This window comes from Dermacentor silvarum, chromosome 1 (genome assembly GCF_013339745.2).
Source record: "Dermacentor silvarum isolate Dsil-2018 chromosome 1, BIME_Dsil_1.4, whole genome shotgun sequence".
NCBI lineage: Eukaryota > Metazoa > Arthropoda > Arachnida > Ixodida > Ixodidae > Dermacentor > Dermacentor silvarum.
In genome coordinates, this window is record NC_051154.1 from 40,101,315 (window position 1) to 40,245,493 (window position 144,179).

General features: G+C 45.6%; 5 protein-coding genes across 18 annotated transcripts; 2 read left to right on the forward strand and 3 right to left on the reverse strand.

Annotated features, from left to right (window-relative positions):
* Positions 1-6,817: 6,817 nt before the first annotated feature.
* On the reverse strand, positions 6,818-37,887 carry LOC119461146 (uncharacterized). Of its 2 annotated transcripts, XM_037722359.2 has the most exons (9): positions 37,788-37,887; positions 37,635-37,690; positions 33,336-33,428; positions 31,722-31,797; positions 26,256-26,448; positions 19,507-21,340; positions 14,848-16,049; positions 12,682-12,734; positions 6,818-6,924 (listed from the first exon to the last, which is right to left on the reverse strand). In XM_037722359.2, the coding sequence occupies exons 3-9, from the start codon at positions 33,425-33,427 to the stop codon at positions 6,889-6,891; spliced, it is 3,486 nt and encodes a 1,161-aa protein (XP_037578287.2). In that variant the 5' UTR covers position 33,428; positions 37,635-37,690; positions 37,788-37,887; the 3' UTR covers positions 6,818-6,888. The 2 variants fall into 2 exon arrangements, with proteins under 2 accessions (XP_037578287.2, XP_049522796.1); XM_049666839.1 differs by lacking the exons at positions 6,818-6,924; positions 12,682-12,734; positions 14,848-16,049 and having other exon boundaries at positions 17,812-21,340.
* An 11,832-nt stretch (positions 37,888-49,719) lies between these two features.
* Positions 49,720-51,573, forward strand: LOC119436334 (neprilysin-3). Its single transcript, XM_037703189.1, has one exon. It carries the CDS (start codon positions 49,720-49,722, stop codon positions 51,571-51,573), a length of 1,854 nt encoding a protein of 617 aa, XP_037559117.1.
* An 8,543-nt stretch (positions 51,574-60,116) lies between these two features.
* On the reverse strand, positions 60,117-95,752 carry LOC119461173 (docking protein 1). Of its 8 annotated transcripts, none has more exons than XM_049666846.1 (6): positions 95,402-95,745; positions 74,875-75,032; positions 74,563-74,721; positions 72,818-72,997; positions 71,761-71,935; positions 60,117-60,626 (listed from the first exon to the last, which is right to left on the reverse strand). In XM_049666846.1, exons 3-6 carry the CDS (start codon positions 74,623-74,625, stop codon positions 60,151-60,153), a joined length of 894 nt encoding a protein of 297 aa, XP_049522803.1. In that variant the 5' UTR covers positions 74,626-74,721; positions 74,875-75,032; positions 95,402-95,745; the 3' UTR covers positions 60,117-60,150. The 8 variants fall into 8 exon arrangements, 7 of the variants coding, with proteins under 7 accessions (XP_049522803.1, XP_049522799.1, XP_049522802.1 ...); XM_049666842.1 differs by having other exon boundaries at positions 72,818-73,021; XM_049666845.1 differs by lacking the exon at positions 95,402-95,745 and adding an exon at positions 90,784-90,916 and having other exon boundaries at positions 72,818-73,021.
* Positions 95,753-103,560: 7,808 nt separating this feature from the next.
* On the forward strand, positions 103,561-106,718 carry LOC119461184 (eukaryotic peptide chain release factor subunit 1). Its single transcript, XM_037722408.2, has 4 exons — positions 103,561-103,975; positions 104,092-104,267; positions 104,524-105,417; positions 105,478-106,718. The coding sequence occupies exons 1-4, from the start codon at positions 103,875-103,877 to the stop codon at positions 105,630-105,632; spliced, it is 1,326 nt and encodes a 441-aa protein (XP_037578336.1). The 5' UTR covers positions 103,561-103,874; the 3' UTR covers positions 105,633-106,718.
* Positions 106,719-133,316: 26,598 nt separating this feature from the next.
* On the reverse strand, positions 133,317-136,340 carry LOC119461194 (pantothenate kinase 3). 6 transcript variants are annotated; one of them, XM_049666873.1, is made up of 5 exons: positions 136,253-136,270; positions 135,559-135,684; positions 135,262-135,377; positions 134,180-135,189; positions 133,317-134,122 (listed from the first exon to the last, which is right to left on the reverse strand). In XM_049666873.1, the coding sequence occupies exons 2-5, from the start codon at positions 135,567-135,569 to the stop codon at positions 134,069-134,071; spliced, it is 1,191 nt and encodes a 396-aa protein (XP_049522830.1). In that variant the 5' UTR covers positions 135,570-135,684; positions 136,253-136,270; the 3' UTR covers positions 133,317-134,068. The 6 variants fall into 6 exon arrangements, with proteins under 6 accessions (XP_049522830.1, XP_049522824.1, XP_037578361.1 ...); XM_049666867.1 differs by lacking the exon at positions 136,253-136,270 and adding an exon at positions 136,081-136,246; XM_037722433.2 differs by lacking the exon at positions 135,559-135,684 and having other exon boundaries at positions 136,253-136,340.
* Positions 136,341-144,179: the final 7,839 nt, after the last annotated feature.

The following is a 144,179-nucleotide window of genomic DNA, read 5'->3' on the forward strand; positions in this document are numbered from 1 at the left end:
GTCAATATTTGAAAAAGCCGGATTGGGTTGAAGGCGAAATACTGTGCCGCGTCGGACCACAATCCTGGCTGGTAAAAAGCGACCAAGGAAAGGTTCGGCGTCACCTCAACCACATGAAGAAGACGAGCCAGACCGGACAAGCAACCCAATCACCGATAGATTGGAGCATAGCAGACGATCTCTCAGGCACCACGTCAGAAGAGACACCGTCGAGTTCTGCGGTTCAACGGCCTGACTCGCTCGACAGGCAAGACAATACTTCCTTGCAACCGTCGACCTCGACGTCACAAGCAGGAATCACCCGGGAACTGCGACCACCTGAACTTAGGCGTCCTCCAGACCGCTATGGAGACTTCGTCCAAGGGAGGAAGAATTGACATGTCGCGCTAGAAGAAAACGACAACGAAGTGCGCGCGCGAATGCACGGGACGTGATGGCACGAGTGCGAGCTTGTCATCGAACGCTGGCTAGTTGTTGACTCCAACGCCTAAGCTATGCTGCATGTTCATGTTTCCTTGTTTGTAATAAATCGTCGGCAGCCACAACCTGCTGCACCGACGTGACACTTACATCACCACCCATCTTGGCCCATTTTGACCATGTCAGCCCCCACTGAACTTCGCACCGACGCCAGTGGACATGGCATCGGCGCTGTCTCCGCCCAGCAGCAACAAGGACGCGACCGCGTCATCGCCTATGCCAGTCGCCTTCTTTCCTCTTCAGAGTGCAAATTTTCGATCACTGAGCGAGAGTGCCTCGCAATGGTTTGGGCTGTCGGAAAGTTTCAACCATACTTGTTTGGCCGCACCTTTTCGGTCATCACAGACCACCATGCGCTTTGCTGGTTGTCTTTCCTCAAAGATCAGACAAGTTTGGCAGACTGCACCAGGATGCGGTCTGCCTATCCCGTCATCCAGTGGACCCCCCCCCCCCCCCCTACTTGTCAACGCACGATTCGGAAGCCTGTGTCTTCGCGATATCCTATTTATCCGACATACGCAGCGAACAGCTCAGCGATGCCAATTTGCGGTCAATTATCCGCCGTCGACGCTCTCGTCACTGTGCCCCGTCCCCACAATTATTCGTGCTTCGTGACGGCATCTTATACAGACGCAACACCAGCTCCGATGGCCCAGAGCTTCTACTGGTTGTTCCCGAAACACTCCGTTCCACTGTCCTCGAAAAGCTTCATGATGCCCCAACCGCTGGACATCTCGGAGCAACTCGCACGTACGATCGCGTTCGGCGTCGGTTCTTCTGGACAGGCTTCCACCGCCCTGTGCGCCGATACGTTGCTGCTTGTGAGTCCTGCCAGCGCCACAAGCATCCATCCTTAATTGTCGCCAGCCGGTCCTCTTCAGCCCATCGACATTCCCGGTGTTCCGTTCTACCGCGTCGGCCTTGATCTCATCGGGCCATTCCCAACATCTCTGCCTGGGAACAAGTGTATTGCCGTCGCTACGGACTACGCGACACGATACGCTATCACGCGGGCACTACCGACAAGCTGTGCCACTGACGTTGCGGAATTTCTACTTTACGACGTTATTCTTCACCACGGCGCTCCTCGACACCTGCTCACCGACCGTGGTTGCTCCTTTCTGTCCAAAGTCGTCGACGAGACTCTTCGTTCGTGTTCCATCCGTCACAATTAAGCTAACCACTGCCTACCATCCGCAAACCAATGGGCTTACCGAGCGCCTCAACCGCACGCTGACCACAATGCTCTCCATGTACGTTTCCTTAGACCACCGTGATTGGGACAGCACCTTGCCTTATGTGACATTTGCCTACAACTAGTCACGCCATGACAGCACTGACTTTTCTCCATTTTATCTCTTGTTTGGCCACCATCCCACATTGCCCTTCGAGACTATTTTACCATCATCTGTGCACCCTGTTACCGACTAGGCCCGCGATGCCGCATCTCGGGCTGCAACGGCTCGCCAGATTGCAAGGCATCGTCTTTATGCCTCCCAGCTGTCCCAGACGGCCCGCTACGATAGCCATCACAAGGCCGTTAATTACTCTCCGGACTCTTTGGTCCTCCTCTGGACGCCTTACCGCCACGTTGTTGTCGTCAAAGCTTCTTTCCTGATACTCCGGGCCTTACAAGGTCCTACGCCAGATCACTGACGTCACGTACGAGATCACCCCACTGGACAGTCGATCATCTGCCGCGTCCGCCACTGATATCGTGCACGTCTCCCGCCTTAAGCCTTATGTTGCCGGACACGATCCTACTGCTCCTTAAGCGCCGAGACGGCGCTCTCGACGGCGGGGGTTCTATGTTACGCGCTATGCCGAGCATGGAAGAATGCACCAGAAAGACGGTGAAGACGACGATCTGGGCAGCGCTCGTGTTGTTGTTCTGCCATACTGCCATATTGCCTGTATATATCTTCTAAATATAATTTTATATCCCTTTTTGCTACTCTCATTCCCGTGGCAATATTTTGAATATTTTTAGCTTTTCAAGAATGAGAGGTAGCAATATGGCCGCGCCATTGCGGTTCCCACATTTTTTCGCCCATCTCTTCCTCTAAACTCTATGGCGGTAAAAGGTAGATAGACAAGTTTCGAGGAAGTAAAAAAAAAAAAAGAAAGAATTAAGGACATGTATACAAAATTGCTATAATGAAAAACATGTACAGCCTGCCTCATTTAATCAAGCAGGCTAGGTGACGATTTGTCACCGCCGTGTTTCAAAGGGGATGCCAATCGGCGGCATGCTTCCACAGCGCTTGCTAGCAGCCGCGTAAACATAGGCCGGTATTTTGTAGCGATGCCTTTCCGGTGCTAATGTCTTTTCGCGCTTATCGCGCTTTGTCAGTGGTCAGAGCTAAAGCCCTATATATAAAAAGTAGCGCCATTCTTAGATCTTGCCGCCACCGCGCTCACCCCGGCGTTTCCTCCTTGCCGTCTCCTGCCACCCTAAAGTCCCTTGATGTAGATCAAGGGGCTTTATGCCGCCCCAGCCTCCTCCGCTCCCCCATTGGCCAATCCGTGTCCCGTTGAAGCACGCGTTGCGCTTTTGTATATTTTTTTCTTTCCAGCGCGCTCCGACCGCCATTCTCGGGCCTGTGCGACCAAGGAGGTTAAAAAAAATGATTTTTTTTAACCTCCTTGTGTGCGACGAAAGTGCTGTACGCACAAACGGATCAAACGTGTTAGGGACAAGAACTTCGTTGTGATGGCATGCTGCCGCGCCTTCAGTTGCCGCAACCGACAAGGCGAGGGCAAACGCTTGCAGCACACTTGGTATTTGCGCCGTCTCGCATCGTCGCATTGCTATTTCCAAAACGGCATCATTAAGGCCAGTTACTGACTGACGAAGCAAAATCGCGCCTCAAAAACTTCTCCACAGGGCGCGATCGAAGTTTTCCGCGGATTTCCTCTGGTCGCGCGTTAGCTGTCGTCTGCCACGGCAGGCCCGACGTAGGCGGCACTAAAACCCCTATACATAAAAAGTAGCGTCACGCTTTGAAGAATGCCGCCGCCTCCTCGCACACCCTGTCCGAGGCCGACGCCGCGTCGGTATTGGCCTAATGGCATCACGTGGACCGTGAGTGAGTGAGTGAATAAACTTTTATTGGGTCCAGCAAAACGCGATAAAACGCGCACCCGGCTAATCCCACGACGGGACTGACAGGTCTAGCCTGCCAGCCCGATCACGGGCGCGCTGTACGGCCAGGATTTGGTCTTCAAAGAGGGGACTTCGCAAGAGTGCGTCCCACTCTTCCTTGCTGAACTTCGGGCCCAACGACTCGCACTCCCAGAGCATGAGAGCCAAAGTAGCAGCGTCACCACAGGCCGCGCAACAACAATTCGGATAAATATCAGGATATATGCTGTTAAGAGACACCGGATTTGGGTAGGAGTTCTGAGCGTGACCGCCTGCGGCCTGCTTAGCTTAGAATGAGGCGGCGGGAAGACCCTTCTCGCTAAGTAAAAGAATTTAGTGATTTCATTGTGCGTGATAGGCGAGTCCCTGTGGTCGGGGGGAGAGTCGTCCGATCCGAGGGCAGCGCGGTCGGTAAAGCCACGCGCAGCCTCATGGGCAGACTCGTTGAGGTTCAGAGGAACCCCCTCGACCACTCCGACGTGGGCAGGGAACCAAAGGATGGAGTGTGTGGAGCTGTCGCCTTGTTTGGCGCATTTCAGAATTTGAACTACCTGCCGGGCTACCCGGCCTTTCTGGAATGCCCTGACGGCCACTTTCGAATCGCTATACACCCTGTCACTCCGACCGTCTTGCATGGCGAGTGCTATGGAAACCTGCTCGGCCACCTCGGGTTCCATCGTCCGAACTGAGGCACAGTTGACTTTGCCCAAGGTGTCCACGACGGAAACCGCAAAAGCCTTGCCGTCTCGGTACGCGGCGGCATCAACGAAGCTTGCTTCAATCTTGTCCTTGCAGATTTGTTTTAATATCGTGGACGCTCTTGCCTTGCGACGACCTGCGTTGTGCACGGGATGAACGTTGCGGGGCAACGGGGCGACGACGAGGACCGTCGAGCCCCCGGGCGCTGGCTGCGTTTGTTTACGATCACGCTCCATCGCCATTTTCGCCCGAGAAGCATCTACCGACTGGCGAGGAGCACGACGATAGCGACGAACACAGTCGGCGATCGTCGAATCTGATCAGTGGCGAAAGATAAACAAGTGCACGTGTTTCAAGCGGTGTAGGCGGCGCAACGGCCGAAAAAGGAGCGCGAAAGAGAGGAAAACGAGGAGGAGGGAAGGCGGAGGAGGAGTGTCGGCACCACTGTCGTTATCGCGCTTCGATCACGCTGGCCGCGCCGAGCGCGACAGAGGAACAGAGGAGGAGGGAAGTAAAGCCCCTATATATAAATATATATATAGGGGCTTTAGAGGGAAGTGGTTGGCGCTACTTTTTATATATAGGGGTTTTAGTCAGAGCGACTGTCCGCTCGCGTTATCAACGGGATCAGCCGGTCGTGAACTTTATTAAAAACACCAGTCAATGAACGTCGGGAAAGAAGTCCTTCTCCCCCGTCGCCCCTAGCCGTCGGCCGGAATACCTTGAGACACAGCAGCAGCAAGGGCTTGACCGATGATGTCCTGCTGGACGTTGGGGTCTGGGCTGCGGAGCAAAGCCTCCCAGGATTCTAGAGTGCGCGAGCTATCATGCTTAGACGGACATGTCCACACCAAACTGTGACATTTTCCCTGTAGTTACATAGCGAAGGCGTCGCGGCTAGCCCGTGTTCGCTCCGTCTCTCCGTCGTATGCTTGGGTGGCAGCTCGAAACCGCCGTTGATGTTTAAGGAATGCAATGTTTGAGATGAATAGTGGCCACACGTATATTAGGTTAAGTATTGCTCTCATTATCGACCATTACTATTTTTCGTGTAAAGCTTTTCGCTGGTCACAGGTGGCGTGCATTTTCATGCGCCAGCCGCAGCCCCTTCAGCACAGGAGCAGAATTGAAAGGAGCACTATCAACCGAAACAAACTTTCTGAAATCGAATTCAAGCATGTCGATCGGCACTAAATTTTACGCATTATGATGTACCCGCTTTTACGTGCCTTGTCAAATGACTTCAAATGTCGCCGGTGGCCGACCTCCTCGAGCGATCGTTTTTTCGCGATTATTTACATGCGATTTTGCGTCTTGGCATCGGACGCGTCGCAGGCCGTTTGTTACGCTGTGCAAAGTGAAATGCCCAGTCGCGCGAAATCTCGCAAAAGTGATCGTTTTCCCGAATACAGCTGTATATTCTCAAGTTGGCAACGCAGAAATGGGCCGACTACGCCGGTCGCTGCCATGCTGGTAGCATGCATTTACATTTATCCCGCGGCCAGCTCCGGGTTGTCTTGGGATCCCAGCCCACGTGACTTCCAATCAGAACTGGAACTAGCTGGCTGCCAGAATTCCGAAAATCGAAGAAGCCAAATATGTTAAAATGGTGTGAGCAATGGGAAATGCTTCTTAATGCGACTAAATGTGTCTGTGCCCCATAACGCGCAAAAAAGTCCCCTTAGATTACACTTACAATTTGGCTGCAGCACCTTTACTGAAAGTAGCCTGCTATAAATATTTAGGTCTAACAGTAACGATTAAGTTATCGTAAAACTTGCACATAAATATAATCTGCTCTGCCGCTTTCCGGAAACTATGCCTTCGACACCACAAACTTAAGACTGCCCCACCTAGTGTTAAACTACTGTCTCACTTTTCCTTAATTAGAGCAAAATGTGAGTATGCTTCCATAGTTTGGGACCCTTACAAAAAAATTAAGAACCTAGAAAGAATTCAAAGAAAAGCAGTACGACTTATTTACAGTAAATTAATGACTACCGAGTGCATTACTAACAGCAAACAGTATTGAACTATTAGAAATTAGAAGAAAGAAAAGTCGACTAGAGTTTCTTTCAAGCTTAATTAATCATAGGCTAGCCTTAGACACCGCAACATACACATCCCCCTTGATAAGCAGACCCACTCGACACCACTACTCTCATTCCACTATGTTTTCCACAAACAATAGCTGACTGGAATTAACTACTGAAGCATTTCCCCAGCACCCGTGACCTGTATGCCATTTGTGTAATTAATGTTGTTATTTCGTGCATTAGCTAGAGTTGTATTATAACCAAGTTGTTTAAAATTTTCTTAATCGTCTACCTCATGACGAAAGAAATTGTGTGAAAAGCATGTTACAAACTTGTTTCATCCTGTTCTTTTGTGTAAATAAATGTGTATTCTGCTCACCCTGCGTGGGCTTCTTGTCCGCAGCATTTTATAAATAAATATGTAGGCATAAAGACATGAAATCACCAATACATAGGGTCCTGTATGGGAGTATATGCCTTTATTGCAAGTCAAAGAGTAAAATGTTAAAAATGGAAGCACAAGTATGCTTACAACCTCTTCCGTGTTCTTTTTGCAGGCGCCACCTGAAAAGAAATGCTATGGTCACACCTCTCCTAAAGCTGGCCAGCATTGTTCATGCGGAAGTGAGCGCAGCACATTTTTCAAGTAGTACAATGTAGTTCAATGCAACAAAATACAATATTAAGACCCATAGATACACTTTCCAGGTGAGCACAGAAAGAAAAATGCAAAGGTCCAGAAAGGGCAAAATTCCGGAAGCCAAGAGTCCTTGGCTTTGCACCAGGAGCAGCACAGTTAAAATGTAGCAGCCAGGAAGACATAATAAATGGAGTTATACTACATAAAACCAACGCAAAGAGGAAAGGTTTCAAAGTGACACGTTGACACATAGGAGACACAGCTAGTATGTGAAGGCTTTTGCAAGCCTTCACATTTTTTAAGAATCAAAAGTTACTGCACATGAGTTCCCACACCCAATATCGGGGAACCAGACAATATTTCCTACTTAGGAGGCAATGCCGTGAATGTTAAACAAGAAAATTCATAAAGGTGTATTGCTCAGTGCATTTGATGGTGAAGTAGTTCAAATTATTCAGCAAACTTTTTTATGATTTCAATTGGGAGTCGTATAAAAAGTTGCTGTAGCTTACACTGAATTGTGTGTTTAGTATGAAACACGGTACAAGTACTTTACCAGCGTCAACCACCAAGTTGCATTGCCAATATTGATATGCCTTACAAACTTTCTTTTTTCCTATTCAAGAAAGCTTACTTAAGTAGCCTAGCTGCAGTCCACCAATCCCAATGTGCTAAGATAGAAAAATGAAAGCCACAATGATAGCAGCATGGCTATGCAAAACTAAACTCATAACATGCAGTCTAAAGCTGCACAGGGTATTTCATTGCAAGGGGTGATAAAAACAAGACAAATTGCAAGAACAGTTAATACTGAAGAAAATTATTCAGCACATTAAGAAAAATATGTGTAAAGTTTCTGCACTGAGGCACCTTATTTCTTTGTGATCATGTAGCAATGTAAGAATTACAGCTTGACAACATGCAAGAGATTTACATGCCAACTTAAACACATATTGTTAAGCTAATTCTGTTAACTTTAAAAGTAGCAGAAAATGTCGTTTCAGCAATAAAAAAGAAAAAACGGCTATGGCACCAGCATAATCATGCCGATTTGTTGCTAACGGTTGTCAGTGGTGTAACAGCTATTTGACCTTTTGGCGCCGATCTTAGAGCAGAGAAAAAGCTGATTTGGTGCAGTGATAAGCCCTTTCATTACTGTGTCGAACGTACACCTGTACACCATATGGTCTCTATATTACAGGGACACTAAAGGGAAACACTAAATCAGTTTAGACTGATGAAGTAATCTTTGAAAACTATTTTTGTTAATTTCAAGATAATAAGTTGATTATTAGGCAAGAAAATGAAGGTTAAAGTGCAATATTGTGAATTTAATACCAAAACCTCTTAGCGTCGGTACGTCGGCATGAAATAGCGAATTTTATGGTATCTTTTCATATATGGGCCATAATGGCTCAGTAAAAGTTCCTGAAACATTGCCACATTAACTTTATTGCTCCTTTAGAACACAAAGTAATTCATTTTTAAGGATTAGCATTTAACTAGGCCGTAGCAGACGCCAGCAAAATCCATGATGTCAGGGCGAGCTGGTGCGGGAACTTCAAGGTTGTGTCGCCACTCGTCTTTGCTTGTTTGTTTGAACCTTTTCTAGCTTACGAAGCCTTCATTCACGGTAAGAGTGCTGTTTTTGGTATTGTAGAAGGGTAATTTACACACGTTAAGGAATTTTTTTTCTTGAGTGTCCCTTTAACTGAAATAGTAAATACACGTAGTGCAGTCGGGCATTATCTGATGCTCCTTCCTTAAGCGAGCTCCACTTAAGCGAACTGCTGCACAAATGCCAAAAACAAGACAGCACAGCGACAGTACATAGGAAACTCCGTTGAAGAGAAATGTGCATGTGAAAGTAGTGCATCAAAATCAAAAGCACTGATTAAAATTATAATATTGTAAATATGTTGCAAACATCTTGAAGCACTTCTGACTGGACCTGTGCTGAAAGTTTGAATAATAGGTGTAAAGTGTTTTAGTAAAACGAGTTGGAAGGTAGATGGCTAGATTCTTGCCCTTGCAGTGTCAGTTTGTGTTCATGTAACAGGTTCACGTCGTTCTTTTCCCAATGTTTTACATCAGGTGTATATTTCAAATGTCCGTTTAGGTTGTTTTTTAGTGTGCTAGACATAAAATAGTTGAGATTCTCATATCTGACCCTCCTATAAAGAGTTATCGCATGAAGTCCACATTCTGTAAGCTTGGGAAAACTAGGTGCAGAATCGAAAATTCCTAATTCGTTCGGCAGCTGTACTGTTTTCATGATTCTGAAGGTACAAGAAATGTGATAAAACTAAATTTTCATTGGACAGGATTGAATGGCACTTGAAGGGAATATCTGCAGGTAGTGCCGCTTTGTTGACTTCCAGGACGACAGAGTGCGTTTGTTTTTGGTTTCAATTTTACTACGTAGGTATAGCATGAACAAAACAATGCTTTTGTTTATTTGCTTGTTTGGTGTAGGCTCAGAGCAATTTTACACTATAATGCAGTTCTTAAGCAAAATGGTGCCAAGGGCTAGGTGCAGCTATTCCACCACTAAATGATATATATAGGGTCCTTAGTGATCGGGTAAAAACTAGATAATTACTACATTTTTTTCTCCCTCAAACAAAACGTATAATAATCGGGTTTAACCAAATTTCTCCCCGAAGTTTGACCTTTTGTAAAAGATAATAAATGCAGGTGTTACGAAACAAATGAACATTGCCCACCTTTTGAGCGAATGGCCAAGGTATATCATATTATTAATCATATAAATATACGAATGGTATAAGGTAAAACCTCGTTATAACAAAGTTGAAAGAGTTGACGAAATTATTTTTCTCCATTACTGCCCTTCACTGCAATATACGCCCAATGGGGTGCACAATTTTAAACATGCACAGAAGACAGCTTGGCAGCCCGTGTAATCGCTACAAGGCCACATATGCGTTGAAATTTAAGTAAAACAGCAAAAGAATCCTCAGCATGCGCAACACACGACTTCTTAGCACCTGATGCGACTGCCTTTACGATAGCTGCCTTCCCTTCTAATGTGATGGTTTTTCATTTCCACTTGTCTTGCTTACGGCGTCGTGAAACCGGTGAAACGGCCGAAGAAAACAGCTTGCACACTGACGCGAACAAAGCCTATTGTGTTTGAGCAGCACGTGGCCCACAACACTGCACACCGACAACACTTATCCAGGCTGACCTACCACTCTCACGTGGCTCCACTGTGTCAATGAGGGGGCCAATGAACCTCACCGTGCTGGCTTGGCTTGGCCAGCTCGTGGCCTCTCAGATTTCACCGGCACCGATGCAATTCGGAGGCCACGTGTTGGCCAAGCCAAGCCAGCACGGTGAGGCACACAGCAGTGAGAAAGAAGTGGATACACTCGTCTCTCGCACCACCACACACAAGCGGCGTCTCACCTCCGCCATCACACTACTGTTGCTTAATGTGGCACGTGCCACAGCTTGGGCACAGCTAGGCGTGGCTTCCAAGATTGCACCGGTGCAGCCTTGGAGTAGACACCTACCTGTGCCTAGTGCCACAGTGAAAGAGAAGTGTGATGGCGATAATGAGCTGCTCCTCACTACGTGCAGTGGTGAGCAAAACCAGTCTTGTTCGTTTGAGTATTCAATGTAGAGACACGGGAGTTATGGTTCTGCACCAAACGTGTGCCAAACCCTGTGCAAAGCAATATATTTGGCACACAAGAGTCGGGAATTTTTGTTTCAGAGACAAATCTAGTTCTTTATATCCACTGGCAGAACAATCTTACTTCGTTACAACAAAATGTTATATACACGAATCTCTATGGGGACTTCAAGGGGAACTTTACTTACTTCGTTATAACCATTATTTTATTATAACGAGGTTTGATTGAATGCCTCATCTTCACTTAACACTAAAGTGAAAACTGGCATATGTAGAAATATAACGTATTCAGCACCTTCCGGCGTTAAAGGGGTTGAGACATCAAATTTGTGGCTTGCGCGTTCTTTGTTTCAAACGTTTCTTATTGCTCCAGGAAGCATGATACACTCTCAAAAATTCAAATATTCTCGGTAAATAATTTCATATCGCATAATCTAAGTGAACGATTTTCGATTTCGGTTTCTGGGTGCCAAGTTGGACAGTGACGTCACTGTCTAGGAAGCTTTGTCACGTGGGCCCACAAAGCTGCGACGCATGCACTACTGCATCGTCTACTCTCGCACACACATTCTGTACCAGCGCAGGCAAACAAAACCACGCCGACAATTCTGATGGCTAGCTACGGCTAGCCATCAAGGATTCCAACTCTACGTTTGCGTTCGATGCGGCTCACTGCACTCTAGACTCAAGGCTCTCTAGGCTTGCCCGGTGCTGTGGGTCACCAGTCATTTTAAGTCATTCTAATGTGGTGTGACGTCACTAAAGCTTCCGTCACACTTCCAACACAGTGACGTCGGTGTCAATCGCGCTAGTGATGGGTCTCGATCGTGAGAACAAGCCTTTAGGCACTCTTTGGAAGCGAATTAAAATATATTTTAAACGTTTGCAGTGTCCAACACTTCATGTTGAGTGTCCTTGCATACAGAGGAAGCCTACAGCAGGCTTTTTATAGCCGCAAAATCTGGTGTCTCAACCCCTTGAAGTAAACGAAAGCCTGTTGCTTTTTTTAGTAGCCCCGTTTACATGAACATGACAATGGCTCATTGCACTGCATTTCCCACACGTCACATACATGTCAACGGAGGTAATGCACTAGGAAGTAAATTAACCAGCACTGATGTTGCTCTGCATTGCGAATTGTAGCTGTGACGTAGAGAGGTCATTTATTCAACTACGTTATCTTCAAAGAAGAGTGGCCGATTCAAAACAACAGATCAGAATGGTTAATTTTGGGGCTTTCTCTAAAACGACCTTTGAGAATAACAGATAATTTGCCACGGTCCCATGAAGTTCATTATATCAAGATTTCACTGTAATCCTTTGTAAAAGTTCCCAGAAAAATCTCAAACTTTTGGCTGCTAGACAATAAAACCCCTGAATTCTGCCCGGTTTTCCTGTTTAAATAAAACACCCAGTTTTCACCCCCCCGAATTTCAAAAAATACAAAACCCGAAAACGAAAGGCCATAATTATATAAGCTCACGACCTGCAACTGTAATGGCATGTACGTGTAAGGGGGAAAGTAGATCTCTGCCTATTTACCTCCTATTAAGGTTCATGGCTATGCAGAGAACCTAGATGCTTTGCAGATGGTTTGGCATTATTACCATGGGTAAAGCAATTCAAAGAAAGGATGTTTGAACTAATAATAAAAGAGCTGTATTTTGGATCAATCACTTTCAGTGGGTGCTAACTGGTTAAGTGAGTGAGCAGAAAGCCCACAGTTTAAATGAGGCATTGCACCATAGGTGATCTGATGCATAAGTGAAAGCATCCAAAAAGTGATAACCGAAAATACGCCAAAGGTTGCAATATCAAAAGAATGCTACAGGTGCTGCTCACTACTTTAGTTTTAGAATGCACAAAAATGATTTAAACTATTCCAGCATCAGATGCAACTTGATGCTCATCATTCTTCAGTTAGTACTGGAAAAACAAAATTTTTATACACCAGCACCTATGTGTCACATGTACATTCAGAGTTCTTTGTACCTACAAAAATATTAATGCAGTGCATTCTCACCTCTTCAGGTTGCTCATTCTTCAGTGCCTTAACAGCAGAGCCCTGCTCGTTAACTGCAAAGAAAAAAAAAAAAAAAAAGAAATGAGTGAATCTCAGTGTCATGTGTACGCTCTTTGATACTATACCATGTAACAAGTGAATGATATCCCAGCATTCTGCCAAACAGTGCCTCTCATGGTTAATGCACGATTAATTCAAACTTGAGCTCAGCAGTGCTACCAGTATCATCATCATCATTAGCCTATATTTTATGTCCACTGCAGGACGAAGGCCTCTCCCTGGGATGTCCAATTACCCCTGTCTTGCGCTAGCGTATTCCAACTTGCGCCTGCAAATTTCCTAACTTCATCATCCCATTTGGTTTTCTGCCGACCTCGACTGCGCTTCCCTTCTCTTGGTATCCATTCTGTAACCCTAATGGTCCACCGGTTATCCATCCTACGCATTACATGGCCTGCCCAGCTCCATTTCTTCCGCTTAATGTCAACTAGAATATCGGCTATCCCCGTTTGTTCTCTGATCCACACGACTCTCTTCCTGTCTCTTAACGTTAGTCGTAAGATTTTTCGTTCCATCGCTCTTTATTGCTACCAGTATAAGAGACACTAAGTCAAATTCTGGTGAAGGTTAATGATGGAGGGGAAACTCGGAAATGTTACAAATGGCTAAAGCAACTGATGTCTACCTACAGATGAAATGGTGCCGTGAATAGGTTTGAAGTATTGCAAACTGAAGAAAACGATGAAGACTTTCATTGAAAGTCTTCAATGCGGAGTGCCCAGAGCAGAGCGTGACTACATAGTCCAGGGGTCACCTTTAAACCTCTGCATCAATGAGGACAGCGGTTAACTGTCGCAGGCGTCTACCATGGCGGCACTAGCGGGCACGAGTGAGAGGAGTCAGGGCTACGCCAAGACGCAGTCCTAGTACGAGAGCGAATGGTCAGGAGAAAAGCCAAGACACAGGACAGCTCCTGCCCAAAGGGACGACTGCCAGTGCATGTTTTTCCCCTCCTTTTCTACCCTTTTTCTGTAGGTTCCACCGACCTTGAGAGGGACGGAGGCAATACCCTTCTGGGAGGGGGTGGCAAGGCTCGGGTGGCTCTCTCTGTCGTGTAGTTGCACAACTGTTTATATTTATTTTCTGTTTAAGAACATACGTGGTGCCCGCAATGTTACACTATAGTCACGAGAGACAAACTGCCAAGCATACTAGTGATGCAAAACTATCGGTAAATTGACTATCGATAGTTTCTTTAAACTACTCATATTCTTGGTATAAGCGCGAAGAAGACGCGGACGGTGGCAGAAGAAGATAGGACGAGCGCTAACTCGCAAATAAATCTTCATTGGAAAGAACAAACATATACAAGTGATTGCAAAAACAGCAGCAAAGAAAACATCACATGGTCGAAAGGATAACAGTTACCAGAAAAAACAAATCAGAAAATGGTGAAGCCGTAAAAATTTTAACAAGAAAAAGCACTACTTCGCACTGACGCACGTGCTGAGCAAATATTGAAATTCACCTTCTGACAATGATAATGATGCCTGGCTAACACAAGTGGTCAGGAATCACTTGAAACGATTCTTTTTTTTTTTGTTAGCCAGGCATCATTACCATCGCCATGTGCATTTATTCAGGCAAAAATACTATCTGTTATTGTGCACTTGTAGAGGCACCATTAAGACACCTTCAAGCAAGGCATGCCACTGACACGGCCCCAAAATAAGCTTATGAAGGAGTTTACAAAGGCCTAAATATTATCCTCATCAGGGTATCACCAAACTGGGTTTGGCAGTTAGTAGGCAGTTGTCAGTGCAGCCTTTGTTGACTTGTGTAACCTCCGTGATCTTTAACACTCACAATGATGCCACATAAGGGCGGCTGGTGAAAAGTTGAAATCCAAAAATAACATTGTAGAAAGAGCCAAACATTAAAATTGAATAGGTAATACAAATAAAACAAATTATTCGTGAAATTGTGGTCTACATGATGTCACTATTACATCACTAAAAGGGTTGTAAAAGTACCAGCGAGACACATACAAGCTGTATTTTGAATTATTCCCTCATCTTGACTCCGTTCCTTTATCACACAGTATGTCCAGTGACCGATTCTGATCTTTATGAAATCTGGGTCCAGGTTTTAAAAAATGCTACTCACCATTCACACTCTCCACAGCTTTGGCACGCCTTCCCCTGGTTTTCTTTGGCGTAACCTCCACAGTGGCAGTCACTTCAGCGACCTTACGCTTGCTCCTTCGCAATGATGCTGCCAATGTTGCTTCGTCGGTGCATAAATTATCTTCTAGAGCCTCATCATTTTGTTCTTGCTTCGATGAGGCAACACGGCGTGATTTTGTGCTCTTTGAGGAGATACCCACTTTTTTGCTCAACTCTTCAGCATCATTCTGCTCTGATACATCCACAGAAGGAGCCACTTGCTTTGGTTGACGGCCCTTTTTTTTCTGAATAGTGCCAACATTGTCTTCAACAGTGCTTGGCTGAGTTTCTACACCTTCCTCTAGCGAAGCAAGTGCACGCTTTCCTCGCCCTCGCCTTGAGGTAGAAGACGGTGGAAGTGTGACCGCCTCATCTTTCAGCTCTTGCTCAGGTATGTTCTCCTGTTTAACGGCAGCTGCACGCTTTCTTCGACCCTTTACAGGACTTTGAACGGGTTCCTTTTCAGACGAAACCACATTTTCTGCGAGTGGTTCGACTAATGATCCTGGGGTGTCACATTCTTCATTCATTTTCCTTGAAGCCTGTGTACGTTTAGCTCTAGATGCTTTCTTCTGGGGTGGCTGCTCTGCAGTCTCCTGTGCAGAGACTTCAACGTTTACTTTTCTTGAAGCCACAGTACGACATGACCTTGTGCTTCTTACTGACCTGGCAGAGTCCTCCAATGCAGCATTGACATTGCTTATCTGTGCTGAAGCCTCTTCTTTTTCATTAGCATTTTCGGGAACTGATGTTTGTTTAGCTCCCGCAGATTTCGAGGATTTCAGAGTGTCAATTCTCCCCTGCTCAAGATCTTCATTTGTGACCTTTGAAGCTGGTGTACGTTTAGCTCCTGAAGAACTTAGCATGCCCACAGTCTCCAACTTTGGTACATCTGCATCCATGCGCCTTGAAGCTGGTGTGCGGCTTGACCGGACACTCCTGGTGGCAGTTTGTTCCACAGCAACATCTGTTACATCTGCAGTCACATGTTCAGATGACAACGTGCCTGTCAGCTCTTGCTCTGGTGCTTCGTCCTGGTCATTCACATTGCATGATGCTGGTTTACGCCTGGATTTTCCAGTATTCAATGACTGTGTGACCTTTCCATTAGCCTTCGAGGCAACTGTCCGCTTAGACCTTGAACTGCTTGGTGTGCCAACTGTCTCAAGCTCCACTGTATCCAAGTTTGCCTTCTTCGAGGCTGGTGTGCCGCTAGCCCTTGCACTCTTTTTCATGACACAACCTTCCGCAGCAACATCTGCATCATTTGAATTCACATGTTCAGATTGTGACTCCACTGCCTCATGCTGTGTGTCTTCCTCTACTCTCACCTTGCCTGAGGCTGGCTTCTGCTTAGCTCCTGAAAGTTTTGAAGATTTTGGAGTACCAACTACTTGCTTCTTCGCCTCATTTGCCTTCCCTGACAATGCTAAATGCTTATCTCCTAAAACCACCTCTGGGTCTGGGGAACCTACAGACACCTTCTTTGATGCCAATGTGCAGCTGGACCGACTTCTTGCAGGCGTGACAGATTCTTCCACAGCAGCATCACCATTGTTTAAAACAGGCTTTGATAAAGGTTCATTGGTGGTCTCCTGCCCAGGAACCTCCGCCTCTTTCCACAGCTTGGTTGAAGCTGATGTACGTTTAGCTCTCTTGATTGGAGCATCTGCAGTCGTCTGCTCTGTGCTCACATCATTTGGCTCCGCTGCAAATGCCACTTGTTTATCGATTGAAAAACTTGTGTTAGGTGTGCATACTGTCTTGTTCTGCAAATTCTCTTGCACACCATTTTTCAATGCTGCTGTGCTGCTAGACCTTGCACTCCTTCGCCCAAATGGCTTCTCTCCAGTAACATCTGTGCTGTCTGAAATGATGTGCTTGGATGGGGAACTGCCAACTGTCCCCTGCATTAGTGCCTCTTGCTCTTCAGTCACTTTGTTTGGAGCCGAGGTCCGCTTAGCCCTCAAGGCTCTAGAAGACTGCGGACTGTCTACCACATCTTGCTGTGCTGTCTCTTCTATCTTCGTGGGTACTAAAGTGTTGTAAGCTCCTGAAGCATTCAAGGTGTCAAGTGTGTCTACTGTGTGTTGTTGTGACACTTTGGAATTCAGTTTTCTTGCCGTTGGTGTGTGGCTAGTTCTTCCACCTGTTGTTTTTACAGACTGTTCCTCTGCAACATCTCCACTACCGGAAGCCTCATGCTTAAATGGTGATAAGCACATGGTCTCCTGCTTTGGGTTCTGTTCCTCTTGATTTGCATTGTTTAAAGCTTGTGCCTGCTTAGTTTCTGAAATTCTGAATGACCGTGGAGTGACTACTGCCTTTTGATTTGCAATCTCTTCGCTTGTCTTCTTAGATGCTTTAGATGGAGCTACGCCTCCTGTCTTATGCTGCGGGGTTTCTTTGTTCGACTTGGTTGAAGCTGGTGTTTGTTTCACTTCGGCAGCTCTGAAGGGCCTTGGAGTGTCCACCGTATTTTGTTTTGCAATTTCTTCATTCGTGGAGGCAGACATGCGCGTGGCTCTTGAAGAACTCGCAGTGCTTGGTGTGCGGATTATATCTTGCTCTGGCATTTCTGCACTCAGCTTCCTTGATGCCATTGTGTGGCTCAACCTTGCACTTCTCTTCCTGACAGACTCTTCCACAGCAACATATGTATTGTCTGAAGCTGCATGTTCCAATGGTAATGTGCCTCCTGTCCGCTGTTCAGTTGGCTTTTCATCTTGATTTGTCTTGTTTAAAGGTGGTGTTTTCTGAGCTCCTGAAATTCTGGAGGACTGCAAATTCTTATTAGATGCTAGCATGGATTCAGCCATTGAAACATTCAGCATACTTGGTGTGCCAACAGCTTCCTCTTGTGGCACTTTTGCACTGTCTTTCTTAGAGGCTGGAGTGCAAATGGTCTTTGAGTGCCTTTTCTTGATAGACTCTGCCACAGCAACTTCAGTACCATCTGCAGTCACATGTTTGGATGGTGATGTGCTCAATGACTCCAACTCCGAATGTTCACTCTCTTGGTTCAGCTTATTAGAAGCCTGGTGTACGCTTAGCTCCTGAAGCTCTGAAATACTTGGTAGTGTCGGCCACACCTTGTTTTGTACTCTCTTCATTCATAGACACTCGCGTGTGTGTAGCTCTTGAACAACTTGAAGTGCTTGGTGTGCTGACTGTGTCCTGCCCTGGCACCTCTGCACTTAGATTCTTTAATGCCGGAGCACTGCTCAACCTGCCACTTCTAGTTCTAACAGACTCTTTCAGAGCATCATGCATACTGTTTGAAGTCGCATGTTTCAATTGTGATGTGTCCAGTGACTTCGACTCTGACACCTCATTTTGCTGAACTTTCTTTGAGGCCGGTTTCCGCTTAGCTCCTGAAGTTCTGATGGACTGTGGCAGGTGTACCACATCTTCCTCTTTTGTCTCTTCCGTCCCCTTCACAAATGGTGGGGTACAGTTGGCTTCATCCTGCTCTGGAATCTCTGTATTTGCTTCCTTTGAGGATAGTGTGCAGCTGGACCTTGCATCTCTACTCTTGGCAGGCTCTTTCAAATCAACATTTGTGTTGTCTGAAGTCAAATGTTTAAATGGAGATGTTTCCATTGTCTCTTGCTCTGAAGCCTTTCGATTTGCTTTGTTTGAAGCTGGTGTTCGCTTATAGACTGAAACTCTTTTGCTGTGCGGAGTGTTCACCCCCTCTTGCCCTGAAGAGCCATTTGTCTTCGTAGATACTGGTGTACACTTCACTGATGAAATATTAGGTTTATCTGACATGCCAAGTGCTTTCTGCTCCAGTACCTCTTCATTTGCTTCCTTTGAGGCTGAAATGCGACTGGACCTTCTTGTCCTTACAGACTCTCCTGCAGAAACGTCCACGCTGTCTGATGTCTGAGCACTTACTGCATGCTGTTCAAAGTCCTCTACTTTGTTTGAGGTAACTATTTCGTTAGGTCCTGAGATGTTCAAGGGCCCTGGAGTTCCCACTTCGTTTGGGCTTGTTTCCTTATTGTTTGCTTTCTTCAAAGCTGGAGTCCGCTTGGCTTTTGAAGCATTGGAACTGTTTGGCGTGCCTACAGCTACGAGCTCTGGGGTGTCAAAGTGTAGGACATACGAGGCTGATGTGCTGCTAGATCTTGTGCTCCTTGACCTGAAAGACTCTTCCAAAACAGCATCCCTGGTTTCCATAGTCATGCATCCATTAGTGATTTCACAAATCCCCTGCTGCAGGTCCTCCCCATCCATTCGATCTGAAACTTCAGTCAATTTATTTTTCATCCGTGGAGTATTGATAATCACTTCATCAGGCAACTTTTCGTTTGGTTTCCTTGAAGCTGGTGTTCTTGAAACCGACACACGGCCAGATCTAGCCCTCCTGGCAGAGCCGACAGGTCCTCCCAGAGCAATATCTATGTCGTTTGAACTCGCATCCTCAAATAGAGACATGCTTGTGGCATCTTGCTCTTCTTTTTCATTTATGTGGTTCACAGCTGGTGTTCCCTTGGTTCCAAGAATATTCACAGACTTCGGGGTTCCCGACATCTCTTGCTTTGTTGTTTCTTTGTTGACCTTCTTCAAAGCCGGTGTCCGCTTAGCCCTTGACGCACTTAAATTGCTGGGTGTGCTAAATGACTCAGGCACTCCTGCAGTGACATTCATTGATGCAGGAGCATTGCCATACCCCAAGGAATTCTCCAGAGCAACATTCACATTGCCTGAACTGACATGTTCTGACAGTGACGTGCATACAATTTCTTTCTGTGGGACCTCCTCTTCCTTTGCCTTCTTTGAAGCTGGAGTTAGCTTAGTGCTGGAAACATTAAGGGCCTGCATAGTGGCAACCGCTCCTTGCTTTGCAATCTCTTCATCTGATTTTTTAGATGCAGGAGTGCGCTTAGCTCTTGAAGCATTCAAAGCATTCGGTGTGCCAAACACACCACCCTCTAGTACCTCAGCATCCACTTTCTTTGATGCTGGTGTGCGGCTGGACCTTGCACCAGTCATGTTGAAGGTTTTCTCCACAGCAGTGTTAATGCTGTGTAAGCTCGCACGTTTAGACAGTGATGTACCAACTATCTCAAGCTCTGGCACCTCATTATGTTCGGACATCGTTGTAAAAGCAGTGCTTCGCCTCCTTCCAGAAGTGTGTAGTAGGCTGGTATCTGTGGCCTGTGAAGTGCTTACTAATGACTTCTGGGCAGGTTCATTAGGTGCTGAAGAATCGGACACATCCTGAACCATCCCATTTCCTTTGGAGTTTAATTCTTTTGTGGCACTCAAGTTAAATGATGATCCAGGCGTTTTGAACATGAACTCACAGCCTAAGGTGTCATCCAAAATGTTGGATGTCTGCAACCCATCCAGTGACTCATTCCCTTTGAAGCTTCGACGTGTCATGCGAGAACTGCTACGGGTACTTAAGAATGACAGTTCAGGTGTGGCAGCACTAGAAGTTGACCAGCTGTTCTGTAGCACTGGAGTGGAATAAACAGATCTGTTTTCCTGCGCCTGCCGCAGCAACTTGTTACTTTTTCGTGCACTGCCATTCTTCATCCTATTGTTTCTTGAAATCACACCTGCCACTGGGGTACTGGCAACAAGAATTCCACTAGCTGCGCTTGGTGTCGCAAGGCCCTTGATGTGTGTTTTGCACTCTTCCACAGAGTTTTCGCCCAGTGATTTTCCCGAAACAGATTGTCCATTACAATCACTGTGACTAGCCGAAGACGTATCCTGTACATCTTCATAGCCATTTTGCCGCCTCAGTTTGGGAGACTTCTCCTCTGTCGTAATTTCAGAACTCTGGCGTCTTTTCACCGGGCTCTTACTCAGTCTCCCGAGTGATGCAGACCGTTCATGCTCAGCAGAGGTATCTCCCATACTTGCCAAAGAACTTCTAGAGCGCATTGCACGCATTCTTGGCTCGTCTATTAAGGGAGTTGAAGATGATGAGTCATACAGTTGGCCATTGACTGAAGATTCGGCAACTAGATCAATGACACAACCATCACGCCCTTTAGGAGAGCTTACACCTTGCGTTGGTGTGGGAAAGGTGGTTGCAATAGGACCTTGTCTTTTTGCTTTCAAGAGTTTACGAGAACTGGTGAAGTCTGACACTTCACAGGGAGAATTTGGCAGACCATCATTCCAAGAAAGCCTCTTGGCATGCACTGTGGCTTCACCATTCCTTGCAGCTCCATGTGCTACTGCACTCCTGGAACGACTTGGTCTTTCAGTTTGACGGCCAGCATCACTTGAGTTGGATGCAGACAGAGGTGACACAAACACTTCTGTTGGAATACAAGGCGTCTTGTAGTGTGATTGGTCAAAGAAGCTAGTTGTAGGTGTAGAGACGCCAGGTGTCCCGTGCGCCTGTTGCACAACAGGACTTTCTTTGCCCGTGTCACCTTCCATTGTTGAACTCTCTCTTGGGCCTCCTGCAGGAGCAAAAGCAGCCAGATATATGTCCCACTTCTTCAACATATTAGCATGCACAGCTTTACATCTGTACTCTTTACTTCCTTCCCAGTAGCTAGTCACAAATGCCCAAGATCTGACACAGTAAACCATAATGTTAACTTGAACATACAGCCACTTGATACTATCTGTATCTGGTGTTGAGAGTACACCAGAAGCTCTTGTTAAATGCCAAATGTAACACAAGAACTACACCTAGTTACTGTGCTGCAAACACAACAGCACTGAAGAAGTGCAAAATTTTACAACGCAATGTGTCCTCGTCTGCCTGCAAGTGTGTGCAGTGGCAACTGCCAGGCTAGAGATACAGTGCAACCCTGGTAATTCAAACACTTGGGTCCTGCCACAGCTGCATGATCTTGAATACGAAAAACTGTCAGTAATTTGGTACACACATACGTGTCTTTGTAAGAAACTGTGCTGAATACAATTGAGTGGGCATTAGCACATATGTTCCCGCAGCCAATACTCCGGCAGACGCGGCAGCATTATTATTCAGAACTACCTAACACCAAGTGTGCGACCATAGCACAGTGATAGCCAGCAGCTCCATTCAAAACAAGATCTTTTGTTCCTTTGCTGTTGACAAATGGCCTGAATCACTCAAAGTGCAATCTCAATTATGCAGGCGATGAAGAGCACTTCAGGTATGCACATCGCTGGTAATTCATTTACTGACTGCTACTGTTGTGGACAAGCCTCTTAAATGAGTGGCATACAGCTACACATCTCTCAAAAATTGCACTTGCTCAATGTCAACTATAGTCAGGTACAACTTTAGACGGCAGCGCCATTTGCCCCTCAAAGGCGGATGCACACGAGCCTCCACCAATGGGTATGCACTCTAGACTGACGTCATGAGCCGTACGGCTGGTGACCCCGCCAACGGAGAACATGGCAGCCCGCACTTCGAACTGGGCCGAGTCGCGGAGGCAATTGGCTGCCATGTTTCAGTCATCACGGCGGCGCCTCTCCTGCCTTAAGTTGTACCTGACTTCTTTGTGTAGACTGCTTATAACATAAGTCTCCGGGAATATCCGCACTATAAGCAGTACCACACTATAACCAAAACAACTATTTTATTGCGATAATGGACACTCCAGGCGCATTTCTGCCGTGGCTGTCACCGTGCTCTAGCTTTCGTATCCGCTTACTAAATAAATTAACAAGCACGGTGTCATGCGCGCACAAGCAAACATGAACACATCTCGCTCGTTGACCGCGGAAACGAACTGTCAAAACGCTCGAGTGACGAAGCGCGGCGAGCGAATTGACCCTTCGTGCTATCACGTCTCTCGCTTCAACGCGACCTATAAGCGGCGAAAACACGGCGCGCGGCAGATTTTTCCCCATCGCAGATTGCTTTCAAGATAGGGCCAAGGAGACCGTATCGTAGAAGTGGATTGTCGCAGATTACGCCTTGCTTCTCTCCACTGAAACTGTTCCGCATTGCTTTGCTGGCAAAAATCCTCTCCTTCTGTTTGCACCATTCCCAAACGCAAGTTTCGGATTCTCCGAATGCCCGTGATGCAGCCCGATTTCCGTCCGTCGACGCACACATGATCACTTTCCTTTTAAATGTGGCATCATGATGAACTTGGTACTTTATGCTGATAGAGCAGACGCAGAGAACGTGAAGACAGACGGTAGACTATTGCCTAAGTACGTGTACTGCAGCATATGGAGGAAGCTACGGTAGCTAGGCTCGACGCGCGTGCGAGGCGGCCATTTTGAAATGCCGACGGCTATATGGTAACGCAGATTTAGGGTTGTACTAGAGTTTAACGCGCACGCAATTTTTGGACCTGTCTTATCGGGAAAAAAAGTACGCGTTATATTCGAGTAAATACAGTATTTGTGGCTTGAGAGGAGCGTTTGCCGTCTAGGTTCACTGCCGAACTTCTGGGCAGCCGCACTCTAACCGGTATTTCGTGTCCCACAACTGCACTATAAGCGATACGGGAAAATTAACGGGAGTCTAAAACGACAGTATTATATCCGGTCCTGCACTATAAGCGGATACGTTATAAGTGGTCTATACTGTATTATGCAGAGCAGGAAAAACCTGTCACCTGTGCACTTAGTGTGCACTTTCCATTCCAATACAGTCGAACCTCTCTCAACTCAACAAAATCTACAATGAAGCAAGTTTTTTTTAATTTCCCAATTATTGAACATTGTATTTTTTTATGATGATGTAACAGGTCAATTTTGATCTGAGCAAGTGCCCCCACCCGTGTAAGAGCCCCCCCTTCCCTCTGCTCTGCACCCTTATCACGCACTGCGCCCAGACACAACATTGGCCTGCCACATCCAGTCCATGAAAATAAGTTTTTATGGCTTCTTCTTTTGTGTTGTTCTTCCCTCTTTTTTTGCGGGAAAATTTTGTTCTTGCCATTTTGAATTTTGGTGCCGTTCAGGGATAGCGCCCCCCCCCCCCCTCACTTTGTCGGTAATTTTGACTTGCTTGAGGAGGGGAGGGTTGCTTGCTTGGAGTTTTATGGTACATGTTGCATGCCTTTACTTTGGTGACAAGTAAAACATTGCCCAAAAATAGGTTCATCATTTGCATGCATCTTTTAATATGCAAATGTTGCAGGCAAGTGGCAAAAAAAGCACTGAGTGCTGAGCATGAGTAGGTAAAGTCAATTCCAAAGCTTTGATCTCAACCCGATCTCAATCACATGCACCAGTGCCTTTGATTCAGTAATCATTGCTCAAGTTTCTTGCTGAATTCTGCAGAAACATTGGCTCAAAGAAACATGATTAAAAGCGTTTTGCTACAAATAGGACTTTTATTATACAGGGTGATAATTTGTAAGTTTTTTTCCGGAATTAAAAAATTACTTTACAGCACATATTGCAATGTACGAACTGTAGCCGGCGAGTTTGCAAGGCATATCCACTTGGAATGAACTTCCAGAATGACAACAGTTTGGAGATATGCACCCTCGAATGCACCGTTAAAAAAAGAGAAAGAAAAAGAGGGCGAGGGGGGGGAAAGAAAGCACTGTTACCCACCGCGGTGGCATTGATGTTGCACTGCATAGGGCGTGGTATCAAATCCCAGCTGCGGTGGCAGCATTTCAATAGGGGTGAAAGGCAAAAACGCCAAGAACACCAAGTGGTCAAAATTTATCCGGAGTCTCACACTACGACGTGCCTCATAATCATGTCGTGGTTTTGGCACGCACGAGCCCACAACTAAATTTTAATGCACTGTTGTTTCACTTCTTCAACAAAATGCTCTTTTATGCATAGAATCACAAAATTAACTGTAACACCCATGTAGTTCATCCCACACTTTGGCAAATAATATCTCGAAACCGGTGTTATCCAGGAGATTCATTTCTAGTGAATACATCTTGCAAACTCACCAGCTACAATTTGTAAACTGCAAATGTGCCATATTGTATTAATGAAGAAGCTAATAAGTGAATTTGTTCATTAGTTGAATATGAGCTTCGATTTCTCGTGCTAGTAATGTCCACTTCTTTGAATAATCCAGTTAAAGGACAAAAATAATGCTATCTGCTACAGGCAATTTTTTTGTTTAATTCTGAAAAACTTTAGGATGATCACCCTTATAGAGGTTTTGCTAATTACCGTTTCAACCAGCAGCATCACAACTGAATTTTGCAGCCAGACCTCTTCTAGGCACCTGTGCGAGTCTGGGCAAGTTCAAATAAATCTATATTACATGCGCTCAGGAAAAAAAGAACTTGAATATCTAAGGGCAAACGCGTGTGTCGCGTCTACTAGGTAAGGTGGGAGATGTGCAAGAGTGTACATGAGTGATGTGAAACTTTTGCTTTCAATTGCTTTTCGCCGCCTTTGATGATAGTGGCCTGGATCAAGAAACTATCTTTGAGCGGTCGTGTACACTAACACCCCCCCCCCCCCCCCCTTACTGTGTACATAAAGCCCTGTTTTCCGTGAATAAAATTCAGTTGAAGTCCAGCGTTCATGTCTTTCTTTTCTCGTCCACGTTTATTTGTGCGCTCGAACGATGTTTCATAATCCCTTAGTGAAACACTGTAATGAGAGCTATCGTTATAATACACAGAAATGGTTGTCAGAAACCTGCAAAGTTTTCTCAAAAATCTATTTGCAGCTGAATGTCGTCCCTTGTCCCAGCTATACCTTCAGATTCATTGATCAGTGAATCAAGCTGGAGGTGTAGATACCGTTTGACAACTCTACATTCAACAGGCAAAAACAAGTTCTATCTGTGTGCATAAGACTCAAGATGGGCAGTGCTGAATACATGTTTATTCCCTAGGAATGCCAGTCTTGGGGTGATCCATAGTGTATCATCATTCTCAAAGAAAGTAGAAGACGAAAAGCGCGGGGGTACGTGCATTGCTGGAAGTGAATCTGGAATTCTCTTCTTTTCTCTCGAGAGTGCCACCTGCTCGACTAGAAGAGTGCTCCGTCTGCAGATCGCACATTGCGGCTCATATTGAATATGATAGCACACACGAAGAAATCAAGTGTTTTAAACCCATATTATGGCTTTACAGATACAATTAAGTACACTACAAAATGTGAATACTTAAGGCACAATACATTACACACGGCAGTGAAAATTACTTCGTATGAAGCTGCCGTACTGGCAGCATATACGAACTCCCACTGGTATTCACGAACTCTATCTGCAGCAGCAATAAGAAACCACCTTTTCATTTTACACTCAAAGCATCCTCAGTGGCAACACACTGATTTGTAGCATTGAGTCAACACTCACAGGATGCACAATTGAAGCTATGTATCAGAGCATGCTGACAGAACAATGATTCACACTTTATTGGGCTTATCCATAACTTGTGTAAAAGTAAAAATAAACAAAGGGCTGCAATATTAGTCAGTTGTTACCTTTGCGCTGCTGAGAACCAGTGGCAGCAGGTGAAGATTGCTTTCCTTTTTTCTTCTGCGTGGACACCCACTCAAATCGAAACTGGCGTGAGCCAACAGTCACAATGTCACCATGGCTCAAGAAAGCCTGATTTGGAACATGTTCATCATTCCTTAGAACCTCCTTTGTACTAGTGACATTGATGACATGGGCCTGCATAAAATATAAAATTAAGCATTAATTAGTGCCTTGTCATATGCTAAATGCAGAGAAAATGAAAATGATATTGACTGACTGATTTATTTGTTGATTAACTAGCTTACAAGGTGTAATGTCATGAAGCAACACAAGTTGCGTAGTGGTGGGGCTCCCGATTACCTACCTTGGATTTTTTACCATGCAACTAAACCTATCGGTACATTCAACTGGTTCTAATTGTGTTCCAACTCAAACAGCAATTATGTGGAACCTGCTCAAGACTCAAGTCATAAGACGCCTGTTCAAGCCAAATGTGCGGCTGCTTACCAGACCACCCAGGCTGAAAGCAGTAACTCGTCGGTGTTGCTTTCATTATAAAGAAACATGGCAGACATTCAAGGTGTGCGCTCGCAAACCCCCACCACCAAAGGGTCAACTAAGTGTCGACACTAAAGAACACAAAGTTGACATACATGGTTGTTCAAATCATTGGATGATTAAATATTGATTATATGTCACTATTCTGTCTTTTTTCCCATGTTCATTATTAGCTAATTTCGCGTGTTAATCGTATTTCACACAATTTTGCGTCGACCCATTACCATTACCGGATCATTACCATTCAATATAAAATTGTGAGTACCATATGTGTGCCCTATTCTGAGACGACAGAATAGGGCATCAGTTCGTCCTCTATGGCCGGGAACCCAGCATATTATTACATGTCTATGAGATAGGTAAATGTTACACAAGAGTGAGTAAAGCTCAATAAAAACAGGATTCTTATGCTTTTGTAAACATGTTACCGCTTTTACAAAATTCAACATGTCTGTAAATATTATTGCCCTTTGTAGTTTCAATTTTTCTATATGTTTCACCGCTGACAGTACTGCGTAGGCTTCTGCTGTGAAGATATTTGTTAGGGGGTTCAATACGTCAGATTTAGAAAATAAGGGGCCAACAGCCGCGTAAGATACGCCAGCATAGGACTTGGATGCATCGGTGTAAAACTCCGAGCACGAGTACTTCGACTGAAGTTCGCGGAAATGCATTGCAATTTCAAGCTCGGGAGCGTGCTTTATGACCTCTACAAAGGATAAATCACATTCTATCACCTGCCACTCCCAGGGCGGTGATAGCTTAGCTGGAGGCATTAGGCGATGTTCTAGAAGTGGGATATCCATCTCTTCGCTAAGTTCTCTTACACGCAGTGAGAAAGGCCGCCTCATAGAGGGTCGATTATAGAACAAAGATGCTCCCGATCGGAGTGCACTTTGAGAAAATAGGTGAAGCTGATGTATGTTCTCTGGAGATGGAGTGACCACTCATTTGATTCTACACATAGACTTTCGACGGGGCTTGTTCTGAATGTGCCAGTGGCCAGGCGGACACCTAGATGGTGGACAGGATCTAGCATTTTTAGCGCGCTCAGGGTGGCAGAGTGATATACTACGGCACCATAGTCCAATCGTGACCAAATGAGGCTCTTGTGAAGATTCATTAAACACTTCCTGTCGCTGCCCCAAGATGTGCAAGATAACATTTTCAGTAAGTTCATTGTTTTTAGGCATTTCGCCTTGAGATGTTTTATGTGGTAGATGAAAGTAAGGTTAGAGTCAAGTATGATGCCTAAAAACTTGTGTTCTTTGTTCACAGGTATTTGTTGTCCATACATTTCGATAGTGGGATCTGCAACGAGACCTTTCTTCCTGGTGAAAAGAACACAAGAACTTTTGTGGGGGTTTACTTTGAACCCGTTTTCGTCTGCCCACTTAGACACATTGCTCAACCCCTGCTGTACTTGTCTCTCGCACACTGCGAGGTTACAGGACTTAAAACCTATCTGTATATTGTCCACGTAGATGGAATAAAAAATAGCTGGTGGTAACGAAGCACGAAGCATGTTCATTTTGACGATAAAGAGTGTGCAACTGAGCACGCCTCTCTGGGGTACACCAGTTTCCTGCATAAATGGACGCGACAGTGCATTACCTATTTTAACCCGGAATGTGTGGTTGTGTAGGTAGCTTTCAATAACGTTTAACATATTACCGCGGATGCCAATTGCCAACAGATCGCGCAAGATTCCATAACGCCACATTGTATGGTACGCCTTTTCCATATCGAGAAACACAGATAATAAATATTGTTTATGTATGAAGGCATCACGAATGTTTGCTTCGATGTGCACAAGATAGTCGGTTGTAGACCGTTCTTCTCTGAAGCCGAACTGATATGGATCAATAATTTTGTTTGACTCAAGGAAGTGTAAAAGGTGACGGTTTATCATTTTTTCAAATAGTTTGCAAACGCAACTTGTGAGGGCTATTGGGCGGTAACTTGTTACTAATGTGGAGTCTTTACCTTGTTTCAACATTGCTAATACTGCTTCGCCTTTGCGGCAAAACTGCAGCCTCTTTTCTTTTTATTCTGAGTCCTAGTAAAAGCTCTGCTGCGCATGACTGCTATTGATTCTGTTTTCTAGTGAATCCGGCTTCGCGTCACTTCGGTTACTAAGTTAATTATATATATTTATGACCTCTGCATGCACGTTGCGATGTTTCCATCCCCACATATCATTCACGTGCATTTCACACACCGTTGATAAAAGACTCTGCCGAAGGGGTCACTAAAGTCTGCAGGTCTTTTTCAGTGTCAAAAAAGCACGCAAAGCAATTTGTAGTGAGTTGAACATACAGCAACATATTCATTCTCTAGACATAGGCTATCCATATCATTAGAAATAATCGTTAGTTGGCTGCCTCTTTCTCTTTAAAAATATCATAAACTTTGTCCTGTGTACACATTGAAATATAATGTGTCTGTGCAGGGTGTTCACACTGGAAATTAAAATAACATGTTGAAGTGAAAAATTACGGATGAGGTAGCCGCCATTGCTGCTTCTAATGCGCTGGTTTTCCTATTGTCAGGATGTTCATAAATAAAGCGAAAGTATGAATAAAAGCTGTGCACGTCCGCGTCAACAATGATGCAATTAGCTTTTAGCCACATTAACGTTTTAAGGGAAAAAGTAGAGTCAACTTCCAAGGAGGGAGGAGGCACGCCCCCCCCCCCCCCCTGCCCCGCTGAGTCGGTGCCTAAGTGCGACGGTGAGCGCAACGTCATCAACCAGGAAAGGTGGCACGCAATACTGCTGTGTTGTTGATTGCCACAACAGCCTCGAAAGGTCGAAAGCCGCCCGTGAAGTCCTACAGAATTCTGGGGAGGTGGTACGAGAAGGACAGACGACAAGCGTGGATAACTGCAGTGCGCTGAGTCAAGTAAGTCACGTACTTTCGCATTCGCGTGCAGTATCACAGCCGCTCGATAAAAACGCACTAGTAATATGCATGTATTTAGTGCATGGCCGTTTGTTTAGACATGTCGCGTAGTTGAATCGTACAGTGACATCCACCGTGTTAGCTTAGCTGTAAATGCATACATGTTGCGCAGCCAAGCCCGACGACGCGAGCTCGATTCCCGGCCAGGGCGGCCGCGTTTCGATGGGGGCGAAATGCAAGAATACACTTGTTACCGTGTAATTTTATTTTTGTGCACGTTAAAGAACCCCCGGTGGTCAAAATTGTTTCTGAGACCCTCCATTACAGCGTGCCCCATAATGATATTGAGGTTTTGGCATGTAAAACACCCGAATTTAATTGATTGTACTGTTCCTTCACTCGCGATCAGCTAGGCGAGCTCAAGAGAATTATATCTTTTCTAAACACTGCAACTTAAATTGATAGTTGTGCAGGCAACAAAAGGGTCCGCGCGCTACTTGTCTTTTGCGTGGTGGCAATCCGTATTTAATGCAAGCTGCAGCCATCACGTGCGTCGGTAAGCGGAAGTTCGGAAAGCAGCTGCCCGAGACGTGCGCATTATGCTTGTTGCTTGGCCATGCTTTCTAGGTTCACAATATCCAAACATGCTTTAAAGTAATTGCCCTCTTGCACATTCTTCCTGCTTCACTCTTCCTGCCAAGAATATTCGTTTCGTATATACATAGCCGGCCATCAGTGTGGCGGGGCATTCGCTCGACGAAAAAGTAGATTTGCTTTGATGAGGCACGTATCCCTAATTCTTGCGCTCATGCTATGGTTCCAAGATAATCGCCGGTTACCGTGATCTGGGTTCATTTCACGGAGCAGTTTGTACAAGCGATTTCTCATGAGCAGTGAAAAGTTGCCTTGCTCACTAATGCTATGAGTTGCCATGACTAACATCTGCATTGAATAAGGCATGTTATACATTAAATATTTATACAGAATGATATAAGGCATTATGCGCATATGTAGTACTTACATCGTTAATTAATTTTATTGGCTTATTGGTGCCTAATGCATGTGTTATTTCTGTGCTGACAGTGCGGATGCCACTCCCTGGAAGCCAAAATGAGAGCAGCCGTGTATGCACGCCTAGCGACCAACCGCAATTGTCACCATCTTTGTACATCTCTGCAAGCATGCATGGCCGCTTTGTGACTGCACCATAGAGAAATAAAAGCGACTAAATTATTCAACTCGGTGTACCTCTAACTCGATGTCGTATACAATCTTGTTGGACACCTCTGACACGCACTTGGCTTTCACTGTCACTTCATCGCCCCACAATTTGTTCGACGCCATACACATGTGGAAGCAGATGCTCCCCTTTCTTGAGGTTTCCGCCACGAAAAAAGCTGTCGGCGTCGGCAACCTTCTTGAAACTGCAGTGCAGTCTTTGCATCGCTGTTCAGCAAGCACGCGATCTCACGCCAACGAAAACGGAGCGCCGTGAGCACGAGCAGCAAAGGAAAGCGCGGGCAAAACAATGTAAACAAAGCGGTGTGACCGCGCTGCTTGACATTTCCACATTGGGGATGCTGTCAGTAGGCTCAGTAGCGCCTTCTGGTGATCGTTTTCTCATGATCTACAGTGGGGTGTCGTAGCCACTGAGCCACAATGGAGAATCAAACAAACAAAACAACTGCCTATGAAAATAACAAACTCAAGGTGTGTAAGATCCAAATATAATGATAGAAATAAATTTGGGCATGGACAACTCGACAAAGGAGCATATAATGATACGAAAAACTGGAGGTCCACGTGAGAAAATCATCATTGGCTCATGCCAAAGCATTTTATGCTGCACTACATGAAAGGCTAACATTGTGCAAAATACAACATAGAAAGACAAAGAAGAGCTTTGAACAGTACTGGGCAACTTATCAGCACAGGTGTAACAGAGCAATACTGGCAACTATCTCAAACAACCAAAAGTCATCTGTCAAGAGAAGTTCATATATTTACCTGCTTGTTCGTGTCAATGAAAAGTATGCAATGTGCTGATCCTGCGCTTCGTATCTGAACGTCACAGGTGGGGTCCCTAAAAAAGAGAGGATTGAATCTAGCTCATAAGATGCACTTTGAGTGTCAGACAATCAAAAAACGAGGTTCAATTTACATATCTACGGACAAATGCAAGCTCTAGGAAAACAGTAGCCATTTCACGCAACTTTGCTACATAAACAGGCAGCAGACAGCAAAACTGCACTGTCAAAATTATCAAAATAACGCAACTTACATTTTTTTTATATATTTGCACCCCCCTGAGCATGAACCCTACACCAAAACAACACAGCCACTTTACTCTTACCAATTAAGCGTTTTGTGGTTAGGCCCCTTAGTGACTTCCTGTCATGTATGAAGCCTAACAGATACCCCTGTTATGATCAGTCTAGAATCCGGCGTAGCAAAGCTTCCAGCTTGCTTCGTAATACAGCTAGCCAGATGTTCCTGCGTCATCTACTTTGAGTCTGTAACGATTTGTCTTTTTTTTTTTCTTTGTTTGACATATTAGCAAACAAGCACGAAAGCAACTATCTCTTTGCAAAAACCACAGTCAAACCACAGTCATTGACATATGACTAACACAATGTCATCTTAAGAAAGCTAAGCAGACTTTCATCTGGCAATACTAAATAGCCAGTGCTTTTACAACTTCATTTTTGAGCTTTTGCCTTAAGGTGTGTGTGCTTATATTTTATCCTTTCTCTTGGAATGACGTCAGTTCACAAGTTCATGTGCATGCAGTAAATCACTACGCTGAATCCGTCATGGAATATATTAGATAATTATTTAACATAGTGCCACAGATACACAATTCAATTCAGCAACGCATGAACAGATTAAGTGCCTCATTATCAGCTTAACTCATCATTACGAGGTTTCAAAGAAATATAAATGAAATCTTGAGTAAGTCAGCCAGAACACAGAGCATACCGATTTTTTATTTCCTGTGGCTACTGCTAGTTTTGATGAATATGCATTCAAAATGTAGTGCAAAAGTGCATTAGTGCTACACTTCGCGTATTCCCAGAACTATAAAAATGCGCAGTTCAGGAAAGATTTCATTATATTATCAGCACAGTGCATGTTCCACAAAACTGGCTGAATCATGGTACTTTAAAAAATAAAAACTGCACTTTGTCAAATTAGGTACTTTTATGGCCTCTGCCACCAGTGACGCCTAAGAGCCTGAACTGTTACTCACAAAATCTGTTGATACAAATTGATGAAGCACTAAAACAGAGCCAAAAAGCAGACACACGTGGAATTCTTATGCCCTTCACATTTTCAGCATGAAACAAAAGTAATTTTTGAGATTTGTATCAGCACTCCAGAAAATAAGTAATGCGACATACATGTGACAAATACTTTTTATGCAGCACTTTCCAAGATTTTGAGCATTTGTGAACCAATAACTCTCTCTGCACAGCAGCAAAGCAGCCAGTAAGCATTTGATTGCGGGTGAGGATAAGACCTGTTCAGCTCTTTGAAGGCACAATGTGGAAACCCTGATTGACACACAAGCTTCAGCACCCCCAAAACCTAAACAGGTAAAGTCCAAAAGTTAATGCATACCCGCCAATTGAGCAACGCCCCGATGGAAATGGGAGCTCCGTGCCTGTTGTGCCTTTCTTTTTAATGGCGAAGATCTTCGGGTACCAAACCATCCTGAAGAAGTAAGCACACTACATTTCAGAAAACATAGTATGCTTTACATAGCATGACACTTTCCTGTGTCATACACGACTCGAATACAATTATGCAGGTTATCAGAGCAGTTTACTTGCCACATAAATAAGAGTGAATTCACTCGCTACTGTGGCAGATCTCGTTATATAGCAAAAGCAAGAATGTGAAAGTTGCAAATGTAGCATATGATACCAAAAGTGAAGCTTCAGTAACAAGAAAGGTCAAAACGGACACTATTGACCCTTTTTGCGGCAATCCCATGGGCACTGCCATGTTTGATCACATGGCGACACGTCCATTGCTTGCCTCAACTGCCTCCGTGTTTACAATGGATGTGTATGACGCCGGTGCGGCTTACCAAACCACTGCTTCGGGAGATATCGTAGATGGTGACTGGGTGGACGACGCGAAGCTATGGCTGCAGTTTCAGAGAACATGCAAAAGCGCTTTCGGAGCTGATTAAGCTATGTCCAAACGGCACGAACAGCCTATATGGTGCTTGCTCTAAAGGCGGGGCTAAGTATGTATTTGAAGCGATCCAAACTTTCCGCTCATGAATTGAATCAGGATGATGATGTTTTGGCCTTCGTTCTTTATTTGGCAAATATTCTGAAGCAGCGGTTTGTCACGTTTGTGACTCAGTAAGGGGTTCCTCGGTGCGGTCACTATCTGATCATTTTCTGCCTAATCGCTCCTTGGTGTGCTCAGTTCCGTTAGATTTGTACTTGCTGCACAAAAGGCTTGAAGCGTAGCTGTTCTGCACATTGTAATACCTTGTAGAAAATGTGTATTATCGCTAGTAACTCGCTTACTCTTGTGGACCATCATGAAACATTTAGCTTCGACCATTCATGCGCTATTGGTGCAGTACCATCACTTACTGTGCGTATATAGTGCACATATATTCCAGTGTGCGGCCATTCACTTATTTTTGTCACGTTGGCGAAAGAGTGGGTGCAAGTTTTCGTGCTGGTTGGGGTAGATGTGTGTAGATACTGTGCGCGAAACCAACTATGACAGGAAGCGGCACTACTCCCGTTATCATTGTTTAATGAGCGGTACTCACTCTTGCCGACGTACCAGGGCTGAAGCCCTGTTTTTGAAAGTTAGCAATACAATGCTGGGGGATGAGCAAATTTGTGTATCCTCGAGATAAGCCGTACATCTCGAAGTGTGGGAAACATGTACGGACAGTTGCAGCAGCAGTCCGTGATCTTGGCCCCACATATTTATTACATTCCTTAATATGGCAGTCACTATTTTTGCAGCCAACTACTGTACACGTCTTCAATCCACATGATTAAAACCAGCATGAATGGAACAAAGTGCGTTAACGAAAACTCAGTTGCATTTCCGACAGCTCATCGCACAGAAGCAAGGTAGAAGCGGTAATGGTTTCGTATTCGTGCACGGTCGCTGAGGAGACGTATGGCGCACCGCCGTAAGCGCCATCTCGTTTCTCTAGAACAAACTGCTCCGCTAAAAGGGTCAATAGAAAAAGACGAATCAGACGGATATATTATTCATTTAGAAGTCTATATTGTTTTCTGCATGCCAATAGGGCTACTTTTTTTTTACCTCCACTGGCTACAATTGGGTAGCTAGTGTAAGAAGTCACAGAAAAATGTAGCTCTGCCCACCTACACAAAGCCAATTTGTACGAAAAGTACACTTTCTACACAGCAGTTTCAATGAGTGTAGGTAGCAGACGACAGACAAACAGGCGGGCGTTTCAAATATACAGCGCTATTTTGTGTAGGGGGGAAGAGAGGTAGGGTTCATGACGTATGCATCACGCCATTCTCCGGCCCCGGCATGGGAGAACGCAGGGAAGGAACTTTGCTTGCAGAGGCTAGACGGGGCAAGTGGAGAGATCTCTTGGCAGTGGCGTTCGTCTCTGAAATCATGAGTTCCCGGCACTGAAATATTTCTATCTCCGCTATTCATAAACCAATTTGAAAACTTCTTGTGGTAGAACGCTCATTTATTACTAATCCTCCATTTGTGCTTTTCATAAACGCTTCATAATTTGCAGTGTAATGAGAGATACTGGCTAACGTGAACATACTAGGTTGTGAACATACTTTTATATTAATGGTTACAAAACTTCTTCATTCAAAAGCTATTTGACATTTAATTCATTTCTCACGCTATTAGATTCGCATTCGATTCGGTGTTGCTATTCGCACACCTCTAATTCATTGGTTATGACAAACAACTTACAATAAGTTCGTACAAAACATACGACTGAAAATTCAAGGCCAATTCAAGGATTTCAAAGGATGCCGAAGACCAATATTCAAGGACAGGGAAGCAAACCTTATTCGTACACATCCACTAAAAATAGTGAAATCTCCCTTTTCTTAGCTAGACTTTGTTGCATTTAAGCAGCTGCTGGGTTGTACACATGCTTCAAGCTCTTCAGGTTGCTTTTCTAAGTTGACTTTCCCATTGTAATGATGTTAACGAACTCTGGCCAGTTTTTTTTTTTATTATTATTATTTAAAAAATTAAACGGGGGCGGATTCCTTCAGGACCTCAATAATGTTCCCCCCTTTATCTATCTAATTATCTATTTAAAAAATACTGCGGACAGGAAGTCCAAGCAGGGTGAGCAGATTACACAAGATTATTCGCACAAAAAAACAGGATGAAACAACTTTCTAACATGCTTTTCATACAATTTTTTTGGTCATAAGGTAGACAATTAAGAAAACTTAAACAACTTAGTTATAATACCACTCTAACTAATACACGAAATAACACCATTAATTACGCAAATGGTATACAGGTCAGATGGAAAACGTAAGATGGTTTGTAGCATCAGACTTCAGCCGGATACTCGTAGTGTTGTTGCAACTTGCTTTTCGACAGGCATTTGTTCCTTTGAATGTTCCACCCCAACCCCAGTTTTCAAGGAATTCAACAAGCACATTTATTTTAAAGGTCTGTTATTAAAGGTCATTGAATTTTTTTTTTTTAATTCAAGGGTTTTCAAGGTGTACGAACCCAGTAATATGTCTGCACGAGGCTACTGCTTCATTTTCACCTCTAGTATCCACAAGCCATTATCTTCAAGTTTCTAAGACTCTTGTTTTGTTAATAGCATTAGGTGATGGCCACATTTTAAATAGTACCTTAGCTTAGCTAAGTTGCATTATAATATAGGAGCTCAGGTTGTTGCACTTGTTCTTACTGAGGTCTTATTGCTGCTCCTTCAACAGTCACGTAAATTTCTGTCATGCCAATTTTAACATTGATGCAATAATACTAAGGAGTTGATTAAGCAGCAGACAATAAAAAACTAAACCATTATGTTCATACACTTGTTATGCACTTTCTTCGAGGGCATATGTGGGACATGCCGTTCATACGTTTTGCATGCACTTAGTAAAACAGTTCGTGCACACCAAGAACGTGTGGAATCGCACTTTAAGCCGCCATTCCATACGTACATTGTTTCTTGCCAAACGAACCTTCGTCTCTTTAGACGAAATAGACATGCAACTCTAATTTTTCATAGTGGCTCCTTGTGCAGTTTAAGCGCCGCAGTTGCAGATGTTACATGCGTCTGAATACAGGATGGCGTGCATTAATTTTGCATAGCTCTTTGATGACAAACAAATTCAGTGAGGTGACATTAAAATCAACAGGCACATGACATGATTTCTGAGCTGCATTATCGGTCGATCCCTTCCGGGGATAGCCAACGGACAGGATGCCCTTCGCTTCAACGAAGGGCCGCGATGGATATCACGCAAACGTGACAGCATCCCCGAAAGTGATCAACCAAAAATACGGTACCTGCTTCACAACTTGCAGCGCCTGGGTTCACCTTATGACAAAGGAAATCTGAGCGTGTTCACACAGCTACCTTTCGGGCGAGATTGTTACAACACAGTGTGCACAGTTCGATTTTAATATCCATCAAATGCAACAACAGCACCGAACACCTGGACACTTTTTTACAGCGTCTGCAACGTTTCAGCAAGAAAAAGCAGCAGCACAAAAACGTTACCACACATGAAGGCTACCACATGGGCCGGTATCGCACTAGCGTTGCTTACAACCGCAAATGTAAAGGAAGACATACGGACTCCAAGAATGTGTAGTTTTAACATAAGAGCCTAAATATTCAAAATGAGCTATGTAATCATTGTTTAAGTAAAATAAAACAGTACTTACTCTGGCTTGCGCGTCCGTTGCACGCGCAACGGTTTTCGCGGTCAAGTTTGAATTTCCTGCAGAAAAAGGATGCACAATTTTAATATTCCCGTAGGTTATGTAGCACACTTGGCATACGTGTTATAGACAGCAAGAATGTGCAAATGTTCTTACCGAAAAATTGGCTTTTCAACTTATTCTTCAAGGTTCGCGCTATCTTCGTTCTCCCGCCGTACACGCTCACATGAGAAAAAAAACGAACAATGACGATCCCCGCCGGACGCCTAGCGCATGCGCAATAGAAGCCTTCCGCTCAATAACATAGTTCCTATTGGTTACCGCGGTGCCTGATGCAGCTCAAGTAAATTCGTAGGCACGATTTTGAACGCCGCGTCGCGCACACTTTTGTTCACAAAAAAATGTTTTAGTTACTTTTTTTAGTTAGTCCTTCTCAGTGCAGCCACTCTGCTATTCAATTGTTCGCGCCGTTGAGCGGATGAATTGCGCGCAAAATGCTAGCGTTGGGGTAGTAACGGTGGATTGTAGGGCGCGTATCACCGTGTTTCTCGCTCATCGTGTTTCTTATGTATTTTGTTAGCGCAACTTGTGCCTTCTTGGCCGGCATCCAAAATGAGCCTGCCATTACCGCAGTACCTTAGACCGTTGATAGCACCGTACGTCGATGCAGGCTTCCGTTGTCTGCCTGCAGGCCTTACACCGCGGAGACAAGCAAAATACACGTATTTACATTCAAATGCACCTTCAAAGACACAACTTATGTCTTCAGTAATTTCTTGAAGTACACAAAGCAAAACGCCAACTTATTCCAGCAGAAATTAACAAACGAAAAAAAAAAAAGCTAATGTGCGCTTTAAATTATTTGCGCTTGTTAATTTTATTAGTGACCCCAATTTTTCCATCGAGCGGTCGAACCCCGTCTATCTCCAGCTTCACCTGTTGATGGTGCTCGCTTCATTACTAAGAAAACAGCGTACGTCACTGAAAGCTCGTTCTGTTATTTGCTGTAATTCATCACTTTCCCAAACACCTTCGGGCAGTAAAATATCGTATAAGTGAAACGCCCGGTATTTGGATAAATCAACCGTGCTGGGAAGAACGACGCGGAAGAGCATTTTCAAAAGAGAAGGAAAACAAACGCGTCGACGCGCTAGGGAAACCGGTGTAGATACGTACTAATGCGAACTCCATGTGCGGAATGGAGCCCGCTGGAGTGCTGCCAGTAGTGCGTGGTGGCGCTTTCGAATGGGATGCGGGGTTCGAAAATAAAGTTTGCATTTTTTGACGTGCTTTATTTCACTGGGGAGAGTTTTCTTGCCATCGCACATATTCAGCGTAAAACAAATCAGCAAAAGCAGCCACTCTGCTTACGTCAACTGTTGCTTAATTTATTCTGGACTAAATGCAGCTGCAGCATGACCACTTCACCAAGGTAGTGTCACATGCTCGATGGTATACAGAATATCCTTGCAGCCAAGCTGATGAGAGAAAAAGAAAAGAAAAGGTGAGAGGTACGATCTACGGTGTTCGGCCGTCGTTCCGCTTCCATCACCAGGATAATTTTTATATACTAATTACCTGGCTTATTATACTAGAAAAGGTTAACTTTTTTAACCTTTTATCGATTTACAGAACTCATAAAACGCTACATCTTAAACTACATAAAATAGGCTGTGGAATGAAGTACCACGGCCGCTCGATGAAAACGCGCGGCCGTGGAAGTACATGCCGCATGCGGAGCAGACGGCGTATGCAAAAAAACTTTTTTTTTTTTTTTTTGCTTGCCACTTCCAGAAATTTATGTATGTTGTAGCTGCATTGATTGTTACTACTTTGCTGGAGTGTCGAAAAATTGTGACGATACGTGGTAAAAAGAACACCAATTCAATACGCCGCATATGTTCAGGCATATTTCTCAAAAGTGGTGCAAAGCAAGAGATTGCTGGCGAATGGGTATGCTTTGCGTACTATAGATGGATTCAATTTCGCATTACAACATGCCCCCAGAATTGTTGCTTAAGCAACAATTCAATTACAAGCTTAATTAGTGAATGTTAGTTAATTACGTGCTTGATGAGTGGAATTGTTCGCGCACGTAATGTCCGCGCGCGAGAACACAGCGCATGCGAGAGAGAGAGAGAGAGAGAGAGAGAGAGAGAGAATAAACATTTTTATTAAGAAATTATTTTAAGATATATTGGCGCTGAACCGTGCTCCCTCAAGGGCTGCAGAAGATAGCGCTAACCTTTCCTTTTCCAAACGAACCACTTAGTAGATTATTTTAAGAGTTGTCTTCGAGGTGGTATCCCCTTTCCAGGAAACCATAGTCTTTTGCCGCGTCCACGGCCCTCGCTACCAGCCAGCGCTGGCTTGCGAGGGTGGAGCTGGCTAGGGCACTCTCCCTAAAGCTCAGGTGTGTGGTATGGATTGGGCGATTCTCTAAGGGGTGATTCTGTACAGCCCCTACCATGTGGTAAATAGTGCCCTGTGCTTCACAAAAGCGGCAAAGTGCACCATGGAGAGGACATATAGGGGGTGAAGTGGTAGTTTCTAGATGGGTGGGGAAAGTGTTGGTTTGCAGTGCTCTAAGAATGCGGTCATTACCTTTGATTAGTTTTTTTATGCGGGATCGGAAATATTCTTCGTTGCAACCTAAAGTGCATAGTTATTTCCTGATAAGAGACTAGAGGGTGTAGTCGCCAGGGCTCGATCCTCCGTTGTGCCAGGGGCTCGGTTAGTGAAACCTAGAGCCGTGAGATGTGCCATCTCGTTGCCTGGGATGTCATGATGCGCTGGCGCCCACACAATCTTTACTCGTCTCTAGGGAGGGGGGTCCCTCTGGAGTATTTGCCAGGAGGTTCGGTGAATTCTGCCGTAAGAGAAATTGCGGCACGCTTGTTGGGAGTCTGTTATGACGGTGTCTGCAGTCGTCTGTGCGATCGCCATGGCGATGGCCACTTCCTCGGCGACAACGGGGTTGTCATTGCGGATGGAGACGCTTGTCAGGTGCTCTTGACTTACGATTACGGTGGATGTGGAGGCTCTCCTGCCGGGGTACAGGGCCGCGTCAGTGCAAGCGACTAGTGGATGGTTGCCGTACTGTTTGGTGATGATTTTAGCCCTTCCAGCCCTTCTTCCTGCGTTGTGGATAGGGTGCATGTTTCATGGTAGTGGCTGAACCAGGATCTGGCTCCGTACGAACTTGGGTAGCAAGGCCGTCGTTTGGGGTTGATGCTGCAGCGGCGAATTAATGCCCAGTCTACTGAGAATAGTTCGTCCCGTCGTCGTGGTGGAAAGTCATACCCGTTGATTGGTAAGGTGAGCCTCTATGAGTTCTTCGGTGGTATTGTGGAGCCCTAGCTTCAGCAGCTTGTCGGTAGATGTACTGATTGGTAAGCCCAGAGCCCGCTTGTAGGATTTGCGCAAGAGGGTGTCGATTTTATTGATGTCGGTGGAATTCAAGAGTGCGTACGGTACGGAGTAAGAGACTCCAGAGACAACGAAAGCTTGTACGAGGCGCAGCGCGTCCTCCTCCCTAATGCCCCTTGTTTTTGATATTATTCTTCGGAGCGTGTGCGTGACTTGCTCGACCGTTGAATTTAGTCTGTTTATAACGATGGTGTTGGTTCTGTTGTGCTGGAAGTGCATCCCGAGCATCTTGATGCTGGGGGAGGGGGAGATTACGTGTCCTTCCAGGTGGATGCGTATGGTAGGTGAATCTGGTTTGAGCTTTTTGCCGGGAATGACCACTAGCAGTTCTGGCTTCTGAGGGGCACATGCCAGCCCACACACTTTTGCATAGTTGTTAATGACGTCCGCCGCGGCTTGAAGCCTGTCCTCCATCTCCCACATGGAGCCCGTAGAAGATCAGATGGTAATGTCGTCTGCGTAAAGCCCGTGTTGTATCCCTGGGATCTCGTTGAGGGCAATCCAATGAGGGCGACATTGAAGAGGAGGGGGGGGGGGGGGGGGCATGACCGCTCCCTGTGGTGTTCCTTGGCCTCCAACCAGGAAAGGGTCCGTGGCCTGATCTCCTATTTTCAAGACAGGCTTGGGGTCCGTCAGGAAATCCTTTATATAGTTGTACGTCCTATAGTGCCACAGTCTAGTGAGTTGATATTGGAGAGTATGGTGGTGTGTTTTATATTGTCTAACGCCCCTTTCAGATCTAATGCAAGGATGGCTGTGGGTGAGTTCCGTGTGGCGGGTGTCATTGCCTCTTCTTTGATTTGCAGCAGTACGTCTTGGGTCGAGAGATGCGGGCGAAATCCGACCATCGAGTGTGGCAGTTTGTTTTCTTCTTCCAGGTAGGTTTGTAGTCTGTCCAATACTATGTGTTCGAGCAATTTGCCTACACAGGAAGTAAGGAAAAGGGTCGCAAGTTTTCGATGTTGTGGGGTTTTCCAGGCTTCTGTATGAATCTGACCTCTGCCGTCTTCCATTCTTGTGGGATTGTGCCGGATCTCCAGATGTTGTTGCGATGCTGCGTGAGTTCCAATATGGACATGTCGTCGAGATTTGCCAGGATCTTGTTAGAGGTTTGATCTGTTCCCGGGGCCGTGTGCTTGCGGAGTTTCTGTACAGCTGCAGTGACCTCACACAGTTGGATATCCTCATCCAGCCCTGCGTTAGGCTGGCCCGAGTAGGGTGGAGGGAGCTCCATGGGTTGTTTCGGCAAATATATGTGCTTGAGAGCCAGCAGGAGATCTTCCATGCTTCCCGGGAACTGATGTATTACTTTGGCCATATCGTGGTGGGACTCAGTTTTTTTCATTACTGGGATTTATTAGGTACCGAAGGAGTCTCCAGGTCTTGGATGTGCGGAGCGTGGCCGTCGCACAGAGAAAGCCAGTTCTCCTTACACAGTGATGCTGCATATTTTTCTGCTTCCTCCGTGAGCAACGCCATTCGGCGTTTCAATTGCTTGTTATGTTTATGTTTCTTCCACCTACCTAGCAATCCCTTTCTACCTTCCCAGAGGTGGAGTCAGCGCATGCGAAGCCATCGCCTATCTCGGCCCGCCTAGCCGTCGAGCCCACCGCAGCTTACCTGAGCAATCGGAGCGACAGAAGGCAAATTTTTGTCAACGAATATCTGAGCAATGGATGACATTTTTTTAAAATGCGTAATTTGCTTTTGACTTCTGCGGAGTCCTCCTCCAATAGCATTGCAACAGTAACGTTAAAATCAGTAATTAAAAAAGTTAATTAACACTTGTTAAATAGCGAACGGTCTCCAACGGCTACTCGGTCGACCATCTAGTTAGTGTCCGTCGTGCTGAACGAACGAATAGTGAAGAAAGCCTCACCGCATGAGTCAAATATTTTTTTATCTGTTTCCATTAAGGTTGATCACACGTACAGGGTGTTTCACTTAACTTTGGCCAAACATTAAAAATATGCAAATGCCACGTAGCTGGACAGAACCAAGGTAATGTTGTTAGACGTCGCTTGGAGATACTCAGATTATTTTTCTTGCATTTTGCCTAATTACATAATTAGTCTTAATTAATTAATCAACTGCTCAAATATTATAATATAGATGAAAAGTGTCATTGAGAAAATTGTAGGGCAACATGAGAAACTCCCGATACAGCTTTCTGTTGCTCAATACGTGCTACATAAATGTGTTTTTCCGAGCGTAAAAGAAGCCCGCGATATATACACGCAAAATTGCGGCGCTCGAGCCACTTTGCGAGTATTCGCGGGCTTCTTTTACGCTCGGAAAAACATTTTTATGTAGCACGTATTGAACAACAGAAAGCTGTATCGGGAGTTTTTCATGTAGCTCTACAATTTTCTCACTGACACTTCTAATCTATTTATAATATTTGAGCAGTTGATTGATTAATTAAGACTAATTATGTAATTTGGCAGAATGCAAAAAATAATCTGAGTATCTCCAAGCGACGGCAAACAACATTACCTTGGTTCTGTCCAGCTACGTAGCATTTGCATATTTTTAAATTTGGTGCATGATTGTTGGGACACCCTGTGTATGGGTCATTCCACACCAACTCTACCAACCATGGCAATCGATCATCTGTGATTTCATCCTAAAATATTCAGGCGCTTGCGTACAACACGAAAAGTGATTCCATGAAATCATTTTCCTAGAAAAAATTCTTTGCCGGCTCAAGCACCACCGGAACTTTCTCGTGAGGCATTACAGTATGCACCATAAAAGATGCTGCCACAAACTTCGTTCCATTAATAAAAAAATTACTCAGAAGATTAAAGATAGGCCTTACATCTAAAGTTGCATTCATCGAATATATGGATATATGTGGATCAGAGAACAAACGGAGATAGCCGATGTTCTAGTTGACATTAAGCGGAAAAAGTGCAGCTGAGCAGGCCATGTAATGCGTAGGATGGATAACCGGTGGACCATCAGAGTTACAGAATGGATACCAAGAGAAGAGAAGCGCAGTCGACGACTGCAGAAAACTAGGTGGAGTGATGAAGTTAGGAAATTCGAAGGCGCAACTTGTAATCAGCAAGCGCGCAAGACAGGGATAATTGGAGATCCCAGGGATAGGCCTTCGTCCTGCCACGGCCGCTCAAGTTTCCATTGAGCGGCTATGGTCCTGCAGTGGACATAAATATAGGCTGATGATGATGATGATGATGATGATGATGATGATGATGATGATGATGATGATATACACATCGGTAGGTATCGGAAAGCTAGTCGGACCCCAGCCCCCCCCCCCCCCCCCCCTCCCCGCGGAAAAATGAAAACTTACCGCCTATGCTCCATTGCTTGAAACGAGAGGGGGTCGCGGCGGGCCACCGCCCCAGGTGCCGCTGATCCTACAGGGTGTTTCACTTAACTTGGGCCAAACTTAAAAAAATATCCAAATTCCACGTAGCTGGACAGAACCAAGGTATAATGTTGTTTGCCATCGCTTGGAGATACCCAGATTATTTTTGCCATTATTTTTTGCATTCCGCCTACTTACATAATTAGTCTTATTTATTCAACTCTCACATATTATAATTAGATGAAAAGTATCAATGAGAAAATTGTGGAGAAACATGAGAAACTCTTGATACAGCTTTTTCATTTTTTTTTAACAGTGAAGCTGTTTAAGCCAGCCGTAATTTTGGTTTGTATCATGAAATAAAAAGAAAATAAACTTTCTTGTCGAGTCGGGATCCGAGCCCGCGTACCCACGGTCGCCAGGCGTGCGTCGTAACCACTAGGCTATACAGCCACGCTTGCAGAACATATGCATTTATGCGAACCATATGATTGCGTTCGAGCGTCGTCGTCTTCGTCCACAGCTGGCGCGATCGCACGCCCGTGCACTGCGAGGTGAAGAAGAGGTTTTGCGCGCTATGAGAGCGAGAGAGAAACGCATTCAGAGAGCGGGTCTCCTGGGGCGCGGTGTCGGCATTGGAAAAAGCCTTTTTCCATGCCGACACCGCGTCCCACATAAAAGCCTTTTTCTGAGCATGAAAGATGCCCGCGAATACACGCAAAGTTAGCCTCGAGCGGCCAGTCGCGCGGCAAACTTGGGTGTATTCGCGTACCGTCTCGACACTATACCAATTAAGTGGAGTCGGTGAAGTATTTGGGTGCAGTCTATGACGGTTTCCTCAGCTGGTTTGGCCATATATGATGACCATATTATATATATATATATATATATATATATATATATATATAAAGGAGCGAGAGCAATTGGCATGCTACGTAAGTTAAGCAACAGTTGGTCGGGGATGCGGAGAGACCCACTTCTAATGATATTGTAACGAATGATTCAAGGACTTCTAAGATAACTATTTATTGGGGGCCAACTTGTGCCCGGCAAGTAAATAAATTAGATAACTGCAGCGTTCCAAGCAGGAGATCAAGAATCCTTCTTTTCCTCGAGCAGCGCTTCACTTCCTCTTCTTCTGACAACGGTCGCATATATCCGAGTGCGTGCGGCGAATGTACGTGCCATTACGTCTTCGTCTTTGTTGATCTCACTAATATAAGCCGTTGTCCTCTTGGAGGGCGCACGAACCTGCGCGCGTCATTTAAAGACGGTTTTTGTCTTGCGTCAATATACAACATGTACGGCCCATTTTAGAATTTGGTTGTGTATTGTTTTCTGGTGCACCAGCTTATTATAAATTAAGCCTCCTTGTTCTGCTTGAGCGGGAAGCCCTGTGAGCTGTTCTGCGGATTACCAAAATTTGTTGCCAATAACGTACTATATCAATAAATCAGGTTGCCCTCAATATTATGTAGATTTCGTTTACTGACGGTACAAAAATTCTTAAATATGTATGAATTCAAGAAGATTGGAAACCATATTCATTTCCCAGCTGTCACAAAAGAGCGCATAATCGAAGCGCACGCCGCGCATTATTCAAGCCACCAAGGAAACAAGACGGCCCCGCGGCAGCTTCGACAGAGGAGGAGAACGCATACGCCACAGACAGCCGACGCGATCAACGATGTCTAGAAGCTACGACAAGATATACGCGGTAACAAGAGAGAGAGTGCGCGCCCCGAAACACCCTCTCACCCGGCTAGTCGAGAGAGAGAGGGAGTACTACAGCGTGAGCGCGCGCCTGCAGACGAGTCACCACCCTCCTCGACGACGCTCTGTCGGCCGCGGTCGAGGATGCGAGAAATGACGAAGATTCCCAGGCTTTGTTCATGCTACGGGATCACAACACCGACCGAAGGTTCCAGAAGTGTCGGCGAAGGATATAAAAGAGCCGTGCGGGAATCGGAAGGGGGATCAGACCACGCCGGTGAAGAGATGTGACGGGAAGACCGAGCGTCTGCGGAAAAAAGGGATTCCCGGCAAGCTACCCGACGAGTCCATCGAGCCGTCTGCATTTCCGGAAGAAGTTCCTTCGAGATTTGCCTCGAGCTACGCCGAGATCGTCCGGCTCAAGACGAGCACGGGTGAATACGATTGGACACTTTGTGTTCCTATTCATTCTGTACTGTACGTGTTGGACTCTTAGTGCTTGTCGTTAATTATTTTCCAGTGTTTTGGTAATACCCATCCGAATTGTATTGTGATGTGTCTAGCCGACGTGTGCACGCGTGTATGTAATTGCGTTGTTTGAAGAATATATTTTGTTGTGTTTTTACAACTCTGGACTTAACTCGGTCATTGGACCACAACCGGCGTTCGCTGGCGCACCAGAGGGTAATTGTCCTTGCTTTCGTGGGGTTATTTCGGAAGCTGCAATAAGGAAGGCCCACAAGACGGCGCTGGGCCTCCTCGCCAGTACGAGCAACGATGCCCTGGCTCGACTAGGAGTGCATAATACCCTGGAGGAGGTGAGCGAGGCCCAGCGCACGACGCAGCTGACTCGCCTCGCAACAACCAAAGCCGGAAGAGCGATCCTACAGAGGGTCGGCCTGCGCCCGCCAAGGGCCGAATCCTATTGGGAGGAAGCCCCGAAGCGGGAGGAGGTGAGCAAGCAAGTAGCAAGGCGCCTGGTGGTCCTGCCGCTCCCGCGCAACGTGCACCCGGACCGCAACAAGGAGCGAAGGGTGGCCAGGGCGAGAGCGCTGGCAGAAACATACGCCGACGACGCAAAGGCGGTGTACGTGGACGCAGCCAAACACCAACGCAAGCCGAAAACGTACGTGGCAGCGGTTGTCCGGGCCACGGACGGGAAAGTACTCAACGCCTGCAGCGTCCGAGCGACGTCTGCGGAGCAAGCGGAGGAAGCCGCCATCGCCCTGGCGCTGAGCGGCATACCGGAGGCGACCACGATCCTGAGCGACTCCCGCACGGCCATCGCCAACTTTGGCCGCGGGAGCGTCGGGACGCCGGCGGCGAGCCTGTTGCCGAGGACCAAGTCAACCACAACCTATCTACGATGGTTCCCGGCTCACGTCGGAGTCATCCCAGGAGGAGCGGCCAACCGAAACGAGGAGGCGTACGTCGTGGCGCGTGAGCTCGCGTACCGTGAGGCGCCCCCCCGCCCCTCGGAAGCGGACGAGGCTGACTTCCTGGACCCGGACCCGCTACTGGACTACGGAGGAATCCTCGCTTGGTACCGAGAGGGCCGCCGAGCGTTGCCTGGGCCTCACCCGAGACTAGGGCGACGTGAGGGGGTCCTCTTACGACAGCTACAGACTGGAACAGTACTCACGCCGGCCCTAGCCCGGCACGTGTGTCCCGGACTGTTTGAAAGTGCTACGTGCAGTGTGTGTGCGCGAGAACTGGCAACCTTAGCCCACGTGCTGTGGGGGTGTGACGCGTGTGCGGGGGGAACCGTGCGGGACTCTCTGCCACCGGACATGGAACACTACATCAGTTCGCCTGACCATCAGGCGCAACTCCAAGCCATCCAGCGGCTCGACGCGGCCCTGGCCCGGCAAAAGCGAACGGAGGCAACTCCTAGTAGCTAGCGCCGGACCGGTCCGCGCTGAGGTCTAGTGAGATAGGGGGTTGATGGAGCCCTACGTGGCCTGATCCACCCCTACATGCCGGATTAATGTCAATAAAGTCATTTTCTCTCTCTCTCTCGGAAGCTGATAAGTCGGCTTTGGAATATGGCCCGGCGTTAGCGCCTCGTTCACGGGGTGTGTGACACCAGCGTGCATTATTCTTCGGAGTACACTGGCCTCGGTTTTATGCACCACAGTCTAAAAATCATCTATGACATCTACCCAAACAACGCAAAATTTATCTCGCATAATATATTAAATGGACTATTGCAGAATCGTTTAATGAGAGAGAGAGAAAACTTTATTGGGAAAAGGCAAAAAAAAAAGAATATGTGGGTGGAGCCCCTAGTCCAGGGCCCCACTGGCTTGAGCGGCTCGCTGGGCTTGGTCCAGGAGAGCCAGCTGACTGTCCTGTTCCTCGTCCGCAAGCCATGTCTCCCACGATCATTTATTGAGTTTAGCTATAACTACGGCCATTGCGACAGACTCCCCACAGTGCGAAGAAAAATCTGGAATTGGCATTTTCGCTCCTGCTCTAGACTGGGGTGGGGTTATTCTGTAAGAGTCCACCTAATGGACTGTCCATTTTGGCCGCTGCTGAGTGGCTGTAGCTGCACGAGTGAGGAGGAGACAAGTGCCCCCAGCCAGTCACCTCCTCGCTCGTGCAGCTGCAGCCAATCAGCGACAGCCGAAATGGATAGTCCACTAGGTGGGCTCTTACAGAATACCCCCCTGGTCATTCTCAATCAGGATTCCGGACTACTTATCCGTATTTCTGGCTCAATTTCTAGCTGTGCTGTTAGCCTATGTAAACTAAAGTTATCAATATCGACCGTAGTCATAATAACGGATTCTTTATCTTTATGTTCATTGCTCACAGCAAATAGTGGAACTAATTAACCTTTTACGTATATTTCATTTTCTGGTGCCTGCGCACATAAATTTGATTAAATTGCTTCGGGTGCCTGGACATAATGGATTATTCATGAACGAAATGGCTGACAGTCCCGCGAGAGCGGCTCTCAGTGACCCTGTACTGTCATTACTTCCTCTATCAGCTTACCTATAGCTACTGCTAAATTCATGAGATATGCAATTATTCAAGACTTATTGAACCAAGCTATAGCTAATTTTTCAGAAAATCGACATCCCCTATTCCCTTGGCACAGAAATTTCACACCAGAAAACCTGGAGTAATCGTTACCCGATTACGTTGTCGGGGATACGGGTTTTAAAACATTTATCATCACAAGGCTGGTCTGGCGCCCTGTCCTCTGTACCCAATCTGCCGAGAAGATGGGACTATATATATTTCTTATTCTGTCACCGTTTATCTTCATTGAAAGAAACACATTTTAAAGTCAAGGGTCAAACAACTTCGTTTATATTTTTCTTGGAAATAGTATAGGGATGTACATTTGCTCAACCGTGGAGGAATTCATAGTTGTTTCTGGAAGATTTCCTAAAGTTCTTCATAGGTTACTTTTTATACGTTTCTCCCTGACAATTTTGCCAATTTTAGTAGTAACTGCAATTTCCCGATACCATGGCCAATCACCCACAGTGGGCATGCGCCACCGGAAAAGGAAAACGAAACGAAGACTCGTGGCGCACGGTGGCAATGACCACCTGAGGCGGCAGAGCGGCCATCGGTGCCCGTTCCAGGAGAATGTCGTGCGAGCAACGTCGCAGCAAATGGCGCTGCGGCGTCACTGGGGCCATGCTCGTCGGCCTGCCCCTGTCGCTGCTGGGGCTCGCTACGTGCCTGGGCCGCCGGGGCACGGTCTCCTCGCCCGGGCTCTGCTCGACCGCAGCCTGTCGCACGGCCGCGATGGCGCTCAACATGTCGCTGAGCCGCAGCGTGGGACCTTGCCAAGACCTTGAGCGCTTCGTGTGCGACGGCTGGCCGCGCATGGAGAGGGCCGGATCGCGCGTGCAGCTCATCATGAACTACGCCTGGACTGCGTACCGGGTGCCGCGGCGGGGACAGTCGGCCGTCGACAAGGTCGTGGCGCTCTACCAGAGCTGCGTGTCCTCGTTGTCGCCCGGCGGCGGTGAGCCCGGCACACTACGCGCCTTCATCGTGCAGCTCGGCCTGGGCCCCGCCAACGCGACCGTGGGCAGCGCCTTCCGGGCGCTACTACAGCTCTCGACTCGGCACGCGCTGCACTTGCTGCTAGCCGTGGAGTACAACGCCAGTGCCGGGATCTCGCTGCGACCCGCTCAGCCGCCGCCGGCGAGCAGCCCGCCGAGCTACGTGCTCCGCGTGGCTCAGATGGCTCTGCTGGACGACCCGCAAGCCGTGGCGCACGACCTGGAACTCATCGAGCGGGAGCTGGCCACACCGCCCGCCGCCAAGCAGATGACGCGCACCGTGCACCTGGAGGTGGTGGCCGAGGAGTGCGGCTCGCTCAGCGACTGGCTCACGGAGCTGCCTGGTACCAACTCGCACACGCCGGTGGACGTCGAGGCGCCGACAGCTGTGCGCTGGTACGCAAACTTCCTGCGGCGCCACCGCGGGGACGCCGCGCTGCGGCGCTACGTGGCGTGGCACACGGCCCGCGTTCTCGGCTCGCTCACCCAGTACGACCTGTTCCGCGCCACCCTGGAGACCAAGCTGGGCCGGCTCGAGCCCAGCCCGAGCCTGGTCAAGACCACCTGCCTGGCCCACGCGGCCAACCTCATGCCGCTCGCCTACAATGCCTTCGTGGTGCGCCACTTCGCCACACGCCGCTCCCGCAGGGCCGTCGAGGCGATGGCCGACGGACTGCGCGCGGCCGCCATGACCAGCGTGCGCGCGAGCCGGTGGATGGGCGACCGGCCCAAGGCCATGGCGACGCTCAAGCTGCGCAAGCTCACCTGGGTGCTGCCACGACACCGCAGCGAGGCGCAGGTCAACCGCGCCTATGCTCGCGTCAGCGACCTCAGCCTGAAGGACTTTCTCAAGTCGTACATCAACGTCACCGAGCACAGTGGCCACAGGGAGGCACATGAGGCGAACCAGGCGTCCGTCGACGTCCTCTACACGGCGCAGCGAAACGCCATCGTCGTATCGGCGGGCATGCTCAACACGCCGTTCTTCGAGGATACACTTCCGGCCGCCTTCAACTACGCTGGCCTCGGGCAGCGTATGGCACTGGAACTGCTGCACGCTTTCGACGAACATGGACGCTGGTACGACGAGCACGGTCGGCCCCGCAACTGGTGGGACGACGCGACGGCCGACGAGTTCCGAAACAGGCTCGAGTGCCGACACGGTGGCGGCCAGGCGCTCTTCGAGAGCAGTGCCCTGCGGCTTGCCTTCCACGCCTTCCGCAGGACGCACCAGCACGTGCTGCTCAAAGGTCTCGAGGTCTACACCCCTGACCAGATCTTTTTCATCAGCAGCTGTCACAAGTGGTGTGGGCACGAGAACAGCTCGTGCAACGCCGCTGTGCGCAACCTCGAAGAGTTTTCGACTGCTTTCAAGTGCAACCCGGACGAGCCCATGAGCCCGCACGAACGGTGCCCGCTACTTGTGTGAGATTGGCCAACCACCGGAACGTCGGCTCGGCAGCAAGCGGGCTAACCGCCCACTGCTTCGAAGGTCTCTCGACGCGCGCAGTCTTAAAGGACATGCTAAAAAAAATAAAAACATGCTGTGTATTGCGTCATGCTTTCTCAGTCGACATACACTATATAACTCGCATAGTTTATATATATATATATATATATATATATACCCGGTAAAACAAAAGAATATCCCAGGCCGCCTGTAACGAAATCGCGCGCGGAGAGAGACGCACACTAGCGCAGGTGTGTTCTCGTACCGTGTGTTACGTTTCACGTTTCTGCAAGTCCACGGCGACGCGCTATACGTACAGGCGAAGTTCAGGGTTTACGCGCATATAGCAGTGCGTGTATAGTACGTTAGCTGGAGACTAATCCCTATCTATACACCAGCAAAAAAAGTCAGAGGCCTGCGTGGCACACGCAGTACAGTCACAGGGTAAGTGGTGGAGCGGCTCAAGAGTAGCTCCAATTTCGGCACCACGCACAACAGGGTCTTAGCGGCAAAGTCTCTTCGCCTCGTTTTGACGAGCACGATCTGAACTGTCCGCCCGGCGTCGACGGCGAGCTGCGGTTCTCTGCACAGCAGTCTCGTGAGGTTCCGACTTGTGTCAGCGAAGTTCTTAAAAGAATGATTACGAAGAATTGCGAAATATAGTGTTTTGGCTGAGCATATACTGCCTGCTCCGCTCAGACCGGCATATGCTTAGCAAATGCACACAACCGCTCAGTAGGAACGCTAGTGCGCATGCGCTCAACGATCATTCCGGCAGCGGAACGAAGATTGCATCTCTCGCTCCGCTTACAAAGCCGACTGAGCGGAGCGTTGTTGTTGTTGCCTCAAAACAGAGCGGAGCGTGACAGCGTGTCCACTTGGCCTCTTCGTCGTTTTGTAGCCGAATTGACAGCGCGTCGATCGCGTGTCGGCTAAAGCCCCTATATATAAAAAGTAGCGCCATTCTTAGATCTTGCCGCCACCGCGCTCACCCCGGCGTTTCCTCGTTGCCGCCTCCTGTCTCCCCAGCCTCCTCCGCTCCCCCATTGGCCAATCCGTGTCACGTGGAAGCACGCGTTGCGCTTTTGTATATTTTTTTTCTTTCCGGCGCGCTCCGACTGCCATTCTCGGGCCTGTGCGACGAAAGTGCTGTATGCACAAACGGATCAAACGTGTCAGGGACAAGAACTTCGTTCTGATGGCATGCTGCTGCACATTAAGTTGCCGCAACCGACAAGGCGAGGGCAAAAGGCTTTTTTTTTTTTTCATCCGGCGTGCACAAACGCTTGCTGCACAATATGCTATTTGCGCCGTCTCGCATCGTCGCGTTGCTACTTCCAAAACGGCATTATTAAGACCAGTTACTGACTGACGAAGCAAAATCGCGCCTCAAGAACTTCTCCGCAGGGTGCGATCGAAGTTTTCCTCGGATTTCCTCTGGTAGCACGTTAGCTGTCGTCTGCCACGGCAGGCCCGACACAGGCGGCGCCACTGTCGATATCGCGCCATGGAGTAACATACAAGTGATCGCGCCTCGATCGCGCTGGTCGCGCCGAGCGCGATAGTGGAACGGAGGAGGAGGGAAGTGGATGGCGCTACTTTTTATATATAGGGGCTTTAGTGTCGGCAAGACGCGCTTATCAGATGCGAATTGTACGCACTTCCATGTTGCTCAGCTCGGACCCGGATGTTCAAGAAAGAGTAGTCCAAATGGCTGAAGACGACGCCGCGGCTCAGGGGCTGCCGGCCGCCGTCTAAAGGGGGGACGGGGGAGGCTTCTAGTCATTACCCCCTCCTCTAACCACATTTTGGACAAAATAAAGTTATTTCTCTCGCTCTCTCTCTCCCTGCTGTATCTCAGAGCGTGAAATCTGAGCGTATAAACGGCGCTCTGCTGCGCGACCTTAGCCGGCATGCATGGTGCCACATGCGCGCAGTTGCCTCAGAGCATGCGCGAATGTTGGTATGCAAACGAAGTACGCGAACACGATTGTTTACCAATTTCCCAAGGCGGGTGTCGGCCAGTACCACATAAGGGAGTTGCTACTATATAGTACTTCTAAAACTGCACACGAGCGAGGCCTGCAAGGTGCTCGAGATGCATTGGGTGGTGGAAAGTGACTCTCTTATACCGTTATATACGTGACATTGGCCAAAGATCCGGTGCTCGAGGTGCGTTGGTTGGCGGGTGTTTGTTGAACGTGGTACATTTAATTAAGATAATAGAGAAAGTGCAATGGTATCTTGGGAGGTTAGCCAGACTTGGCATAATACTGCAGATAATACTCCAGGGCCGGTATTTTGTAGCGATGCCTTTAAAGTAATAATGCCTTTTCGCGCTTATCGCGCTTTGTCAGTGGTCAGAGCGACGGTCCGCTCGCGTTATCAACGGGATCAGCCGGCCGTGAGCGGTGGATGATAAGACTAGTGTAAAATACGTCATAAGGCATCGCTACAAAATCGCGGCCCAGAACACGCACCACTCATATATATATATATATATATATATATATATATATATATATATATATATATATACAACAACATTCACGCGCGCTCGAAATGCACCAGCACAAAGAAATATCTTTAAAGATCGTTATTGGAGACATATTACGCCAAAACGCGTATAGCCAAACCCACCTCGCCGGTATGTTCGATTAGTTAGGGACAACGTGCGCTCGGCAGGAGCTGTGGATCGAAGATAGCTATAGACCTTTTCATCGGGCGAGGAGGAAAGGGCGCGCGACGAGCCTTTCCTCCTCTCTGGCTTGTGCGAGCCGGCGCGGCGCGGCTTGAATGTGTTGCCGGTCGCGCGCTGCCGGACGATTTGGAGGTGTTTTAGCTAGTTCTGAGTGCAATTTACGGGATTTCAGTTCTTACGAGGTCGTCGAACAACCACTGTGTAGCCTTTAGGTGCAGCAGTAGCTATTGTATCTGGAAATTTCTCTTGGATGTGCAAAAATGCGACGAGCATCATCAGCCGCGGTGTGTGTATGTGTTGTGAACTACGTTGGATGTATCGGTTTTCACTCGACGAAGAGTTGTAAAACATTTTCATCAGCCACCGGCATCGTTCTCACGCATTTTAAGTTTAGTAGACTTCAAATCACTGTCTACGTTCAAGGCCGCGAAGGCATCGCTCAACACAGCGAGCACTGCGGTTGGCAAACCAACATGATACACACAAGTGCTTCGTGCTTCGATCGGCATTGCCTTTTTGCCCTGTAAGGCACAATATACAAAGGGGATCGCATAAAGAGAATCCGACAGCTATTTGTAACGACACAATTTCCGTAAGATGGGTGAATGCGTCGTAGATGACTGAACTTACGAGACTGAAAAAAAAAAAAAAAAAGTTCATATATGTCCTCCTTTTGCGGCAAAATAAAACAGAACACGGGATAACGGCGCAATAAGACTTCGCATGGTCGTGCCGCATGCTTGGACCACTTGGAACACGCGCTATATAGTACAGACAGATCTATAACACAGCATTTAGTACTGCCTCGGACGCTCGCGCAGTCTGCAGCTATAGTCCTTCGACCACTCGAAAAGTGTGATTTACACTGTACGGTATGCGGCTATTATTAACCAACTTATTTTATATGTGAGCTCAAACCTTGCCCAGCAAACAAGGCAGTCTCCCAATGTATCTACAGATAACAACTTGAACGCTTGTCAAAGTAAACAGCACGACTTATTCTACAGCACAACGGTACCCACGCTGTTAGGATCGTCAAATGTTTCGTAAGTACTCGTTACATCTAAACCAAAGAATGCTACAGTAAGGTAACAGTCGTGAAACGAATTTTCAGAAATACCTAACTGATATTCGAGGCTCATTGTAAGCTCAAACAAACGCGCACACCTCACGCTGGGTGCTCCGTCCGCCCTAACGTCTGCATAAACTCCAGCCGCTTATCTATACTTCAGACTTAAATTCCTTCACTACGCCTCACACGACCATTCCCCACGTAGAAGACGCCATTTCATGCTAAATAGACCGCGCGAGTACGAAAAAAACCACCAGAAACTGCCACCGAGCGCATACCACAGCATACAACACGGGCGTTCGCCCAAGCCAGCATGCCAACTGCCCATAGATGGCGTCACTGCCTGCGCAATGGCGGCGCCCATGAAAAAACGGTCTATATATAGTGTAGGTCGCCCGGTCGACGGAGTTGGTCATACACCGCACCCGTCGTATATGCCACCTCGTGTGCCGCGCCATGCCATTTGTTCAATACCTGCGATGAGCCTGGTGTGCGATCTATCGGTCTGGCGTCCCGACTCACCAGTCCACCACTGGCACTGGGTTCGGTCTTCTCTTCACGATGGACATTCATCGTGCTCCGCAGCACAGACAGAGCCAGATTAGAGACAGGAAAAACGCTATTCGCACGACCAGTCCGACACGCCGGCGCCGAAAAGTAGAACGTTCCGCACACGGTTCTGAGCAGGGCTAGTTGGTTTACGTATACATATGTATACATGATGGCGAAACAGGTGCGAAATGGCCCGGTGTAAAGGTATAATGAAATGTCCTGTCCATTTTCACTCGTCCGGTCGTCTGCGTTTTCGCAATAATAGAACGTTCCGTTACAACAGGTTCTTTTTTTTAAAATAATTTTCTTAATGGCCACCGGTAGACAGCGCAATTGAATTTCTCCTCGTATATAAAGGTAAGACAAATATTGTGCCTTATTCATACTAGGCACGACAAATATCGAGGTTCCATTAGCTATTTAACAATGTTTAAGAAAACAATTTAATTATTTACTTCAGCCCACATGTTGCAATTGCAGAATTCAGGCGGGTCAGCAATGAAACCAGCAGGAATCCCGAACACCGGGCCGTCCACGAAATGGACGCATTTTCCAGTTACAAGTAGTTTTCCAAAGGCCTCCCCAACGCACTACGGGACAAAACTAAGTGGCACGCTATTAACTTTGGTCGCACATTTCGAGGATGGATACCGCGAAACTGATCTAGACCTTTTCATCGAGCGATATCGAGGAGGAAAAGTCTGGAAAGCAGCGAGCGGCGAGCCTTCATCCTTTCTGCTTTGCGCGAGCCGGCGCGGCGCTACTTGAATGTGTTGCCATCGCGCGGTGTGGAACGATTTGTTTTAGCTAGTTCTCGTGAAATAGTTACCTAATGTCGGCTCGTACAAGGATATAGGGGAACCACTGTGTGGTCTTTGCCTGCAGAAAATAACTACATAAAGCGGAAGTTCTTGGCTGCGCAAACATGCGACGGCCAACACCAGCCACGGTGCGTGTGTCAGTGGGTCTCTTCGATGATCCGTCCCCGACAGTCCCGGACTGTCCGAAGCAGTGCTTTCAGCCAATGAGCGTTGCGTGTGCAGCTTCTCGGACAGTCCGGGACTGTCAGAGACGGATAATCGAAGAGGCCCATTGTGAAATATTTCGACGGCAACGGTTCCCACTCGACGCAGAGCAGCGGCATTAACTTAAAAAAAAAGAAAAAAAAAGAAAAACACCTCGTCAATGGCTGCTCAAGCACGGTCACCTCAATGATACTCCGAAACATTTAAGCGCCAATCATGAGCATACTTGCGTCAGCCACCGGTATCGTTCTCACACATTTATGGTTTACTACGTTGGGCATTCTCTAATGAGGCCGATGGCGTGGCTCAACACAGCGATCACGGCGGATGGCAAAAACGTGACGGCTCTTTGTGAGTACACAATTTCCGCTCGGAGAAGACGTGGGCCAAACAGACAGACAGATAATCGTTTTTCATCGCTCTGTGGCTTGTACGGCATGCTGTTATTACTAACCAAAACTACTTTATTCGGGGGCGAAAAGTGCATGTAACAAAAGAACAAGTCGCACAATAGAGCTACGAATAACAGTTCGAGCACTTGTCGATCAGCAGAACGGCACCCATACTACAGCGCGAATATTGCAATACGGGCATATTCGTGAAACGAATGATTCTAAATACACAATTTCTGTCCGAGGCCGACATTAAAAATAAATAAATAAATAAATAAATAAATAAATAAATAAATAAATAAATAAATAAATAAATAAATAAATAAATAAAACGTCCCACACTCCTCCTCTCCCCTTACTCGAGAGGTGACGCGATAGAGGGCCATGCGCATTGACTCCGCCCCAATTCGCTCAGGAAGATATTGTCTCTGATCGACTTCAACTGTATGTTGGATCTCCCCCCAACTATTTTCTTTTTTTTTTTTTCGCTATGTTTATTTTCCCTCCACGAAAGGTTCATGGTTCACGCTGTAGCACTCCGCTTCCAGTTTTGTGCCCTCTCAACACATCGCGCCTTCTCTCCTCAGCAGCGCGTCGAAAGGTGAATAGAAGTGTCATATACTCAAGCATGGACTCAACAACAGTATAATAGTAGGGTCACAGAACCACAACGGGTGTAAACTTGCTTGCTTAGGCGATAAGCCCCTAAAGGTGCAGACTTTATTTACACCCTAAAAAAAGTTTGCACCCTTTGGGGCTTAACCTGTCCCCAAACAATAATGGTCATCTATCTTGCGTGCCTTCCCTTTCTTTAACGCCTCGCGCCCGGTACTTCAGGGTCCCGAACGGCATGTGCGTTATCAGCGTGACAACATTCTTGACAGGAAACGCAGAGTTTTCAAAACGGAAACGCATGCATGATGCGTGACAGATGATTATTGTTTGGGGCCAAAGTACGCCTCAAGACGCGTAAACTGGTATGTTCTAACGTGCGCGCTTCTCGTACTCGGTGTTCCGTACAACATTTCCGTCCGCCTCACCAGCAGCAGAAATTCCAGTCATGTCGAGTTAAATCCCTTCACTATACATCTCGCGGAACCTTCACCAACGTAGACGATGTCACGTCATATGCTGAGTAGACGGTGGCAGCCCGAAAATAACCAACACGAAGCATTCGCGCCAAGCCAGCATGGCGGCAAAATCAAACAGTGGCTCATAGATGACACCGCTGCGTGTGCAATATGGCGGCGCACTGGATAAAACCATGGGATAAAACGGTTTACAGGATGCTGCCGAACTGCAGCCGAAGCGTGCATGTTCGGTATGGAGCAGTTTTGTTACTTCCGGATGCTTTGAAACATGCTTTGAAACATGCTTTGAAACAGCGCTGAGCTACTGTTACGAGGTTCCTTACAAATAAAAAAGCTTCCTTACTGGTCTCAAATGACAGAAAAAGGTAGAAAGTAGTAAGTGTAGCGGACTTCAGCGTGCTGTTCTATGCACAGTACCTTCCAGCATAGGGACTGACATTTAGTTACCGTTCATTAGTTTATATCGGTAAAAAGATATACGTTTTCATTCAATTCGCAATAAAATATTGATTGCTAGCAATTAAACTGAAAGACAATTTCGCGACGAAACATCAGCGCCATTATACGTTCTGTGGCGTTGTAGATTTGTAAGTATATATTCTCGCATTTGGGCTGTTCTGACAGAGGACGAGTTCTAGAAACCTGCTACTAATACACCTCTGCCTTCTTTAGAATGCAATTAAGTCATTTAGCGATAAACAATTAACTAGACCCAAGCAGACGCTACGTCACGGAGCTCATGCTACCGTTACTGCTCCGGCCAAAAGCCAGCCTTCGCGCGCTGAAAGGTTGTAGCTGGCCGAGACAGTAGCGGCAAGCAGAGCGCGACGCTAGAGCTTCTGCCGTCGCGATTGCACTGTGCTACTACCATGCAGTGACACGTACGTTTTGTTTCCGTTACATATTTAGTTCTGCACAATGCTGCAAACACGTTTGCGACGAAGCTTTAATAACACTGCGCAGGTCTCTGAAGCAGGATGTCAGCTAAGTAATAAAGAATTAAACCGTGTAATTACAATTACAATCGCCTAACATACTACGAGGACGTGCGCAATAACCCCCAAAAAGTACTTGGGATGTACTTCCAAAGAAACGACCACTATATCCGATACATCACACATACCCGCACAATATAGAAGGGAGCTAATATTCAGCGTCAGGCAAGCAGATGCAACGCAGTTTTACGAATTGTGCGCACACCGTTTATTAATTTGCAACACGGACCAAAAAAAGAAAGTACAGAGGTGAGCAGCCTTGTCTGGAACGCGGGAACGGCGGCTTCCGCTAGCTGCTGGGTCCGACGTCTAACGGTAATCGCTGGGCACGGGGCCCAGCACCTACCGTTAGACGTCGGACCTAGCAGCTAGCGGAAGCCGCCGTTCCCGCGTTCCAGACAAGGCTGCTCACCTCTCGAGAGGGAAACAGCGCGAAAAAACACGACAAGAAGGGAGACACACACCAGCACACAGCGCGCTGGTGTGTGTCTCCCTTCTTGTCTTCTTGTGTTTTTTCGCGCTGTTTCCCTCTCGAGTATGTACCGACTAGCCCAAGCCTCTACGGTCCTGCTCACCTCTGTACGCATGGATGGTAATCGCCAGTACAGTCTTTCGCAACTTATGCGAAGTGCCTCGCTTTCCCCGGATTGCAAGAGAACGCCGGTGAAGGCATGTAAACAGGCCTCGCGCACCAACGCATGACAGGAGCAGAGAGTGGAAGAACTCTTTTACTGCGGATGAAAGACCTTCGTGGAAGAAGTCTTGTGCACCACGGCGTACTCGGCGCCGTTGCGGCGCACGTGCTGCACGGCTTCCGAGGGATCGCCCTCGGCGCTCGTGACCAGGGGCACGTTCTCGTAACAGTGCTGCTCCAGCTGCTCGAGCAGCGCCGACCCGTCCAGCGAGGTGCGCACGAACGACGCGACGGCGCGGAAGATGTCCTCGGCGTCGGCGGCGTGCCAGCTGAAGAGGCCCTCGCCGGAGGCCGCCTTGCGTCCAGCCTCGAGCGAGAAGGTGCCCGCCAGCAGGCCGTACCGGCGGATGCTGTAGTAGGGCCACCAAAGCAGCGCGGCGCCCAGACCGCCGCGTGGGCCCCGCTCGGCCAGCGTCACGCCCCGGGGCCCGACCAGCAGGAAGAAGGAGCCGCGTAGGCCGCACCGCTCGCCGGCCTCCGTCGGCAGGGCGCGCACCCGGAACACGTGCGCTGCGAGACAGAAAAGAAACTTCGCCAATGTATGCCAATCCTAGCTACTCGTACATCAGACACAGAAGCTCTATACAAGCGAGTTCTCATATACCGTTCGGAAGTCCAAGAGGTCTATTTTGCCACTGCCCGATATCTTTCAAAGACTTTGCAAACGCTTCACTAGAGCCGGTGCAATTCTTTCAATATACAAGTCTTTCAAACGCTTCATTAGCTCTGAGTTGCGACGCCCTGGTCATCGCTTCGGGGCTCCAACGCAAGCTGCGTTCCTCGCCGTTCTTTAGATGACATTGGATACCGACCGACCACGCCGCCGCACGTTCCCTCCGTCCTCTGCCGCCGCTCTAAAGCCCGCGAAATACAGAGAGACGTAGCTAGCTGAACACCGCAGCGCTCTTCTCGCGCTCCTTCATTATTTTAGCAATGCAGTACGAACGAGCCCAATCACCCACTCTAAGCTTCGGTGTAAAATATACCTGTCGGGCTCGCACTACTTCCCTATTTCACTTCTTCCGCGGCGTGGCGGGGGAAAAAATGAATGGACAGTTTCCAAAAGCCTGCTATTCGGCTGTACCTGCGAGACTTCGTTCCAGCCAAAAGCTCTCGTCCCTGTGACCTCAAGGAACGGAATGCACGATGAGACGAGAACCAGAACGAAATACACCGAATAAAACATTCACATCTCAGCGTATTTTAGTGAAGGAGAGAGCATCTTCAGACGAAAAGGCTTCATCGTCGGGGACGGACAAGCCTTGAGACAGAGACACAATGCGTCAGCTTGTCTTCAGAATTTCTTTTTCTCTCTCTCTCTCGTGTCCATGCACCGCATTCCGCGTGGCGCGCGTGCTCTTGACAACTATTTCTCGTTGGCGTCCATGCGCCGCCGAGTGTAGCAGACGACGCTACCACAATACGGTGGAATCTCGATGATACGATCACGGCTAATACGAATATCCGGATGATACGAATTTTTCTGTGGTCCCGGCCGGGCCCCATTATTTTGCAACGTGCTAGAGAACGGTTGTTACGAATCGATTTTCGACCCGCGTCGATTGATACGAATAAACGCCGCCCCACCTACGGCCGCTAAAGAGAACAGCGCGCAGTCACGCGCTTTCTCCCTTTCTCTTTTGGTGCGGAGGCGCGGACGCGGCGCCGGACAGCGCGGAGGCCGCGACTGGGCACGAAGAGTTTGAAGCGGTGGCGCTTTTCTTGCTTTTGTGCTTTTCCCCACGCAGGCGTGAGGAAGCGCCGCCGCCGCAGCGAGCGAAGGTTCGTGCGATCTATCGCTTCAACGGAAACTGAGCGGCGTAAGCACAGCGCATACAAAGGTCAGAGCCGTGTGGAGATCACTTTCAAGATAGGGTGCGCGCGACAACACCGACAGCCGGCACAGGCGCAAAGTACAAGAACGCATTTGTTGGCAGAGTAGAAGCCGCCCCCCCCTCCCTCCCGCGCTGCCTTCCCACTCTGCTCCTTTCGCGCGGGAGATTGCGTCGCCAGTTACCCTTGCGCCCGGTTGCAAGATACGCGCAGCACAGCGTCGCCTCCCCTCCCCCCATACCCCCACGGCCTTTCGCCCGACGGAAGTCACGTTTGCTCTCCGCTGTGCGTTCGCTCTCCGTGAGAGGCGCGCGGCGACGATTTTATCGCCCTTGGACTCGTGCTCCACGTCTCATGCTCCAAGAGCGGTGGCGGCAGCCATTGGGGCCCTGGACTAAGGGCCCCAACCACATTAATCCTTTCACGTTATAATAAAGTTTATTTCTTCTTCCTCCTCCGCATAGCCCTCGTTGATCTCTCCCATTGGTGGGCGCACCTCGTTGAGAAGCGTGCTCGCTACCCCCTTGTCGGCGAGATTTTCCCGCGGAAGCCGCATTATAACCGGTATTTCGTCTCACGCGGCTGCACTGTAAGCGGTGTGCATATACATGGAGTTCTATGGGAGGGTAAACGGGAGTCGGAAAAGGCCGCGTTGTAGCCAGTTCTGCACTATAAACAGTTACGTCATAAGTGATCTATACTGTAAATGCTTTTTACGTGCGTGTGCCCGAGTGAGTTCACCTCCGACTCTTTAATTTAGCTAGTTTTAATTGTGTTTCGGTGATACGAATTTCGGCTAATACGAATATTTTTCGTGGCCCCGTGAGATTCGTATCATCGGATTCCACTACTTGAAACCGGCTTTTCAACATGTATCTCGCACTGTCACCGTCTCTTCGTGCGCTTTCTCGAACAAGTATAGGTAATTCTTAATACCAGATGGACACCGCGCGGCAGACGAAGACAAAACGAAAACGCGGCGCTGTCTTCCGACGGTGTTTAATTATTAGCGAAGTAAAGGTCACATATAGGTATACAGGCACAGAAAAAGAAAGCGAAACAAACAATCAAATGACTCATGTAATCAGTGAATGGGTATGCCACTTTGCAGATAACACGTTCTTGCTATTGACTAGGTATCACACACGCACACAAAGAACACTGTTGAACATTAAACATTGTTGTAAGCTTGTCCCACCTAAAGTGTGCGTTTGTTAAACCTGCAAGTATGAACCAAGCCAGCGCCGCGTTTGTTTCACGTATTCCGCGCTGTACGACAACTCGTTCTCTTTGCGACAGCGCGTGTCGTAAAACTTCCGTAGTAGTAACCACGGTGGTAGAAACACACAACACTATGTACTGAGCACAACAACAACAGACGCAAGCAAGCGCAGACATTCCCGTTGCTACTGCGAACGTCGGAAGGCGGAACGCTGCTTTGCTCGATAGTTCTGCCTTATGCGAGCCGAGGGTGCGCGAGCGAGCCATCTGTATAGCTTCACCAAACCAAGTCACGCACCAACTGGCACGAAATTAGGTACTTCTGTTCCGCAACGCTATTTACGTGCATAGCGTTGCTCTCTGCACATCTCATTTTTTTGTCTGGTTTTCTGCGCCTGCATGCTGAGTTATGTGAGTAGTATTTTCTTAACTATTCATATGCGTGGTTGGAATAGTCTTACAGTTGCAAGTCACCGCCGTTGTCCGTCCTTTTCCCTCGTGTTCTGCTGGGCTCCTTATAAGACGTGACCACGCTAGAGCTAAGAGGGCTACGGAGATAAGACCGAGAGCGCTGATAAACCGAAGATTCGAAAGATTTTCAAAGTAACTGGATAATCAACACATTAATAATAAATTACGGTGGTTCGCAGCACGGCTTTCAGCATAGTACTCATTCACAACGTCTTCAACGTCAGTCAACGAAGTGTCGTCCCGCCACCGTCGTCACACCGCTTTCTTCGCGTCTGCACAGCAGTCACCACAAATTAGTCAATTAAGGGAAACACAATAGAATACTGGATACGTAGTTCTTTAAAGGTGGCTGCGAACAACATACATTTGGTTTCATCTGCATAGGCTTCGCGAAAAAAAGTGCATGCTAGCTGGGACATATATCGCACTTATACAAAAGACAAAAAAGGAAAGAGAAAAAAAATCATACACATAAAGGAAACACCCTCAGTTACATCAATTCACTCGCAAAGTTTGCTTAGCCCCTGCACTTAATATGCTACAACCTCCGAATTTACCAGTTTCTGTTTTCAGTTTAATACTATTCTTTCCTCAGTCAATCGACGGCCTCTTTCGACGGTGAGACGAGTATATTCGTCTCTGAGCCGTGCAATGAATCAGCTCCAGTGTATGGCCAAATATAGAACGTTGGAAGCGTAGCCACTGTTGCCCCGTGTTGATCATACATTGGCACTGTTACATAAACTACAGAATGTATCTGGCCCCAAAGTGTCGGCTCTCAGGAACGTCGATTCTTGTACCACAGGAGTAAGGATACGCGGAGGCCCGGCAACGTTTTTGCACTGATACACACGGCCATTAGGGTCACGAGAATAAAATCAGTACACATTCATTACCGGTAACACGTAAGCCACGCATAAAGCACGGCCTTCATCACTTGTCCGATGGCAGAGTGGTATCCTTGTGTGCAAGCTAGCCAATGATAGTTCAAATCTCTCTGCAGGACAATTAACTGTCTGAATTTGATTCCATTTTGAGCACGATGCACGTGCAATTCAACATTCGGAATAATCCACCACATTTCTACGACTTCTCACATATAGAGACAATGCCACAAAAATATCGGTTGGCTGTGTCGACCTATAGATACTGGGTACGGTTTCACAAAAATGCATTCGAAATTCTTTAAGAATAGAGTAGATGAGATAGTTCAGCGACTTCCTCGTCAATCTCTAAGGGGTCAATATTATCGCGAACAGAGCCTTAGTAATCGAGAAACTGAGGTAAGTGCAGGGCACGAATAGAGACTCCCCCGGCACATTCAAGTACTTTCCCGATAACGAAGGCACTCCTCACTTAGAATCCGTCACTAGAACTCAACCACTCGTTATAAGAAACATCATTGTATTGCATTATAAAAAGAATGAAAATGCTACTTGTCTGGGTGTATTTCATACTTAGAAAAAAAAAATAACTCCCTGACATTACCCTTGACAACGACGCGGGCGGTCGAAAGGTTTCGTTTTCGCTCGACTCTGCGCCGCCCGCTCTTTCGCGTTTCAGAAATTTCGTTATCGCGCAGTGCTGTGCTGGTTTTGCTTGTTCGCGAAACTCGCACAAACTACAAGTAGCAGATAATTCCACTTCCATGTGATGTAGCGGAATGACCGAACGTTCCACGCCACTTAACCAAAAGCACTTGCCGCGGCGAACCCGCCGCTGTATGCCTTCTGTCGGACGCCGTTTTACTCACCGATGGCAGCAAAGGGCGGTGATCGCATATGCAACGTCATCACTCCCCGGTTGGGTGGCGGGAGATTTGAATCGCGATAAAGGTATTCGAACCTTTCAGATGTAATTTTCTCGTAAACTAAGTCTTTTCTTGGCACGAAACATGCGTTGCGATGTTTCTGGAATGGTATTTAAACAGTCCACGTCGACTTAGTAGTTGCCTTTAGTGCCCCTTTAACCAATAGAGGCACAGGATAGGTCCTAATGCGAGACCCGTCCGTCGTCTGAATATTTCGCAAACTCTTCCGTGCAGACTTGCAGAAAGCTGACGCTGCTCATTTCTGTGGAGCAATGAATTTCGACCGATTCCACCCAGGAGATCTAAACTGAAATGCCGGAGAGCGCAACTGCCGCGCCCACAGCAGACACCCATGAGTGGCGTAACGAGTTTCGCCTCACCATCGGGCGAGCATGAAACGAGGGAGGTTGCGGCTTGATAAAGACTCGAGCTCATGCTAGCGCGACGGTGAGGCGGAAACGATCACATCACACAGGTACACGTTCCTCGAAATGAACACAAGTTATCGTCGGTCTCTGTCGCGTTATCTATGTGTGTCTTTGTAGTTTTAACGCTACACCCAGCAAAGATAAACCAACTAGCCCCAAACAACCGCCTTGGACGAGCAGCGAATCGAGGAGACAGCGTGCAGGGCAGGGCACAGTAGTGGCGGTATAGTATAGCTGATACCAGCTGCAGGCAGCGGACGCCGGAAGAAAACCGAAGCGATAAGTGTCACAAGGCGGAACTTCCGGCCCGTTGTCGCGCCGATCACGCTCCAGACGCGCTAGGCCAACACCTCCTAGACGCTAGGCAGGCAGTCACAAACCGCGTTAGTAGGGTGCCTCCAAGGAGGTTATATACTTAAACTTTGATATATAACTCCTTGGGCGCTTCGATGCCCTCCTCGCCGACCGTTCCGTGCTACTCGTTCCCCGCTTGCCCACTGCACGGAGCAGCGAACGAGGAGGACATCGAGACAACCTACGCGTTAGTACGCCGCGCCCTCACGGCCAGGGATTCATCACTGCACGCAAAAAAAAAAAAAAAAAAAAAAAAAAAAAAAAAAGAGAAACCCTTCGGAGACTCGGGCAGCAAGACAGGGGGATGCCAATTCGCATCCACCACCTTTGACCCAGCGGGCCCACTACGACTAGGGGGCAAGCACGATTGCAAGATTACACCGTAGGAACCCCACTAATTGTGCAAGTTGAGCATGTAAGCTTTCAAATGTGTGAATAAATATCACTTGCATGTGTATTTGGTTACGTCATTTCTGTACGCACAAAACGTCTGCTGTACGCACAAAACGCTGCACGTACTACACTGAGGCTGTGTCCCAGATACTGTGGGGTCTCGCACGTGCTCTTGGGACAAAGGAACGACAACACATATAGTACAGACAGTCAAAAGAGCATTTATTGCACCTTTCATACACAATGCACGCTAGCCGAATTACTACCCATAGAACATTCACATGGGCGCGCGTGGCTAGTAATTCGGCTAGCGTGCATTAGTGTATGAAAGGTGCAATAAATGTCCTTTTGTTTGTTTGCACTACTGTGTTGTCGTTCCTTTGTCCCAAGAGCACGTATGAGACCCCATAATACATAATCATGAAACAGCGCCAGGGACGCAGACAGAGAAATGAAACAACAGGACGGTGCCCGTCGTCCCGATTTACATTCTCATGATACTTCACGCCCCTTCCAGTATCTATCCGTGTCCGGATCTGACCGTTTTTCTTTCACACCAACTTGGGTATTTTCTTTCACGCCAACTTGGGTATGAGCCGCTCTTCTATGAACCTCTCTGACACCAACTTTGCCCCCCTGCCCCTTTTGCGCCCTTCACTCCACTCCCCTATACCGTTGCGTGGACGTCGCGGCTCGTCTAAACGCCCCTCCCTTCCCACCCCCCTTAATGTTTGTTGTGGCATGCCCTTTTTCGCCTTCCTCAAACCTTTACCCCAGTTTCTTCTTTCCTTGAGTCGCGCGAAATAAACCTTCAGTCGAAAGTCAACGTTGTGCCGTTTTTCGCGCTGTATTTGTTTTAAGTCTCCTTCTTTCCTGTGATATCCGCAGAGAAAGAATGGGTGGTGAGGCTATGGATCGGCAAGCCTGTGACCCCGTCGATGAGGAGGATGTGCCATTCTAGGAAGTGGCTGAGGGCACTTCCTTTAAGATGAAAAAAAAAAGAAAGAAAGAAAAAAAAACTAGAGCTGGACACAGAAAGAAGGCGCGAGGACGCATACACACGCGCACGCGCACACACACACACACACACACACACACACACACACACACACACACACACACACACACGCCCGCACGCACGCACGCGTGGCTTTTGTTTTGTTGTTATGGTCGGTGCAACGATTGTATCATTCGGCAGATTATGCAGAAAAGGTTTTTGTAGTATGCTTATTAACTTATACAGTGTTACTCGAATTCGAGTTATTCGAGTTACAAGTTACTCGAATAACGTCACTACATATTAATTATTTGCCCAGGCGGGCATCATTTGCAAGAAAAACCAAAACATTCAATTAACCAATCACACGAATTAACTTCTTAGTTAAACTTTTTGGCACATGCGTATATTATAAAGTTTAACGGAATCGCCATGAAAGTCTAGTTCGGTGCTTCTACATTTCAAAACGGCCATGTAAACCGAAATAACTGGCATCCAATTATTCGCTCAATTTACCTGATTACGCAAGCAGCATTGCGAAACGCGACTCGCAGCGAAACACCTCCGTGACGTAATAAGGCGGCGTAAATTAAACCTTGGGTGTACGGCGCCATAAAGGCCTTGCCCCTGCTGCTGAAGTGAGTATGCGGCAAATCAGGAGTTGAGCAAAGCGTCAATCAGAAAAACCGGGCAAAACTCATCTACGATGGCTATCCTAAGTATGAGAATATGTTTGCGTCATGCATGAGGCGTGAACTCTGCAGCTGGGCTCCTCTCTTCAAATTGCCTCTGGTAGGGTGCCTCGATGCCAGCGCCGCGGCGCTGGGCATCGAGGCACCCCAGCCTCTGGACATGCTGCGCGCCTTCTGGCGCCGCCGCCATGAAGTCCGCGCATACCCACGTGAACGGCCACATATTTAGAATGCACTATCTTCAGGATCAGCCCACATTTTGGTGGACTAGGTGAATATAGCTAGATAGCCGGAAATAAAAAACCGGTCTGACAATGTCAAAAATGCTATATTCGCATTAATAAGATCGTGGGAAGAGCGAAGTGCGACGGCAGCTTCATATTACGACACGTTTTCACGCCACACAGGGGTTGTACACAGAGAGCCGCGTTCCGCGGTGCCGCGAGCGTTATCAGGTAAAATTAACGAGTAACTTGACGCCAGTTATTTCGGTCTACATGGTCAAATGTAGAAACACGGAACTAGACTTCTATCACCATTTCCCTGAACTTTCCAACACAAACGTGTGCCGTAAAGTTGGTAACTATAGGAAGGTAATTATTGCAATTAGTTTATTTAGTAATCGGATTGCTTTGGTTTTTCTTGGAAATGATGTGCGCCTGGGCAGATATTTAATCTGTAGTGGCGTAATTCGAGTAATATCTGTAGGCTTTTTAAAAAAAAACTGTTCAAAGTAAAAAAAAAAGAGAGAGAGAGAGAGACGGAAGTATATGTTACCATATGCTAAACGTGTTCTAATTTCTGCAGCTTATACGAAAAGTGAAAAGCTTCGTAAATTAAGCTGAAAAGCTGTTTCTTTCATACAAACTTGAAGCAAAAGATGTTTTCCAACACTATACTCTTCTTTATTGATATTAGTCACATCGCGCGTGCACTGAAATACATTTTCCAGAAGCGGAAGGGTGCAAAAATAAAGTTTTTAGATATTGACTGCAACGTTGTATTGATATACAACGAAGATTACTACGAAACACCGGCGACCGATTTACACCACCTGCGTAATGTTGATGGTCCAACCCCGAACACACTTTGGTGTCTGAAGGAGTGCTTCATGCTTAGAAAAACGCCTCAAGTAGCTGAGGGACAGAATGGTATTACTTGTCACACACATCACAGATTGCAGCCTTTTCTTTTTTAGGCGACAAAACGTCGGGTAGGTAATGGCCTCGGGGAGGCATTACCCCCCCACTATTAGTTCTCTCATTAAAATCTGCCCGTGGCATCTCCCTGCGATACGCCGACCTCCCACAAGCTACGACGGGCTGCGACGCAGTGTCACAAGGAGGCACGGCGCGCTGCAGATGTGTTTCTCTGTGCTCGTTAGGGGAACATGGCGCTTGCTTTCAGCCAGTGTTTCGCTCCGCGTATGCCTGGGCGGGCAGCAGCAGACAGCCATCGCAGTCCCTGCCCTTGCATTCCGGGCGAAACTTCGAATTCGTGTTTCCGTTTTAATGAGGTAGCATTACGCAGACCAAAACTGGGCAGTCGGCGTTGCACCCGGGCTTGAACCACGGGCTGACTCCGGGGAAAGAAAACACTACGTGTCAGAAAATGAATAATGGGGCGGGGAATAAGAGCAGATTTGTAATTTTTAATCAGGTATTCAAATGACGGATGAGAGACGCCGACGCAGCCTATGCACCAGCGACGTGCTGCGACGTAGACGTAAAGGGAATGTGACAGGAGGAGAGGAAGATTTTTTTTTTTCTCTCCTGCTCTTCGTCTTAAAAAAAAAGGGGGGGGGGGGAGGAAAAGAAAGAAAAAATCTGATGCGGCTCGATAGGCAGGCGGCACGTTTGCACGCACAACGCAACTATTCCCGCTGTTTCATCGCTGAAATCCTCGAGACCGATCAAAATAATGTGATGGGCAGCAAGGAATCTTTCGGCTTTGACGAAACATCTCGATTCAACGCCACAAACGATCGAAAGATTTGAGCACAGTACCAAGCGAAACAGCCGCCGTGATCCTGGATGTCGTAGCCATCATTGTTTATTCGAGCACAAGTGACGGATTCTGGAGCTGCCAATAGACCGGCCGTGGCTGGGCGCATACACGGCCCGAGAGCCCTATATGAGAGGTAGGCTTCATGTGCGCTGTCTTCCCGCGTGTTGGAGGTCGCGTAGTCTAAAGTTTCGGAAACGTTTTGAAGCGATCGAGAGAAACCCGAAGCGGTTGCTCCCCTCTGTCTGCGCTCTTCATCATATATCTCATATATCGTGAGATCTGCTCTTGTTTGCTTGTGCGCACGTGAAACCATGCTTGTTAATTTATATTAGTAAGCGAACGTTTACTGCAATTTATACGGCCGAGTACTTCGTGTGGTTGTGCGCACTATAGTTGCCTACCAACACAGATAGAGGCGCCGTAAACTGTTATAGGGCCTAAAACAGAGCTAGAACCACGACAAAAGCGATACCGCCTGTGTGTTTACGACAATGCAACGGAAGAAAGAGAAGAATGCAAACGAGGTGTCAGGCATTATATATATATATATATATAAAATCTGGTATATTTTTGTTATCCAGCAGGGGGGGGGGGGGGGGGGGGGCAAAAGTCGAGACATGTGGCCGTCGCGACTGGGTCAAAGTCAGGACCCGGAATATTTCCTCAACAGTCGGGACTGTCCCGCTTAATTTGGGACGGTTGGTAATCCTACAGCGAAAGAGCCAGCAGTGGTCTCGTCCACGCAATGCGTGTGCGCGTCAGCATGCGCGTTGGTGCGATTTTGCATGCGATTTCGCAACTGCAACGTCGCAGATGCGGCAGAACCAGCCTCGGAACTCTTCGTGCGTGGATTTCGATGTTCGGAGTGTTCAACTTATCTGCGAAATCACTCGTGCGGCGAGGACGGGGAACCAATCACAACGCGGATCGTTAGACACGTCACTGCGGCCTGCCTACTTAATTCTTGTTTTGATAAAGTAAGACACTCAAACACAAACAACTTTCACGAAAACAGTTTAAGTTGTTTCACTTTGTTTTCACCGAAGCGAACTGTGACACACTAAATATTTTTAACACCCTTACGGGTGTTAAAGGGTGCTAGTTAACTGGTCAGAAAGTATCGTACAAATGAAGTTTTCCTTTATGGCGACTTTTTTGTGGCATGTAAGGTCGGTGATAACCGCGACAGACGGTACGAGAAGTGCATTAAATAAAGTTTCATAGCTATCGCTGTCAAATTCTCGTGTCAGATATTTCTGTGCGGCCCGGGTGGTCCGAATTACTACAGTTTTCAACTACGCCTTTCCTCATCGCACGTGTAAAGCTCGCTGTCGTGTGCAATACATTTTTATAGCCCTAATGATAAGGATGTGAGATGAGAAACCAAAACCCTAGGTACCGCATGGCAGTATAAACTAATGAACTGTCGCCCACTTACGAGCGTCCAGAGATCCGTACAGGGTGTTCTCCTCCTCCACGATGGGCGAATCCTGCGCCGCTGAAGCCGCGACAGCCTGCTGTCCAAATGTGACACCTCTGATCGCTTCGATCCACTCGGTCATCTCGCCGAAGGAGTCGGCAGAGAACTGCTGGCTCTGTGTCCGCGTGTGTACCTGCGAGGCGACGGCACGTGCCTCGTTGTGTGAATAGAGGTAAACCAATCAAAAGGACTACGGTATACCGGGTGTTTCAGCGAAGGCTAAATAATTATTTAAAAGATCCGCCATGCCGGCTTTGGCTATGGCGTCTTACTGCTGAACAGGAGGTCGCTGGTTCAATTCTCGGCAGCAGTAGCAACGTTCTGATGGGGTTAGGGGTCTTTTTTTTTTTTTTTCTTCTGATCTTGCCGACACGTTATTCACGCAGGCGGACGCCAGATAGTGCGCGACTTTCACCTATAACTAATAAAGGAAATATCACTAAAGGAATGCCAATGGCATTTTATCCCGTTTACAGGCAATGACAGATCAAGCTAGTTGGTATTCCATGACCAAACTTTTTAGCGCGGAAACAGTGGACGATACAGGCTTGTGTATGACGTTTCCGCCATCTCATTCACTGCTGTCACGCCAAGAAGTTAGTTTATAGACTATCACATCAAAACGGACGCTACCGTCTCGGGCTAGCACCGAATGGCTTCCATTTCGCAAGTGCAAAATGTTTCGTAACTAACTGAAAAACTAATTGATTTTAGTGTAGTAGACAGTGATATGAATGGGCAATTTCCGATATCTGTAGGCGGTACCGCTGAAAAATGGGAGAGCTTTAACTTTACTGGCCCTACTTCGAGGCCGGTCTACAAGAACGCCGCACACATCAACGAGCTCGCGGTTGCCTACATAGCGTGACCATGAAAATTTTAGAGGATTCATTTTGCCACGCTGTGCCTGACGTTGCCGTGAATGCGAGCGACTCTGAAAGAACGGGGCACCGGGTTGTTTCGTTTCTAGGGCGGCAGCAGCGCATTCGATTGACTCCGCGATAGAGTTGCTCACCTCGAAAACGTTGGGCTGGTGCTTTTGCAACGCGGGCACGACCTTAATGCAGTCCTCCAAGGTGATGCACTTTTGCTGGGCATGGCGAGAGAAGCTCTCCTCCGAGTCATACACCTCAAGTCGCTTCACGCCGTGCCGGCTGCTATCGTACAGGGCGCAGTACTTGTGCAACCACGACTTCTGCAAGGGCAGCAAGATCAGACCCTGCGTGTGAATGTCTCCTGTCCAAGTGCCGGCTTATTTGTACAGCCGGTGTTAATTTGCTGGTTTCTGGCGGTTATCACTTGTTACAAATGGGAACTGGGCTACAATCCAGTTACAGTATAGTTACCGTTTTGCGTGGGACTGACCGGTACAGCCGGTGCGGCGAAACTACCGAAAGGAAAATGAGCGAACCACGTGGTCATTACCTCCGTGACACAGCATGTGTATGCGAACAATTGAGACCAAAAGTAAGCAGAACACGGTGCTCAGATCGAAGCGGCACGACAAAAGAGCGGGAATTAAAAAAAAAAAAAAACGTATGTACGCAACGCTGATACGCTTTTGCGTCTTCGACAGGGATCCGCGTGATCTATGATCCGCGTGATTCTATGATTCGTGTAGGTGCAATTAGACCGCCAGTTTTAGGGCGAATCCAACTTGTAATTCGACCGGACGAGGTCGTACGATCGGGTAGCCAGGACATCGGACACAAAGCGAAACGAGTGCGATATAAACGGAAGCGCACCGACAAGCGTCTCTACCTTGAGGAATCCCTGGTGGAGGACGTGTAGGTAGCCAGTCTTGGCGGGTTCCTCGCTGCCCATCTCACCATCGTGCACGGCAGCCCGTGTGATGCGAGCAAAAAAGCAACGGCGACCACGCGAGGAAACACCCTCCGGATGTGGAAGACGTCAGTGGACGGGGGGGACGCTGCGGCGGCGCCTGCGCCGATTGCGGAAGTGAGTGCCACTGAAATTCGCCCGCCCTTTGTCTATGCGTTGGTTGGCCGTCGCAGCGGCTCCGCGTGTACAAGCGCGTCGGCGCTGCGGGCGCCGCCGCCGTAACGCCGCCGAAGTGGGTGAACTGGGTGAAAAAAAAAAAAAACGAGCGGCAGCAAACCGCAATTGCCGTAGGCAGTAGGACGTTTCAGCCGTTTTGCTTCGCCGACTTCGCCTGCGCCGGCATGCAGTTTCGGTTTCGCTGCCCTGAGCGCCACACATGCTTACGCGCATGTGCGCTTGCGCCAATCTTGGGAATATTGGCACCAATATTGCCAATATTGCAAATTGTAAACTAAAAAATGCAGTCGGTAGTTATCCAGAGAAAATAAACAATGTAAAAGAGCTGTGAAGTTTTTTTAAACAGGTTCTTGCAAACTTCACAAAGACTTGCTGATGGCTATATGTAGGTTATTCAATAATGACATACCCGGAAAATCGCCCTGAATTCTACTATGTGACAAGATTACAGCAGTATACATCTTCACAACAAAATGCAGTGGATGATTGGGGCTGTGTAAGGTTTCCGGCAGGAGGAGGGCTTCGCCTCCCCCATGGACAAGTGCAGGAAGGGACAGGGGGGGGGGGGGGGGGGGGGGAGGCAAGAGCACCCATGCACCCCTGTGATCCATGATTATGCACTGACTTTTATTACTTTTATTATGCCACTGTGTGTACATTGACTTTTACCGGCACACACACACACACACAAAATAAAAGAGAAAAAGGAAAGATTAGAGGCATCAAATTGTCAGCTTGCACCTTCAGTGCTGCAGTCGAGATGTACTTGCATGAGCCTTTCCAAGTCCAGCTCCTCCTTTTCATTATAAAAATCCAGAGTTCTTAGGTAGTCTAAAACATTCTGGCGAGCCTTCTGCACCCTGAGACACCATGCCTGAAGCTCGGACTTGGACGAATTTTCTGCAAATAGCAAACACCCCACAGCAAAGGGAACCATTTGAAAAGTGACAGAATATTTCAGTCACAGCAGACAATTTATGTTTTCAAATTTTGCAAATTTTGCAGCTAGACCTTGTATGTCACATGACATTAAAGAAATCTATGTAGCTTCACCTTGTGCTTGCCTGATGAGCTTGGACACAATGGCACGAAGCTGTAGGTCCCAGATGTGAATCTGACTGGCAGGTGTTGGTTCCGTGATACAACCCGCAGTATCCACGGGTGACCATGGGTCCTTTGATGCAATCTCTAGAATGGCCATTACTTTGTCCCTACATGGAAACAGAAGTTCAAAGTGTGCCTTAAAAAAGGTCATTTGACAGTTCTGCCAATTTTCCTGCTAAGGCAACTAGGAAAACAAAGTGAAACAAAAGAACCTTGAAAATAGATTTCAAGTACGAAATTATTTATTCAATACAACTTGCAAAATAAAAATGCTATCTATCTTTAAATAATATTTAGTAAAATAAAAATGCTATCTTTAAGTGCTATCACGTTCCACCTTTTTGCCAGCTGCGGAAGAAGACGACGACGAACTGCGTAAGCAATGGCTAGAGCGCGAGGGGCAGTATGGGAGCGCTGGTATGATCAGCGGCATCGGAGTCAGCTGTGCAAGAGGAGGACGACGACTACGCGAGCAGTGGCACTAACACGTCTCTGTGACCACGTGACATGTGCAATCAGGCACACACTAGGCACACCTTTAGTAAGCCAAAACTGTGCAGCAGCCATGGCTTCGAATTGGAACATCATCAGCGCACCTGGCGCCGTCACCTGCAGTAGTTTGCTTGCCTCATCAGCTCAAATTGTGCCACTTTCTGCAGCAGTTCGTATCGCTGCAGCGCTGTCGCATTTACCGTAATGGTGCCAAGATGACCGCAGCCGCTGAGCAATGCTAGGATTACCAGCAGTGTTGAGTGTGAGCACTTAACACCACGTCGTTACTACGAAATGCTTACGCATCATTCAGATAACTCCCCGAGGAGATTCTACGTAAATTTTTTTTTTTAGTCCCACCGGGTCGCCATTTACAACAAGAAAGGTGCAGTATATGTCCTGACTAACGTGGCTACCAATGTGCATAGAGGTATTTTAATAGAGGTACTGTGAATGTTTAGGGCCTACAACAGAACTTGAACCATGACAAAAACGAAACCGCCTTTATGTTTATGACAATGCAACAGAAGACCAAAGATATGAATGCGCAACCGAGCTGTCAGGCATTATAAAAAGGAAATATGGTCTATTTATTGTTATCCAGTTGATAAAAAAAAAGTCGGGACATTTGGCCATCCTGACTGGGTCAAGTCGGGACACGGGACTTTTACTCAAAGTCAGGAATGTCCTGCTAAATATGGGACGGCTGACAACCCTATGTCCATAGCTTTTGCAATGCCTGCATTTTTTCGTTACCTTTTCGGGGACAAGTCGGGTTCAACCTGATTTTCATAACACTTCTTCAGGGTGCAAAAATCTAGAATTATCGGGTTTTACGAAGGACCTTAATTATCAAAGTCCGCACACACCGGAATGTCTTTCACCAATGTTACTAATACATGGTCAACTTGAATACAGATTTGGGAACATAATGTGACCTAGCGTAAATGTGATGTGAAAGCCAGCACATCATTGTTGATTGGTGATGTCCTACAGAGAAGCAGATGACAGTTCATTTTGTAGTTGACTAAAAGCTTATTCCACAGGTCCACCAAATCACAGGAGATCTTTGTGATCCACTTAGTACTTTCAGTTCGGACATGTGTGCTTTCATCAGAAGCTCCAGGTGAAAATTAAAACTGACTATGAGACATGCAGTGGGGCAGATAGTATGCGCACTACTCCAAAACTCGGAGGGGTTCGAAGTACTACATTCCTCACCCTTCAAGGCACTAGAGAGCCACATGGCATGGCAGCATGTGCAGGCACACAAGCTGTGGCCTAGCAACTTATGTTGCTATGCCACAGCTTGTGTTAGAGTGCCGCAGTCCTTGCTCTCCATACCTAGAAACAGCATAGCCGACTGGATCAAGTGATGATTGGTAGCATAAAAAGCCAGCCACAGCTTCTGAAAAAGACTTCGTGGCTCTCTAGATACCATTCTAGGCACACCATGACCAACTTTTCATCACTTCCCTAATAGAGATCACCAGTGCAGCTGGACGATATGACGTTAGGTTCACTGGAGATATGCCATACTTGAACAGCGGGATACGGTGTCTTTGACTTCCACTCTATCAGGGGCTAATACCCCAAACCCACAAGCGAACTAAAGTCCTTTGAAGTAAACCCCCTTCTGTTATGCTTAATGACCCCTTACTAAAAGGAATTTTGCCACTGACACAAGGTACGGTGCCGCTCACCTTTATAGACCCTTTCATTGTTTACAAACATAGGCCCTGGATGGCTTCCGGTTGTGCCCACTGATGTAGTCCGCTAAATGTAGCAAGCAACAAAGGCAATGGCGGCAATATTGAGTAGCGGGAGTGCCCGTTAAAACACAAGCCTGCAGATTTTCAACACTTTTTCTCTGTACATAATGACAATTTGACAAGTCAAGGTTGCCGTAAGTTATAAAAAAAAAAATTTAGGTACTAGTCTTGAGGTGTAATGCCTAAAAGGTCTTTTATCTGGAAATTAAAAATTTACTTTCCGCACATTGAAAGAACTTAAAAACATGCTTTGTGTTTCAGCCTAGTAAATTGATAAGGCACATGACCGGAAGCTTCTTGGGGCTGTTCGCTCACTACTGCTATTGCGTGCGTTAAAGGGACTGATACCCAATTTTTAAGGACCCAGTTTTTTTATGGCGCAACGAAAAGCTCACCTGTGGTAGTGTTTACACCTGCAGCGGTTACTTCAAAAAGCACGTGGGTATTTTGTAAGCAGAATTTCTCGATCTGAGCAACCTCTAAAAAAATAAGAGTCCATACTCCAGCAACGCTAAGAAGTGAGAGCGATGCCGATAGCTCGCCTCGCAAATTGCGATAGTCGCCCATTGTTCTGCTTTCACAGGAGTGAGCACAACTGTGGTTAACCCCCTACATTTTCACCTGTTCAACTACTTTTACAAATAAAAAGCTGGTACAATAAGCTTGCGCTGTCGCACAGACTTTTCCCCAAGTACACGCCTATGCCATGGCTGGCTGGCCCCTGTCGTCGCTATTCTGTTGATAGATGAGCCAAGCCAAGCCATCGAAAACGAAGGCAAAGGCAACGCCACTTTTCTACTCACTACCAACGAAGGCCTATCTGCACATTGCAAGTTAGAAATAACTTATAACAGAAAAAAAGTGTAATAAATTTCAATATTAATAAAAAGACTAGGAACCACGTATGCTAACTGTAGGTCATGTGGTAGACCTCTTATCCATCTTCATGTTTGTGCCGTGTGGGGCGCCAAAGATCATTTTTCACTTTTAGTGAAGAATTAAAAATATAAATTCAAGTTAAATGAGAAAAACATGGCTCTTTTTAACCAATATGATAGGCAATCTTTCCATCAGCGGGGTTATCTCGATTCATGTTCTGAGAGGCTGTCTGTCCCTTTAAGCTGTCTATGTTTTCAGTAAGTGCAGCAGCAAAACATATGGCACTGCTTCTTTAAATTAAAACTGCCAAATGTTAAGAATTCAGTGTACCTAGTCAATGCAAATGACAAAAAAAAACAAAAATGCACTAATTTTAGTCTTGTCATACAATTGGAAGTTTCACACTCAGTGTCACTTATGGTCCGCTCCACTCATATTTTACTTATTCAGGCATTGCGCAAGTGTTGTTGATTGCACATTTCTACAAGGCGTGTCACTCAGATGCCACCAGTGCAGTAAGCTTTGCTGCAAAGGCTCAATCAGCTCAGCAGAGTGAGGACAGCGTTTGTCCCAGCCAATTCTGCTTTCTGGTACTACAGTAAGTGTTTTGCAGATGCACGCTAGCATTCCCACTGTGCAGCTGTGTGCAAGTCATTAAGATATGTTGGCCTGAACAAACAATAAACCTAGAGCTAAAAAGGTATCGATGCTTCCAAACCCTGACAAAACTACTACCATGCGAATCATGGTGCCTTGTGTAAGCCAGATGTGGAGTTAGTTACACAGTGATGAAGATGCCAAAGGCCAATATCACGCGACAGTGGCAACCATATATTGGGGCAAGTGCTGGGTGTGTGTTCAGATAAGGAAAGACTAAGGGGGGGTCCAGACTATGTTTAGTTTTCAGCAAAATTTTTATATGAGGTGGGAAAATGTCTTTCTATTGCGAAACTTAGCACAGATTTCTCGAAAAAAATTCTTATTCCACTAAAGGCAAAAAAGAGCGTTTTAAGGACTTGCAGATTTTACAAATTCGAAGGCCTATCACTCAGAAACCAACGCATTGTACCTCGGAAAAATTTTTGCAGTAAATATACACCACTAGTACTATTGGCCAATGGGAAGTTAAGTTTATGTCACCCAGAGTATGTTTCTGAAAAACTGCCAAACTGGTTTTTGAACAACTGCCTCTGACTGACCACAAAATAAGGGTTTTTTTGGGGGCCATTTCAGCTAAGGGGATGAAGCGGAAAAATACTTCTCACAAATCTTCAAAAGGTTTCTCGCAAACTAAAAAAAAGAAGTATGCAACCACACGAGGTATTTATTTTGTTATAATATCCCCATAATGCCAAAACTGAAAAAATAGCGAGAATTGGAACATTTTACAGGCGTTAAAAAAAAAGATTGCCAATTTTTATGAAAATTTTATAGAATACCCACCCAGGACTGGTAAATCTAGTACTGCAAAAACATGTTGCATTATTTTATTTCAAGGGAGAAAATTGAGCCTATATTAAGATCCATGTATGGCCATCCCAACTATGTATCTCGCTTAATAAAAAAATAAAAATCACACTCATATTGCTTAAGTCATTCTTTTTGTTACAATAAAGTGTGACTCAGATTGTGTCTTTCTTGCCTCTATTTAGTCATTGGCTCATCCACGCCCAGCTGGCTCATCCATGCAATTGCAGTGGATGAGTCAGCTGGGTATGTTCAGATGAGGACAGTCGCAAAACGAGACCCGAATATTTTTCATTTTCGCTTAAATTTTTATATTAGGCATAAAAATCCTTCAACACTGCGGAACTGCAACTACTTTTCCAATACACATTTTTTTTTTTTTTTTCACACACCAGACATCTTAACTGAGACAAGGTGCAATAATCTCGTCACTGAGTCACAAAACGATGCCAACCTTAAATGCGCGTGGTATAGAGAACACACGACAACATGATGGCGGCATGCAGCTTATAATGACAACTTCATTGTCAGCATGACAGAAAGGGGAGACAGATGGATAAACACAGAAAACCCAGTTTTGAACCTTTAACTACTGTGGCAGTAAAATAAACAGCACATCATAAAGAAGCTACTAAAAGAACCAAAAAATAACATTAAAAAAAAGGAACACGCGTTCAGAACTTCCACTATCATTGAACTTTTGACACACCTTGTCATATGCATATGTAAAGTAAATGTGTCCATTCATCCTAAAATAGTGAAGAGACACTTGAACACGGAGCCAGCTCAAAAATTGTCCGAACTAATATTCCAAAACAATTGCATGTGTTATCATGACAACCGAATTATAATCCTTATAAGCAGGTTTATCACCCTAACTAGCTTCATATGTAAGTAGAAATACTTCTTTTAAAATTGATAAAAGGTCGCCATGTGAAGTAAACAAAAACTGCAACACAAAATAACTTGCCTGTGGTGTTGCTCAATCTGTTCCTACATGCATGCCATGTAAATATCTGCAAACACACAGATGAAGAGTCCAGGAATAGAGAGAGCTACTACACTGCTTTAGGTGCCTGCTAGTGCACGTGCAGCTAAGCTACACATGCACCTGGTGTAGCATAGCTAGCGCATGCAATGCTAGCAGGTACAGGTGGCAGAAATGGTATTGGAAGTGGTAGGCCATTGAGTATGCTAAAACACTTTCAACAATCATTCTTCCACTGCGTTTAACTCGAACTTGCTTGAATGTTATTAACTTTTTTTCTTTCTTTTTCAGCTGTGTGTGAAACCCCAACATACCCTGAACAGTCAGCCTACTGTGTGAAGTCTGAAGCTGAAATGCAAAAGTATGTTGGTAAATCAATGAACATCACAGATGTTACAGTAGTGCAAGCAATTCCATTCAAGATGACACATAAACTCACATGCTGCCTGGCCCTCCATCAACGGCTACGGAGTGCTGTTCCCAAGGCTCATCGCGAGGCAGCTCAAATTTTTGCGCCATAGTCTTAATTGTCAGTTCAGGCACAGGTAAGACCCGAGAGCCATTTCTTCGAATAGCCTCTTCTGTAGAGCAGAGTAGAAATACCTGGCAGAAGCCCAAAGAGTCTGCAAGAGCAGGAGTACGACAAAGTGGGTAGATATACACAGCATACCCTAGCAAATGGCCTAGCTCTCACTTGGTTCATGCTTGCTGATGGTTCAGTGCAAGACAAGGTGTCTCACATTGCTACAGTAGGAACAGTCTTAATGAAAAGTGTGCAGGTCAATATACATGTGACCTGCGCTGTTGCCAGGGTGTGCAGTGATGCTACCTGTTGTAACTCAGAAGCTACATGGAAGCTAGACATTTTAACAGAATTACCTGTCTTCTTCAATTAATGAATTATAAAGAGAAAAACATATACCAACACCGAGATTTCACTTTCCCTCTCCTTCATCTTCCACATGTCAAACCATGTGTGAAAAACAAGCATTATTCTAATTCTGGCATATTATGTCAAATCAAATCAAAATCACTTTATTTCAGGGCATCTCTTGCGGAGACAGAGACTAAAGGCTGAAACAGCCTGACAGCCCCCCCCCCCTGTTCAGTTCATAAAGCATTTACAATAGCATATACATTAAGGTGCACATTATATGAAAATTACAGTTGCACTCAATGTACAGCCGAAGAAGGGAAAAAAGAAAGTGACTTCTAATACATCCATGATTTTCGCCAGAGTCCTGTCTAGATGCTAGAGTGGGTCAACTAGAAAGGCCCAAAGTTAAGGCAAAGGCAAACGCAGCGGCTGCATCGGCAGTCCACGGAGGCACAAACGGTAGCCCGAGCGCGGACTCTAAGGGTTCGGGTAGTGAACCAATGGTATCATAATGGCTACAAACGACAGCAATAACATCAAAATCTGGCAGTGGAATTGTGCAAGTTTCCGAAGGCGCAAGGCTCCCCTGCAGCAGCTCATTAGATCGGCCAAAGTTAAGCCGCACATTATTCTCTTACAAGAAACACTAGCTAAGGAGGATATCTCTCTACCGGGTTACAACTCCGAAACCTTGATCATTCCAGGAGGTCGGGGAATAGCGACTTTGGTTAGAAAGGGTACTTCCTATGAAACTCACAAGCTTCCCAAGTACAAGGTTGGTCTAGAAGCAGAGATGATTGAACCCATCCTGAAGAACAAAAAAGCAGCGAACATGTTTATAGCTAACGTTTATAGCTCTCCGGCAGATAGGAAAAGGGATTTTAAGACCCTCTTGGACCGCATTTCCAATAAAGCGGATACAGCCCCACTCGTAGTGGCTGGGGACTTCAACGCTCCGAACAAAGAATGGGGCTATGGTCATCAGAGCGTCAAGGGCACTAATTTAGCAACATCGGCCAGTGAGTTAAAATTTGCTCTTATTACAGATGCTAACTTCCCCACGAGAACTGGTACCTCCACTACCAGAAATACAACCCCAGATCTAACATTCCTTCGGGGAATTGAAGGCTCATGGGACAATCTGCAGGAGAATTTAGGAAGCGATAATTACATAATTGAGGTCATCTTACAGACGCAACCACCACCACTAAGGAAATATGAGTACGTGGACTGGGATCTCTTTCGTAAGTTGCGCAAGGAAACCAGAATAGATGGCGAATCTTATTAAGAGCTTTTAGATCAACTAAAGGTAACGGTTAAAAAAGCTACTAAAGCAGTCTCAACAGAAATCAAAGTCCCGAAAATGGACTCCAAGCTAGCTCACATGCTGGAGGCAAAGAATTCCCTTCTATCTAGATGGAAGAATCACAGACTTAATAGAAGACTTAGAGCCAAGATCGCCCGAGTTAATACTGACATTGAAACCTACGCGGCTCAACTCTCACATCAACAATGGGACGAATCTTGCTCGGAAACAGACGGCAGATTGCGCAGAGGAGGCAAATGGAATCTATTGAAGAGCCTCCTTAATGACAAGCTCCCCAGAGGTACTACAAACCTCGCCGAAAACAGACTCGTCAATAAGCAGGTAACTATAGGGCGGACAGCAAGAGAGGTCGCAAATGACCTCGCACACATGTACCTGCCACTTATATTTGAATTTGAGAACGAAGAAGAAATAAGCGCACCTTACTCCGGAATATTGCAACCGGACTTGGACAATGAGTTCACTTCAGCTGAGATAAGGCACATACTCTTTAATTTAAATGGCAGATCTGCCCTGGGTCCGGATGGAATCACAAATAAGCTTTTGCGAAACCTGGACGATGATGCCATAGACATAATCACGGTAAAAATTAACAGTTACTGGAGATCCGGCACGGTCCCACCAGAATGGAGGGAGGTCACAGTGACGTTTATACCGAAACCTGGCAAACCACTAACAAAGGAGAACCTCAGACCCATATCACTTACATCATGTATTGGCAAGGTAGCCGAACATGCTATTCATAACAGGATAGTAGAACACATAGAAAACCAGGAGCTTTTCAGGCACAATCTCATAGGTTTTCGGAAGGCATTATCCACACAGGACGCCATGCTCATGATCAAACGTGCCATTATTGACGACCCTAGCAGGGACGTAAAGGGCCTCCTGGGTCTGGATCTTATCAAAGCATTTGATACGGTGGCACATAAACATATCCTGCATGAAATCTCAACCTTGAACCTGGGAAGCAATTTTTACAATTATGTGAGGTCCTTTCTAGCTAATCGGACAGCTCGAGTCAAACTCGGGACAGTCACAGGCGGTCCATACAATTTAGGCAACAGCGGCACACCACAAGGTTCGGTATTGTCCCCACTCCTCTTTAACATTGCCATGCACAAGCTCTCGGAGGAATTGGCCAAAATACCGAGCTTGGGGCACGTCATATACGCTGACGATATCACAGTGTGGGTCCCCAGGGGGTCACTCGATGCACTAGAGCAGACACTACAGGCAGCCGTAGACAGCACAGAATCCTTCCTTAAGGGCACCGGACTCAGGCTATCACCTAGTAAATCTGAGCTGCTGCTCTTTAGACAGGGGAGACAGGGTGTTAGGAACCTTGCGCCTTTAGAAACTCTTCCAATTAAAATCACAGACAACACAGGACGGGTCATACCAAGAGTATACGCATCAGATCGGGAACTGCTCCAGGATGACTGTGGCTCCTACAAAGACCCACTTAGCACTTTTCACGAAATCACCTCACACTATAGGGACGGCAGGAGGTTTTTTCCTCCCCCCCATCAGAAGCTGAACAGAGCTCAGGCAGTCACATTAAGAATGCTTCAAACTAAATCTTATCCTACACCTTTTGTGCTTAACAAAATTGACCAGGAGTTTCCCGTGGAATGTAAAAATTGTGGACACACTCCGTGTCTATTTGATCATATGTTCTGGCTGTGCCCCAACCAAAGGGCTTCGGACCTCAACAGTGAGGAGGACTGGAGTCAACGCATATCCAGTGAAGTCCTTCAAGATCAACTCCTGGCCGTCCGGAGAGCTCACGGCATCGGGAGAGCCTTTGGCCTACCGGTGCCTATGTGGGCGGAGCCACCGACTTAGCCTGGGGGCTTTTGCCCTCGGGCCCTAGTTTCTCTGGACCAAAACAAAGTTCTTGCCATGCCATGCCATGCCTTCTAATACATCAGATAACAAGTATGAGATGCATACATATGTACATAGTTCACACAGATACACATTATAAATGCATATTACATATACAAAAGGACATAACACATGAATATACATATTCATGAGTTAGATAGCTTAGAAGGCCTTTTTATCATGTTACAGATATGTAGAGAACGATTATGCACCAGTACACTGTGCGTACAAAACAGAAAAAAAGAAAAAAGCAGAAATGTTATGAATAAAGTAGGAACGAATGTAAAACAGTCTACAATATACATGCTGTTGTTACAAGAAAAGTTTTGTACCTTCTTTTAAGTTTACCAGGGCTATCTGTCCAATTTAATATGTCTTTCTGTTTATTAAGAATCTGTATAGCTTGACAGGTTAACGATTGTTTTTGTCCTAATCTTTGGAAGCCTCCTTCTATGCTGCCTAAACCCATACTGATGTTCAACTACCATATCAATATCTTTTTATATGTTTGTGGTGTGTACATAGACCGGCGCACTCACTCATGAGTGCACTCACTCACACTCACTCGCACTCATTTCAAAGGCGTGAGTGCGAGTGCGAGTGAGTGCCACTGAGTGTGAGTCCAGGCGAGTGCGAGTGAGTGCCAGTGAGTGTGAGTGTAGGTGAGTGCAAGTGCCAGTGAGTGCCGGTGAGTGTGAGTGCAGGTGACTGCGAGTGCAAGTGAGTGCCAGTGAGTGTGAGCGGAGGTGAGTGCGAGTGCGAGTGCGAGTGAGTGCCAGTGAGTGAGTGCAGGTGAGTGCGAGTGAGTTCTAGTGAGTGCTAGTGAGTGTGAGTGCAGGTGAGTGCGAGTGAGTGACAGTGAGTGCGAGTGGAAGTGAGTGTGAGTGAGTGTCAGTGAGTGTGAGTGGAGGTGAGTGCGAGTGCGAGTGAGTGCCAGTGACTGTGAGTGGGGGGGGGGGAGGGGGGGGGGGTCGTCTTGCTCCGGCGGCGGCCGCGTGGGTGTCGTATCTAGAAAGCGATCTGCGACGTGAACAATGTTCAACTAGAGCCGGTAACTTCGTATGCATGGTGTTTTCGACGTGTAGTTCGCTTTGAAGTGAGAGGCGGCACGAAGGTCAATTCGCTCGTGGCCTCCTTACTCCAGCGTTCTGACAGCGAGTTTCCGCGGTCATCGAGCGAGATGCGTTCGTGTTTACCTGTTCGCGCGTGACACCGTGCTTGTATATTTAGTTAGTAGGCGAATGTTTACAAGTTTATACGGCCCATTAAACTACTATCCTTGCTTCGTATAGCTCTCTACTAATTTGCTATCGCAATCAAAGCTTCGCCTTTCGGGCAAAACTTCGACATTTTCTTTAATACACCAGGGAATATGTATGGGCTGGAGCGCTGATGGCAGACATATCCAAATCATGACCAACAAATTTTGCCATGACTTCCACTCAGTGATGACGTTAATTACAGTGTGATTTGCTACAGCTTCGCTGGTCATCCGCCTTCAGAGGGTGGAATGGCTCCTCATTTTCTTCCTGCTTCCCTCTTAAATGTACACGTACGGGCTCCTTATATAAACAGGCAGAGCGGAAGAGGGACTAGCCAAGTAAGCACAAAGTAACAGACATGCACGCTCGCATACACGGAGAAAAAGCGATAATGCAATGATAGATACCACTTTGTTCTCCCTTTTGTGTTTGTTTCGGCGTTAAGTGGTTGACTAAGTATGCGGACAGTCAATCTCTCCCACTATTTCCCGCTCTCTTGGCTCAATCCGACCGAAGGGGAGCTTAGCGAGCATGGGCGGCAAGCATGCACATGTCTAATGTCAATGACAGAGAGATGGACAGAGAGAGGTTGGGGCTGACATCAATGTTTATGTCACCATGAATAAAATGAAATGAAAACTTTAGTCATGCTAGTTTTGCTCTACTTTGCAGTGTTAATAAACCAACTCTCTTTAATAATTTAGTCAATGAATCCGTTAATTTGTATTTATTAAAACATAACCTTATTGCCTTCCTCTGCACCCATTCCATTCTTGCAATGAGTTATTTTGTGTACGGAAACCAAACAATATTGGCGTGCTCCAGCACTGTTCGAACAAGCATTTTGTAGGCCAGCAAATTTTATCTGGGGGCGAAAGACGAAGGTGTCTTCTCAGAAAGAAGAGTCAGTTTAGTGCTCAGCATGTACATTTATTTCCACTTGAGGTTATTTTGTTAACATGGCTTTCCCATCGGAAAGCGTATGTTAAAGTGACACCTAAATATTTACGCTGAAATGCACAAGTGAGAGGTGTGTCATTAATAAAGTAAGTAAACTCAGATGTCTGTTTCTTTCTTACTGTTAGCGTTACAGATTTTTCGGCATTTAGAGTCATCTGTCACTCCTGACACCAAAGAAAAGGCAGAATTTTGTATATGGTGATTATCACTGTGATTAATTTCACGGTACGAAATACAATAGTCAGCGAGTAGACGGATGTTACCATGTAATCGGGAAGGCAAATTTTTTATGTATATTAAAAATGAACCTGGGTCCAAAACACTGCCTTGGTGCGCTCCCGATGCAACAGGTGCTAAATTGGAAGCTTCGTTATGAATATACACGAATTGTTAGCGGTATAGATCGGCACAATGACTCATGAGTGCACTCACTCACACTCGCACTCAATTCAAAGGGGTGAGTGCGAGTGAGTGGGAGTGGAGGTGAGTGCGAGTGAGTGCCAGTGAATGTTAATGTGAGTGCAAGTGCGAGCGAGTGCCAGTGAGTGGGAGTGCAGGTAAGTGCGAGTGAGTGCCAGTGAGTGCCAGTGAGTGTGAGTGCAGGTGAGTGCGAGTGAGTGCCAGTGAATGTGAGTGTAAGTGAATGCGTGTGCGAGCGAGTACCAGTGAGTGTGAGTGCAGGTGAGTGCGAGTGAGTGCCAGTGATTGTGAGTGCGAGTGAGTGCCAGTGATTGTGAGTGCAGGTGAGTGCGAGTGCGAGTGAGTGCCAGTGAGTGTGAGCGCAGGTAAGTGCGAGTGCGAGTGAGTGCCAGTGAGCGTGAGTGCAGGTGAGTGCAGGTGAGTGCGAGTGCGAGTGAGTGCCGGTGCGTGTGAGTGCCAGTGAGTGTGAGTGCAGGTGAGTGTGAGTGCAAGTGAGTGCCTGTGAGTGTGAGTGGAGATGAGTGCGAGTGTGAGTGAATGTCTGTGAGTGTTAGTGTAGGTGAGTGCGAGTGTGAGTGAGCACCAGTGAGTGTGAGTGGAAGTGAGTGCGAGTGCAAGTGAGTGCTGTGAGTTTGGGTGCAGGTGAGTGCGAGTGCGAGTGAGTGCCTGTGAGTGCGAGTGAGTGCCCGTGAGTGTGAGTGAAAGTGAGTGCGAGTGCGAGTGAGTGCTGTGAGTGGAGGTGAGTGTGAACGTGAGTGAGTGCGGGGCCTGGAAAAAATTATAGTGAGTGAGTGTGAGTGAGTGTTCTCCCACACTGCCGACCTATGGGTGTGTATATGCTGCACTAATTTATAAAGATAAACTTGATTGGCCATAAGCACGTTGTGTTTCAGAAATAACTCGCTGGTATGTAAGTCACGGATATCTGCTGCATAATTTTCATAAATACGTAGCATGCGCTTTTGTAGTACCGTTAATCTAGTATAGCTGCGCTGAGTGGTGGTACCCCATACTAGCGAACAATAGGCAATCTTAGAATATACCAGAGTGTAATAAAGAGTTTTTTTAGCGAAAGAGGTATTAATGTAGAAATCTTTCTAATGCACCCTATTGATCGAGCTATATCGATTACTAGATGGTCCACATGACATGACCATGCCAAAGACTCTTGGAACCAAATGCCTAGGCATTTTTGCTCAGGTGTTTGCTGAATACTCTCGGTTCCATACGTAATATGCATGAAATGTTGGTCGCGTTTATTTGGAGGAGAAAAAATGATGTATTTGGTTTTAGAGGCATTTAAATGTTGACAATTATCATTTAGCCATTCGGATAGGTTTTTAGATAATGATTAGTTTTTTTCTTGAAGTTCACGTTTCGTCCGTGAAGTAAAAAATATGTTTGTATCGTCTACAAACATTACTATATCAAGGGTGTTGTCAATCCGAGTTATGCCACTGATGTATAACAAAAACAGGGTAGGACCCAATACTGATCCTTGGTGTACTCCATTTGTTACATTTAACAATGTAATCGAGGGTTCGACGGAAGCTTGTCTGGTCGGGATGAAACATGAAGCAACAAAACGACAGACACCGACCAAAATAAAAGCCAAAAAAATAATAAAAACTGAGTAACAGATGTGTCAAGGCTTCCGCAGCGAAGCCGAAAGGTCTTTTACTCAGTTTTTATTATTTTTTAGCTTTTATTTTGGTCGGTGTCTGTCGTTTTGTTGCTTCATTTAACAATGTAGAGGAATAATTATTAACATCTGCAAATTGGAAGCGTTTCTCAAGATAGCTGGTTATTAATTTCAATGACATGGCACATATTCCATAACATTCGAGTTTTAGAAGTAGTATACTATGATTAACCGAATCAAATGCTTTCTGCAAGTCTAGTAACAGCCCTAATGTATAATGCTTATTTTCAATACTTCGAATGATTTTCTCCTTTACACGAAGTAGCGCTTGTTCAGCTGACTTGTGTTTTTGAAATCCAAACTGCAAACTAGATATGATATCATATTTCTCTAAGAACTTAGTTATGCGATCATTAATAGCTCACTCAAAGACTTTTGATAAAACAGGTAATACCAATATTGGCCAATAACTTGTAAGGGCGTTTTTGTCTTCGGATTTGTATATCGGAACAACCCTTGCTATTTTCAGTTGGTCAGGGAAGATACCAATGTCAAACATTAAGTTAATAACATGGGCGAGAACATTTTAGTAACTTGGAAACATACTTCACTGATTCAGCCCTAAGTTCATCAGAACCAGTGGTGACATAATTTTTTATTCTATTAAGTAACTCTTCAGTCTCTTGCAGGGAGGGAGACGTGATACAGAACAAACGAATTTGGTAAAGAACAGATGTGTCTTGTTGGTTGTTGACTGCCTATAATTGTGCTATCTGCCTTTCCTGATTGTATAAAATACTTATTGAAGGTGTTAGTCAAACACTGCCCTGCTATCGCATTTCAATGTATCTCAATTTCTTGTACGCTGGTTGTTGTATTTTTTCTGCTTGTCAATCTGTTTACTCTTTCCCATATATTTTTTACATTAGTTTGATGGCGAAGAAACAAGCTTTCATAATAATTTTCTTTTGCTTTCTTTAGATCTGAAGATAGTTTATTTTGAACCTTTTTGAACTGCTTAAATAGATTTACATTGCGCGTATTATTAAAGTGTGATACCATCTTGTTTTTTTCTCTTATTCTTTTGTAATCATCATCATAATCAGTCTATATTTATGTCCACTGCAGGACATAAATATATTCTGTATAGCGCAGGGTTAATCCACGGTTTTCTTATTGTTTTCTTATTCTTTCAGCCACATTGTAAAGGAAACGCGTCATCATAACTTACTTTTAACTAGTAGAAGTTCTTGTAAGCACCAATAGGACCATTGCAGTCATACACGCTAGCCCAGTTAGTCCGGCCTCCACCAACGAACTATGTCAAACTACCACATAACAAAAAGTGCATTTTCCTTACATTTTGCAATAGTTTCTGTTGTAAATAATTTTCTCTCTTGTATTTTATAGCAGGAGGTCCATCATTACAGAGTTTCACTAAGGGATATATTTTTGCAATTAACTGTACTCCATCTCTATATCTTAGTAGCCTATAATCAATAAACTCACACTCAAGATCAATCTATGTAGAACAACCCTCTCCCCTACACCATATACCCCAGTTACCAAGATCTTCTGAAGAGCTGTGCCGCTCACCACCTGTCATTTAACCCTTGAGGAAAGAATGACGTCGGCCCCAAAATGTTTGGTTAGACACTGTTTGATTCGTAACTCAGAAGCTGTAACAGATATGTATTTCAATACCCACTGCCGTTGTAATTTCTGCGTAGGATAATTTAAATGTGCCACATTTGCATACATAATCAAAAAATGTTGAAAACACCTTTCATTGCCACGTTTCCCATCTAAACTACGTGACACCCCTGTTCTCCGACCAGCTAGCGCCTTAAAGCACTGGTATAGATGACAACTGTAGACTCACACTTCCGGGCCAGCTTGAACCATGCAGTCCGCATGCTGCGATAGTAGAGATTGTCATCAACCATGATCAAAGGCTTTTCATCAGGTTGCAGTTGCCTTCTTGCAGTCTTTAATTGGCTAAGCATTTCCTTCACAGGGTCTGTACACATGGGGCTTGGCTCACAACAGGCTCCACAAAGCCATCCGATGTAGTGGTCAGCTGCTTCAAGCAAATGCTGACGGGATTCCTTAGTGAGACCTTTGCTGTGTGCCTGTGCCAGAAGTTGCCATAAAACAAAGCTGATAAGCGAATAGACCTTTAAACAACTTCCCATGGTGCCAATAGCACAAGGTAATGTCACAAAAAAACTTTTTAAGTGTTTTATACATCTCATTATTATTATTATTATATTTTTAATGGCACATTATCAATGTCTAATTCATGGCAAATGAGTTGTGAAGCTTCATGCGAGTGTGCCAACATAATTTGAAACTAAGGCAATACTAGCACAATTAGGCAGTGATCTTTCTCGTCCTATTTCGCTCAGTAACATTATCTGCCCCTGAATCACTTATTTAATATAATTAGGCAAGGTTGAATATTATTTGAAGAAAAAAAAAAGTACTTGCAGCCAAAAAATTATGCATCGCTTTAGATCGATTTTTCATAATACAGACACTAAATCAAGTATTTACGCATTTCATCGGTTAATATTTGCCTTCATATTTTACAAATATGAAGGCAATCATTAATTCAGGAAAATACTTTATGTGGAATTTCTACACTCACTATGGTCAAAAGAAGTCAAACAAGGAATGTTGGTGGAGCCACGACACCCATCTTCTTACGTCACCTAGCATCTCGATAAAACACTGTTGATCACTTCAAACCTCCATCTTCCTGTGAGCTTCTGTATTGTTTAGATTTCTATAGTCACTGTGTACTTGGAAACAATAGGCATCATACTGTGCCTCAGCACCCAGTAAGTTATATCTCGATATAATGATCTTCAATATAACGAAATTCTTGATACAACAAAGTATTTAACTTTTTATAACCACATGTCCATAGAACACCATGTATGCAGAACCTCAATATAATCAAGAGCATTTCTACACGATTTCAATAAAACAAAATTTCACTGCCGCTGGGAAGGTATACTGAGACAATAGAAACTTCGGGCGGACGCAGATGGTCAAATGGTTGAATTACAAGCGGCTGCTTGCGAATGTACCAAGAGCGACCGCCAGAGCGCAGCAGCATGACGTTCTGCATATAGTTCAAGTGCGATAATATCCTTAACAGTACTTATCACAACCCCCCCTCCCCAGATAGCAAATTTCCGGATATTTTACTTGGCAAAGGCAGCAATCCTAGACACAAACCTGTGGCTTATTAAAATCCTGGTTGGATGTAAAAATAGCAACCTTTTAGTATTGGATCCGAAAAACAATGAACTGGTTTAATTAAATAACAGTATGCCATTGCTGTGGTTTTAAGACTAGTGTACTTATGCGACTCTACATCAGGTGCCACTGTACCAGTATCTGGAATGTCTCCTTTTCAACTTCAACGAGTTGCTGCTGTCATAGCTTAGAACTGAACATGAGAAGATGCACACTACAGCTGGGCCACTATGTCATTACAATCAGTATCTGTTGCTAGCAATCAGTTTCTGACAAAACTAGAAGGCTATGGAATAACAGGTCCAGCCGTTAACATTTTTAAGAACCTAATTATCTAACAGACAACAGACTATTAATTTATCACGTGTGTTTACGGACACTAAAATAATTATTCAGGGGGTGCTTCAGGGTTCTATATTGGGACCATTCCAAAATATGTTTCACCCTCAAAATGCGCATTATATGTTGACACAACAATCTCAGACAGTTGCTAATCAATGCTAATTTCTAAATTAAATAAGCAAATAATGCGTGGCAGGTGCATACAGAAACAAGTGGTACACCCATGACTAAAAGTATACAGACCACAGGTACTGCAAAAAAACTAATTTCCTTGATGCCTTGGTATGTAACCCAAAACTGAAGACAGAAGTTGCAACATTGCAATCAGTTTCAAGTTGTCAGCCCGAGTTGACAAAATAATAAATTTTTTTCACAGGTATAGTTTTGCCTCACGATACTACGTACACTATAAATTTCCCTGGTTTGGAAGATAAAAGTACTCATAGCGCTTGTGCATTTCCAGCACAGCTTCTTGGAAGCTTACAGGTCAGAATGCAGTGAGTAACAGAACAATGCTTTATATTCCCCATTTCTAACATAGATGCACCTTTACTGTTTTCATTGCTTTTGTGAGAGCATGTGTATAAAATGTTTAAATTTATTGCGCTTCTACCAGTCGCTCAGTTCTTTGTTATATTTTAGTGTTGCTACGCAGACGTATTTTGTACCAGTGCACGTCTTATTATGTATTGTTTACATTTTCACTTTATTTGTGGTTTGGCAGCTTGCTTTTTCAACTTATGATGTGTGCTTCTGATTGGATTGTAACTTGTACAACATGGGCTTATATTTTTGTATTTACTATGTATAAAATCCGACCTGATTGGTCCAATGTGACCACAATATATTGTAAACAAATTAAATAAATAAATACATGCTACCAAAATCTTCATTGAACCCTCAATTTTACACCTAGAATATGCAGCATTACCAATCAAAAAGTAAATAATGTTTTAGTATCATCCACACAATTTTTTATCATCTTAGGACACCGCAGATTGAATATTGTCTCCAAAATTTAATAATATGCACTATGAGTGCAAGAGAAAACAGTTTTATTCTTTTATCAGTCAATTCATGCAGTGTCAATAGGCAATATTGTGGGATGCATTAAGCAGAACAAAACCTATATCAGCAGAGTTGCGGTAGACATCTGGAAATCTGTTGCAATGCCAGTAAATTGTCATGTTGTCGGTTCTCTTGTTCAGTTGTTGACAGAAATGCTTTGCGCTAGGCAACTTTGTGAAGTGGCTCGCCATTTTCCAAGCACAGTGCACATGAAACGACTATTGTTCTCGTACCTCTAATATCTTATTAAAGCGTTCACACTAGGAGCCCATGTTTGTGGACGAAACCAATCTCTCAAGAAAAAAGAAAGTTTCCCATTTTGTTTTGCTGCTGAATTTTTTCTGTGATGCTGAAGATGCAAGAAATCTGTCAAAACTAAATTTTCAAAGACAGAATTAAATGGCACTTTAATCAGGATATTTGTCAGCCTATTTGTGACAATTCTACATTCTTTCTCGTAACAGCTCATCGTTTCAGCCAGAAGCTGTGCAAGCGATAAATTGCTTTGGGTGTAGTAGGTGCATCAAAAGAATGCCCATTTCTGATATGAAAGTGTGCTGTTGTATGATCTCAAAGGGCATTTTGCATAGATGCATGCTCATACTAATCTATAGCAGCTGTTGTTCCACTAGGTAAAAAGAAAACAGTCATTGTTTCCTTTGCCTCAGCAAAAGGTCACAAAAGAGGGCTTAGTCGCATAAATGAAATTATGGCTTCACAACTCCCCAAGCGCCCTTGTGTGTGACAAATACCTCAGTGATATACACATAACTCCTCCGAGTTAATGAGCCATACATTTTGCCTCCTATTCAATCCGCTAGGTTATGCAGCAAAGAATGAGGTTAACAACACCATGTTTTCTTGACTTCGGTGCACAGAACAGTGCAAGGAAGAGCAAGATGTTCTCCGAGTACAAGTAAATTTAAGAAAGGCCAAATGCACAAGAACAGGCAGGAAATGTAGCATAGACTGTCTCAGTAGTAAGCACCATCACCATGTGCCGCTGCTCTAGTTCTGAAGAATAAATTTTCAAAGTGGAGAATAGGTGGTAGCACAAAGTTGAACAAAGGCAAAGAAAGAAAAGACAGGTCAGACGCTTTGTGCTTGTCTAGTTTTACACTACTACGCATTCTCCACGTCAAAGTTTACAAGCCCAGCTACAATCTAGTCCTCCTAATTAAAAAAAATCAAAGATACACCGTGTATTGCATAATGACAAGCTCACATTGATGAGGTAAACGGTTACCAACTTTCCGTGGTTTTGGCAGCACAGCAACAGATGATGTGCACTGCCACTGACAAACCCCATTACACAGAGTTGATACTAGATACTTCTCATAACTTCAGCCAAACTTTTGAAAAAGTATGTAAATCATATAGGCAAATGTGGCAGTGTTACCAATCGTGTTGACTTACTCAGATTATTTCTTGTATTGCTTTTAGTTTGCTAATTAAGTTCAATTCACTTCAGCGTATAATTGTATTTGTAAAAGCTGTTAATCATGTTCAGAAACACCCAATGAAGTTGTTTCCAAGTGGTTTTTATACATTGTTCTTTTTCTTAGGCTCTCAAGAAATTCATTTCACGAAAAGTGCTCTGAAACATGGTCCTGCAGACTCGGCGTTCCCTATTTTTATTCTAAAAGCAAGAAAACGATTTCTCACTTCGGGACAAAGTTGTTACGATAAAAACGCAAGTAATGCATTATTCACAATGGCAACCTCTCGCAATATGAATGACGACAGTTTGCTCGGGCGCTGCACAATGCCACAGCTTCAATATTTGATCTCGTCTGAGCGTATATAATACCATTGCTGTTTACCATTTCGGCTTGTGCATCCGTGCTCACGAGTTCGTCATAGCAAATGACACATGGGTACCAAGGCAAGCCGTGCGCTGGTGCTGTTCCACGACTTTCCAATGCAGTGCAAATGCTTTGTACCAGTGTAGTTTTCCCACTGGCAGGCAAACCACAGAAAAGCGCCAGCACCGATGCATGATCAGTTGTCATCACTAGCATTCACGTGTAATGCCATCGTAATGTCAACCCATCAAAACACCGGTGTTCGAAAAGAGAGCGGTTTTCTTCTCCCTGCGTGCGCTTTCTTTCGCGCTTCTTTCTGCGGGAAAGATTTTCAGTTTACTGTAGGATGAAATAACTAAACATCAAAGAACGTTTACTAAGAAATTAAATATCAAAGAACCCAGGAGAGCACCGCTTAACCGCTGACGTACTTCCGCCAGTCACTCTAGTTGAACCAAAGAGCGTAATATTTGCTCCAGGCTTTGCTAGCTTGGCTCCAAAATCAAATGGCCTCATGGCGCACCTATGAGGCGCGCAATCAACGCCATGGAAGAAGGGAAAAAAAAAACTATTTTTCTACCTCCATTCTAGGTCTCTACCACGACCATTTTTCCTTCCTCCATGACCACGACCTACTGAACTACAGACTTGCACAGATCTCCCTGCTCCAGCACGCCTGGTCTAGTTCATCCCTTTTGACGCTAGGGATAGAACGTGCGAGCAGAGTGGCGCTAGTTATAACCTGTTCGCTGTCGTCTGCTTCGGCGAGCTGGCCCAGCGCTCGTGCCGCTATTTCGGCAGCCACGGATCGTTTACATTGTTTGTAAATGCATAAATTCAGGAAAATAAAAAAGAAAACAAAATTTGCGAATGATTTCTTCTCATTTCAAGCACGAGATACAGTAGGAAGAGCGGTGCAAGAAAGAAAAACGAGTACAGCCGGCAGACGATAACATTTCTTCCCGTTGCCTTCGCAGAAGGGGGAAAAATCTGATTACCAGAAGATTCATAGGATAAAATATAGTACAATGGAGTAATAATGAAATACAATAATAAAGAACTTGATATATTCATATGAACAAGGAAATTTAAAAGAATCACGCAGACGATATGTATACGCAGACCACACACAAACTGCGTGAATGTGCAGACGCTGCAGAAGGCATGTAACTTCAGCCTTGGCTACATGCAGCTTGCTTGAGTTAATTACAGGTGGGATAACGTAAACGATATGACATTATGGTATACATGCTGTGTGCCATCATGTAAAGCAGAACAAAGCAAGGACTCTACCATCAGTTTTCACAGTTTCATAAAAGCTTTCCGATGCATATTTACGTGCCGAACAAACACGTAAACAATCACTCGATCAGTTAGTTTTTTTGTTGTTTTTTTCTTGTGTGGAGCAGCGCGAAATTTCCGCATAATGGCAAATCGAGAAAGAATTTGTGTACTATTTTACGCGTTATTACATACCACTACAATGAGTACAGTTAAACAATTTTGACATACTAGCTGTTGTCTTCGTAAGAAATTGTCACATATGCTAGCAGCCCGCTATAGAAGAGCAGACACACACATTGGAACGCCGCCCAGCTATGCCACCCGCCGAGTAGCAGACGATGGATGGATGGATGGATGGATGGATGGATGAGGCTGAACCCTTTAAATCGGGCGGTGACATACGCCACCTAGCCATGACTATTAACATATTTTGTACTTTGTGGTGGGTGAAATTTCACCCCTGCCTTAATTTTATCCACCAATCAGATAACCTCTGTTTGGTTATTTCTACCCGCTTAAAGTCTATTTTGCCTTCACTGTCCCTAAACCCCAATGCTTTGAAAAAATCAGCCCCGTTGCCTTGCACTGTAGGGTTAAGCCCCTTATAGAAAAGTATGAGGTGTTCAGCCGTTTCCTCTTCTTCTCCACACGCACAGCACAACGTGTCTATACCTTGGTACTTGACTCGGTACATCTTAGTCCGCAATACTCCCGTCCTGGCTTCAAACAACAAAGAGCTTCCCCTAGAATTATCGTAGATATTTTCTTTGGTAATTTCTTGCTTGAAAGTTCGGTATGTGCCCAGTGCTGATTTCGTCTGCATCCCTGTTTTCCACAGACCCCTCTCTGTTTCCTTAACCTTTTTCTTAACCGCTGTTTCCTGGTTTGCACCCCTCCTGCAGTCCAAATATTTGATTGACAGTTTTCTGGTCAGCTTCCTCCATTTTGTATCAACATTCCTCATGTACAAATAACTGAAAACTCTCCTTGCCCACCGCTTTTCTGCCATCTCTCTCAATCGCTCCTCAAGTTCTATCTTGCTGCTGGCTTCCCTGCCCTCGAATGACGTCCATCCCATGTCACCCTGTACCCCCTGATTTGGTGTATTTCCGTGTGCTCCCAGAGCCAGTCTACCTACCCCTCGCTGCTTAACTTCCAACCTTGCTCGAACCTCTGATCTCATGCACAGGACCGCATTGCCGAAAGTCAAACTAGGGACCATCACCCCTTTCCAAATCCCTCTCACCACTTCGTACCTATTGTAATTCCACAGTGCCCTATTTTTCATCACAGCTGCATTTCTGTTACCTTTAGCCGTCACATATTTTTCATGTTCCGTTAGGTACTCAGCCCCATTGTTTATCCACACTCCAAGATATTTGTACTTATCCACCACCTCCAGCGTAACCTCCTGTCGAACAGGTTATAAAAGCACCACCTATGGCCACCGGTTGAACGAAAGTGGGCGCAAGCTGCTCCATTTAAATCGGACGGTAGTACACGCTAAAGCCTAAAGTTAAAGCTAAAGTTAAGGCGCCTGCAAACGCAGCCTTTAAGACACCGTAATTTTTACATCAAAATTTTCTAAATGCCCACCCGATCTTTCTGAAAAATATACGGAATGAACTTCAAACGTTGTCCGTGCCTACGTGCTACGTGTAAGTGCTTGCTTTTGCATAAAATTTGAACATTTTTAGCGCTACAAAAGTATAAGTAGTAGAAATAGGAGGCGTTAGTAACATATGGCGGCGCCATGTTACTGAAGTCACGTGCCACGACCATGACGTGACCGAGGGCGTGATCACTTTATTCTATGACGTTATCGGGACCAAGACGTGATCTAGGGGCTTTAATGGGCCACGCCAAGGAGTTTTATTTAAACTTCCTTGGACCATGGCAGTGCCATGGTGCCACTAGCTGTAGCTGCATGGAGAGAGCATAGAGTTTCTGTGGTATTACGTCGGACCCGTCTTCATGCATCGTTTCCTTCTTCCATCATGCCAAAAAACAGCTACCGCAGCATAATGATAGCGATTTGTCACTTCTCCATTACAAACTAAAGAGCCCTTGCAAGTGGCCAAGCTGAAAAAAGAAAAATACATGCCTCTTCGCGCACAATAATTAAGACACGAACAAGGTGTGGTGGCAGCAAGGAGGTTGAAAAAAAAATAATAATAACTTCTGGAGTGGCGGCGCCCCTAAATGAGTGCCGCGCAAGCTGCAGTGCGCGTACATTTTAAGTGCGTTTGTTGTGCGAATTTAAACGCTAGGGTAATTGTAAAACAAAAGGTCGTTGTTTCTGGCTAAAATCTTATATTTGGCTAAGTGTTGAAATCAAGAACTCTAAAAAAAAAAAAATCCACCACGGCATTCAGCTTTGCTCCTAAAACCTGTGAAACAAAGATGTACATTTAATAGGATATTCACATCGAAATTAGTCATCTCAAACATGAAGGAGGCGAAAAGCAGGTGTTACATGGCTTGCACTGACGTCACTTCCGCCAATGCTGGGTTAGGTTTCCGCCATACCGGAGCACCCGGAGCACCACCATATGGCACCACGCTGTTAGTCGTATGCGAATATGACTGTTTTGCAATGGCTATTTGCGCAGTTGTTGGGTGTTGCAACCGCAGTAAAAGCAGCTCGAGGAAGGAGTCGGCAAACATGAACCTTTTTCGGCGTCCGAAGGTTGTGGAATGGCAAGACGAACGAACGAAAGCACTTAGGTCGAAGCGGCGCAGCCTGTGGCTTGCGCGTATCAAGCGTGCTGATCTCAAAGGGCGATCTCCCAAACATTCGAGTGTGCGGCGCCCACTTCGTAACAGCTAAGCCTGCGCAATATTACATAATGCGCACTTAACGCTGCACTAGAATCACATTTGTTTGCATTTGTACGAAGACCGTCCAAGCTCTGTGAAGAAACGAACTCGGACTGGGCGCCAACGCTTTTGCTAGGCTACAAAGCAAATAATGAAGGCACTGCGCGCTACGAGCGTGCTGCAAGGCGATGGTTTAAACGAACGACTCCCGAGGTCGACGCGGTGACCGCTGCACCGGCAAGAGCTTTTGGAGTCGGCGCAACGCCACCTGAAAACCGCTACGACGACGGTGACGACGACCGCACATACACAGACAGCCCGTTGAAAACTGTTGAAATCAAAACATACATGTAAACAATGCAGAAATATCGATCCAAATAAAGCATGGAAAGTACGCACATCATTCTCCCAGCCACAAAACACTCGCGCAAGCTGCATATCCTGTTTGAAAATTTTCAGACCCTAGCACATAAACTCCGCTTTTGCGTGATTGTTAAATGGACAGTATCAGTTCGTTTCTTCTCTGCACCAAGCTCCAATCTTGCATGTCTCCTGCACGCACCACTGACTAACCAGGGAATGCCTCTGAATGTTATAAACAAAATGCGGCATGGAAAACGGAGGCTGCAGCCTGCATCTCCTAGTAGGAGCACCTTTTCTCCTTGCAGCCGCTTCGCCGACAGTGTTTTCACCCAACCGCTTGTGAAGTAGTTGTGGGATTCAAGCGATTTATAAGCCTTCATTTCCTCCAGTGTCGCGAAGCACGGATGCATTGTAAACTAGGCAGTTTACAATGGATCCGTGCGAGACCTCGGGGAAAGCGCTAACGTCCATCGTCGTATCCGCACTCAGTCGCAACGTGTACGGGTCCACATCGTCGCACACTTTCACTTTTTCTTGATATCGTGCACGCGCCGAACCGATCATTCCTGCGTAAAATGCCTCGTTAAACGCAGGCCTACTGTAAACGGGTGGCATTTCTCGCGAGGAGCGGTGAAATCCGCTTAGAAAACACAGTGAGACCGCATTAGCGCACGCGATCAGATGCGAAGGCAGCGCGCGCGGTGCTCCGGCATGGCGCGAACGCAGCGGCGCGGGCGGATTCTTCTTGCCATGAGTGATGGCGGCGGCCTGGTTTCACTTTCAAAGCAGCATTGTTACTCCAGAAGCTTTTTTTCTTTTTCTTTTTTTTTTTCAATTTTTTTTTTTTTTTTTTTTTGGCGGCAGCTTGCATGGCAGCTTGGCAGGCAAGGGGGTTTAAATAAAGCTTGCTGGAGTGGAGGGGACGCCCCTGAGCTGTGGTGGCGCCCGCACGTTGTAATCATTACATCGTGTGTTGCGTACGGCTGCACAAATCGTGCGAAAAAGGACTCTGCGTTACGTTTCACTTGTAAGTAGCAAATTTTGAACTTCATGAAAACTTCTCTGCCTGTTGTAACACATGCTGACAGCTCGCAATCTGTCGGCAATTTCGCATATGACTGTCATTGTTTTTTTTTTTTTTTTTTTTTTTTTTTTTTCAAACACGTTTCCTAAGGGCCCAAATGTGCGAAGCACGTGGGAGCGGGCTGTTTGGCAGGAAGGCTGGAAACAAAAAGACGGCGATCACATATATGTTCGAGGCACTTCATGCCGGGTTGTTTCGACCGGACCGGGCAGACGATACGGCTGCGACCCGGAAGTTATCCGACTGTGTTTGACGCATTTCCAAACCACTTGCAAAAGCCTAACTGGCTTTTGCAAGTACAATTTCTTGTACTAATTGACGTCACCAGTGCGCAGCGTGAATAGGAAAAGAACGCACAGTTTGCTATTCGCTGAAAATAAATAGCTGACCCCCTAGATTTCGTAATCGGTTGCTGTGTTGGCTTAATTAAAAGGTTTGCTCGCAACTACGAGGTGTTAAGTAGCGTCGTTTGGGCAGTATACGAGCAGCTATTTTGTCTTATATACATTTGTGCCTTTTCTGTTCTTATATTTGTGGCTGCTTTACGCAATGCCGTGAGTAAAGCCAGTAGTTTTAAACTGTGCAATTCTCTTTCCAGCTGAAAAGAAAGCGACCACTACTGAGGCCTCGGAGTACTCCATTTGACAAAGGTGTTGAAGTTGACAAAGTTGCTGAAGATGCGGCAGTTGCATCACCTACAAAGCAGCATTACAAATAAATGCTACATGTTTCTCAAGAGGAGATAACATTGCAAGGCTCAAGAAGATCAAAATTCTGCAGCAGAGGAAGCGGAGATTGACCAAAAAGAACGAGACTATACTGAAGAGATAATAAGGCATATCAAGGACCAAAAGCTCATGTCTGAGGAGGGCATGGCGGTGTTCACTGCAGCCTTTTCCCCTGATATACAGCAACTCCTCAACAGGGCAGGAATACTGCACAAATGCACGTATCCATCTGAGCTGCGTGCACTTGCGTTAACGCTGCACTTATATGCTCTGTCAGCTTATGAGCATGTACGTACGCTCGAAGTTTAATGGAGCACTGCCAGCAGAGCGCACTAAACGAGAATGGTACAGTTCCATCAATGGGGATCCTGCCTTCACAGCTGAGTCACTGTCTTTCTTGAAAAAACTTGTCCACTGCAGCACGGAGACTCTGTACTGTACTTTGATCGTCGATGACATGTCAATCGGGAAACATGTTGAGCTTGTGGGCTACAAAGTGGTTGGATATGTGGACTTTGGGCGTGGAACGCGTGATATGACAGTGTGCCTGAAGCCAAGAATGCATCTGTGTATATGCGCCTTGGCTTGAACTTGCGAATGAAGTTGCCACTTGGGTATTTTTTGATTGATTTCTTGACAGGAGCAGAGAGAGCCGAGCGAACGAAACATCTAGTATATTGAAAAGCTAACGTCTATAGGTGTTGATGTTGTTTCACTGACATTTGATGAGGCTGCATCAAACATCACCATGGCGAAGTGGCCGAACTCTACATAAGCATCAGACTCCATTACGTGACGAAAAAAAAAAAAAAAAAAAACACACAGGGAAATGAGTGCCGAAAAAGTGAGGTACGTTTGCTCTTACGAGGCTGATTATTTTTAAAGACCAGTGATACAGACCCTTCACCGGTGTTCATGCTTGCAAGGAGAACGCCAAAAGAAACTAAATAAATTTGATTGCATTGTTATCTGCCATTTGACTTCGAATTATTCACTACTTCCCCCTAAGTGCTCGGCATAACCGTTAAAATACACGATGGGCAGACGCAGTCAGCGCGGCGGGCGCGCTGCGGCTCCCGTTTCTTGCCCATGGTAAGATGGCCGCCGCCGCGCGCGCGCGCGCGCGCGCGCGGCGCGCCTTTACCGCCGCCCACTAGTAGGTATAGGCGACTTCCGCTCCAGCAGATTTATTTAAACCTCCTTGGTGGCAGGCAATTTACGGCAGGAAAGTTTATGGTGCTCAAGTTTGGTGCTCAAGTTAACAATTTATACTTCCTCTTAAGGCTGATTCACACTATAATACGCCGACACGAGAACAATTTTGGTCTGATGACGCGAGCAGTTTACAGGAGGGAAAACGCTGTGGCCGAGGACGAAAAAAGAAACTGACACACTGTGTGTCTGTTTCTTTCTTCGTCCTCATTCAGTCGCGCTTACACATTCTATCATGGATTCTAACGAACTAGCACGCCAACGTGTTTTAACCAATTCAGGAAAACGCTGTCGTCAACAGTCGGCAGACCAAAATCAGTGACATGTCGGCCCAGTGTGAATCAGTCTTTAGTGACATATATGATGTGAACATTTTTGCCGTGCTGTGTTAGCCCAAATAATGTACTAGTTGTGGTACTAGTTCTGCTTTTTAAGAAAACAATATCTTAGAAATTTAGTTTCGACTGCACGAGGAATGTGATGTAAAACTGTAAACATAAAGCTGCGGTAACCTCTGCGGCCTGAAAAAATGCTAAATAAAGGAACGCTTAGCTTTAATATTCGTCTAACCGCTTGTGGCGGCATCAAAATATGCGTCATGATAATTAAAATGTGTAGAGAGCACCGCAGGGTAGGCGCGAAAGCTCGTCCTCAGTTGGACACCATGAACGACCCTGACTGCGCGCGCGGCGTGTGACGTCGACCTACTCGACTCGTGAGTTCCACATGGGCTCGCAGTCTTAGTCACGTTTTGTCGCGTACTGTGCTAGGGCTGTAGGGCACTGCCAGTTCATGTAATCGTTAGCGTTTGTGTTCTGGCACGCCGAATCTTGCGTAACATTTAGGAGCACTTTACTTATCGTTGCTAGCCCACTGTTACTGTGGATTTCGCTCCTGACGACCAGAAAGGGGAGCGCTTGGGGCCGACATTAGGCCTACGGGCGTTGGATACCGTCGGTGCGAACCGGTTACGTTATTTATATTTTAATTTAATTTAATCATGGCTTCCACTGGATATAACTTAGAGGAGTCTAACGCCGATAGGAATGTGGAAATCTGGAAGATCAAGAAACTGATCAAGAGCTTGGAGGCCGCACGGGGGTAAGTGACATTTTCCCATGGTGTTTGGCATATGTTAGGGTTAAAGGCTAAGCCTAGAGTGTTTTTCAAACCGGCGTTCTAAAGTTGTGCGCTGATCATTCGTAATTTCTGTGCAGCAATGGCACGAGTATGATCTCATTGATCATCCCACCGAAGGACCAAATCTCCCGAGTATCTAAAATGTTGGCCGACGAGTTCGGAACGGCTTCCAACATCAAAAGCCGGGTGAACCGGCTGTCAGTTCTTGGGGCTATCACGTCTGTGCAGCACCGGCTCAAGCTCTACACGAAAGGTGAGCGCTGAGCCGTATTCTGAAACGTTCCACTTCGGCGATATTTCTCTTTTCGCTTTCAGGCGCGCGCTGATTAATTGGTTAGCAAAATTGAATGACGTCAGACTCAACCAGCCAATCAGCTCATCCAATTTTGATATAACAGCCAATAAGCGCGCGCCTGAAAGCGAAAAGCGAAATATCGCCGAAGTGGAATGTTTCAGAATTTCAGAACTCACTGCGGTGAGCAGTGTCTCATTTGTCATTCACCGTGCAGTGCCGCCCAATGGATTGGTGATCTACTGTGGCACGATCGTAACCGAGGAGGGCAAAGAGAAAAAAGTGAACATCGACTTCGAGCCGTTCAAGCCAATTAACACGTCACTGTACCTGTGCGACAATAAGTTCCACACAGAGGCCCTGTCCGCGTTGCTTGCGGATGATAACAAATTCGGCTTCATTGTGATGGACGGCAACGGAGCCCTCTTTGGCACTCTTCAAGGCAACACACGGGAAGTGCTTCACAAGTTTACAGTAGATTTACCGAAGAAGCACGGACGTGGAGGTCAGTCTGCATTGCGATTTGCTCGGCTACGAATGGAGAAGAGACACAACTATGTGCGCAAGGTAGCCGAAGTGGCCACAACGCTTTACATAAGCAACGATAGGCCAAACATTGCAGGCCTCATTTTGGCAGGTTCTGCCGACTTTAAAACCGAGCTGAGCCAGTCAGATATGTTTGACCCAAGGCTGCAGGTTAAGGTGCTCAAGCTTGTTGATGTCTCTTATGGTGGTGAAAATGGCTTCAACCAGGCCATAGAGCTGTCTGCCGAGGTGCTGTCCAATGTGAAGTTCATTCAGGAGAAGAAACTTATTGGCCGCTACTTCGATGAAATTTCTCAGGACACTGGCAAGTATTGCTTTGGTGTAGAAGACACACTGAAAGCACTTGAGATGGGTTCTGTTGAAATCCTGATTGCGTGGGAAAATCTTGACATTGTACGCTATGTGCTGAAAAACCACACAAGTGATGAAGAGAAGATACTGCACCTGACCCCTGAACAAGAGAAAGACAAGAGCCACTTTCTGGATCGAGAGACTGGCGTTGAACTGGAGCTGGTGGAGTCGATGGCACTGCTAGAATGGCTGGCAAATAACTACAAGAATTTTGGTGAGTGACTGACAGCTTGTGAAGTAGTAGCCCTTGCTCATCAACTCTTTTCTATCGCAGGTGCCACACTAGAGATCATCACCGACAAGTCTCAGGAGGGCTCACAGTTTGTCAAGGGTTTTGGTGGCATAGGAGGCATCCTGCGCTACCGTGTGGACTTCCAGTCTCTCGAGGTGAATGACCTTGTGGATGACTTTGATTTAGATGACCTGTAAACGCCCAGCTAGCTCCTTCGGCACTTTGATTAGTGGCCGCTGTGCACATGGAGCTGTCGACTATTATAACGCACACTTGGCCAACCCACCTGGCCTTCCACCTGTCCTGGCTGTGCTGTGCAGTGTTCTACAAGGGTGAGCAGCATTAAAGAAGTTGGGGACGACTTCTACCTCTTGCTGCCTTGCCCCCCTCCCCACTGTCTTCAGGCCAGACAGCATGTGTGCCCTGCGCCCTCCCCCTTCGTTTGAAGACTGCTTGTGATGGGGAGGGAATTCCTAGAGAATTGCTATTGAAGCAGTGCTGCTGCCTTTCCTGCACAAGTTGACTTATTTGTCACTTTGACGGTTAGTTGTGGGTATGGGATGAACAAGTTGTGTGCCTTTTGGCAGTGAGGCAAGCGCTAAACTGAAATGCCCATGCCAGGAACTGTATGAAATTACAGTAGAATTTGTATTTTTACAAATGGTTTGAATGTGTGTGAATGAATTTTTTGTTTTGTTTTTTTACAATGGTGTGTGGCTGTGTGTGTACAATGGTTATAAATTCCTCCAGGCTTGTGGCTGTGGTTATTGCCATCATATTCTTAGTAGGCGCTCATTTTATTGACAATGCCATTGTTAGCAAGAACATATTTCCAAGTGGACAGGGTACGCACACACATTGTATGATCCTGGGAGCTATGCAAGATTCTTAGGCTGCAGATTTTTTTTTTTTTTCTCTCTCTATCTCTCTCTGGCAGTCTAATTTGGTGCAGTGCTTGTTAAACCTTTTTGCCCTGCTTTTTCATTTTTTGCCTCTTGGAGGTGGTGTTGGTTTTGCAGGTGATCGTCTGAAATGTTGTGTGTGCATGTGGCATAGGATATGAATACCCTGGACCTGGCTGTGCTCGTGCAGTTATTTGTTCTGTGCATGGTGCTGAAGAAACTGGGACTGTAAGAAATGAAGAATGTATTGACTACAAGTGGCATCTGAGGTGCATGTAGATTGAATACCCGCAGATCGTGAACTCAATGGTTGATCAGTGGCGTTTACAGGCAACTTATTGTTGCGGGAAAATTGTCTCAATTAAAGTTGGGGAGAACAAGTACCAAGTCTCTCTCTCTTTCTTAAACACTAGTGTCTGCATGCTTTTGATGTTTGGCCTCTTGCTGAAAGAATTGTAGGAGAATTGGTACATTTTACCGCTCCCAGTTCACATTGTCCTGAGCAACTTGCTATGAAGGCAGGCAGAAGGAACTTCCTGCACCTTCAGCATGACTTCATCGCATGTGCAGTAAATGGCTGTTGTACACATGGCTGGTCGAGAAATTTTGGCAATGCTTCAGAAGTGTGTTTTCAAGCAAGTAGGAAGAAATCAATACCTGCTGTACATTTCACATGCCAGGGCTTCATTAATTGCCTGGATGTTTTGAGCGAGGTAGCAATGGAAGGAAGGCTAGATCATTGCAGCAAATTTCTATGATTTGTTGTACACATGAGCTTGTGTGGAGAGATTGTCTGCTCAGTGCAGTTCCCAACTTGTCTTTAATGCATAACTGGCATACCTAATTGTGCCTATGTTCAACTGTTGTCTTGGTATGATGTGCCCTTAACCCATTAGGGCCCAGTGTACTTTTGAAAGTACAGCATCATTTTCATTTGTAGATAATTAAAGAAGAAACATTGTTTTATGCCATTTTGCTAAGGGTCATGCCAAGATGACTACATTTTTTTTTCTCGGCTGCACGATATCGCTGATCTTATAATCATCAAAATTAGAGAAGTGGTGAACCTAGCAAGGAATGCTGTGCGTGTAGCTTACTTTTTTAGCATGCTCAGTACTAGCTTTTTGAAGCTGACTTTTGTGTGCAAGTTAATGCTGTAAGTGATGAACGCATGACATTGCGTATACAAAGCATCTTTATAGCTTCGCAAGAAAATGCAGGTGTACATTATAATAAAGTACACTGGGCCTATGAGTATGCTAGAAGGGTTTGTGTGTTCTCAAAGCACATGCGATAGTTTTTTTAACCTGTATTTTGACGAAATATTTTTTGTTGGCTGCGAAAAACTTCACAGGCTGTTGCAGGTATAAAGAGCAATTGGTATTTGGGGCTAGTTGGTGCGACATGGTTCTGTTTACTGCGCTATACAGTATAGCGCAGTAAACAGAAGTGTATAAAGAGAATAACAAACGTCAACATTGGTATTCTTGCTCCCAATTTTTCTTTCCGCCTACACAAATGGCACAATGACTTCTTCACATTCAATAAATAGCAAACAGTTGTTGCAGTTAATTTTAGAAGTGTGCCAATAATCAAAACTAGAATAACGAATTGAATAGTCTGCTATTTGAATTGGTCTTTTAGTCGAATGATCTGTATTTGTTAATGCAAATATTTTTCGAATACTTTTTTAATATTTCAAAGCGTCAACTGCACCCGATTAAACATAAAATTGGAGCTAAAGTATGATAAGTTTTCACCCCTGCAGGCATAGTATGTACAGAAAAACATCAGAATTTACGGTATCGAGCAGGCCGCATCGCTTGGGTAGCCATATTTTACAGGCTATACAGCGATCGTTCGCACTTTCTGAAGAGACTGCATGTGAAAAGTAATTGCTTGCTCTATTTGTGCTTTTAATAAACAATGCTTCATAACGTACTATGTAATGACAGAAACTTTAGGTTAAGTATACTAGGATGTGAACATTTTATATTGTCATAACAGCCATTCATTATTCAAAAGATAGTAAATTTAGATCAAGGAAAATAACTTGGACATTCTATGACAATTTTTTTTTATTATAGATATTTTATGTACAGTCTTAATGCAAAGTAGGAGAAAATGACAGACGGTGCTATTGCAGGAGAGACCACCAGTTATGTTGTCTCGGCCACTATTGAGCCAAATACTGAATGCTTTACTCTTGTATGTCTGCATCCACTATAACATGTCGCATCCTCATCTGTATCAATTAATACGTAAGCACCTCGTGTTTAGGAACGCAACACGGGAGCCCTTCCCGTGACCTGCCGAAATCATGTTGCACGTTGAATAGTAAAAACACCTCCCATAAAGTTTTGCCATCGGAAGGCTAAATTAGCCTGTATAAAGATCCATTTGACCATTCAAAGCAAGCCATTATGTTTTAAGAAGTTGCAAACTATAGCCTACCTTTGAGGATCTGCATCAGGTTTTACTTTCATAAAGGTCCAGTGTACTTTATAAAGTACATCATTGTAGCATTTGAAATGGTCATGAGTTCATGAAACTTTCACATTGTAGTTAGTGTGGAAAGACCATTGGGTACCAAAAATAACAAACTAGACGGCCAGATTTTTGTTGGGGCCTTACTGGGTTAACTATGCATTACAGCAACAGCATGTTGGAAACTCTTATTCAACTGCTGTCAATGTTTTTTGCCATTTCAGCCCAAATTATTTCACTCCCTAAAAAGGGAACTAAATCAGATTCTGGATGTGGCAAATCTGCCAAATAACTGCACATGAATATCCAAAATGTTTGCACACACACAAAAAAGTGTGAAATAATTTCATTTCTTTTTTTCCACAGGCCCGAGTTAAATTTTTAAAAAATTGTGGAAATTGGCACATGTGAGGAACATTGGCACATTCAACCTTAAACTTCAAAAAAAGTGGATGAAAAGAAAAGCAGCATCTCGCATTTCACTGGCTTAGTGATGCCAATCCTGCTATGAATGAAAGCAGCGCTTTTGTGTATGTGCAGTAGCTTGCGTAGCAAGGTGGCCTTGTTGCTGCAGTCGGTGCCTGTGCTTTTTGTGACATTTTGGGGGCGTAAGCCGATGCTACCAACTGCTCAGGCGGGTGAGGCAAAGGCTCAAAAGGACCGATTTCAGCCGACTCCTTGGTGAAGAAATGGTGTGCAGTTGCCATAAAACAGATAGGTTTAGTTCACAGAAGTACCAAAAGAAAGAAAAAAAGTGGATTGTGGGGCAAAGGGGATGTCAAGTAGAAGCAAGGTATTGTTTGAATTGATTTGACCCTCCTCTCACTGCCCCATGTCTAATTTCACTCTTTAGATATATTAGTGTTTATTTTTGTGATGTTTGTTTCCTAGATAAAATGGCTGAAATAAAACTTTACATTACTTTTTATTAGTAGAGCATGAGGAAAAGATACTCAAAGTGTGCCCCCAACCAATCACAGTGAACACAGTACAGTCGAACGCGGATATATCGAATCTGAAGGGGATCGCAAAACAGTTGTATATATAGGTAATTCGGTACATTATAAAATAACTTATATACAGAAATTTTCAAGGGGGTTCTACAGCTGTTCCTTATACACAATAATTCGTTATAAGTAGGTTTGATATATCCGGCTTCACTGTATTGCATCATTCTCGCTGCCAAACATTGCCACTGTATGTCACTGCTGTTGACAAGAACTATTCATTTGTCACATTAAAATGCTAAATATTCTGATGTTGGTGCTGTCATGGCACTTGAGGCACCAGCACAACCCTCACTTTGTCAAGATGAAATAAAAATGCATGCCGGACGTCCATTGCAGGGCCCTTTTAAGTCTGCTTGCACTTGCCTGTGTCTTCAAATCTTTACTAACCTTAGTGGTTGCTAGTGCAACCTAAAAAAAAAAAAAAAAAAAGTTTCTGTTAGCCAAAATTTTTATGCCTTGAATGGCAAACATTGCTGTCTGGAGCATAGTCCAATGTTTGCAGAGAAGCATGCTTCTTAATATGTAGTTGGCAAAGGGTTATTCTTTATGATGGTTTGAACAGTAGTTACTGACATTACTAATGCAAGTACTTATTTAAAATGCTTTTATTCAACGTCCTCTTATACCTAAAACTAGCTTTAGAACTGCTCAACGCTGCTTCAAGGCACTTCTAAAGTATTTATGTAAGGGCAAACATCCTTAATATAACTTTCTGCAGCACAATATTACACATCATTTGCATTAAAGAAGTTGCACAAGTTTTTAACCAAATGAGCCTGCTGGCTTGTAGGCTGCAACAGCACCACTATGTAGCACTGCATTTGCATCAACTTCCTACCAGCCCTGCCAAATTGATGTACTACTGTGGACAACTGAAATAGGAACAACGGTGTGCATGCCTGACGGTACAGTCGGCACCGTCTACTGAGCACCTACTTCAGGCAATGAGTACAAGGAATGTACTCATTTCCACAGCTTGGAGCACTTGGGTGGCATGGTGGCAAAGGAAATGGTCAGCAAGCGTGATCCACCACGAGTTAGTCCCACATCCTCACTCCCATCGTCTGAAGTAAGCGTGCCCAGTATACTGTGCTGATTGTACTCTGCTATTCATATTTGAATTTGTCCATGAGAGTACCCATCTCGTGTGAAATCAGTTAGCGTCAGCTTTGCTGTGTATTTTAGTGTAGGTGGCACTATGTTTGAGGCATTAAATGTGTAAAGAACGGGCATGATTTTGCCTGCAACTGCGATACAGGCACTCTGTTGCATTCTGTGGAGGGCTACACTTGCTGGTGTGGGCTAGTAGTAGGAGAGCTCTGATTTTGCCCTGAAGTGTCTTCCTGCTTTCCAGGACATCCTACATTCTGACACTAAAGGCTGTATTTGTGACAATTCTTTTTTTTTTTTAATTCTTTTTCACCTTCCTCATTGGATCTTGCAACACTGCACAGCTGTTGTTGCCCAGATAGACCACTTTCTGTGATGAAATATAAGTGAATAGAATTCGAGGATAAAAATCCATTCAAAATATGGCCCTATGACTGTGGTTATCAAACATTTAGCTGTTGCACATCTTTTGTTTAGTGTACTGCAAAAAATGTGAACAGTAGCCCTTTCAAATTGTTTGCTTGCATGAAGTGCTTCGTATAAGTGGACTCCAAGCTGGCAGTCAAATTGCATTTGTTTTCTTTCCATCACTAGTTAGGGTAGTTTAACTTGTTCTAGCATAGGAATTGTTCAACTTGTAATTATAACATCAAAAGAATTAATTGTCCACATTCTTGTAGTTCTTACTCACCTTGCCCAGTGGGGTTTCCAGGTGGAAAAACTGTTAACACCAGGTGGCGTCTTGGTGCCACCTTGTTTGACACAAACTTTAGTAACTATTGAGCTTTTACACAACCTTAGCAAATTGCATCATTTGTCAAAAATGAAGTGCAAAATGCAAGTTGCAAACATACCCCTTAGTCAGTGACTTCATCACAATGAATGCAGGTCTTGTAGCAGCAGACATCCTTCCCCTACTTTCTGTCATGTGTGTATAATGCTAAATGCAATAATATTTAAAAAAGAAGCATAATACACAATGAATCTCTAGATATGCACCCAGATAAAGCAAATCTATATCGAGCATGCAAAACTTCTGACCAATACTCATCTAAAATAACCTCCCTCATAGCAAATTGCGCATTGGATATATCACTCTGGGCATGGCTGCCAGTGCCATAAATCCATTTGCATGGCGCAAACGGGGAGCAAGTGTTAAAAACAAATAACTTTATTTAAAACCTTTCACCTGTATTTGTGGTGGTAGTGGCTGGTCATTGGACTTTACCACCACCCGCCGCAGTTACTCAGTGGCTATGATGTTACGCTGCCGAGCTCGCCATTGCAACGCGAACTCAGCAGCTGCATTGCAATGGCGGCGGAATGCAAGAACGCCTGTGTACTTATATTTAGGTGGTCAAAGTTACCCAGGTGGTCAGGATTAATCCAGAGTCCTCCACTGTGGTGCGCCTCATAATCAGATTGGGGTTTTTGCATGTTAACCGCTTTCGTGCCTTAGACAAGCTGGGTTTGTCCATGCGTCTCTGGTTGTCCATGGACGAGCCTTAGACAATGAAGGACGAGCTCAGCTCGTCAACAGTACTTTGAATTTTCTAGCAATGCCATGGCCGAGCTTAGTTTTGTATCGGTGCTTAGTCATGCTTTTGGTAGATGGCAGCACACAATGCATGGGACAGCGCAAGCAGAAGTGAATTTATTTTATTCTCAGGAGGTAAAACATGTTGGCAACTGGGGTCTTTAAAAATAATTTGACCATTTTTGGTCAGAATTTGGGATAACAGTGTGACAGGGAAGGGGTTAAACCCCAGAATTAAGTTTTATTTTTACTTCCCCCCAAAGAATAGGTGCTGATGCAAAGAGTGTGCTCTTGCACAACAGAGTTGTGGGGCATGTTAGTGTCAAAACGCCGACTATTGTAGCTCTTTGAGATGCTCACATGAGAGCTTTGGAACTTCTGAGGGTTTGCATGTTGTGGTGGGGTGTTCGGGAATGACAGCCCTGCCGCACTCTTTCCTTGTGGCAGCTGCGGGAGAGGAAGAAGGCGGACGCCTTGCACGCCGGTGCTTGTGCCGCTGGAGACAACACACACACACGTCAAATTGGCTTTTATGTATAGCCACCTATACTACAGCTACAGATATGCTGGTTACAGCTCTATTCTCTACTGAATTATGCCATGAAACAAACACTGCTTAAATATCCTCACTGCAACAAATATATGCCTTCAAGCACATCGTTCCTTTAATAAAGCAAATAGCTTTCTAGAAGTGTTCCGTTATTTGCTTACATTAACAGCAATTGGCGACGGTTATTGTACAATCTTTTTTTCCAAGCATGTGTACAACGTCTCTGCAGCCACTGCTCAACCAGGGCATCGCCCAGACATTGAAACAAGGATATGGAAAATGCATGGTCAAACGGCTACTAGCAAAGCTACTTGTTGGGGAAGGTTTTAAGATTGACTTGCTGGATTTTCTAGCAGTGCTCAACCGTGCTTGGTATTATTTCTCACTCAACGCCGTACGCAATTTTTCCTACGAGGGTACCCTCCAGCTAGAAAGCACTGAACCAGTGATCACAGTCCCAGCGCATAATGATGACAGCATTTCCACCTTTGGAAGGAACTTGGTCAACTTCTCGATGCAGTGCTTGAAATACTGCCTACTATATGTAGTTGTTTTCAATAAATGAATTCCTTCCTTGCTTCTTCACTGGAGATAAGAAATCTGTGTATAGCGAATGCTCCGCAAAATATTTTAGTTACATGCGAGTTTGGGTGTATTGAATTATCGGATATATAAAACTATCTTTAGCTCATGACCCTGTTTGTGAAAACCATGTTTGACTGTATCCCCCCAGAATCGCTTCAGCCATTTTCTAGTGGGTGTGGCTTTCCGCTTCAGGGGCGATGCTGTGAATGCATGTATGGTTCTCCCTCATTGCAGTTGCTTGCAGGAACATTGCACTGGCATGTGCTGCCGGAGTTTTGTCTAAGATAGTAGCATTGTTGCTGTTGAATGACAAAGTGTTCTAAATGTAGAGTGTAGCACAAATGAGTTTACCAAATTCTAGTGTGGCAGCTTTCTTGATTGTAAGAACTCATTAACCCATTTCAAGTGGCTATTTGCAATTAAAGGAACAAACACTGAAACCTTGGTGCTTTTGGTGAAACCGTGGTGCTGATAATAGCATGAACCTGTTTTTTTAATAGCATGAGTGTTTGTTTCAACTCTTAGTCCATGTTAGACAACACAAGGATTCAGCATAACTTTTTTGTTTTTCCCGAGTGGCTGCATGTTTGCTGAAAAAATTGCTAGACTCTTATAAAAGCTTACTATTTTTGTTGTTATATGTTCAGTACATTGTGTGAAACAATTGCAGCATGCATGGCCAATCTTTTTAACAGTGTGAACTTACTGGGTCATTTAAAGGGACCCTAATGAGGAATGGTAAGTTGAGCTGTATTAATAAACCGCGCCTCTGCAATGGACAAAAATTGCACTCTTGCTATGACAGGGCTTGGTAAGCTAGGTAAGACAAAAAATGGGTGGTGCACCCTGAAGTTCCTGCAACCAATTCACCATGACATCGTAGATTTTGATGCTGTGTGCCCAGGTATTGTTACGTGTATGTAAAGGACTACATTGTATTATGAAGGGACCGAAGACTGAACTTAAGAACTTTGGAGAACTTCTTCTGTAAGGAAACAGCCCATATACGAGAGAATGCTTTGAAGTCCGTGACCTTAGACTAATGTCCTGTTGCTCAGGCTTTGGTGCCAAATAAAAGAAAAGGGAAGTTTAGATAGCAAACCTTTCTTCCACCAAATGGATGAAAATTTAGTTTTAAGAAAAAACCAGTCTAGGCTAATTTAGTGTAGCTCCTCTATGTCCCTGTAATAAGTCATGTTACTGAAATGCTAATGAATTCACAAGAGCTATACAAAAGCATCTCAACCATGCAGTTCAGTGCATGAGTAGAAGGCAGCAATCACGATATAGAAGCAAGCAAGTATTGGCATAAATTCAAACGCATACAAGTAGAAAGCAACTCGAATGCATTGTTTTCAGGTTTGCCTGCATTTACAGTGGCTTAATACTACAAAACATACATTTGGGATTATCCCATGCCTACAAATGGGCACCAGACAAATTACATGTCACTTTCATGTAATTATGCAGAGCAGGCATTCATTGACTTTTTTTTCCGCGTTTCAATTTATGCTGATGTATCTGGGGTAGTCCATGTTTGGTCCCAGTAAAGTCCTGCAGGAGGAATAGGAGGAAACAACTTTATTTAGTCAATGTGGCTTAGTGAGGGGTGGTTACCAGGCGATGCCTTACAGCCACCTGCTCGGCTCTATCGATGGCCCGAAGTTGAACCTCTAGGCTTGGGTCCCAGAGTATTGCTTCCCACGCTTCAGGCGAGGGAGCGGCCCGGAGATCTGGTGGGGGGGGTGTCTTCCCTGCAGTCCCAGAGAATATGATCTAAAGAGGCTATGGACCTACATAATGAGCAGTGTGGGTCTATCAAGTCAGGGTAAAAGTGTGTGTATATTTGTGGGTTGGGAAAGGAGTGCGTTTCGAGTCGGCGATAGTGACTTCTTGTTCCTTGGTGAGCTTGGGATGAGGTGCGGGTTTTTTCCGTCTTGGGAGGTGGTAGTGTTGTGCAATGTCGTGGTATGTGGTCAGTGGCTGGCTGACCAGGTCCCCCGGGTCAGAGACGGGGACCCACCATTCGGTTGACGAATCCTTGGGCATATAGGCGGGCTGCCTCGTTCCCCGGGTTCCCTGCATGAGCCAGGACCCATATCAATTCGATTGGGTTGGTTTCTTCACTACCTTGTTGTTTGTTGGAGAGTAGCTAGGGGGTGCAGTATTCACAGCGTGGTTGGGGCCACAATTCTCGTGCAAAGTTGGATATGATGGTCTTTGAGTTGCTGATTATGGTGGTAAATCCGGCCGCTGCAGCGAGGGCAATGGCCGTCTCTTATGCCTCCGCCGAGTTGAGGGCACGGACAGAACTGGCCGTCTGTATTGGTGTTGCTCGGGGTGCGGATTGGTTGTCATTGTTGTTGATCTTGGGAAGGTTTATTATGCTGACTGCGTATGTGTTATTTGGAAAGTAATATTGAGCAACGTCGACGTATGCTGCTTCGGAGTTGTACCCGTGGGTTTTTTGCAGGGCTTGAAGCTCTTGCTTTTCGTCTACCGTCGTGATGACCTGCCAGCATGTTCTTTGGCAGCTGCTTGATGAGGAATCTCTTTCTGATGTCGGGGAGAATGGTGGCAGGATCGTTGCGCGTTGGGGATACTCTGTGCCCGATTCGGTCCAGGATCCAAGTCTTGCTTCCTTGTAGTCTGTGAATCTGCGCCATGCGGTGTGCTTCTAGAAGCTCTTCCAGGGTATTGTGTAACCCCAGGCTTAGGAGGTGCTTGGTAGGGGTGGTACGGATAATCCCCAGAGCCGCCTTGTACACTTTGCATATGAGGCAATCGAGTTGTGCTCTTTCAGTTTGGAGAAGATGTAGGTAGGGAAGGCCGTAGGTGAGCCTTGAGATAACAAAGGCGTGGATGATTTGGAGTAGCTCCTTCTCCTTCATGCCTTGCTTGCGTGCCGTCACTCGGGCGATTAGATGTACTATCTCGTTTACCGCTATGCGAAACGATCCATTGTAATGTTATTGTGGTGATTCTTTTGTACAAAAAGGCCCAGGACCCTCGTTATCCACATGGGGTATTGCCGTGTCGTTAACGTACACATTAATGTTGGGTAGTGGGGTCTGTATTCTGCACCGGTGTGGGGGTCGAAGTATTAGTATTTCCCATATGCTCGCAGAGCATATGGGAAATACAGGTCCATATGCTCGGTCCATATACGGACCATATGCTCTGAGAGCATACAGGTCCGTTGGATCCTGTGGTCGTCCAGAGCGTAATGTTGTCGGCGTAGAGAGAGTGTCGCAGGCCGGGTATCATGTCGAGTTTGGGTGGTAGCAACTTCATTGCGAAGTTAAATAGTAAAGGTGAGAGAATGGCACCTTGAGTGCCACGATCTCCAAGATTAATCGGTTCGGAGAGTAGATTCCCCACTGAGAGTTGAACTGTACGGTTGGATAGAAAAGCTCATATGTAATTGTATGAGCGTTCTCCCGTTTGCCAAGCTGTTTACTATGGCATTGTGCTTCATGTTATCAAAGGCTTTGTGAAGGTCGAGGCTGAGTAAGGCTTTGGTGCTTGTGGCACTCTCTGATCTTAGGAGATCAAGGTGCAGTTGGACAAGGGCATCCTGGGTGGATACATGAGCTCGGAAGCCTAGCATCGCAGGGGAAAGTAGGTTATCCTCTTCCATGTAGTTTTGCAGACAGCAGAGCACGACGTGTTCCATTAGCTTGCCCAAACAATAGGTCAGGGATATGGGTCGAAGAATTCCGACTGAGTTTCTTGCCTGATTTCTGTATGAAGGTGACTCTGGCGTGTTTCCAATCCGGGGTAATTGTCCGGATTTGATTTCCAGCATTCGTTCATGTACTAGGTGATGGCCCCTACCGACTTTGGATTGAGGTTGCGCGCAGCGTCTTGTTGGTCACACCATCGGGGCCGGGCGCTGATGTTTTGCGCAGCTTGTGGAGCGCGGCGCAGACCTCTGCCTTCGAGATGTTGGCATCCAATTGTTGGTTGGAGTTTCCTGTGTATTGTAGTAGTTGTGCTGTTGTTGTTGCATTAGTGCTGCTGCTCTTGTGATTCTCGTGGGAGGTATTGATATACCAGTTAGCGAGCTCCTCCAGCATCTCTTCGTTGGCACCCCGATATTGGTGGATTATACGCTCGAATTGCTTGCAGACTGCTGACTTGGAGCTGCCGGGGGTCGATGAGGTGTCGCAGCAGATGCCACATTTTCTTACAGCCCATCTGGCCATTCAGGCTGTTGCAAGTTTGGCGCCCCACTGGTGGCGTTCGAGCGTGGCGCTGTGGGCTTCAGTTTCACGTTCGAGCTTTGCAATGCGATGGCGAAGCTGCTGCTTGTGCCATTGATACTGCCAGCTGCGCATGACGGCTTCGTGCGCTTCCCACATGTGGGGGAGGCGGGAATCTGTCATCGGCTGCTCTCGAGCGACTTCCGTTTTGCACATTGAGGTGGTCACGTCCTGATTCAGCAACTTCACCCATTTGTTCATGTCCAAGATGGTGTCGGGTGCCGCTTCTTCACACATTTGTCGGAAATTGTTCCACTCCATGATTCGCGCAGTGCTCTTGTTTCTTTTGTTGGTGGATGTTTTAATGGTAGTAGAGAGGATGCAGTGATACTACCTGCCGAGAGGCCCGTGTTTTCCCATCAAGCACATGGTATATTTTTGGACAGTGTCAGGTCCGGCTAGGTATCTTTGCACACGCTGTTTCTGACCCGCGTTTGCTGTTGTTGCACGTCGTTGAGAATGGTTAGCCTTAAGTCTTGGATGGCTTCCTATAACCGGATGCCCTTCGGGCGATTTGGGATAGCCCTGGTCTGGGTGTTTAGAGTTGAAATCTCCAATGATGAGTACTTGTGCATCTTTGGCCAGCGCAGATGTGTTTCGAAAGATGTGTGGGAAGTCTGCTCGCCTTTCTTTGGGTGAGCTGTATATGTTTAGTATGAAGAGTGTCTTGTCTCCCTCTTCTGTTCGGTAGAACTTCAATGAGTGTGTGTTGTATGCTGGTGCTTTCAATTTTGCGCTGCATGGCCGTCAGACTGTTGTGTATCAGGATGGCTGTGGCGGGGGTGTGGTGTGTGCCTAATTGGTTATACTCCTTGTAGCTAGAGAGTCTCACGTGGCCGTTCGTTTCTTGTAGAGCTATGATGTCAGGGACTTCATCTTTTTGCTGGGGAGTATTCTGAATATGCTGAATAATTTGCTGCAGATGGCTCCTTTTCTTGCAGTGCCCCCTGCAGTTCCACTGCCAAATTGTTAACTTGGAGTGATGGGGAGCCATGATGGGTTACGTAGTCATTTATGTGGAGGCCGGCTTTGAAATGGCTGCACGGCTTGCTGATGACATGTGTTTCTTGGCCAGCTGCACACTGAAATCGCCTAGCATGGCCTCTGTAAAGGTTTTGAGTGCGGCAAACAAGTTTGTATCTATAATGGCCTGTTGCATCGCGTTAAAGTGTGCGTCAAATTTGGCCTCTAATCTTGTCTCGAGTGTAGATATGGCCGCAGTCACCACCGCAGTAACAGCAGTGGTAATGTCAGTTTGGCGTAAAGGGATGCAGTGGATGTGACAGCCTTGTACTTGCCGGCGTTCTGTGCTGGTTGTGGTGGTGTTTCCGTCACTGGCGCCGACGCTGTGTTGTTGGTTAAAGGGGAAGAGTATGCTTCTTGTGTTTGCATAGGTGTTGGTGTTTGTGAATGGTGGTTAGAGGAAAGTTCCCTGTCAATTTTAGTCTCGAGGGTTTGAATGTAGTTCATTAATTTTGCAATCTGATACTGCTGGAAAGATATTTGAGCTTTAAGGCGCGAGTTCTCCCAGGCCTGATTCCTCACCTGTGAAATGGCCGATGACGACGCCATGATGGAGGCCGGGGTCCTTTCTCCCAGGCCACATTCTTGGGAGGATGGTGGAAGGCCGCCTCTTTGGGTGGAACTCTGCTGGCCAACCAGGACCACTCCGTCGTGGTGATTGTCGTCGAAGACGAGGGGGATCTTTGGGTTGAGCGAGATCTCGTACGACATCTTGAGCGCCGGTAGCGGGACCTGCTGGCTCAGCGTTGCGGGGCCCCTCTGTCGCCCCCTCGGGACAGCAGTGGGAAGAAGGTTGACCGGTCACGGGAGGTTGAGCGGCTGTGGGAGGTGCCGCTACTGCCCCGGCGAACTGGGCTCCGTCGAGTCATGGTGTTGTTAGAGGTCCAGGACAGTCCTGCAGACGGCGAGTGCAGAACAGCCAAGCAGTAGCAGAGGGCCACTATCGTACAGCACACTTCGTTCTACTCATCGCTGTCCAGGCCCTCACTCCCATATGACAGTTTGTGCAGTTAAACATAGCTCTTCCACCGCTCCTACCCCTCCAATGCAAGATGCCCGCACGTGCATTGGGTACATGTTGAAGAACCCCAGGCGGTCAAAATTACTTCGGAGTCCCCCACTACATGCCTGATAATCAAATCGTGATTTTGGCATGTAAAACCTCAGAATTTTTTTTAAAAATTATGCTGATGATACTTGGTGATTCTCAGATAACTGAAAAGAATCCTTTTTTTTTTAATATAATTAAGGCTTGGCCACTTTTGCCATTTTTTTGTATTCCCTGTCCGATTCCCTGTCCCTGTCCTGTGCTCGTGAGTGTGTGTGTGTGTATGCGTGTAAAAATGAAGTTTGTCATTTTTCAGTGATAATATTGCATTGCACCCTTTTAGCATTGCACAGTCAGTACATTTGCCACATGTGCTACCATGAAAGGCTTGGAGTTGCGTGAATATCCAGAGTGATGAGAATGCCTGTTTGTCAATTTAGGTATTTACAAAAGGTAAAAAAGGGAGGGAAAAGAAAGCACACAACACATACTAATAGGAAAGTTATTGGTAGGCATTTTCACTTGTCCTTCCTTATATAAACCTCCAATTCCACATCTTCATGCCAGTATATTACGGGATGAGCTGACTTAAGGGGAGATGAGGGTCAGAAAACCATGATTTTTTCTGAAAAGGTTGATTTTGTGTTTTGTATTCCTCCAAGCCTCCTCTTTCATATATTAAAAAATCAAAGCTTAGAATCAACTAGAAGTTAGTTAAAAAATGCAAAAAAGCTCACGCGGCGGCTCGTGAGGTTTCGAATTTACCTTAATTTCGCACGTGTGGCATTTCGCTTCGCAACGTTGCCTTCTCTTGAATTTTCGCGGGGATTGTAGGCCTATAACGCTCTTCTCCCAGAGCCCACTTCGGCAGAGCCACATTCTAGCTGAAAATATGAAAAAATGTATATATATTTGTTTCCCTGCCGAAGTCTAGTGTCGTGACATTTTTTTTTAAAATTAACTTTCAAACATGTTTTTCTTCATTCTTCATTTTGTAGCATTTTTAGTGTCTGTGCACTAAAATTTGTGCACTTTACGTAGCCTGATCATAATGAAATTTGGCATGCTTATGCTTGAAAACGTCCTGAATTCAGAGATACAACTTTCAGAGCTTTCCACAAACATATTCAGTAACATAATTTCAAAAGTTTCTTCGTTGAGAATGCATGGTAAAACTGAAACTCGGCATTGGAATTTTTTTCTAGACTAAACGCAAATGTTACACTATATTTTCTTGCTTAATGAATTCTTCTCTTCATTGGGAGCAGTATGAGCTATTTTTTTAATTGTTTCTTGTGCTCACTGTTATCGCGTAAGCTTGCACAAAAATGCATTGTTTTTACAAATGGATGGTGTGCAAAAAATTAACCAAATTAGCTAGAAAAAACTAAAAGCAGCTTTGAACAAAGGATCTCAAACTCTGTAAATGGTGAAAGTTTCATTGAGCTGTCACAAATGTGTTAGGAAAAGTTTTTCTGAGTAGCATGCATCAGTGCAGAAATGCTTCCTTAATTTTCTTTCGTTTATTTCACTTTTGTGATCAATATGCTGTTTCTACATTCAGAAAGACTTCAGAATAGTGTGTTTTACCGAGAAAAGAGCCTTTGTGATTTTAATGTTTCTTTTCTCATCACCTTATGCTGTTTTGAATAATAGCTCAGCGCTTACATTCAAAAATTAATTTTATAGGCTCTTACAGATGTTATAGTTTAAGTGAAAACACTAGAGATGGTATATTAACATTAATAAAATGTGAGAAGGTTCGAAGAAGCAAGCATGTAAAGGGGGCACACACAATAAATACTGTAACCATCTGTCGTGGGCAGTTCACCTCAAGGAGCCCTCACTTAAGCTTACATGTTTTTGTCTTGTTTTCGTTTAATGCGCATATTTTGAGAACACTTCAATATCGTGTCAATTTCGTCATTTCGTATTGCGCAATTGGCTGCACTTTTTTGTGTCTCGTACATCATACTCAAACGGTGTACATTGTGAAAAGTGATAGATACAAGACTAACAAGATATTGTTGCAGACATGCTTTTCAAATAAAATTATCTTACTGCAGTGCACTAATCTTGCTAATTCAGATTAGTTATAGAAATTTCGAGCAATTCATTTAATTGTGTGACTATTGGCAAACCAGTATGCTAGTAACCCCCAGTGCAATAGTCAAAAAGCAAACTCATGCTAGGTTCTTTTCTGTATGATGATGATATTTGGTGTTCTGTGGCGCAAGGGCCAAATGTGGCCAAAGAGCGCCAAGACAATGAATGGTATGTTTGCCATGATCAGTGAGTTCTGATGACAGGGTGCAATGTGGCTGTAAAGGGGCCTAAGAAACAATTGCGGTAAAGAAGCGTATAACATGTCGAATAGAATTATGGTAGTGACGTGTGGAATGATCTGTGGGTCGTGAATGTATGAGAAATGGTCATGGTGCTAAAATTAAAAGTATAAAAGTAGCACGACACCTACCGAAGGCCTTTGTGGACAAAGGCCAGGAGGCTCGTGTTTTCTTTAACAAAACACCGCAGCAGCGGCCCCTGCAGAGAGGCCGTGCTACAGGTCACCTGGATAGATAACATGGAAATTATGTATATCCTTTAAAAACGCGAAAAGTGATTGGTATTTAAAGAGAGGTTCATTGCCCAACGAGGGTGCAATGGAAGATTTTGCCGTAATGCTAATGGGAAATGTTTTTTCCTCTGAGGCTCCAGCTCACGGCATTGCAGGAGGACATGAAGCACACTGAGTGGCTCACCACAGTCATCACAAACAGGCGGCCGGATCGCCACCAGACATTAAGTATGCGTGTGTACTGTATGTGTGTCCTATCCCAAGTCTGCAAAGTGTAACCTGTGTGCAGCGCGTCTTCGATTCTGGCGGCCAATATGCGAGATGAGGCTTGATAGTGTGTAGCTTGTTGCTCGTTTCTCTGTCCCACAGACATTGCCAGTAGGCCCTGACCTTTTTCTTGATAAAGGGCTTTAGGTCCATTACAGGGACAGCTATGGGCGAAGTGGCAGCAACGGATGTGGCTAGCTTGTCGGCCAACTCATTCCCTTCGATCTCGCGATACCCTGGCACACAGCATAGCACAATTTGCTGCTTGGATGCATACGTGGTGCAATGATGGAATAAAGAGCTATAATTCGGGGTTTCTGTGCCTACTTAGAGTTTTTAAGCATTTCAGTCAACACGCTCAAAGAGTGTCAGTATAGATGACTGCCTTGGGTATGTCTAACTGTTTGATGTTTTTAACCGCCGTCAGGATGGCGTAGGCCTCCGCTGTAAAGATGGTTGTGTTTGGGTGTAGAACGTTGGCAGCCGAAAAGGATGCACTGGCTGCCACATAAGACACGCCAGCGTGTGACTTTGAAGCGTCAGTAAAATATTCCGGACAAGAGTATTTGTGCTGCAATTCGAGGAAGTGCATATGAATATGTATGACCAGCACATGCTTTGTAACATCAGCGAAGGATAGATCACAGTCAATCAGCTGCCACTGCCATCGTGGCAGCTGTAAAGGAGGGGGCATGACATTGTGCTCGTGGAGCAACACATCCATTTCTTCGGCAAAACTTCTTACTCGAAGTCCGTAGGGTGTTCTCACGGAAGGACGGTTCTGAAAGGTTTGGGCACTGGACAGATCGTTTATAGTTGTGTACGTAGGGTGTGTATTGCTTGAGTTCACTTTTAGATAATACAAAAAGGATAACTACGTTCTCTGCAGATGGAGCGACCATTTGTTTGATTCAGCGTAGAGGCTTTCTATGGGGCTTGTTCTGAACGCACCCGTAGAAAGGCTGTTGCCCAGATGGTGGACAGGGTCCAACATCTTCAAGGCGTTTGGCGTCGCAGAGTGATATATAATAGAACCGTAGTCTATACGTGATCGGATGAGGCTCTTATAGAGATTTAATAGACATCTTGTGTCACTACCCCACGTAGTGCGAGACAACACTTTCAAGATGTTCATTGTTTTCATATGAACTTGTTTCTTAGATAATTTAGATGTGGGATAAATGTTAACTTTGCGTCTAGGATTATGCCCAGGAATTTGTGTTCCGTTTTTACAGGTAGATCCTCACCCTGCATCTCGATGTTGGGATCAGGGTGCAGACCTCTCTTTATGGAGAAGAGGACGCATGTGGACTTTTGTGGGTTAAGCCTAAACCCATTCTCGTGCGCCCACTTAGACAGCTTGTTCAGACCAAGCTGAACCTCTGCCGCTCACAGATTGCAAGGTTACATGAGGTGAACCCTATTTGTACATCATCGACATATATTGAATAAAATATGTTGCGTGGGATGTACAGTTGCAAAGAGTTCATTTTTATGATAAAGAGGGTGCAACTGAGCACACCGCCCTGTGGTACTCCAGTTTTCTGCACATATGGTCTTGATAATGCATCACACACACGAACACTGAATCTGCGGTTGGACAGGTAACTTTCAATGATATTCAGCATATGGCCACGTACTCCAAAGTGCGCGAGGTCTCTCGGTATTCCGAACCGCCACGTGCTGTCATATGCTTTTTCCATATCAAGGAAAACAGACAGAAAAAAATTGCTTGTGGACAAAAGATGGTCAGTGGTGGATCGGCCATCGCCAAACCCACACTGGCATGGGTCAAGCAGCTTGTTTGATTCTAGGAAATGTATCGGATGGCAGTTTATCATTTTCTCGAAAACTTTGCAGAGGCAGCTTGTTAGAACTAAGGGCCGGTAACTCGATACGGATGATGGATCCTTGCCCTGCTTCAGGATAGGGATCACTATGGCCTCTTTCCAGGCAGAGAGGATCTCGCCGGAGGTCCATATAGAGTTATACAGACAGGGAAGGATTTTGTTCGCTTCAGAGGGCAGGTTCTTCAACATTTTGTATAGTACGCGGTCAGTGCCTGGGGCAGATTGGTTGCAACAGGTGAGTGATGCATGCAGCTCTGCTAGGGAGAAAGGTAGGTTATATATGGCTTGTTCCTGGAGCTCTTTCGGTCTAGTTTTTGGCTTTATATTGCTGATTTGTATCTTGTAAATGCTGGAGAATAGTGCGATGAACTGGACACATGTTCAAAATATGCGCCCAGGTGGTTTGCTTGGTCCTCCAGGCTGTCTCCCTGCGTGTGTACCAGGGGAGGTGGATGTGTTTGTCGTCCTCTTACTCTATTGACCTTGTTCCAAACCTTGGCCTCATCCGTGTACGAGTTGATACTTGGTAAGAATTTTCGCCAGCTGTCTCTCCTGGCTTGTCTGCGCGTTCTCCTACCTTGGGACTTAATTTTTTGAAATTGATAAGGTTTTCAGCAGTATGAGAATCGCAAAGCTGCCTCCATGCTTTTTTCTGCTGCCTACAAGCATTCCGGCATTGTTCATTCCACCACGGAACACGGCGTTTGCTAGAAAGTCCACTTGTTTGGGGAATACACTTAGAAGCTGCATCAATTATGAAGTAAGTAAAATACTTGACGGCACCGTTAACTCCGAGCGAAGACATGTCAGCCCACGAGATCGTACTGGTAAGCGTTTGGAATTTCTCCAGTTCGCTGCATCGACCTTCCATCAGGGGGCATGTGGCGGAGATTCGTATTGTCTTGGTGCTCTCAGCAGTATTGGGAAATGGTCACTCCCGTAAGGGTTTTTTATAACTTCCCATTGAAGTTCAGGTAGGTAATATGGATGGAGAATTTATGCTGAGATCTATAGAGGAAAAAGTTTTTTTTGCAAGACAATAATATGTAGGTTCTTTTTTGTTTAGCAGACACGCACTGGATGAGAAAAGAAAGTGTTCAATTAGACGACCTTGCGCATCGATGTGAGAGTCGCCCCACATACCGCTCTGTGCATCGAGATCCCCAAGAACAAGGTAGGGTTCGGGGATCTCATCAATGAAAGACTGAAATTCTTGTTTGTGCAGCTGGTAGTTCGGCGGTATATAGAGCAAGCAAATGGTTACCAGTTTATCTGAAAGGACAGCACAAACAGCCACAGCCTCGAGTGCGGTTTGCAGTGGAAAATGCTGACAGGCTACAGTTCTATCGAGTATTATATGGCCACACCACCAGATGATGCGGCAGCATCCTCGTGATCCCTTCAGAAAACAATATACAGACAGAAGCTGCTGTTTCTAGAGTTGAGTTTCCTGGACACACAGCACTTTTGGATTAAATTTGTGTAAAAGTTCTTGAATGTCGTCTAGGTTGTGGAGTAGCCCCCTAACATTCTACTGAATTATTGTGTTCATGTTAGAAGGAAAGGTGCTGTGTGTCTTAGACGAGTACTTGAACTTATCCTACAGAGCCTTTTCAGGCCCTGTAATTGGAGTTTTCTCCTTTTTGGGGTGCTCAAGATAGCCTCGTCGCACCCTGGGCGCTCCATGGGTCATCTCGCATGTGGTAGTGTCCAATGCCTCATCCGCGGGCTTTGGACACTCGCTCCAACGAGGGATGTGTACGTACAGGCTTCGTCCTTGAGGACAAAGCCTTTGCCCCCACCAGTGCGGAGGTTGACGGACCCTCCTTTGCCTCTGTGCAGCCCTGGCTGCTGCCAAGGCTTGTAGAGGCCACTGGTGTGGACGAGTTGAGGGAGGGTAGGGCAGCCTTGCCTGCTCCGACCGTAGGGGTGGTTGCCCCAGCTGACGGCTCGCTGCATGCAGGCCGGACTGGTGGCGGAGGCCGATGCGACAGTGCCCGCTGACGTGTCGCATCAGCGTATGTAGTGTTAATTGTGAAAAGGCGAGCACCTTTTGCGTGCTTCCCTGAACGAGATGTTCTCACGGACCTTTATAGTTATTTCTTTTTCTCTTTTCCAGCCTGGACAAGAGCGAGAACACACCGTATGCTCGCCGTCACAATTTACACAGCGAGGCATGGCCTTGCACTCCGCACTTGGCGCAGGTGAGTCGACCACGGCAACTCTGCGAACCATGTCTGAACCTTTGGCACTGGTAGCATCATCTCAGATTTGGGATGTAAGGTCGTACGTTTAGTTTGATGTAGCCTGTTAGGATCGTCTGGGGCAGAATGCTTGATGAAAATGTCAGAATTACATGATGTGTTGGTATTTCTTGATTGTCCAGCCTCATTTTTATGTTGCACATTGGTGACATTCTGGTCTCTCCAGCCTTCAAGAAGCTCGGTTTCAGTCAAGTCTAGGAGGTCTATGTCAAATACTACTCCACGTGAGGTATTCATGGTTCTATGTGGCGTAACAGTTACCGGGTGCTAAAAATTAAAATTAAATTATGGGGTTTTACGTGCCAAAACCATGATCTGATTATGAGGCACGCCGTAGTGGGGGACTCCAGAAAATTTCGACCACCTGGGGTTCTCTAACGTGCACCTAACTCTAAGTACACGGGTGTTTTCGCATTTTGCCCCCATCGAAATGCGGCTGCTGTGGCCGGGATTCAATCCCGTGACACAGTTACTGGGTGCTGTGCGAGTGATTGAGGACTGCAGAGCTTTTGATATTGTTGGTGATCTTTAACCTCCAGCAGAAGGTCACCGCTGGCCATTCTGGTGATCTTGTAGCCAGGTCCAAGGTTTTCGGTTAGAGATTTTGCGGCAACAAATAGTGAAATTGCTCGAGCTGATTTTTCGGTTTTATCACTGTGGATCACGTGGAATCGCAGAAAAGTTTCGGTTGGTTTCATAAACATGTACAAGGATTCATCGGTGCACCCCCTCTTCTGAAGGTGGCGATCAAGACGGAGAACTGTAGGGGTTTCCATATATGTAATTGTGTTTTGTGTTCGGCAGCAATGGCGGCCACCCACCTCCATATGGAGCCCAACTTGGGAACGCTGCAGTACTTAACGTTTAAGACAGCATACACCAGCTGCACATCGCTAGTATAACCGAATGTATTATGCCCATGGGAGGGCAGATACACAAGGTTAACCCAAGCCGCCTATGAAAACGTGGAAGTAACAGAAGAGAAGAGGAGACAGGACAGTAAAGAAAGGAGATAGGAAAGAAAAAAGGTCAGAGAGGGGGATAGGAAAAGGCGACCAGCCGCTTTCCCCTGGGTGGGTCAGCCCAAGGGTGCCATCTACGCAAAGCAGAGGTCAAAGGGGTGTGTTGCCTCCGCCGATGTGCCATAAAGGTCCAAACACCCGGCATCGTCTCAACCCCCAGGATCCGCTTTTCACGGGATGCGGCTAGAGTCTAGACGCGAGAGGCTCTAACCCTTGTGTGCTCGGGTACGTGTTGTCGCAGCACATCAAACGCCTGCTGACGCACACGCCCCTGCGGGGTGTTCTTTTCTGTAGACTGTGAGAAAAGCTCTACAGTAGCCACGATGATAGCCCAGTGGCTATGACATGCTGCCAAGCTTGAGGTCACGGGTTCCATCCCGGTTGCAGTAACCACGTTTCGATGGGAATGAAATGCAAAAGCACTCGTGTACTTGGATTAAGGGGCACGTTAAGGAACCCCGGGTGGGCAAAACTAATCCGGAGTCCCCCACTACAGCGTGCTGCTTATTCATATTGTGGTTTTGGCACATTAAATCCCAGAATTTTTTTTAAACCTCTATAATAAATGAATAACTGAAGCCTGCCTGGTGATGCCAATGAAATGGATGGTGCAGCTTTAATTGGTTTTCGTTGCCAGCCGACAACTTATCTCTTCAAACTAGAGTTGCCTCTGGTGAAACAATGTTGCTGATGAAGCAGCCAGGCAATGAACTGTCTGTCTGACACTGGATTCTGTCTGACACTGGAATAGCAAGTCAGTGTATTTGCTATTTTTTTCAAGCATAGCTTGTCCACTGATTAACAAAACATGGTTACTATATATATAATGACTAGACCCTTTTAGTTTCCAGTGCATAAATTGAATCTGCTTCAAAAGTTGCATACTGATGTGTAGCTCCAATAACACAAAACGATTTTATTGTTGAATCCGACCATGTACAGCCAGCCACTCGATAATTAACTTTTGTTCACTTGTTTGGCACACAGCTGATAAATTTATCAGTAAAATTATTTTGCTTAGCATTTTTAATTGCGACATTGTGCAACTGCAGATCTAGGAATTCTCCCAAGTCACTATAACTGTCATTGAGAGCATTTGCAAAAAGTGCTGGTAAAAAGCATGTAAGGCATGAGGCTCCTTTGGCCCAAACAGGGCCACATAGATCAAGTGGACGGCACTGGTACACAAACAGCTTATATTTATTACCTATTGCCAAGACACATCATCATCAGATATGTGCTTGTTCGCAACAGATACTATGCCAAACTTGGCAAGTAAGCTTCTTCACACAAAATGCTGCCACCAGAGTGCTTGCAGTTGCACTCCAAGCAGGTGCAGCCTTTTTAAAAAGAAATAACGCTTCCAAAAGGATTGCTAAAACCCTGCTTATGTTATGTTGCACATGTGGAATTCCTGCAGCTAAAAAATTTGGGGAGTGGTGAAAAGAATTATATTTTTCCTCCAGAGCTTTAGAGCAGTGCGAAGGTGCAACAAGTGACCAACCAACCATACCAAACTTGGTTGCAGTCATGAAGCAGTGGCTTAATTTCTTTTGACAAATGCTGTAAAATGCCAAGATATGCATACGCAAGTATGCCACTCTTTGCAAGCCCTTCTCTTCATGAACAAGATGCACCACCTTAGTAGTGGCTTTTTAACTGCACTAGAAGCCTACTTGCAGAGTTTTACGTTTTGTCTGTGTTACTACAGTGCAGAAATTTACACTAAGATATTGAGCTAATAATCTTCAATATTTGCTAAAGTGTGCTTGAACTAATGGTTTCAGTTTTTCCTATACCTTAATTACAAAGTATGTGCCCATAATTTTGAGGAGACATTAAAGGCAAGCATTTTGAAGTTTACAGTGCTCAAAGATGTCCAAAGCATTGCTTTTGCTGAGATTATGTGAACGCAGGATAGGATTGCTGGGAAATTTAGCAGCACTGCAAGGACAAAAAAAAAAAAAAAGTCTATATAGTGCAACAACACTCGGTATTACTATATAATCAGTTTCCTGGCATGCCACACGAACTGCTGCTGTTTTGAAAATGCAGTATTAGCTGTCGAACATATAAATGGCAGATTGCAGGCATCCACTGACATTAAAAATTTTATGTTGCCAACAAACCTTTCATAACGTGACGTAACACTGCTGTGTCAGCTGGGGTTAGGAGTAGCCTTCATTAACTCCTACAACTATCGCATTGGAATGGGTGACTCACCCATGTGTGCCAAGTGCAAATGTGAAGAGACCATAGATCATCTTCTGTGCCACTGTTCTCACTTCGATAAACAACGCTAGACTCTCTAGTGGGCCTTGAATAAACTGGACGATAGGCCATTTACAGAAGCAAAGGTCTTGGGAGCCAGGCCTCACAATACATCATCCTGGAAATCCATTCGAGCTCTTCTACCATACCTGAAAGCGAAAGCGACCTTACATTTGCTGCATCTGGCTTAGTGCATGTGAAAATGCGATCAAGACTTGTGTTTTCTCTCTTTCCTTCACTCCTCCTCCCCACGTGTAGGGTAGCAAACTGAACAAAGTCTGGTTAACCTCCCTGTCTTTCCTTCCTTCTCTCTTTCTCTCTCTATGTTGCATTTCAACATAAAAGAAAATGCAATACAGAACAGCTCATTGACACTCTCTCTTCATATGCTCTGTCAGCTCTATTTTTGGGAGCATGATGTCTTCTCTTTGTGGTAATTCAAAGCGGGCAGTAGAAACCAGATATGCATGACCCCATCCCCCCTCTTTACCGAGGTCATTGGTACAGCATAGGATGTTTATTGGTATGTAACGAGCGATCTGCACAACCCCTGCAATTGAAATTTTCTTTGCAGCTAAGTCATCTGCTTGTAAAACATTGCAAGATTTCTAGAAAGGCAATCTAATAATTATGAAATGGCACCGTAACATGCATAGTGCTTCAGACACACGATGGTCATGTAAGGCAATGTTCAAGCTGTAGTTGTGTAGTAGGATAAGTGGGGTCTGCCGCTCATAATCTACATTTTGTCAGTGCATGTTTGGGCTGTGTTAGTCTTGCAGTAAAGCTTGATTGCTGCCTTGCACAACCTTCATAGCACCATCTGCAGTCTAAAAGACCAGTCGTAGGTACCCAACAATCTAGATTGATCTAATGTTTGTGTAGTGCATTTTTTTAATACCATAACATGTAAAAAAAAAAAAAAAAAAAAAAAAAAAAAAGCTATTAGGAAAAAGAAGTGCAGTGCTAAGCTGTCTAAACTCGCATACTGCAAGTGGAAAAAACTTACTGAACGCCCCAATACCGTTTGGTTGCTTCAAAGCTGTCCATAAAATAAAGCTTACAATTCTTTTAACGCACCAAGATACTGGGAGAAAAACTTGCAAAAAATATAACCACCCTGTGGCGTTCCTGCTGGGTTTGATACAGTGTAACGACTGCAGCTTCCTGGTCAAGGAATGCGAAATGCACCACAATGCGAACAGGCTGTTTCTCCCTTAGATATAAATAAAACTGCCAAGCACACTCGCATGCATATTTGAATGCAATATGTTCTGCAATAATGGGTTATAGCAGAAAGCACTCACGATAGTATAGATTAGTGGCAAGTAGTGATGGTTATAGCACCATTCATGTAGGAGGACTTTCTAAATCTACAAAATCTGCAGTGGCAACGTTTGTAATTAAAGGAAAGAGGCTCAGGGGCTGCCCTCTTGCAGAAAAAATGGATCAGCCAATGATGCATATGCCCGAGTCAACACGGCTGTATATATCATAAGCCACAATGTGCCACAGCTCTCGCAAGACATTGATAAAGGAACTGCATTCATAGGCATCCTCAAGGACAAAGTCTTGCTAAACTGCATTCTGCATTCATTAGTTGTAAGAAAAATGGGCACAATAAGTTTCAGCATGTGCTGTTAAATGATTGAAGGGGGAGGGGGCTGGCTGCAAATACTATGTATTTAAGAAATGCCAAATCCATTCACATCTTGCAGTTGTGTGACTGAATGTCTCTTAATACCTGTGCCCATTTGCTGGAATGCATTTCTCCAATAAAATCCTACACCAGTTTAAATTAAAAAAAGAAACATTAGCAATAGCACCAAGTTCTCCCTAGGTCCCCACTGGCAGTGCTAGGCTCGACCCTCACTTCCAGGGACTACTGGCATGAAAATTGTGCGCTGCTTTGTCTTTTTCCAATTTTTTGGGTAGTTGACTTTATAATTATAGCACAAAGCCTCCTCAAGAACACCACAAATAATTACAGCACCTTATTGCAACCCATTCAAAACTCTCATCAAACACGGGTTTGCGTGGTAAAAAAGTTAATGTCCACGTCACCGAAAGCGGTGGCAGTGTTCACGTATCACAAACAAGCCCAGTGCAGTGGTTGAAGACCATATAATGACCATGTCACTGAAAGCTGCCGAATTGGCTCTTCCAATTGTGTGCTTCTCTTGGAAACAAAGGGAGACATGCTCTCGTTTCGTCTGGTGGAGTGTTAAATGGACTCAACTTTTGTTGTCTGGTACCACAAGACTGCCACAACAGGTTTTGGCGACGTGATGAGTCTACTTTTTCACATATGAAGCTGCACTGTTCTGCACTGCACTGTCGCATTAAAAAGCTACGTAATTATTTATTGCATTCTGGGGGGATTGAGGCTTCACAGCATATTACTGGGCCGATGACTACCAAATATAGCAATAAAAACAAGACAAAATTTTCTGTCAGTACTCCTTTAAGGCCACACTGCCCCATGCATCCATGAACACAGTGAAACGGCTCAAATTCTCCACAGGACCTATAAACTGTGCAGCTATGCAGTTGGTCTTACATGAGGCAGAAGTGCTTCTTCCACAACACACACCTGCTTGAGAGCTATGATGAAAAGCAACCAGTTATCAGGATATCACTTTGTGAACATACAGAACGTGCACATGCTGGTCACCATACATTTCGAGCTAGTGGAAGCTGGTGGAAGGAATGCCCATGCTGTAGCTATCTATGTACTTGCGTCTCAAGCATGTGGTTTGTATTGTGGTAGACTTACTTGTGAGTGGTTTCACTGTGTGAACAGCTTTATCAGCAGCCTGAGCTAGGCATTGAGTGATGCACCTGGGACTGTAAATGGGCAAGCAGGGGCAAACTGGTGCTATTAACATTCCATTCCTAATTTATGTCAGTGTAAATTTATTGTGTGGTACGTGCTTTCCAGTACTAGTTACTTGGCGAGTAAAGTTGGACAGAACATAATTGCACAAAAATAATGCAAGGCTTGAGACACTTTTACCTCAGCCTTTATGAGCAAGTGGCCAGAATAGATAGCTTTGAAACCCTTACTCCCCAATAAAATTGAGCATGTTTCAATGTTTTTCACACGACACAGTTTTTGTTTTTTATTTTTATTTTGAACATACACCTAATAGTCTTATCCTTTGATCGAACATTCACAATTGCCGTAATAGCATGGCACTTGTGTGGTCATTGAAAAAAATTTTTTTTTTCTTCCGATAAGAACAACTTGTTTGCACTCTCCTGTGGGAATAAAGGCAGAAAGTGTAAGCATAACAGAAAAGAGCCACAATAAGTTCTGCCTAATCCCGCAATGAACAATTTGTCTTGATACATAAAATTTGAGAAAAAAAAAAAAAGATGACACTATAAAAGTATGAAATTGACAACACGTCCATTCCTAAAGCCGTCTTTAAAACACACACCCAAATGTTAAGTGGAGAGAGAACACCTTTTGGAATACTATTTGGGATTTGCACGGTAACATCCCAACATATACAAAAACTCTTGTCCAATTCAGAGACTCGAAAAGCACTGTTCCCTGAAGGAGCTCATGCAGTGATAACCTGAAGCACAGATAAAAACCATCTTTCCATTTCCGAGGCCCGCATAGCACCAATGCCATCACAAGGTGGCTGGCAGCTGGACCATGGGTGCTGTGCAACGAGCTGGTGAAGATCACATGGAAACAGGTTCTCTCGACCAGCGTGCGAAGCTTCTCGGTGACAGCGTAGTGTCCGGAGCACGGTGGATTCCATCTGGCTGCTGTCAAACCAGGCCAGCTTTTGACAAAGGGCTGCCTATATCACAGGGACGTGCTGCACCATGGCAGCATGGAATGTGTGGCTAGCTGCAAGCCTTCATCAGCTCCAGCAAGCAGCCAACAGCACCAAAATAGCCCTGTAATGCAAGATTCGTCAATGTTTATCGTCCTGCAGTGCAGGAGCCCTGTCTTACCTCATGTTCCAGGAAGAGAGCCTTAAGCGTGCCTTTGGACCAGAACTGCATGGCGTATGCCAACATGCGCATTGAGATGGGGTTCACCCGCAGGAAGTTGCCCACAAAGACAACACGTGAGATGCCCTCGTTGATGGCACACATGCGAGCAATGGAGCCGATGTTGTTGGTGATAGTAACCAGTGTTGCCCGGGCAAGGTCCTCTCGTGAAGCAGCTTCTCGTCGAGCCCTGCAGTTCATGTTCCCAAAACTGCTAGCCACAGTGTCAGCACGTAGATCAAACTTCGGATAGTCTCCACCATAGATATCACGCACAAGCTTGTCAACATGTGTGCTGTCCCCTTTCTGGGCTAGTTCAATAGCCTCCTCAAAAGTTTCACAACCAGTCAGCAGGCAGCAGAGGCCAAGAAAAGTGCCGCCACCGAGACTAGTGCCAGTTACACGGTGATACTCGGTGGGTGAACGCACTGCTAGGATGCTCACCCCTGAGCCAATGTTTACCACAAGGTAAGGGTATGGATTGCTAAAGTCATATGGCATTTTGACACATCGCTCCATGGGGCTACTATAGTAATAGCACTCTCGAGTGTTGTGGGCTTCCATATAATGGATACCACGAATCAGAGAGTCCATCTCATCGAACTTGTGCAGGCCAAGGCCCACCTGAGTGCGGAAGTCATTCTCAAACTTGTGAGCCCCACCACCTGTGGCACACACAGTAGAGGCTAAACTGGCAATCCCCTTGGCTTTGGCCAGCTCCAAGAAACGGGGCATCTCACTTGTAGGGAAACGAATGAAGTGCAGTGTGCCCTCGATGCCACCGACCTCAACACCATCCATCTGTAAATGAACATCTCGCTTGCCTGACTGACCATAGGCAGCATTCTTCTTCAAGTAGTGCTTTATGCGTTCCAGTGCCTCAGTTGTTGCTGGTCCATCCTCAACCGCAGGCTCAAAATACACCAGCTTCACTAATGTTCCTCCAATGTCCATACCAAACCAGGGCATTGCTGTGTAAGAAGTAAATGTATAAGTCGTTGCACATATGCCAACCACAAGATGATATGGAATGTGTGACTCACGCGGCTGCGGTGAGGGCGCCCGGGCGGTAGCCGTCGTGTCCCCGTTTACGCTTGCCATGGCCGCTCTCCTGCCATCCGAATCCAGCCCAGTCCTCGGAGTGGCTGCTGGCCAGTCTCTGGAAGACACGACACGAATCTTCAGTGATACATCATTCCATCAAGAAGTATTCCACAAGTTCGTGATAAGGCGTAAAACCGAATCTGCCCTCTTGCGCGCCCAGTGGTCGTCGCTTGTCAAATACACACGTCAAGAACATGCAAGCCTGCCGAAACACGGACAGCGAAAGTGAAGCTTACGACAAATTCATGACGTCCCGGAAAAATAGTCGCAAGATCCACACGCCTTCCTCAGGCAGCCCGACGCAAACTGGTAATCGCGCGATCTTTCGCGAGTTCTCGGATGGGAAAAGTTTCCCCTTCAAGCTGTAAAAAAAAAAGTAAGTAAATAAAACGTAGCAGATGGAAGATTATACGCAAGCCACGTGGGACTGCGCTCAAGGCTGGATAGAGTGACGTAACTAGTATTTTCAAGGTTTTTCCTCGTGCCAGTACAGGCGTCGCATGGCCACGAGCCCCAATACTTCCTCACGCGGTAACCTCCTTGTATAAAGAGGCCACCATTTCCCACAAGATTGCGCTCGCAAAGAGGATACGTCTAGGGGCAACCGCAACACAGTCAAACATGCTACGCCGTGTGACTTTCGCAAAGACAAGCACATACTTGAAACCAGAGAAAGTAGCGCCAGTTTCGGTTCTCGATCAGGACAGGAAAAACATTTAGTGGCAGTTTCCTCTGAAACGTTACATATGCACTCTCACCTATTTTCGGCACACAAGCTGACAAGAGAGTTCAAGATGCTGCTACAAGAGCATGTGATGCGTCAAAGAGCTAAAGCAACATAATGTGAACTCTACTGAAGCTCACACTAAGTCCAATTAAGCTTCGATATAAATCCGAGAATAAGGAAATGTATTAACTGATACATCTTACCAGACGACAAAAGTTAGGCCACCATTTTCGAGACACTCCGCACGCACTACTACCCAAATAAAATATAATATAAGAATATACAAAAAATTAGTTACTATTATATCTTTATTTTTTATTTTGCATGCTAAACTATTATGCGGTCAATGAAAAACTAATTTTACTAAAATTTATTAAAACCCATGCAGCTTTTCTTTTTTTTTTACAGTGTTGCCTCGTAAAATTATTATTGTGGCTAACTTTAGCAGAATAAGGCGCATAATGTCAATCAGTTTTGATTCTTTTTTAACAGTTTAGATACAAATATTGCTGCTGGAAGTAGCAACATATTACAAAGAATAATTTTTTTAAAAAAACATCGCTCTAAAACTACACATACGAAGTAGGGTAGCAGCGTTATTTCGGCTTTATTGATATCTCTGATGGGGCTTCTGCGTTGCCCAGGGGGCGCTGCAAAAATGCCGCCACTTTCGGTTGTGTTGTACCACGGCTTGCAGCGAATATCGGGCGCCAAAGATTTTTTCAGGGGTGGCACGCTGCGTAAAGGCAAGAAATTATGCAACACCGAATACGTGTACGCCGTTCAAGGAATAAGCGGCGAAGTTTTAGCGCGGTGTCAATCGCAAGTGAAGCGAGTCATGTACGAAGTTGAACTTCAGGTAAGGTTTGCACGCTGCTAGATTCAGGCGCACAAACGCCAGGAAATGCTTGCTATAAATGATTTCACAGCAGCGATAAGCAGACATCATGTGAACGGAACTGCTCGAGCGCACGACGGTACGCGCCGTGACGGCACCCCTCCTTCAGCATGCCGCGAAACGGCGGGCCTCCTGCAATATTTGTTGACTGCATGCCGCTAAACAAGTAGTCATGCCTGCGCTGTAGTAACGGCCATCTGTCCCTTTAGCAAATGATAAGTAACTGATGCAATGCATATGAGCTCGCAGTAACGTACTACATGCGAGTCGCGCTGCAGCACGAGCTCGTGCGCTGCTCGCTTGATGTAGCTTTTAATCACAGCGCTCGAGCATCGATGTGCTGTAATCAATACTGCCTTGCTGCGCTGCCTCAACGTGCTGGCTTGAGGTCACGGATGAGCACATTTAACTCTCAAACCTGTGCTGCTCGTAGTGGGGTAGTGAAGTTATCCAGCGCACCCGACCCTCCGCTTTGTGAGGCTTTGAAGGATAACGGTAGAATCTGATGTTGGGATTCGGGCCTTCTTGCTCGTGGCAGCTCACGACGCAGCGCAGTAACGACGCTGACGCTTTTTCGCGGCTGAGCTAGGTCTCTCCGGATCGGCGTCGCCGATTCCTTCTGCTACGTCCCACGGCACACGTAGAGTCCGTTTTCGTTAAACTAGGCTGCGGCCAGCTCGCAGCGTGGTCGGCGTGGTCTCTGAGAAGTGACGAGCCTTTTCGCACTCGCAACAGGGCCGAAAAAAGTGCGAATCGACGTAAAACTCGGGCTAGAAACGTGGTTCGCCGCTAGCCAGGGCTCAATACTTCCCAGATATAACTTCTCCCACCAGGAGCCGCTACTATACCTCAAACTCCAGCGCAAGACGCCCAGAAATTTTGCAGGTTCAGGAGTTTTCGGGGTAAATTGTAAGAGCGGCAGCTGGCATGCACAGATCCCTCACCCGCGAATATTCTGTGTTTAAATGGGCAGCTAGAGTTGAAGAATGGTGCGAGAAACAAAAACACGGCGTGTAGAAAAGAATTCGCAAAAGCCACTGAGGTGAAAAAGGACCAACAGGGAACAACGATCGAGTATAACTTTTAATATATGAGATTAGCATTCCTGCGATACTTCACGCACTTTTCGATCGGTATCTGTGCACGCCAACATGTGCCACTGGTTATGTGCTGCTCATCAATGAACGTCAATTACTCCAGCTTGGGTCACGCGATATATATGTGCCACTGGCTCAGCTATGACAAAAAGAAAAAGAACCTTTAAAATTTATCCAGTGACAGTTAAGATATTAAGATTGTCTGCGTATCATATTATATATTCAGGCATGCACTACGCGCGGATAAGTCAGTGGTCATGATCCCTTTTGACTCGGGGCAGGAGTTTGTCAACTTTTTGATTTCGCGGCGGCGCCCCTAGATAGCGCAGCGTGTCCAGAAGGAAGGAATTGCAGACTAAGATGTACCGAGTCAAGTACCAAGGTATAGACACGTTGTGCTGTGCGTGTGGAGAAGAGGAAACGGCTGAACACCTCATACTTTTCTGTAAGGGGCTTAACCCTACAGTGCAAGGCAACGGGGCTGATTTTTTCAAAGCATTGGGGTTTAGGGACAGTGAAGGCAAAATAGACTTTAAGCGGGTAGAAATAACCAAACAGAGGTTATCTGATTGGTGGATAAAATTAAGGCAGGGGTGAAATTTCACCCACCCACCACAAAGTACAAATTATGTTAATAGCCATGGCTAGGTGGCGTATGCCACCGCCCGATTTAAAGGGTTCAGCCTCATCCATCCATCCATCGAAGCGCAAGAGAGTAGTGCAGCCATGCATTACACATTACATTACAGGCTGCATTACACACCTCATACCTGGCGCGTTTCGGCGGTGGCACCACGGTGTGTTACTACATTAATTGCCTCAATGCTAATCGCATTAACGTTGACAGTCATCCTAAGATGGTTTCTGCCAGATTTTTTTTTTATTGCGATAGCAATTATATGGACACTCCAAAGCAGATTTCTGCCGTCGCCGTGAGGTTCCGTATGACGTCAATGGAGATGAAATCGTCGCCGCGCGCCGAACGCTGTATGTGCGCGTGAAAGGGCGCGAGGGACGCGCGCTTTCACGGGGAGTGAACCCACGGCGGAGAACACACGCGCGTTCTGCGCCATGCTCCCTTAAGGGCTGCAGGAGTAGGCGTCTCTCTCCTCCTTTACAATCGCCATATATGTAGAGCAAACGCGCCTTCTTCCGACGCGCGAAAGGCTGTGGGGGGGGGGGGGGAGGCGACGTTTAGCTGCGGCACCAAGTGCCTATTTATATCAGAGGCTCCGGCAACAGTCACCAACGCCGCACGCATTTTGTGCGAACGCGGGCAAAACGCCGACGGCATCGACAACAGTTCTGCGTGTTGCCGGTGCTGCTGCATGTCCAAGTTTATACAGCTGATAAAGCTACTATCATTACTCCGTACAGCTCTCTACAAATTTGCTATCGCAATTGATGCTTTGCCTTTCAGGTGAAACTGCGACAACTTTTTAGGGGCGAAGCACCTTAGGGCCGAGCCTTGTCCCTCGTAGTCCGTTGTCCGCAGCTCTGGTTTGCATGTCTATATACTGTGTATACCAGAGCTTGTACATATATGTACATGTGTACTGCACACATGTACAGTATATATATATGTACAGTATACGTACGCCAAGCTCCGGCTTCTGGCTCCGCTTCCGGTTGCACTTACGGTTCCGGATGCCGGCTTCCAGAGAACGCTTCCGGCGTTTTGCCCGAATGATCCCCCGGTGCTTTGCCCACTCATCATCATTCACTTCGTGGATATGCGGTGTTTTTTTTCCCTTCCTTGCGTCTGAACAAGATGGCAAAATTTATAGGAGAGAAGAATGTAATAGAATGCATATAATCAGATATAAAAAGTAAAGGACTTACTGCCATACATTTGCTATGATCGAAAAAAAGAATCTTGCAGACAATATAATTACGCACTCCAAGAATCTGCAGACAGCAAGTTGATTCAGCAGTGGCTGCAATTAACTTTTAAAAGTTAACTGAGCACAGTTGAGAACAGACGTCTCAACCTTGACGTCATGATCTCAATAGCTAGGTCATCCATGGTCTTGACAGGTACGTGCCCTCGGGATGAAAGCATAGTTTCAGTCGACAAACCAAAGCTAAATTAAGGTACCAGTTTGATCAATTTTCTGTGTGTGCTTAGCTGCTCCTAAAGGAAGACTCAGCCATGTTTTAGGCAAATGCGCCCTCTACGGTTTGAAAGTACTAGCATCTTGCTCCCTTTTCCGAGATTACAGTAATCAGCTATATACAACTGTGTGTCGATGTTATGAAAGCATAAGAAATGCAAAGGGTCTGGTGCAAAAAGCCAGAACCGCACTTTTTTTTTTTTTTTTTTTTCGAAAAGCATAGCTGGTCCTCAATTGTTCCTCATGTACAGTGCATGACATTGGTAGCCATGGCCAAAATTTTTGAAGAGCACGAAGAAAAGGAGCTTATTTGAGTAGTGCTGTCATTTGAGGTTATGAAAATCTTCAACGCTTGGGGCTATTCTGCAGTTTTTTTTGTGGGGGCCGTGTGGTCCCCATATTTTGTGTTTCTGCTTTGTTAAAAACTGCCCGACTTCCTGAGCGTACTACCGAGTATGCGACCCATGCAGTACCTTAATTTAGTTTGTGACTTCTACAATTATTAGTTGTCTGAGCTTATACTGCAAGTCTAACCCCCGTATTCTAGGATGCCACCCCTCGACAAAAGTGGTCACTGCCAGTTCATGGTCACTCACGGCAATTCTTGAGAACTGTAGCCTCTTTATCAGTTGAGGGATGGCACTGTGCTCAACTCGATGAAGTGGACGAAGAACTTGGATTCAAGGATCGTTTGAAAATACAGGGGTAAAGTAATAATTTGATTGATTGGCTGTACTAAAATAATCATTACCCGCTAAACAAATATGCAGCCTCATTTCGTTTTCTAGTGTTGGAATATACTTACTGTTATTGTCATGTTCAGTCTCCCATGTCACATTGTTAGAATGTTGCATATTACTGCACAAAAGTTTGCCTTATGCCATTGCTTTCCAGAAGCAAAATCAACACGTTAACTTATTCTTCCATGGATACATAGCAATACCTTTGTAGTATACATTGTTAAAAAATTACAGGGCTTAAAGTGCCAAAACCAACATCTAGGCACTCTGTAGTGGGGGACTCTGGATTCATTTGGACCACCTGGGGTTCTTTAACGTGCACCTAAATCTAAGTACACGGGTGTTTTCTGCATTTCATCCCCATTGAAATGAGGCCACCAAGGCCGGGATTTGATGCATAGTATAGATTGTGGTGTCAATTGTTACAGCAGGTGAAGTTGGGAGCCTCCATATATTGATTTGCAATCATCAGTAATAAAGATACTTTAGAGGATGTTCCAGAAGGATTCAATCCTGATGTGGCAAACCTGCATGGATGGCAGATGCATTATAACCTATTTGTGCACTGTTGAACTCCACTGAAAGCTTTTTATCAGACCAAGAATACAACAGGGAAGCATCAAACTTTAGTCAGTATTACAGGAAGTTGAGCTAGTTTCGTATGGATTCATCGTGAAAGAAGGGAAGGCGTGCAGATGCGGACACAAGAGAAGAGAACCAGACAACACAAACGCACCGTGTTGTTTGTGTTGTCTGGTTCTCTTCTCTTGTGTCCATGTCTACACACCTTCCCTTCTTTGACAATGAACTTTAGTCTGAAAGGATACATAGTAGGCGACTAGTGCTGGTGTATTCTAGGAATTCCCTTCACTTGACATAGGCAGAGCACTGTTCAGGCCACTGATATAGTGCAAAAAAGGGAACAATTGGAACAGATACGCTACATTATCCTGGCCTATGTTCACAACAGCACTCCAGTAACTACATCTGGCATTTTTTTTTTTCCTTTTTAAGGTTATCTGAAGTTACATATACCCTACAACTACTGTATAGCTACAAGCATTTTTTTTTTAACTGCAACCCAACCTGTGGACATGCAGTGAGACATGACCAGTGTTTCCCCCACATTGTATCAACAGCTTGAATTCCTCCTCCTATATACAGGCTGTAATGGGCCCATACGTACACTGGCAATTGCATGAGAATTGTAATCAAGCACTGCATGTATCACCTAAAACCTATGTTATCCACTCTTTCACAGATTCACTGCTTTCATTTTCCACATCTGCAGCCTGCAAAGAATGCACCTGCAACACTTGCAAAGAACATTTTTCCTCAGTGGGGTCCATTTGTTGAGTTTTAAAGTACTCATGTATAAGTTTGTGAGCGTATGTGAGCACAGTAGTCCAAAGTTTGGTGAAAACTTGTCAGGCAAGGGTAATACATGGTTAGAATAAAAAGAGCACTTGCCCAATTACTAGCAAAATATACTTGTGTAATTGACATTTAAATTCAGCGCTTCTATGGGTCCCTTGTTCATAATGCGAGGCTAAGGGGCTGATTATTTATGTGCTAAGTGCCGCAGAGAGCATGTGCATATCTCAAGATTACCCAGAATTCAGCGTATCACATGTGTTGTCAATTGGATCCATAATGACTTTAAATGCAGATGCAAAGATAGATGCTTCTCTGTTGTGATTATTCCAGCAGAATCAATGTTGCGGTTCATGTTGATGTCATACTCCACCAAGGTGTTCAAGCATGCACAGCCTATTCCTGATGTTCTGATGCTGCTGAACCCCTTTTTTTAATGTTTCCAGTCTCATCAGTGCAGAATATGTCACAATTCTTTCATGATATCTTGTAGATTACCCCTGGATACCTAGGTTTACAAAGAGTCTTTCACTTGAATGAGCTGTTGCTTTAATTTACTTTGGCACATGAGCAATTTTTACACTGTATCTGCCAAAAATTCTTGCAAGTGACTCGCTGGTATCTTGTGCATGTGAGACCGAGACACAGTTCTGAGACACACATTTAATTTCATATGTAACAGAGGAGCGGAGTTCTTAAATCACGGTTGGATTTTCCAGGTTTTCATTGCCCTACTAGGAGTGCCTTCTCCGAGTCCCAGCTACAATGAAGCGCTGCACTTCCTAGAGGACCCAGACGTGAGCATTACGGCATTGAGTAACCACAATATTGTAAGCAAGGTGTTCACATGTTATTACAGCGCTCTTGCCTCCAGTGCGCTCATCGGCCAAGTTTCCAGTCTCACTAATAGTATCTTCTCATGAAAATGAGAAAAGATGACCAATGCAAATTTTTAAAAGGAATTGTTAGGGAAGGTAATTGAAGGGCTGCAGATGGCTCACTGAAAGAGCCAGGCCCGCTCATTATGTTTACTATGCAATTTTAACGAAGATTGGGTGCAAAATAATGTAAAAGTAATTGATTACATTTTAGTACTTCCTAAGTTACTTTTATGGGACAGTAATTAGTCCCTGTAGTCAATTAATTTTTGGAATAAGTAACTGTAATTGTAATCTGTTACCTTTCTTTCTGTAACTTGTACATCTGGAGCAGATGCAGTACATGCAGGAGAAGAGTGCAACTACGATAAAGTACTTATGTTCAATAGGATGAGCAGAGTCAAACTTTAAGTACTTGCCAGTGAGAGTCAGCTTCCTATACATAGTTTGAAAGTCCCCTGGAAGTACATCATATAAAGACATCGAGGAATGCATTCTGTCAATATTATTCTTCCAAGGTCAACTGAATACTTGGTATGAAGTTCAGATGGTCAAGAAAAGGCATCATGCTATGGTGACAGATCACAGAAAGGCAATTATCCACATATTGAATGAAAGTTGTTGGAGTCAAAAAGACAAGAAAAAACAAGAACAGAAAACACAAGAACTCTGCTTATCTCTTACTAACTGTGAAACAGTACAAGAAAAGGAAAAACAAAGGCTCTAGCCCCCTATATGCAAGGAGTCAGTAAGTCACTTGCAAGAATTTAAAATTTTTTATATGTAAAAAATGCCTATGTGCCATTAAGAATGTTAAAGCAACAGCTTGTCTGAGTGAAAAGCCCTTTGCAAACTTCAACATATCCAGGGGTAATCTACAAGTAACCGTGCAAGGATTGTAATGCATCCTACATTACCCACAGCAGAATCCTACAGCCAGCATCAGATCAACATCGGGAGAGGCAACACAAGCTCGAATGCCATGGCGGAGCATTCTATTAATGCTAACCACAACATTGACTCAGATTT

Bases quoted from the DNA above. Each gene is read 5' to 3' on its own strand.
- LOC119461184 (XM_037722408.2), top strand. From the start codon at position 103,875: ATGGCTTCCACTGGATATAACTTAGAGGAGTCTAACGCCGATAGGAAT. The intron at 103,976-104,091 runs GTAAGTGACATT...ATTTCTGTGCAG, and splicing joins AGCTTGGAGGCCGCACGGGG to CAATGGCACGAGTATGATCT. The intron at 105,418-105,477 runs GTGAGTGACTGA...TTTCTATCGCAG, and splicing joins AAATAACTACAAGAATTTTG to GTGCCACACTAGAGATCATC.
- LOC119461194 (XM_037722418.2), bottom strand. From the start codon at position 135,518: ATGTTCTTGACGTGTGTATTTGACAAGCGACGACCACTGGGCGC. The intron at 135,378-135,474 runs GCAAGAGGGCAG...CGTGTCTTCCAG, and splicing joins AAGCGACGACCACTGGGCGC to AGACTGGCCAGCAGCCACTC. The intron at 134,123-134,179 runs GTAAGACAGGGC...CTTGCATTACAG, and splicing joins CTCTCTTCCTGGAACATGAG to GGCTATTTTGGTGCTGTTGG.
- LOC119436334 (XM_037703189.1), top strand. From the start codon at position 49,720: ATGTCGTGCGAGCAACGTCGCAGCAAATGGCGCTGCGGCGTCACTGGG.
- LOC119461146 (XM_049666839.1), bottom strand. From the start codon at position 33,427: ATGGTTTGGTACCCGAAGATCTTCGCCATTAAAAAGAAAGGCACAACA. The intron at 31,798-33,335 runs GTATGCATTAAC...TCTCTTTTTTAG, and splicing joins GGGCGTTGCTCAATTGGCGG to GGACCCCACCTGTGACGTTC. The intron at 21,341-26,255 runs GTAACAACTGAC...TTGCTCCTGCAG, and splicing joins TGGTTCTCAGCAGCGCAAAG to GAGGCCCAAGAGAGAGTTCA.
- LOC119461173 (XM_049666841.1), bottom strand. From the start codon at position 95,599: ATGCTAGTGATGACAACTGATCATGCATCGGTGCTGGCGCTTTTCTGT. The intron at 91,034-95,401 runs GTAAACAGCAAT...CTTCTGGCACAG, and splicing joins CGGATGCACAAGCCGAAATG to GCACACAGCAAAGGTCTCAC. The intron at 81,147-90,783 runs GTGAGTCTACAG...CTGCTCTTGCAG, and splicing joins GTTCAAGCTGGCCCGGAAGT to ACTCTTTGGGCTTCTGCCAG.